This window comes from Callithrix jacchus, chromosome 12 (assembly GCF_049354715.1).
Source record: "Callithrix jacchus isolate 240 chromosome 12, calJac240_pri, whole genome shotgun sequence".
Lineage (NCBI taxonomy): Eukaryota > Metazoa > Chordata > Mammalia > Primates > Cebidae > Callithrix > Callithrix jacchus.
In genome coordinates, this window is record NC_133513.1 from 115,849,069 (window position 1) to 115,950,512 (window position 101,444).

At 47.9% G+C, this 101,444-nt stretch overlaps 2 protein-coding genes and 1 long non-coding RNA gene across 5 annotated transcripts; 2 read left to right on the forward strand and 1 right to left on the reverse strand.

Annotated features, from left to right (window-relative positions):
* Window positions 1–4,811: 4,811 nt before the first annotated feature.
* On the reverse strand, window positions 4,812–20,018 carry LOC118146417 (uncharacterized). 2 transcript variants are annotated; one of them, XR_004732219.3, is made up of 3 exons: window positions 19,613–20,018; window positions 15,615–17,003; window positions 4,812–7,803 (listed from the first exon to the last, which is right to left on the reverse strand). It is a non-coding gene; the product is annotated as an uncharacterized LOC118146417 (long non-coding RNA). The 2 variants fall into 2 exon arrangements; XR_004732218.3 differs by lacking the exon at window positions 4,812–7,803 and adding an exon at window positions 7,816–8,056.
* ARMS2 (age-related maculopathy susceptibility 2) lies at window positions 10,562–12,668 on the forward strand. Its single transcript, XM_035269352.3, is given in 4 exon segments — window positions 10,562–11,217; window positions 11,219–11,269; window positions 11,271–11,364; window positions 11,366–12,668. Coding segments are annotated over 4 exon segments (336 nt in total). The 5' UTR covers window positions 10,562–11,098; the 3' UTR covers window positions 11,438–12,668.
* HTRA1 (HtrA serine peptidase 1) lies at window positions 18,713–71,078 on the forward strand. 2 transcript variants are annotated; one of them, XM_035269351.3, is made up of 9 exons: window positions 18,713–19,254; window positions 45,051–45,150; window positions 45,566–45,770; window positions 62,892–63,110; window positions 63,638–63,670; window positions 64,885–64,999; window positions 66,319–66,376; window positions 68,164–68,259; window positions 70,366–71,078. In XM_035269351.3, exons 1-9 carry the CDS (start codon window positions 18,771–18,773, stop codon window positions 70,532–70,534), a joined length of 1,479 nt encoding a protein of 492 aa, XP_035125242.2. In that variant the 5' UTR covers window positions 18,713–18,770; the 3' UTR covers window positions 70,535–71,078. The 2 variants fall into 2 exon arrangements, with proteins under 2 accessions (XP_035125242.2, XP_002807519.3); XM_002807473.7 differs by having other exon boundaries at window positions 62,916–63,110.
* Window positions 71,079–101,444: the final 30,366 nt, after the last annotated feature.

Consider the following 101,444-nt stretch of genomic DNA (forward strand, 5'->3'; position numbering starts at 1 on the left):
TCTCTGTGCTTATTTACACACAGACATTGGCAAGTTGACGTATTTGGGAGCATGCTCTAACATGGTATGTCTGTAACATACTGCTACATGCTCAAACAGTTTTGTAGCCTGTTTTCCATGTAGCAGGATGTTACAGACACCCTCAGTTATCGAGAAATACATATTGACACCACTATAAAGGGTTAAACTTTGGTCTTCCCTTATTTATAGAAAAAAAATAAAAACTTTAACCATTCCTTTATTGGCCATTTTGATCGTTTCTCCTTCTTTCACTATTTTAATAATACTGCAGGCCATGTCTTTTCTCCACAAGTGATACACTTCTAGGCATGGGTTTGCTGCTCTCAAAGGCATGTGCACTTCCTATTCTTGGTACTGTCAAAAGATCCAGGAAGGAAATACTAATTTACACTCCCATCAGTAGTGCATGAGAGTGCTCATTTCCCCACATCCTTCACAGTACTGGGTTTTGTCCATACTTTTAACTTTTGACAACCTGATTAAAGAAAAATTGTATCTTGTGATTTTTATTTATATTCCTTTGAAAACTATAAGGATTATTTTTAATGTTAACTGACCATTTCTATCTATCCTTTTTGTGAATTGCCTGTGTTTATCTCAATTTTTTCATTGCTGTTTGAAGTTTTCTTATTTATTTCTAAGAATCTTTTATATATAAACGATTAATCTTTTTTCTGAATTCACTTATCTTTGTCCTGTATTGAAATATGATTCTTGTTTATCGTTTGTCTCCTATTTCCTTATGGTTCTTTTGTTAAATTTCTTGATGGGTTTTGCCTTTGTTGTCACACGTAGAAAGCAATTTGCACACAAAGTTTATGTATATACTTATAATTCCTCCCAATACATTTATTTTGATTTTTTACTTCTAAAAATTAAATATATGTGGAACAATTTTGGCAAATAGCAAAAAGATCTAATATACTTTTCTACCTCATCCCTGAAATTCAGCCAGTTTTCTCTATGCTATTTGTTTTTAAAATCTGTTTCTCCCATTAAGAATATTACTTATATCAGACACTGATTACTTACCCTGGAGTCCATTTCTCAACTTTTTATAACACTAATCTGAATATTTCTCTATAGTATTATATATTAGTAATTATTATTTATATTTTAATATCTGATAGAAATGTTTTCCTATTCTCAGTATTCTTGAACTTCTAACTGCTTATTTTGGAGTTCCAAAAAATTCTACTTTTAAAAACTTGGAATTACATTAGGTTTATAATATTGTCAGGATGCTTTTTCCTATAAACCTGAGATGAAACTCAGAGTTTAGCTGTCTTAGTCCATTTGGGGTGCTATACAAAAATACTATAGACTGGGTGATCGATAAACAACAGACATCTATTGCTTACATTTCTGGAGGCTGGGAAGTCCAAGATCAAGGTGTCAGCAGATTCAGTGTCTGGCGAGGGCTGCTCTCTGCTTCAAGATGGCTCATTGTTGCTGTGCCCTCACACGGCAGAAGGGGTGAAGGAGCTCACTTGAGCCTCTTTTATACAGGCACTAATCGCATTCATGAAGGTAGCATCCTCACGACGATAACTCCCCAAAACGTGCCCCTCTTCCCAAATGCTATCACATTGGGCATCAGGTTCCATATGCATTTTGGGAGGACACCAACAGGCAGACCATGGCACTAGCTGTGTTTGGTGACTCCAAGGACAGGTGATTCTCCCACCTAGGGTTCTCCCAGATAACTGTACGTCTTTGGAGGAAGGAGATTTGCCTTGAGGAGGCTGTGTACACGGAAGGAGAGGAAGAAGGTTGGATTGGTGCTCTGAAGATAGAGAAGGCTGTGGATAAAAATATGCATTTCGAAGATAGAGAAGACAAGAAGTGCTGTTCTTCAGGACATCGGTGGCAGAATGGGGCACAGAGAACAGCATTGTCCCCATTTCTGTGGAACCTGGTGCAGAGAGGAGCCACAAAGGCTTGCCACCCCTGACATGCCATTGGTTCCTCCAAATCAGTGGTGTGTAGGGGCTGGCTCCTAAGACCCAATTGTTAAATTTTCAAGAATTTTGCAAGCTGGTTGTTAAACAGAATCATTATTAAACTATGTAAACCTACAATTGAATGAGTTATATGAGGAACAAAGGTAATGAATAATCAAAATTAATTATTTCTTAATCATTTTACTACACCTTACTACGATCTATGCTTATTTACATCTGTTGTTGTCTATATGGTGGAAATACTATTTAATGATACACTACTATGCATCCTTCCTAATTCCACGTTCAGTGATGGCAAGCTTGACCCTGGCACAGTGGGAGTATTTACACCATGGAAATTGGCAAATGCTAAAAATTAGAGCTTGATTGTTTTCTTGATTGTCTAGAGGAGGGGCTGGCACATTTTTATGTAAACGGCCAGATAGTGTTTTAGGCTTTGCAGGCCATACAGTCTCTGTCACAATAACTAATTCTGCTCTTACAGAACAAAAGCATAGACAATACATAAATGCATGAGTGAGGCTGTGTTTTTGTACTAACGTCACTTGTGGATACTGAAATTTAAATTTCATATTATTTTCATGTGTCGTGCAATACTATTCTTTTGATTTTTTTCCATCATTCAAAAATGTAAAAACCATTTTTATATGGCAGGCTGTGCAAAATCATGGCACACACTGGCTTTGGAGAATATTATTTGTGAATCGTGCTACATAATAACCCTTATATCAGTAAAATTTATAATAAGCTTATTTTATTTATTTATTTTTGTCCAGAGAACTGGTTGTTAAATATTTGCCAGCACACTGCTTCAAGTGTTTTCTGAGTTGGGGGCATGGAAGGAGGGAGTCTGGCAGCACCCTGGGGAGAAGGCCGTCTGTCTCCCATGAACCACTGGCACTGGGGGCATTGTGAGCGTGCCCCTAGAGTGTTTGCCAACAGCTGGCTTGGATCACTGCAAAGGAAGCGCAGAGGATTGCTGCGCTTGTGGGATGTGGCATACTCTGGGGACAGTCAGAAATAACCCAGGAAACAGTAAGGTAGAGCCGAGGTCCTGCCATCATGTGGGAGGGGCCTGTGAGCTGCTGAGATTTGTGTATCTACAGATGAAGGAGTTGGAAAATTCCAGTTACATATGTTTTTCCCATCTAGGAATATTATAGTACATCATTGCATTGAGCCAAGTTTTTATTTAAATCCTTCAGTAATTGTATTCATACTCCTGTTTGTTAAGTAAATTCCTATTTATTTAAAAAAATTAATATTTATATTTTCATTATATTTAATTTTCCTAGTTATATTTTTGGTTCTAAAATTTTTTTTCTATTTTTAGCTGTTTATTGCTGGTCTATGGAGAAACTTATGCTTATCTAAATTAATTTTTATATTAGTCACTGTACTGAATTATTAGTTTTTTTTTAGTTGATTCTCTTGTGTTTTCAGTAACACAATGGTATCATCTGCAATAAATGATTCTTTTACGTACTTCTTCCCAATTTTTATTTACTTATTTTCTTACTGAATTGGCCGGAATTTCTAGTGCTAGGCTGTTGCTTTAGGCCAGGTGTTAGTGGGAATGTCTTGTGTTTTGTTATTTTGTATGATGCTGGCTGTTGACTTGAAATATTCTTTATCATATTAAGTTTCTTAGTGTTTTAGTTTACAAAATAAATTCTCCTCGGGAATGGATATAGAGTATTAGATACTTTTTGGCAATTTATAAGATGATGTGATAAATTAACATAAGTGTTAATACTATGCCATTCTTTTATTCATATTCTATTCTTTAACATAATACCAGATGGGCTTACTTATATTATCTTTAGTGATTCCATACCTATGCTCATCAGTGATTTTGATTTGTAGATTTTTTTTTTTTTCCAGGAGGAGAAAGGATGCTACTTTGACAAGTTCCGGTGCTGGGATGTGCTTCCTTTACAAAATGAATTGGGAAGTTCTTCATTTCTTCCCCATGGTCAGTATCAGTTGAAAGAACGTAAAATCTGTTTATGTGAAGTTTCAAAGAATTCAACCATGAAACCATTTAGCTTCAAGAATTTTTCCAGAAGTGATTTTTGTTTGTTTCTATAAATATTTCTTTTTCACCATAGATACTGTTTTACTTAGATTTTTTTTCTTTTGTCAAAATTGGTAATTTATGATTTCTAAGAGAATTTCTATTCTATCCCTGTTTCTACTCCTGTCTCTCTATAATCTATTCTCTAGCCAGTAACCCTTCACAACATTTAAAACATCAGATGGTCACTCCCCTGCACGAAAACCTCTGACAGTTTTCACTGAGAGGTTCTCACTGCTTTATAACTCCCCATCTATGAAGGTCTACGGACAACTAGTCCTAACTCACCTCCCACTTCCTACTGCCTTGCTCAGAGTGACATGAGGGCCCCCAGAGGTGGAGCTAGCACCAGGCACACTGAGCTCTGGATTTCCTGCTGATTCTGGAAACAGCTCCAAACCAGCTTTAAAGGAGGCTTAATTGTTCTGGGATTTTTGCTGACATAATACAGCTTGGCTCACAGGTGACTCTTATCCTTAGGCTTAAAAGTAGAACAGGAATTAATAAATGCCGCAAAATGTCTTTGGTTGTGTTCAGCCAGTTCTTTTCCCAGCAGAAAAAAGTGCCGTACTTAATTAAATTCAATCAGTATTTTTCAAGGGCTTCTTATGGACAAGCAATTTTGCTGGACTCTGGGATGTAAGTGAGGCAGACACACACAGTGTACCTCTATCGCAAGGCAAAGCAAAAGAGGATGTATTGATAAAGCATGCTGGGTTATGCAATAGTAATGAAAATCTCAATGGCTTATAACGACACAGGTTTATTGCTCAGTTATGCTATATGTCCAGGTGGATTGGCTCTGCTCTTTGTCACTTCACTCTGAGACCGAAGCAAGTTGAACAGCATCTATCTGGGAAATGTCTGGTGGTCACGGCAGAGGGAAAAGGCACGCTGGCCAACATGCACTCACTAAGACTTTGTTAAGAAATGACATGTGCCACTAAAGATCATATTTTATTGGCCATAGAAAATGACATGGTCAACTTGGACATTAAAGGGGCAGGGAAGAATTAGGTTGAAAATCCATACAAGACTGGCATTTTATGACGTCAAAAGTGATTGAATATCTCAACTGTATTTGGTTTAACCTAATATAATTCTTCTATAGGGAAGGCAATGATTATTTGAATAGTGCAATCTACTCCACGGTGGTACCAACAAAACTGCAATAAGGAAATCTTATTATTTAGGATTTTCTTTAAATTCAGATGAAAATTTTATTAACTGATTCTGCATTTCACTTGTGATAGCCGCATACAACCAACCCTTCTATCTGTAGAAATGGGTAATAAAAGCACAGGTGTTACATTAACCTTTTTTTGCTGAATTTAGGGGCCATTGGTTTTAGATTTCAGCTTTAAAGAGCCTGTCTCAATAAAAATGTGCTGTGTTCTTGATATGTGCTGGACTCTGTGCAAGGTTCTGGGACAGATAGTTAAATGCACTGACAGACAAGTCTGTCCTTACGGGGCTCAGAGTCTAGTTCCTGCCCTGCTATCAGGTATAGATAATCAGGAGATTGGTGCCGTTGGGGATGGGAGAGGTTGAGGGGGCTTGGGGTGCATTTCTAATGGAGCTCACATGACTGTTGGCCAAATTTGTTTCTGTGAAGCTGAACTCACAGCTGCTTGTTTCTTCAATTCTAGCTGGAAAATCTCTCCAAGCTCAGGGCAGGCCTGAGCTCTCTTTTAAAGGGCTCACCTGAGTAGGTCACGCCAACCTCGGCCACTCTCACTTTTGATGAACTTGAAGGTAAACTGATTAGAGACCTTAATCACCAAATCCCTCTGTCTTTGACATATGATATAACCTGATCACAGAGGAGACACCCATCATATCCACAGGTCTTCCCCTACTCAAGTGGGTAGTGCGGGGCACGGACACCAAGGGTGGGAATCTGTGACACCACCTTAGTATTCTGCCAGCCTCAGGGTTTCACTTCATTTTCAAAACTGTCACGCAGCTCGTGGGCGTGTCTCCTTGCTGTTTTAATCCGTGTTTTCCTGAGGTCACTGGTCATCTGTAGATCTTCTGTGAAGTCTTCCACCCAGAATTTGTTCTTAGTGGATTGCTTACGTTTTTGTTTTTGAGTCATCTAACCTGAATATAAATTCTCGGTTAGATATAAGTATCGAAACTATGTTCTCCCAGTTGATGGTTCCCCTTTTTATTTTTGATAAACATAAATCCTTCATTTTAATTGTCATATTTATCAGTCATTTTTTCTTGGTGGTTAGTGGTTTTTATGTCCTGTTAATGAATCTCTTGCTTAGCCCAAGGTCATAAAAATATTCTCCTGCCTGGGCCCTTTCTCCTGGACCCTGCGTTGCTTTTGTTTTTGAATGTAGGTCTAAGATGCACTTTGAAGGAACTTTTGTGTCTTGTGTGTGCACGGGACCAAGGCTCCTTTTTTCTCTCTATATGACGAGTCAATTGATACAGTATCATTTACTGAAAAGACCATCCTCTCCCTATTGATTTGTGACTTTGACTTTGTTGAATCAGGTGACTGGAGGCAGGTTGGAATCTGGTTTGGCTTCCCTTCTATTGCATGGATCTATTTGTCATCTGTATACCAATGCCAGACTGTCCTCACTATTGTCTGATTATGCTGTGATATCTAAACATCTTCAAAGAAATCCCGGGCACTGCCGCCTCTATAGAGAGGTCTCGTCCCACTCTCCCAGCCCCTAAACCACTACGAATTTATTTTCTGTCTCTGTAGATTTTCCTGTTATATCCATTTCTTATGAAATCATATAGTATGTTGTCTTTTGTACCTGGCTTCTTTCATTTAGCAGCATGCTTTCAGGGTTCACTGTGTGCGCTGTGCAGGAAACAGCAGCACTTGTCCTGAGGACTGGGGCAGGTGAAACGGGGGAAAAAGAAAGGGAGGGAATAAGTGATGTTGGACACTAAAAAGACTTGAAGACTTTTTAAAAAGACGTATAGATGTAATAGGGAATTAGCGTAGGAAAGCGTCTGCTCTCTAAAATGTCAAAAAAACCACATAGATTTGGAACAAGCTTCTTCTTTCATTTGGTGTGAAGCATGTGGCTGACCCACAGAAGGCTGTCATGGATGGAGCTTATAAAGAAAGGGGAGAGGCCCAGATGCTGAGCTCAGAGGCAGGAGAGGTTGAGTTTGAAGTGCTTGAGGAACAAGGAGTGACCCCAGGAAGGAGCCAGGCCATGTTAGGTGGGGCCTGAGAGAGGAGCCCCAGCTTCAAGGAGAACGTGACCAGGCAGTAGCTTGAACGGCTATGGATGGAAAAGGATTTAGCTTTATGTTTCCTTCCTTTGATTTTTAACTGCCCATCCCCGCCCCCCGCAGTATAGAAAATAAAAAGAAGACATTATCCCCCATCACCCCTCCACCCAGAATTGACTACAGTCGACACCGAGGACCAGTTCCTTCCAGGCTGGAGTCTCAGAATTGCTTTCTTAATTAGGGGCAGCGGTCTGCACAGCTTTATATCCTGCAATTTCTTGCTTAGTGTAAAAGCATTACCCTGGGGATCTGATTTCCTTTTGCATCTCAAACCCGGGAAGTCTGGCCATTAGCAAGGATTTCCTGAATTTCCTTGGAATCATCACAGCGGCTGGGCTTGGTCTTCCTGGAGCTTTGGGCTACTTCTCCCTCCCCTCCTTTCAAGCTGCAGGTCTTCGTGAGAAGAAGGCGGATGCCATAGCAGAGACTCAGCTTTGGGGCCTCATTCCTCAAGGTGGTAATTGTTCCCTTTAAAGGAAGAGAGAATTAACTGGGTGCTAGCACTGGACTAGGCCTGGGCATCCAGAAACTGCCCCAAAGCAGTGGAGGCCACTGGGAGAGACACGAGTGTCTGCAAGGCAAGGTGACAGAGCTCTCGGAAGGATGGAGAAGGGGCTGTGGCAGCTGGCCCAGTGGAAAAGTACCTCAACCATGATTCATCAGGGCAATGCTCCGATGGTGCCAGGCCATCACCTCATCTGGGAGTGCAGACAGCTGACAGCTGAAAGTCACATCAAGAATGGAATCAATTTTAAGGGCAGAAAGTAAATGAAAGTTAAGATAAAAATGCATGACTTCAGTACTACACCTTCTGCTGCAAGCATCTGTTTAATGCAAGTAACACGAGACTAGCGCCTGCTACGTGGCGGGTGTTGTCTGGACACAGTGGGCAAGGCAGGCTCCTGTGCCAGGCAACTCCCAACCTGACTGAGAAAGACAATGTGGTGGCCCATGTAGACACAGGCTGGCTGATTAAATACGGGTTATGAGTTAGACAAATAAAATACCTGGTGCTGCTGATTTTAGATGCCTGAGGACATCACTCTGGGTCCAGGCTAACTGGGTGGCTTAAATGTGGATCTGCATAGTGTTGGTACACAGAAACGGCCTGTGAGTGGTTCTCAGCCCTGCTGCTCACTGGGGGCTCTGGGGGCTCTTCAAATTAGAGACATTAGGGATGCTCAGTCACTACCCTCCTCCCTCTGAGTTTTTAAAAATAGCTTTATTGAGATATGATTTAAATAAAATATAATCCACTCACTTAAGTTACGCATTTTCAGTGGTTTTTAGTATATTCATGGATACGGACAACCATCAATACAATCAATTTTTTTTTTAAGATGGAGTTGCCCAGGTGGGAGTGCAGTGGTGCAATTTCTGCTCACTGCAACTTCTGCCTCCCAGTTCAAGCAATTCTTCTGCCTCAGCCTCCTGAGTAGCTTGGACTACAGGTGTGTACCATCATGCCCAGCTAATTTTTCTATTTTTAAGAGAGATGGGCCTTCACCATGTTGGCCAGGCTGGTCTGGAATTCCTAACTTCAAGTAATCTGCCCACCTCAGCCTCTCAAAGTGCTGGAATTACAGACGTAAGCCACCATATCCAGCCAACACAGCCAATTTTAAAACATTTTCCATATCTCAAAAAGAAACCCCATACTCTTGAGCTATTCTTTTTATTTTGTATTTAATTTTTTTCTTTGTTTTGAGATGGGGTTTGGCTTTGTGGTCCAGGCAGTAGTGCAGTGGCACAATCTCGGCTCACTGCAACCTCCACCTCCTGGGTTAAAGCAATTCTCCTGCCTCAGCTTTTTGTGTAGCTGGGATTACTGGTGTGCATCACCACGCCCTGCTAATTTTTGTATTTTTAGTAGAAACAGAGTTTCACCATGTTAGCCAGGCTGGTCTGTAACTCCTGACCTCAAGTGATCTGCCCGCCTTGTCCTTCCAAAGTGCTGGGATGACAGGCATGAGCCAGTGTGCCCAGTGTTTCCCCACTGTTCCAGCCCTAAACAACCACGAATCTATTTTCTGTCTCTGTAGATTTTCCTGTTATACACATTTCTTATAAATGAAATCATCTGGCTTCTTTCATTTAGCACCATGCTTTCAAGGTTCACCGTGTTGTAGTGAGTATTTTCTTCTTTTTTTTGTGGCTGAATAGTATTCCATTGTATAGATATGCCACATTTTGTTTATCTGTTATCAGTTGATGGACGTTTGGGTTGCTTCTGCCTTTTGGCTGTTATGTATAGTGCTGCTGTGAACATGTGTGTTTAAGTTTCTGTGTGGACACATGTTTTCCTTTCTCTTGGGTAGCTACCTAGGAATGGAAATGCTGGGTCATATGCTGACTCTGTTTACTGTTTTCCAAAGCGGCTACACCACTTTCCACTCCCACTAGCAGTGCATGAGGGTTCTGATTTCTCCACATCCTTGCCAATACTTGTTATCATCTGATTTTTTGACTCTGGCAACCCTAGTGCATGTGAAGTAGTATCTCAGTGTGGTTTTGATATCATGTGCTTAGTGGTGCTCCTAGAGTAATTTCTTTTTTCCTTTTAAAAAAGTTTTTGGCTGGGAAAAGTGGTTCATACCTGCAATCCCAATACTTTGGGAGGCTGAGGCAGGAGGATCACTTGAGCCCAGGACTTCAAGACCTGCCTGGGCAACGTAGGGAGACCATATCTTTACAAAAAAAAAAAATGTAAATCAGCTGGGCATGGTGCTGCACACCTGTGGTCCTAGCTACTTGGGAGGCTGGGGTGGGAGGACCACCTGAGCCCATGATCATGCCGCTGGACTCCAGCCTGGGTGACAAAGTGAGATTCTGTCTCAAAAAAAAAAAAGCGGGGGAGAGCTGGGGCATGATGGCTCATGCCTGTAATCCTAGCACTTTTGGAGGCCAAGGCAGGCAGATTGCTTGAGCCTAGGAGTTTGACACCAGCCTGGCAACATGGCAAAACCTGGCCTCTACAAAATATATAAAAAATAGCTGGGCTCCATGGTGCACATCTATGCTGGAGTCCCAGCTGCTCAGGTGGCTGAGGTGGGAGGACCACTTGAGGCCAGAGTGAGCTGTGGCTGAACCACTGCCCTCCAGCCTGGGCAACAGAATGAGACCCCAACTCAAAAAAAAAATTAATTTCAAATAATTTTAGGTTTAGAGAAAAGTTGAAAAATAGAAAAAAAAAAAAAAAAAAAGCCCACAAAACCCAGAACTCTCATTTACTCTTAACCTGGATTTCCCAAATGCTAACTCTTGCCACCCTTGCTACAACATTCGAGTTCTTGGAAACATTTAAAGCATGTGAAACATTTAAAACATTTAGGTTGCAGGCTTTAAGCTGCACGTCCTTTACTTCTAAATGTTTCAGTGCGTTTTTCTTGAAAAAAAAAAAACAACAAAAAAAGTTCTCATACCACAGTAACATGATCAAAATGGAAAATCAACATAGATTCAATAATATGATCTACAATCAAGTTTTTCTACAAACCCCTGGGTCTCAGCATTTGTTAAAAGCTTCACAGATGATTTCAGTGGATACTAGGGACCTCTGTCACCTCCTCTGGCAGAGCAGGACTGAGGGGTTCACCCTACCTGAGACCATCCAACAATTTAGGGTGGAGTTATCAGGGCACCGTGACTCCTGGGGCACTTTTGTGCGATGGAAAAAGACAGTGCTCCTGGCTAAGTGAGATGGCAGCTGGCTTGGCAAGGGTGGACAGCACCCTTGTCACAGCAGCATGTCCCTGTACTCTACATGCTGCACCTACACCCAAGACGGATGGTAACTGAGGCAGAGGGGAAAGGAGGGCCTGGGATGGCAAGTCTGCCCTCCTCGGTGGTTCATGTGTCCTTCATTTCCACCCTGCGAGAGTCTGCTGGACGCTGGAGTTGTGGGAGACGGAGCTGGTTACAGACAGAGGAGCAAACTCTTTATCACACTCCATGATCCCAGCTGCTAACATCCACACTGAGCCCTACTTACCAGCCTTTTTCTCTCTTGTTGGAACCTCCTCTGTACTCAGACCAGCAGCCCCAGCACCACCCGACACTGGTAAGAAAGGCAGACTCTCAGGCCTTACCCCAGGCCTATTGAATCGGGAATTCTGGAGTGGAGTCCTGCAGCCCGCATGTTAACCAGCCCTGCAGGTGCTTCTGATGCATGCTCAGGTTTGAGCACCACTGGCCACAGGAAGTTCGAGGCAGGGCCCAGGGTCAATTCTGCCCTCCTCTGGTTGAATAGCTGCCATTTAGGCAAAATGGTTTGACATTGAATCAAGGACATTATGAGCCAGAATTTTAAATATGTCTGTAAAAAAAAATTGAAAGAGGGAGGGGGTTCAACCTTTGGGTTATTTCATTTGTCTATATATAGCTGAAGAGTTGGGAATCTCAGTAAGTACTTCCAATGAACCTGCTACATGCCAGACAAAGGAAACAAGAAGACAAAGTAGGTCTGAGAAAGTGACAGGGTGAGTGGAAACCCAAAGCCCATAGAAGGCCATCCGAGTGGCCCCTGGACCAGGTGAGCTGGCTTTAGTGTTTATTGAAGGAGGCAGAAACCTCAGCTGTCAGCTGCTTCTCGTCCGAGTTGTTAGAGGAGTCATTTAGAAAGCTGTACCATTCTTTCAGGGTTCTCACTGCTTTCCAGTGCTTATGGATTAAAAAATGCCTTGGCTGTATGTGTAAGAAAACAACAATGCAAGTTTGTAGAGAAAGAATCTGGGCCTTCTAGGTCATGTTGGTTTAAAACTCAGACATCAAGCGTCTTAGAGATCATGTAGCCAAATGAGCTTAGTAAATGCTTTTTAACGCTTACGGAACGGTGGCGCTTCATGCTTGCTGTAGTGCCTACATAATTAGACAAATGAAATAACTCAGTTTGAACCTCCTCCCTCTCTTAACGTTTTTTACAAGCAGATTTAAAATTCTGGCTCATAAAGTCCTTGATTCAATGTCAAACCATTTTGCCTAAATGGCAGCATGTTCTAAACGTGAGCACGCTCAGCTTTTCAAGCTGCTTCCGAATAATAGAAAATTGACAAGCTGTCATTCAAGCCCTTTTGGTAGATGCCTGAGGCTCTGTTTAAATTGTATCTGTCTGATACTTTACCACGAAGAGTGAAAAATTTGATCGCATGCCATGGTTTTAATTTTCTAAAGCAAATAAATATGTTGGAAGGAGCCAAGTAATGCAGAGATGAACTGCTGTTCTCATGCAACCAATTTAGGGGAAGGGTTCGCCTAACGAATAAAAGATCTGAACTCTAGATCTTTACAAATCCATAGACTTTAAAGGTTTAAAAGGAAACAGCAGCAGCAGCAGACCTGGGATTGGCTTTTCAGTATCCTTATTTAACTAATAGACATGAAAGTTTTATGATTTGATATCAGAAGTGCTAGTACTGGAGTCTCTGGGCCTACTCTGGCTCAGGAGGCTGCCCTATTTCAAAAACAAGAAAAAAGAAAAGAAGAAATGCTAGTACTGTAATTCTAGAGTGCTTCAGAAATTCTCAAAAATAGGCCGGGTGCAGTGGCTCTCGCCTGTATCCCAGCCCTTTGGGAGGCCAAGGTGGGCTGATCACTTGAGGTCAGGAGTTCGAGACAAGCCTGGCCAACATGGTGAAACCCCATCTCTACTAAAAATACAAAAATTAGCCAGGCATGGTGGTGTGCGCCTGTAATCCCAGCTACTTGGGAGGCTGAGGCAGGAGAATTGCTAGAACCCCGGGCGGTAGAGGTTGCAGTGAGCTGAGATCGTACGACTGTACTCCAGCCTGGGCAACAGAGTAACACTCTGTCCCCCACCCCCAAAAAAAGTTCTCCAAAATATTTTGAACTTCCTCACCTTTGTCCTGTTTTGAAGGAGGGGTCTACATTGAAGAGATCATACAGAAACAATATAATTGTTACAAAACGATTGCAGTGTCTTTACTTCTCACACTATTGCGTTACATTAACTGCATCTTTAATTCAAAGTGCTCCTCAACCTAAAATATAGTCACATGTCTATATTTAAAAATGTGTATTATAGGCTGAGCATGGTGGCTCACGCCTGTTATCCCCCAGCACTTTGGGAGGCCAAGGCAGGTGGATCATGAGGTCAGGAATTTGAGACCAGCCTGGCCAATATGGTGAAACCCCATTTGTCCTAAAAATACAAAAATTAGCCAGGCGTGATGGCAGGCATCTGCAATCCCAGCTATTTGGGAGGCTGAGGCAGGAGATCACTTGAAACCGGAATGCAGAGATTGCAGTGAGTCAAGATTGTGCTACTGTGCTCTATCCTGGGTGAAAGAATGAAACTCTGCCTCACAAAAAACCAAAAAGTATACTAATGAATCTATTTCTTTTTTCAATCTATCATCCAGACTGCAGCACGGTGATTTTGCCAAAATATATCTCATTAAAAGCCAAGTAGAGCTTCTCATCAGCATCAATTTGTGTCGTTTGTAGGGACATGGATGAATCTGGAGAACGTCATCCTCAGCAAACTGACACAAGAACAGAAAATGAAACACCGCATATTCTCACTCATAGGTGGGTGATGAAAAATGAGAACACATGGACACAGAAAGGGGAGTACTAAACACTGGGGTCTATTGGGGGGAAAAGGGGAGGGCCAGTGGGGGGGGAGGTGGGGAGGGATAGCCTGGGGAGAAATGCCAAATGTGGATGAAGGGGAGAAGGAAAGAAAAGCACACTGCCATGTGTGTTCCTACGCAACTGTCTTACATGCTCTGCTCATGTACCCCAAAACCTAAAATCCAATAAAAAATTAAAAAAAAAATGTGCAGCCCAAAGTCCTTAGGAGGACAAAGGGAGTCCCTCACAACCTGGACCGGTCCCCTTCCCTCCAGCTGCCTTGGCTGCCCACAGGACCTCTTCCCGCCTGTGGCCACAGTGCGCAACTTGGAATTTCCCCACTCGCGCAGACTCATCACGTCACCACCAACTGCGTGCTGCTTCTGCTCTGTTCAGCTGGTGAAATCCTCTCAACCCTTGAGATGCAGCCCAATCTCCTCCTGACATCTGGATTCCTCTCTGTCACTGCATTCCCGCCTGTCATCCTGCCTTTGTTTTCTTACCCTCCACGCTCTCCCGAGTGATGGACGCTTAATCAAAATTAAATAAAAATTCAGATCCTCCTTGTACTTGTTGCATTTCAAATGCTTGGCAGTCACATGTCGTTAGTGGCTACCCTCTTGCACAGCACAGATAGAGAATATTTCCATCATCACAGAACATTCTAGACTTGGAGCTTCTTGAGGACGGGGGATCGGTCATTGACACTCCTTTACAGTATCTAGCAGTGGCTATCCTGTAGCAGGGGCTCAGGAAATTTCTCCTGAACTGAACCTCACTGAATTGATGTAGGATTGTCATCAGGGTGTACCTGTTGTGAAAGGAGGTTGTGAGATGCTGGGGTGGCCAGAGAGGATGGGAGTGGGCCTGGCACTTGGAGGAAAGGGGGCAAAACCATCTGCAAAGTCATCTTTTACCTGCTGGCATGGCCCCAGCCAGGGCTGTGTTGCTACAGGAGAATGGGTGAGTAGGAATGGATTCTACCATCCTGGATCTAGAGGACAACCTGTCTTAAGGGGCATGGGAAATGCTGGAAGTCAGGGTAAGAAGCTTGGACTTCATCCTACTGGCATTGAGAGCCCCTGGAAATTACTGAGTAGTGGAGTGATAGGATAAGCTTATAGGAAGACCCAAAATTATTAATACAGCTCCTTAGAGCTTAGATCCTGTGACTTAGGAAAGGCAATATGAGCCCCTGAGCATTCTGGGGGGTCCTTTGTACATCTGGAAGAACAGAGGCCTGGAGTGGGAAATCGTCCTCCTCCTGGGCAGCACAAACATGGCTGCTCCATTCCTATTCAGAAGCCTCGTTTCCTGATTAAGGCTCTGGCAGCTCTGGTGTTACACTGTTCATTATTCATGAGTAGACTTGGCCCTGTTCAAAACTAAAGCTTCAATGCTGCAAATGAGGGCTGCAGAGAGGATGTTGGGGAACTTGCCTGCCTGGCTTCAAAACTGTCCCCTTTTCTCTGGAAAAATCCTCTCTAGAATACTGTGCCAAGGCCTGGTGAGTGAGAAATGAATTTTCATGATGTATCAAAAGAAAAATGCTTCTTTTAAGAAACCATCTTTGTAAATGGCAGTAGATAGGGAAGAATGTAAAAGAGAGAACAACACTTGCAGGTTGAAAGCATTATGTCCAGATATGGAGACGTTAGGACTAAGGGAAGGTCGGTGATGGGTCTTACCACCTCCTTCTTCGTCTGCCCACCGATGGATGCACGCAGGCACGCACGCTAACAGCCTCCCAGGTGGACAGTCCACAGGACTTTGATTTCTCTGTTTCAGAGGATTTCTCGAGGCCCCTCTGTAGAGCTGCTTGTCTTTGTCATAACCCGTGCCTGGGTCAGAGCAGCTGGGGTGAGCTGCACTCACAGCTGGGAGAGGATCCTGTGATCTCGTGGTGCAGTGGCCCTTCCAGGTTGCTCTTTCTAAAACCTTGGGTATTGCAAATTCTGCTTCTTAGGGACACTTTGGCCCCGGAGTCCTGCCCATGTTGTCTCTCTTCCTGATGAAGCCAGCAGCATGGCTCTCAGGGTAGTGCTGTCTTCCTTCTCTAAAACAGCCATGTGGCCCCATGTCTTGCACTTACTGGTCACCGTGGTTACAAATGGTTCTTCTAGGCTGTGAACCATCACAGGAGTGGGTCCAGTTCAGCAGACAGTCCCTTGGGTGAATTTAGTAGCTGAGGGTCCCACTGAGTCTCCATCACCCTCTCACCCATTCTCCAACCCCCCCCCACCACACATACACTCTACTCCCCCAGTGCCGAATAAATTGCCATGGCACTGTGATGGCACTGGGACGTTTGGGAGTGAAGAAGTCGGGGCTTCTGCCCTGGGGAAGAAGTGATGCGGGCACGAACAGCAGGGCAGAGAGTGGGAGGCAGAGGAAAGGGCACTGAGTGGGAGCACGAGGATGGAAGAGGAGCCTGCGAGATGGACGACGGGACCTAGCACTGACCGAATAGAACTTTGTCGGTGGCACGTCAGTCACTCCAGGGAGATGCGCAGTCACTGCCATTTTCCTAATGAAACTCCTCCAGTTATTAAATAAAGGCGCAGCGTCACAGACTTAAGGGCCAGAAGTGGGATTTGAACCCAAGTCCCGCAGATGACAAGGTTCCCACCTGCTTCTCTAGGTCACACTAGCCAATGCTGCAGGGAAGGAGGGATGTTTCAGGAAGAGGGGAGATGCAGGCACAGGCACAGAGACCTTAAGTAGAGAGCTATGTTCCAGAAAATGCAACTTACTCAGCACTGGGGGAGGAGAGTGTATGTGCGGTGGGGGAGGGGTGAGAATGGGTGAGAGGGTGGTGCAGACTCAGTGGGACCCCCAGCTACCTAATTCCCCGACAGAGAAAGAGCTTAGAAACTCCCCCCACCTCCCGCAAAGCAGTGGGGAAGCTTCGGCCACACTGTTTTTGGTCCCCTCATTCCCTATGCAGTCTGGCTGCTCCGGGGGAGGATGGGGCTTGCAGGCAGGCACCGCTGGTTTAGGATGTGTCCTGGCTCCATCACTCAATTTGTGGCGCGACAATCAGGGGAGTCACCCTTTCTGGCCTTCAGTTTTCTCCTCTGTAAAATAAGGGAAAATAAGTTTTCTCCTCTGTAAAGTAAGATAACTTATTTTTGACAAAAATAAGTTCTCACCAATGTATTCATCACCACATGCCCTTTTAGTTCCATCTGCCCCAGGATTACAGTGGGGAGTCTTTCTTTGCTGATGGACTTTGAAAATCATCACAACTGCCTGACTTTTTGTGGTTAAACACAGCTAGCCAGGAACTCAGGGCTTCTCATCAGCAGAGGCCTCTGCCTTTCCAGTATCCAGGGCTGAATGGATTCTGGGTCAAGGCCTCCCTCCCGCAGCCATGAGGCCCTGGCTTGATGGAATGTCGCTATGGAGTCCAGGGAGGCAGCATGGGGACCCTGAGAGCTTTTCCCATGCCCTAGGCTGCTGGGCCTTGCTGCAGGACTCCTCTGGACCTTGAACATTAACAAGGCTCATATTTGGAAGGTGCTTTGAGAGGGCTTATAAGTATTTGGAGGTTACTTTGTAAACTGTTTTTATTGGAAAAGTAACATGTGTACAAGAGAACAACCCAAATACAGAAGAATATTAAACTTCCCAAGCCTCCAGCCCCCTCCCATGCTACTGTATCCCAAGGTTAGCTCTGCCGGCCCACTCGGCCCTGGGTGCCTCTGCCCAGGGTCGGGGTGGAGATTTGAGGCTTGCGGGTGAGGGCTGGGCGAACCGCCTCCTCTCAGGTCTTCGGATACAAGCTGTACCCATTTGCTGTGTGTGGACCCAGGACTACTGTGCCCACAGGCCTGGCGCTGCCTGGACACCCAGACCCACCTCCAGGGTCGCCCTCGGCCCTCCCAATGACTCTCAGACTCGCATCTGTCCCAAAGGATGACCAAAGATTCTCCAGTGAGAAATCACATTTTTGATAACAAAAGTGTTTTAAAATAATTACGCACGGGGTGAAAAACTCAAACAGTAGAAAGCCCCTTTCCCATCGGAGTCTGCCCTACCCCCGCCAGTTACAAGCTTCCCAGCCACTTCCTGAGCTCTCTGCGTGTACGGACACGCGTCCCACCCACAACAACTTTGTAAAAGAATCAGACGCGTGAAGGATTCCATTCGAATCACTTCGGCTCTCTGCTTTTCTCACTTCACTGTGGGTCGGGCGCGGGCTTTCTGTCGGCGACACAGACGCCGCCTTCATACCGTTGCACAAGCCCCGCGTCAGGGTTCCGCGTGCGGGGTACCGGAGGCAGGCCCAGCCCTTGAGCGGGGTCCGCGGTGCCGCCAACGCCCCGGGTCTGCGCAGCGGCCCCAGCAGTCCCTGCCCCGCCCAGTTCGAGCCTCCCGGAGGGCCCCCAACCGGGCGATTCGCAGGAACTTTCCCCGACTCTCCCGCGCGGAGCCGCCACAGGACCCTCTAGCAAAGTTCCTTTAGTTTTAAGGACGCGAATCGCGGCGAGAGAACCCGCGGAAGGCGAATAGATGGGGCGCGCAGAGGGGGAAACTGAGTCCCGCGAGAGGGCGGGTCTGGGCGCTGCCCCGCCCGCGCCCCGCGAGCTCCGCCGTGCCCGGATGCGCCCGCCCTGCCCCCGCCGCGGGCCGTCCCGGTCCAGCCGCCCGCCCTCCCGCCATCCGGCTGGCCCCCCTCCTGGGCGCGGTGCCCGTCCCCAAGGCGGCTCGTCACCGCTGCGAGGCCAATGGGCTGGGCCGCGCGGCCGCGCGCACTCGCACCCGCTGCCCCAGAGGCCCGCCCGCACTCTCCCCGGCGCCGCTCTCCTGTCCTCGCCCTGTCCGCCGCCACCAGAGTCGCCATGCAGACCCCGCGCGCCGCGCTCCTCCCGCTGCTGCTGCTGCTGCTGGTGGCGCCCACATCGGCGCAGCTGTCCCGGGCCGGCCGCTCGGCGCCTTTAGCCCCCGGAACTGCCGCCGGGTGCCCCGAGCGCTGCGAGCCGGCGCGCTGCCCGCAGCCTCCGGAGCACTGCGAGGGCGGCCGGGTCCGGGACGCATGTGGCTGCTGCGAGGTGTGCGGCGCGCCTGAGGGCGCCGCATGCGGCCTGCAGGAGGGCCCGTGCGGCGAGGGGCTGCAGTGCGTGGTGCCCTTCGGGGTGCCGGCCTCGGCCACGGTGCGGCGACGCTCGCAGGCCGGCCTCTGCGTGTGCGCCAGCAGCGAGCCGGTGTGCGGCAACGACGCCAACACCTACGCCAACCTGTGCCAGCTGCGCGCAGCCAGCCGCCGCTCCGAGAGGCTGCGCCAGCCGCCGGTCATCGTCCTGCAGCGCGGCGCCTGCGGCCAAGGTACTACGCCGCGCGCCTGGGCAGCTCCCCACTCTCTCCATCGCAGCCCGGACTTGCTTCTGCGGTACCGGCGGGCAGGCAGAGGGGCATCGAAGCGTTGCGGGGTGGCCAGGGCAACTCTCGGGGACAGGCAGGTGGGCCCCGGGGGGACAGCTTGCCGCGGGCTGCCTCGAAACCAAACTTTGAGCCCACCCCGGGACCGGTTCCGCGCCCGGACGATGCCGGTGCGCTCGGCCTGCACTCTGGGGCTCCAGACGCCTGGTGACCGGCTGCGGGGTGCCCTGAGGGCAGTCACAGCGCGGGGGACCTAGGACAAATAAGAGGGATAGGAACATAAAGGGAGGAGAGAAGTTCAGACCTGGGAACTGGCGCCTTGCAGAGCGGCTTCAGTCATTTCTGTTGCTTTTTCTTCTGTTTGCTTCCTCCGTCCCCTTTAAAATGAACCATGCATTACTTTTTATCATGGGACCTCTTCTTGAAAACTGTATGTAACCGTTTTGGAGAAGAACAGTGTTTGCCGGCCTGCCCCGCGGTTTCCCCCAGAAAATCTACCCCCGGAAGGGACTGGTTTGGCACCGCGCTCGTTTCAGCAGCGTTTGCTGCCTGTCTTACTTTCCTCGTTTTGAGCCAGCCCTACAAAAATGAAAGTGGCTCCTTTTGAATAAGCTGAATCGGGCGTTGGATCACAAAATCTGCAGAGGCGGAGAAGGGACCGGGTTAGTGATGGGAAAGACGTCAACCCTTCTCTCCCTCCTGGCACTCACAAGGATCTGTCCTGGCGGGAGAGATGGTGGTGATGGGGGAAGGAGTGGAGTGGAGAAAGGTTTAACTCTCTCGCGGGACCTTGCAGAGAGATGCTCCTCATCTTCAGGCAGAGGCCACTTGGAAAAACAATATCGAGTTCAGTGGCGGCCAGTGCCGCGGTGCAGGAACCGGACAAGGGGGCTTGGCAGTGCGCTTGGCCGCAGCCACGCAGCTGCTGCCCGACCCCAGCGCTGCCTCATCAACATGAGCAGTGCCAGGAGCGAGGCATAGGAGAGCAGAGTGCCCTGTGCCCTGGTCTAGGTTTTTCTTTATGGGAATATCGTTCAGTATGACCAACGGGGGCTTGGCATAGCTTGGCTTACATGGACGGGAAGGTGCCAGAGCCAAATTGGGTGAAATTGATGATTGTGTATTTCACCAACACAGGAGCACAGCCCTCAGGAAACTCAGTCTAGTTAGGCAGTAGAGAGCTGTCCCGCAGATAAATGATCCAGGAGACCCGAGAATGGGCATGATGCTAGCACACACCTAGTGAGCACCCAGTCTGTGTGCCAGGTGTGTTACCTCTGTGACCTTATTTGGTCTTATGAGGAGGGAGTTTCTTCTCTCTCTCTCTCTCTTAAGAGACAGGGTCTCTCTCTGTCACCCAAGCAGGAGTGTAGTGGTGTGATCATGGCTCACTGCGGCCTCTGACACCTAGACTCAATGATCCTCCTGCTTAAGCCTCCCAAGTGGCTGGGACTACAGGCGGATGCCACCACACCCAGCTTCTCATCCCTGTTTTACAGATAGCAGCACTGAGATTGAAAAACTTGCCCAAGGTCACTCAGCTGGAATTTAAAGCCAGACAGCCTCATTCAGAGGAGTCAGCCCAGCACTTAACTCCAAGGCTGTGGGAGAGGGGTCAGGTGCTGTAAATTTCCTAGTGGGCTGGATGCGCATTTCGCTCAAAGCTGGGAACAGCATATGCAAAGCCAAAAACTTGTTTGGAGGTGAATAGATCAGTGTGACTGGGGGACATTTGGGGAGGGCAGCAGGAGTGAGCTAGGCTGGTGGCTCAGAGTCCATGGCTGAAGAGGCTGGCTGTGTGCCCTGTGCCCTGTGCACAGATGTTCTTGAACTGGGGCCACTCAAAGCCTAGTGTAGGGCTGACCTAGCGGTGGAGTACGGAATGCATCCAGGGTGGAGAGTTTAGACTACTGCAATACTCTGGGTGTGAGGCGACAACATTGAAAAAGCATGTTTTTGTCCAAAACAAGCCAGCTGTTACTGGTCTCGCTGTTTGTGGTCTCGTTGCACGGGGTCCTGTGTTGCTGGCACCGTGCGAGCAGCCTAATTTATTGCTAGTGAGGGAAGTTGCTTCACAAGCTTTGGAGTTGGCTGAGTCCCTGTGTGGAGGGAAACAGGTCTCCACTGGCCATCAGGCTCACAGCCGGCCCCCACTGTACCGGTGAGGGGACGGGCGCAGAAGGATGAGCATGGTGGCCTTGAAAGGAGGGAGAGACAGAGTGGGTACAATGCTGTGTTTATCCCTCCCTCCTTCTTTTGCAAATATTTATTGAGCTCTGTAGGGTGTCTGACACTGTTTGCATGTTTGTCTGTCTGGCACATCAGAGGCAGTTGGTATGAATGGATGAGTGAATGAATAAATGAATGAATGAAGACAAACAGGAGGGGCTTGCGATACACAGCCATTCTGTTTTTCCTTAGTGGAAGGCGCTGCTTCGCTGTGCCCCCTCTCTGGATCTCACACTCCGCTCTTGACTTCCCAGCGGTGTTTCCGAGGACAGGCGCCTGGGAGCCAGCAGACTTCATTCAGTCCAAGCCAGGCTCCAAAACTCAGCAGCTGGTGCCTACGGGCAGGTCACTTGATGTCATTGTTAAATGAGGTGAATTGGCTGCCTGCTCTGGCTCAAAGATTGACGGGAGAGCTACTTTAGCTGCAGTGGACATGAGCCTTTTCGAGGGGTGCCGCTTGACTAGAGGCCTGAAGTTGGAGCAAGTCACACACAGATCTGGAGACAGACCCCTCGAGGCAGGAGTGGGTGCTGTGATTTCAAATATTATAAGGAGGCTTTGTCTGGGGCAGAGCATCCTAGGGGATGAGAGATAGAAATATCATCAGATCAGGGGTCCCCAGGCAGGTGACCAGCGCTTTGGGGTCACGGTAGATCTTTGCATAGAGGAACGTGTCACCATTCAAAGGAAAGCACTTTCATCTGTTGGCTGTTTAATGAATAGACCTCAGAGAACATCTCTGATTATGGCTCTGGAAATGAAGGCAAATTGTCTATTTCAGAAGACAATGCACTGGCCAGGTTTGGATGGGAAGGTGTACCCTTAGACTAGGGAACAAAGATCTGTCATCTCCAACTCTACTGGGCAGATGATTACAAAAAAGAAAGGAGTTGAAATACGAATAGGATACTAATAATGAGGGCTAACACGTATTTTGTGCTTGCTCTGTGCCAGGCGCATGCTAACTCATTTCATCCTCCTGAGTCCTGTGAAGTGAGTGCTGTAGTCTTCCCCAGTTACAGCTGGGCAACTGAGTCATGGAGCAGTACCTTGCTCAGGACTGCTGACCCCACACAACTGTAGCCAGAGCCTCGTTCATAACCACATGCTGTGCTGTTGACAGAGCAACACAGATTACAAACCAACCCCAGCTAAGCCCCAGCTAACAGCTGAAATAAACAGGGCTCCAGATGGCCGTGGCCTTGAGATGAAACAGGACAGATCACAGCCCTCAGCAGGCTCAGGAGCCTGAAGACAAGGTTGCCTCCAGTTTCCATCAGGGCAGCCCTCACTAGAGAAAAGCAGAAGAGTCGAGGGGCTATAGGAAAGCTGTTTCCACACCAGATGTCCGACAGCAAACTGCTCTTGAAGAGAGAAAGGCCCTTCCAGATCCCCCCATGTCCCAAAAGACCAGCCAGGATTCCAGACCTTTGCTGAAACATGGACAAGAAGCCAGGAACGAGACCCGAAACACAATTCCCAAATAGTGGAAGTCTCGTCCATTTCTTCTCCTGATACATCCTCCAGGAAAGCCCACCCCTCTGCATACAGCAGTCCAGACAAACTCGGAGGCCTGCAAGCTGTAGGGGTGCCCAGAAATTCCCCCACGGGAGGTTTTTAGGATCGCCTGCTCCTGGTCTCATTCCAGGGCCTCTGAAGGCAGAGGCTCTATGTACATACCTGGTGCAGAACCAAGGGCTTAGACGGCTGCTTTACTTCTTAGAGGCCTGGACTATTTGTAAAATTTATTTAGGTGATTATTTCATGGGAGCCTCAAATAAGCAGTCATCGTTAGCTGAGTGCCAACCCTGTGCTGAGCTCTGGGGAGACAGGGTTGAATAAAACAAAGATGCTGCCCACAGGGAGCTTACATTCAGTGCAGTGGGGGAAATACAGTCACTCCTTCCCAGGGTTGCATTTTTCCATTGCTAAAGTGTGCCGTTTGCTAGAGAGTCATCTCCACCGTTGGCGATTCAAATACACCTTTTGTCACTTAAAAAATAAGTGTGGCAGGGACCTGAGCTTCATCTTAGGGAAGGGTGGGTGGAAACAGTCCTGAGCCTCCAGCTTGTAGTCACCCGAAACTTGGAAATGTGAAGGTCTTTTGAGCAGTTTATGGGGCTCTGCCTGCTCTGGTTGGCTGCCTTCTTTTATTGCTCTGTTGGTTTTGCTAAAGAGTTAAAATATTGCTGGGCGCAGTGGCTCAAGCCTGTAATCCCAGCACTTTAGAAGGCCGAGATGGGTGGATCATGAGGTCAAGAGATTGAGACCATCCCGGTCAACATGGTGAAACCCCGTCTCTACTAAAAATACAAAAAATTAGCTGGGCATGGTGGCGTGTGCCTGTAATCCCAGCTACTCAGGAGGCTGAGGCAGGAGAATTGCCTGAACCCAGGGGGCGGAGGTTGCGGTGAGCCGAGATCGCGCCATCGCACTCCAGCCTGGGTAACAAGAGCAAACACTCCGTCTCAAAAAAAAAAAAAAAAAAAAGAGTTAAAATATTAAGGTTTCGTAAAATTGGAAGTTGATAAGCTCAGAAACCAAGTGTTTGAGTTACTTCATTCCATTGAGAGAGCAGTAAATGGGTTGCACTGGAACTTAAAATAACTGCATTCAATAAGCGATCGTGGCGGGTACCATGAGCTAACTGTCATCAGAAGCCTGACAGCCGCCGCTGTAGGGCTGGACTCTCCGTTTGGAGCTGTGTGATCCTGGACGAGTTCCGTGCCTTGGATTCAGAAATCAGACTTTCCATGAGCTTATATTTTGAGTGAATAAATAGCTCTGGTCAGGCTTAATTTGAAGAAGAAGTAAGCTTGGCAGTGGGTGAGGGTTCCTTGGAAGGCCAACTGGGGCGGAGGGGCTGAGGGCTGACAGCTGGCTCTGGCGCTCCCCAGCTGTTACCTGAGCAGGTAATGGCTCCCTCACCTCTTGGAGCCTCAGCAGTGAGGGGATTGGACCAGCTGATCTCTGAGGTTCCTTTTAACTACTATGGTCTGTGATTTTCTAAGAAAACAAGTCTCTGAGGAGGTTGTGGTCACCTCATTCCTAACTTAAAGGCTGGGCAGGCTTCTTTAAGAGCTACTTCTTTTTCCTAAATTGTTGATGGTTAAAGCCAAGGCTGGCATTGAATGGATGGGACCCATCTTGAGCCTGGCTGCTTTGGACTTCAGCTTTGTAGTGGCTGCTGAAAGACTCTGGGAGACCACAGAGGTGACATGTCCACCCCCAAGAGATGAGCTTCCATGAGCCTCATACCCCTCGCTCCTTCTCTGGGGCCCCAGGGCCTTCGGGTCATCTGAAGTGAGATATCCCTCTGCCATTTCATCTTTTCCTTCACTACCTTCTCTGCCATTAAAAAAAAACAAGAAAGGAAAGAAAAATGCTATTAATAGAGAAACCGAGAAGTGGAGCCATTCTGAATGCGCTTCCAAAAAGCTCCTGGAAGTGGCATGGAAGTTGGAGTGATTCAGAACTACTCGGTGACATGTGCCTAGACCACAGGGGGACATTGGCCAGGACAACACGCCTCAGGACAGAAGTAAGTGACTATGAAGTGGCATATCTGTCCCCACCGGAAAGGTGCAGAGTTCAGCTTTTGGAGTCAGTGCTGAGAGCTCCACTTAAAAATTTATTCAGAGCATTTATTTAACACCTACTGTGTGCTCAGAAGTGTACCAGGCGTATAGGGTACCAAGTGTACAGGGACTCAGAGGTAAGGACTGGTGGCCCCGATCTCAGGGTGCTCATAGTAGGTAGTATGATGCCAGCTTAAGGGCTGGGCTTCTGAAATTGGATTGCCACTTTCTGGATGTGTGGTTTCTCTTAGGTGACTTCTTCTCTAAGTCTCAGTTTCCCCATTAGTATGATAATAGAAGTAAGAGCAGATACATACATAACTCTTAGGGTATTGCAGGATGGAAGGACCTCCTTCCTATGAAGTGCAAAGCACTGTGCCTGATGCATTGCTAGAATTCAGGCAGTATTAGCTATTGTCATCGTCATTGTCATCATCTTCAGGGCATTGACAAAGGAGTCAGCTGTGTGGGAGGAGGGCTAGGATGCTCTTGTCTCCCTGATGAGGTAGGTGAGTGGGGGGTTTAGGAAACCTTCACAGAGAAGGAGGGTGATGTGAGGCTTGTGTCCTGGAGCTGACTCGGAATTTGCCATCTAACACGTTGGAAAAGGTTCTCTGGGCAGAGGTATCCAAAGTTGCCTTGCCTGTCACCCTCTGAGGTCCCAGTTGTTGCCTATATCATGTGACCAGTGTGTGGCTCCTCTTGAATTAAGATCTGCATGTCTGGACTGCCTGGGATTTTACAGATGTTATCTCGTTAACTCTCCCTGGAGCTGTGACACCCAGGAGGCAGTTTATAGAAGCCCTGAGACCTTCTTGAATGATGCTTGGTTTGGTTTCCATGCTCTGGGAGTTCCTCACAAGGAGAGATTTGTCTTAAGGAAGGGAAAAAAAGCAAATTTGGGAGTCCATAGCTACCCTATTATTTTAGATCATAGGATAAATTTTCAAATAAGTGTGTTCATAAAAGCAATCCTCCACAGCGTCCTGTGACAGCAGCTGGTCCCTCACCACAATATCATTATGTCTCCTTGTGCACACAAAAGTCTCCGAGGGCTTGTTTGTGACTGCAGTTTCTGACAATTTCCGAATTGAACAACCTCTGTCCTAGTGAGTCAGAGGCTTGTGCAATATTTTCAAACCTCAGGAACATCGTTTCCGTGAGTTGTACAGTGAAGAAGATGGTAGCCCTATCTCTGCGGTGAGCTGTTTTTTTTTTTTGCTTTTGTTTTTGTTTTGTTTTTTTTTTCTCCAAGTTTGAAGAGATTCACTGTAGAATTCCTTTTCACATAGTCTTGGGGAAGATTTTTCCCGACCTTCCAACACATGAGTCATCTCATATCCTGTGACCAAGAAGAGCTGTCTCTTTGGTGCCAGTTTTCTAAGCGCAGTCACCACTTGGTGGAGACGGATGGACACAGTTGGGATTGCCCAGGCAGGCGGCTGACAGTAGACATAGAAGAGGGAGGCTTTAATGTTCAGTGTTGCTTCTGCTTTTCTGGCACAGACTGAACTAAACAGGAATATTGCATTCTCCAGGACAGTTAGAGCAGTGGGAAATGTCACCAAACAGAACAGTGACCCAAAGAGCTGCTGCCGGTGGGTGCTCTGTGTGAGCTGGGCACTGTGCTCATTGTGTTATGGGCCTTGCTTTGTTCTTATTTTGTAGCCACACAGAGAGGTAGGGGCATTCGCCTTGCTCGCCTTGAGGCTGCATACAGATGAAGCTCCAAGAGGTTAGCCGTAACTTGTCCAAGGCCAGCCATTGTGAGGAGGCAGAGCCAGGATTTGAACCCATGTCTGTCTCACTCCCACACTGTTCTTCAGGTTTCTTTAAGTCAAGTGTTATTTAGAAGTGTTTTGTTTATTCATCAAATATTTTATGGGGGTTTCCAGCTATTTTTCTGTTATGAATTTCTAGTTTAATTCCATTGTGGGCTTAGAACATATTTTGTGTGATTTCTATTCGATTACATTTGTTAGGGAGTATTTTCTGATCTAGAATGTGGCCTGTCTTGGTGAGTGTTCCTTGTGGGCTTGAGAAGCATGTGTGTCCTGTCGTTGTTGGGTGGAGTGTTCTATAAATGCCACTTAGCTCTAGTGGACTGATAGTGCCTTTCGGGTCAACTGTCTCCTTCCTGATTTTCTGCCTGCTGATCTATCAATTTCTGAAAGAGAAGTGTTGACATCTCTTGAGTCTATTCTCAAACACTGAATTGCTGTCTCCGTGATGGAACACTAGAGTTAGAAAATGATTTGGGCCGGGCCGGGCACGGTGGCTCAAGCCTGTAATCCCAGCACTTTGGGAGGCCAAGGTGGGTGGATCACGAGGTCAAGAGATCGAGACCATCCTGGTCAACATGGTGAAACCCCGTCTCTACTAAAAATACATAAAATTAGCTGGGCATGGTGGCGTGTGCCTGTAATCCCAGCTACTCGGGAGGGTGAGGCAGGAGAATTGCCTGAACTCAGGAGGCGGAGTTTGCGGTGAGCCGAGATCGCGCCATTGCACTCCAGCCTGGGTAACAAGAACGAACCTCCGTCTCAAAAAAAAAAAAAAAAAAGAAAACGATTTGGGCCTTTTGGATAAATAACTCACTCCCTTCAGCCTCAGTTTCCTGATCTACAATAGGAGTCCTAAAGCATTGAAGCTGCAAGAGATTAGGACCGCTAGTTGAAAATTCCAGACTCTTCCTGGACTCCCAATAGAGCCAACACCAAGAATAGTGCAGCCGGAAGGATGGAAATAGTAATATGCCTCTTGGGTGTCAAAGCATGGGTCTCCTCTGGGCGTGTTCTCTTGTCCTACTGAGACATGATAGCTCTTGGCCAAAGTGACTGAACTTGACCCTCTATTTCAGAAAGGCCAAATGCAAGGTTCACCACCATCGTGTCTGACGGCAGAATGCTTTGGTCCGGGATGTCAGCCTCCCAATGGTGACCCCAAGCAAACAGCCATCTCCATCTGCACTGCAGAGAGCACCTGCTCCTCTCAGGGTGGTCTGCGTCCTCTGTTCTTCTCAGGCCAACTTTCTGTTTAATGTCTGCTGGTCAGGAAATGGCCTGAGCCGAGGTTCCTCAGATCCTAGCCTAACACTTCTCCACCAGCATTTTTGGCTCTGAAAAATATAGCCCAGTGTGGTTTAGCCCCACTGGATGAAACCTGGTAGGAACAGTCTGATAATAGCAGAGCCGAAAATCCACACAGGAGGATTTGAGAGCACCTGGGAAGGACCATGTGCATGGATTTTGTTTCGTCTGTGGGATTCTGTGATACTTGTCATTTACAGTCTGTTCCCCTGGAATTCCCATCATTGGCCAAACAAATAGTCCTTCTGTCATCTGAGAAATGTCATTCTGCTCCCACTTTTCACACCCATCTCTGACCATATCAACTCCCTATTTCCATGCATCTTGTGGATGAGGCCACGACCTTACCTGAAAAGACACTGGTGGCTGCCCAAAGCCACCAACTGACTTGTAGAGAGGACAGAATCTCAGAGTATGAAACCCGAATGTGGAGGGTCCTGGCAGGTCCATAGCTTAGCCCTTTACTTCACAAGTGGGAAACTGAGGGAGCCGATGGGAATATGACTCTCACAAGCTGCACAGCTCATCAGTAGGGGCCAGTGTGGAGTCTGTTTGTCCTGAGACCCAGTGCTGAGCCTTCAAGCCCTCCCCATCTCAGATGCCTCCTCCTGTTGCAGCAGTTAGGTGTTTGGGAGAGGCCATGGTCCATGCTCATGGTTTCCTGTAAGGCTAGAGAAACAGACCTTGTTCACTTAGTCTCGCTAATCAAAATGAGGTTACAGAAAACTTTTCCCCCTAAAATAATTTCCTTGGGTTAGAAGATGACTAAAAAGCTATTCATCTGATGAATGATGTCTCCCTTCAAGAATTATAAGCACATATAAATGCCTTTGAATGGTAATTATAATAATTTTGCTGAAGGGAAAGAAGTCAGTATAAATATCATGGTGGACACGTTGATGAATGAGGACTGAGATGCTTTCATGCCTTTTCAACTGTGGTTAGATTTTCTTTGAGCTGAATATACAAATTTTTCCTCTCCTAGCATAAAGACTCTTTTTTTATATCTTTTCTCTCTACTGTTTAGACATGAAGGAAAATGCATTTATACATTTGATGACATATTTTACTATGTCAGTTGTTTAAAACTATAAATGTAATTTAGTCCCATGAAAAATTAAGAAAGGAAGATTTGTGATTTCACCATCACCATCTTTCCAGAAATATCATAAGTTCTTTATTATTATTGTTATTTTGAGAAGAGTCTTGCTCTGTCTCCCAGGCTGGAGTCAGGGGCACGATCTTGGCTAACTGCAACCTCCACCTCCTGGCTTCTTATGCCTCAGCCTCCTCAGTAGCTGGGATTACAGTCCTGTGCCACCACACCCAGCTACCTTTTATATTTTTAAGTAGGGACAGTTTCACTATGCTGGCTAGGCTGGTCTCAAACTCCTGGCATCAAGTGATCCACCTGCCTCAGCTTCCAAAAGTATGGAGATTATAGTCATGAGCCACCATGCTTGGCCTAATTTCATCTTTTCTGTCCCAAGTGTTGCCACCATTTGATTAACTGTTCCGCTGTTCACATCCATGGCTGCGATGTTAAACAATCCTGAGATGAACGTTTTCATGTTTATGGCTGAACTGGGGGTCATTCTTTTAGGAGAGTTACTAAGAAGTACAAAAACTGGAAAGAAGGATATGGAATTTTTATGGTTCTGGTATAAATTGCCAAATTACTTTCCAGGATTGTAGCCATATTTGTGGTCATCAACTCTAGAATTTCAACCTCTTAAGTCACTGAAAGAAATTCTCCCAGAAGAAATCCTTCAGGAATAATGGAAGAAGATGGTGCCAAACCCCAGCCATTCTGCTCACTGTTAGATTAATTTTTGGGCTTAGAGTTTACTTTTATTCTCAGGTCAACTGAGAGTTGAGCAATGTTTGGGGTAGATTAATGAGCACTTTTTGAATTTGATTCTACCTGGGGAGGGGGTGAGTTGTGATCACAGACAGTCTCGCCTGGGAGGGGCTTGTGTGGTTCAGCTCATCCTTCCAGCACCCGAGTCTCAGGCGAGCAGCCTGGGACCAGTGAGGTAACCTGAAGCCTGGAGGTCACAAGCTGGGAGGGGGACAGAGAACCCGGGTCTCAGGACGCCCAGCCTAGGGCTCACTGCACTGAGCTTCTCAGGCGCCAGCTCTGTCCAGGATGCGCGAGGAGGCCAGACTGATGTGGTCTGTTTGAATAAAAAATATTTATTCAAATGTTTTGTACACATAGGCAGAAGTATAACAGGAGCTGCATAGACAAAATTATTTTCTAGTAGTCACATTAAAAAAGCAAAAAGAACATTATTTTTCTTTTTAAAACAGCTTTATTGAGATATAATTTACATACTATAAAATTTACCCCTTTAAAGTGTGCAATTTGGTGTTTTTATTTGTTCACAATCGTGCACCTATCACTACCAGTTCCAGAGCACTTTCATCGCCCTGAAAAGAAACCCCGCATCCATTGGTGGCCACCGTTCTTCTCCTCTGCCCAGCCCTAGGCAATTTTCTGTTTCTATGAATATGTTTATTCTGGATGTTTCATGTAAATGGAATCAAACAACACGTGACTGGCTTCTGTCTCTTAGCATGTTTTCAAGGCTGTCCACATTGTAGCGTGGATCATTATTTCATTCCATTTTATGATGAAAAATATTCCTTTGTATGGATACAGGGAGACCACACTTTAATTTTATCTCTTCTCCCTAACGGGGAATCCTAATTTCAGGATTTTCCAGAAAGTCACTTGGAAAGTCTAAATTGCGGAGGAGGTTCCATTGGAAGAAGCTTAGCACCTGACTCAGGACGCCCGCATGAAAACCAAGAATATTCTATAGGGATGGGGATTACACACTGAAAGGAAAACGTGGGGCAATGCACTTTTCAGATTTATTAGATCATATAACATGTTTGGAGCTGGAAAGGATGACGGAAATGGTCTAGCCCACCCCCTCATTTTACCACTGAGGTAACTGAGGCCCAGGAGGGGAAGTGGCTTGTTTTGGGTCCGGGACCACTTTGCACTTCTCATTGGAGCCAAAGCTTCCTTCTGTCACCTGTGTCTATTTTACAAGTCCCCCTCACATGGGTGCTGGGTACTGCTTGGAGGAACTGGCCTCTTCCTGGACACTGGGGCTGATACATCGTCACCTCCCTCTCTCACGTCTCTTCTGCCTCCCTGCAGCCCCAGGCCCTCCTCCTGCACGGGGAAGGCGGGGAGGCAGACTCAACCCAGGTGGGCACTGCCCCCCAGTCCGCAGCCTGAAGCTGGAGGGCTCGGGGGGCTGCAGCCCCGGCAGCTCCAGACATAACAACCAGAGGAATTGGTGCAGGAAGCCAGCCCAGCCGAGAAATCTGCGAAGGTCAGGACCGGAGCCAGACGCTTATCAGGAGGAAAGTTAATGGTGTTTTTGTGAACTGAGCAGTCAGCTGTTTCCCCGAAGATAATAATAGACACATCGTGTGTTGGGCATTCAGGAGGCTCCTGAAAAAAAAAAACACTTGTGCAGTGGAATTGATTGGAAGCTTTTCCCTAATACATAAAATAGGCCAGAAGAGACTATGGAATGTAACAGCACCCATCAAGCCCACGCACCCACCGTGGGTATCCAAGCAGGGACTGAAAAACACTTTTTTTTTTTTTTTTTTTTTTTTTTTGCCAATTAGTCTGAAAAGTGATTTTCAATGACAGGCACCTTTAAACATAGACACGTTGTTCTGGAAAAGGCACCTTTTCTCAGTAAAGCCAAAGCTGCAGAACTAGGCTGTGCTTGTGACTGACGGAACAGTGAGGGGTGCACAGCCAGCTGGCCAGGTGCCCCCATAAAGCACCTTTCGCATCTGCTCTATTTGAGAGAGACTGCCTTAGCGGTGTTTGGGTAAGTCTTTCCCCTCACCTCACCTGCCACAAGACTTTTTCAGGCACCATCTGCTGTAGTCTTGGCCCAGCCCCTGCTACAGTGACTGCTCAAGGCACTTGGGACACGCGGGAAGGGGCAGCAGCCTGAGGTCTGGCGTCCGGAGAGGTTTTCCCACTCGGAGCCGTCTGGGAGACTGTCCCGGAAAGAGAGGGGCTGCCAGCACTTGGAAGTGCCAATGTGGGCTGAAAGGCCGGGCTCCCAGCTCCCCCGCCTCTTCCTCCTTGATTCATTAAAAGGAAAGAGAGAGGTCACACGAAACTCTTCTAAATTTCATTTCTTTATTTCTGTACAAAAGACAGAGAGAGTGTGGCCATTCACCATTCAAATGTTAACCCTTTTAAACAAATAATTCCTGCTTGTGAATTCGGTGTATTTTAATAAGAGTAGGTCTGAGGACCACTGGCCGTGGGAGACACTGAAGGCCGTGTCTTTCCTTAGATTTGCAGTGGCCCTGATGGTGCATAGGGTCCCAGATTTCCTTTAGACCTCAGCTGGCTGCCTGGGTCACCACTCAGTGATGCCACTGTCTTTCCTGTGCATTTTCTCTGTAGCGCTTGAGGAAATCCAGTTGCATAGGCCCCTCTGCGCCCATGTCCCTGGCGCCTTGGAATGTGCAGTACCAGCAGCAGCAATTAGAATGGGGGTCTGGTTTCCCGGAATGTGCAAGGTCTCGCTTCTGTTTCTGCTGCCGCCATGCCCAGACCAGTGCTGGGCTGGGCTCTGGGTTGGAGCCGTGGCTAACGCGTTTCCTTGGAATTTAATGGAGTGGGGCAGACAGAATGCAGCCAGTCAAAGTGTCCTGTGGGACAGCTTTGCTGCATTCCCTTGGTCATATATGCTTCTTTTTCTTTTCCCCCAGGCCACCCCTCTTGCCGACAGGAGGCCCCATCCCCATTCACTTCATGCGTCATTGGCCATTAGAAACCTTTTCAAACTGATTTCTCTCCTGACCCTCCGAGAGAACATAACCAAGTTCCCTGGAGGAGGAGGAAGCGCTCCGTGTTTCTCTGCCGTTCACGGCTGGTTGAAATGCAACCCACGTGCTGTCTCTCTCCCCATTCCTCTGCCCGCTTGTGCTGCCTGCTTGTGCTTCTCATGGTCATTCTTAAATTCAGCAAGAAACCTCACAAAGGGAGCTTTTCTTAGGGAAAAGCTATCCTTGGCCTCCTGAGCGTGGACCAGCCCCTCTCCCCAGCTGCACAGCATCAGGTTAGTTAACTACCTGCCTCCATCTGGGTCCTGCCTGCACAGGCCTGCTCACACCTGCTGCAGGCATCTGACTTGCCTTCAGGTTCCTGTGCTCATCCAGAGTGGAGGAGCCCACGCTCCAGTCCTGACAGTGAAAAGTCCAGTGGCGGGGACCCTGCGTTCAGTGTAAAGATCAATATTATAGGTCCTCCCTTCCTGCCACCTAGTGACTGGCTGTTCGCAGGCATTCGGTCCCAGTTGCCCTGGGCTTGTAGCCCTTGCATTTATTCTCTCTGCTGTTGCACCCCTGCCCCACCAGAAATGCAGGTGGCAGAGGGCGGGTGCTTCTGCTGGGACAGTGAGAAGCTGGGACGTAAGAGGAGCGCTGGAGGGATTGTTGAGATCGCATCCAGCCCTGGCTGCGTTTGCTGTCCCCCGCCTCTCTGTACAGGTGCTGAGCTGGGAGGTGGAACCAAGTGGACGAGAGCGGCCCCGGGCACATGTTGATAAGGTTCCTGGCGTGTCGCTTCCCCCTGGGAGTCCCATCTGGATTTGGGTCTGGATTTATTTATCCATCAAGTAGCCTCTTTGTAGTTACTTTTAATCTAGCCGTGCTCAGGGCCTAAGGGAATGCCGAAGAAATATGAGTCCCTCCATCATGTACCCCCACAAACACCACAATTCTGGGTGCCACTGGATTCTGGACCTCCCAAAAGCTGCTGGCACCTGGAGGATGGGGTCTCAGAGGCTGGACATCACTCCTGCTGGGTTGCTGGGCTGGGAAAGTGCTGATGGCAGTCGAGGAGTGTGTCCCAGACTTCACTGAGCTATTCCCAAAGATTACTCTGAGTTCTTCTGACGCCGCACTGGAGACCTGCTGTGCTGGCCTTCTTTATATACAGCTTCTGACTCGGGTCTAGCAACCTTGCCAGAGAGAGTGGCAGTGTGTCTGCAGGCCACCAGGAGAAATGTCCCAGGCTTTAGGGCAGGACCTTGAGCATACAGCAGTGGGGGCCCAGCAGGCAGTCTCCTGGGCAGTTACTTTTCCTTGTCCTTACATGGTCGGGAGGTTGCTGCCTGGCCCTTCAAGTGAGGATGGAACGTGCTATCCATTGGCCTTAATTTCCAACGTCTGCATGACGCAATTGATGCTCTTGCCTTTGGAAGAAATTGTATTTTCTTGTCACTTATGTATGCCAGACACACATAGCAGAAGGAAGGGAGGCTGGGACAGGGGAGGCGGATGAGCAGCTGCTGACCGACCTGCCCAGTTTCTTAGCTGATCCCGGCCTCCATCCTGGTAAGCAGACACTGGCCCAATCCAGCCATATTCTTGGCTGGGTTTCTGTCTTCACATCTCGCCCTTTCCCTTGAATCCTGGCAATTGTTGGTAGTGGGTGTGTTCTTGTTTGTAACCTTGAAAGTGGGAATACTTTTGCTGGTCTTGAAAGTGGAAGAAATCAGGTGAAGAATCACAAATGATTTGCAAGCTGGGAGAGGCATTAGAAGGTAAATTTGAGGAAGCATCAGCATGGGGGGCATGCCCGGGCTGTGCAGCTTGCTGTGGCTGGAGTACACACTGTCCTGGCATTGCAGGGAGGATGGGAACCTTGCCTCCCTGCAGGTGGGCCACTGTGTCAGCCCCCGCAGACTGCTCCTGGGCTCCTGGGTTCAATCAGATGAAGGAGCATCTCCAATAGCACCTCGGCAGCTCCTGAGATGCTTTTCTGTGCCAAATCTGGATTTTGGGTATTTGAAATGCAGGCACAGCTGGCCCCGTGGGCATGGACCTGTGCAGTCACACAGTGCCCCTTGTTCAGAAGGGTTCCGCACCTGTTTTAATGCTCTGCTGTTGCTCTCTTGAGATTCTTAATAATTTTTGAACAAGGAACACCACATACTCGTTTTGCACTGGGCGCTGCAAATTATCTGGCTAGTCCTGAATCTAGGATGGTGCATTACAATGCCATTGATTGGATCAATCTGCTCTTGCAACTGATTTGCATTTTGGGAACATGCTGTTCCCTGTGAATAAAGGAGGATTCATTTCTTTTTCCCTCGAATACACTGCATTCTGTTTTCCAAATTAGCTGTACTTATCAACTCAGCTGAGAAATTGGAAGCTGGGATTGTTCTGGCTGGAAGGGAAGGTTAGATTATTAATCCTGCATCCTGGCCCTGATGTCACAAAGTGTGAAGCATGTTCCCACAATGGTGTGGGCTGCAAGGGGCTGGAGGCTGGCTGAGAAGGCAGGAACCAAGGAGGGAGGCCGGTTTGGGAGCCAGACAGATGGGGTTAGGCTCTCGCTTTTGCTGCTTGCCAGCTCTGAAGCTTTGGGCATCATGACATAATTCTCTGATCCTCGTTCTTTTTCATGTTTCTGTAGACTGGTGTTAAGATGCACCCTGCAGGCTTGCATGAATAATTAGAGATAACATTTTATTATTGGGCTTGACACATAGTAGATGCTCTACGATAAATAGGTTCTATTATTCTTCTTATTGATATTTTATTGCCAACATTGAAGGTTGGTGAGATTTGACTAGCTAGATGGGGGGAGAATGAGATATTCCAGGCAGGAAGGGAAAGAGGCATTTATGCAGGGGAAGGGTGGAGCACTTTGGAGGTGTAGGGAGAGGTTTGCAGGATAGGAGTGTGCATTAAGGCGTCCTGGGAGAGAGTGGAAGAATCGATGCCACGTGACAAATGAGAGGGCACTGTGGGCCTGAGGAGATGGAGACAGCTGTGGGCATCCTGCAGGAAGTTTATGCACCGTAAAGTGGCATTGTCAGTCAGGGGGAGACACTGAAGGCAGAGGTGAGGCCTGCATGAATTAGCATAGGGTGGAATTCCTGGAAGCTTCAGAAGCTTGAGAAAAGCCACTTGGAGGTATTGAAATGCACCTGGAGCGGGGCGGATGTGAGGACCTGACTCTGGGCTGAGAGCTGGGAGGTGGTAACCCAGGTGGCCTTGGCCTTGAAGATGGGGCATGATATTTAGTGCTTACTGTGCAATCTCATCTAGGACTCCCAAGCCCTGTGGAGTAGGCAATGTTAGCTCCAGGTTACAGAAAGGGAGACTGAGGCTCAAGCAGGGACAGGGCAGAGTCTGAAGTCACACAGCTGTAAGGGGCAGAAGTGGGCACTGAGACATTAACTTACAGCCGAAAGGTGTGACATTTCTTAGTGTGACTGGCCCCACGGAGAATGTGTAGTGGGTTGGAGTGCAACTTGGTGTCCCAGCCATCCTGGATGTTCTGCGTTGGTGAACCCAAGTTGCCACATCAGGGTGGGTGAGGGCAGGAAGCTCTGTAGGGAGAAGGGACGAGAGACAGAGCCAAGAAGAGCGGCAGGGCACCGGGGTCCCGTGCAAGGACAATGAAATATTGATGTGTTTAAAAGGGATTGGCACACCTGGCTTAGCGTGGGGAGAGCACTGGCCAGGGAGTCTAATGGGAATGCCAGGGAAAGCTGCCTTGGTTCTGTAAAGTGAAGCTCCCATGCTGGCCATGGAGTGTTGATGACTGAGGGACCCTGCTTACTGTCTGGCCGAGGCAGTGTGTCCTATAGGCATAGCTCTGGTGTCCTGCTGGCATAGCCTGAGTGCCCCTCATGCTGGGAGCCAGCCAAGTGCTCTGGAGGAAGGTGGTGGGAGGATGAGGGACAGTGGGACCTGCCACCTGGGCAGGAATTGGCACCTTCTCCCTCTGGCAGGTCCAGGTTTCATGGAATCTGAAACTTGTATAATGCAGGAGACCCTTTTCAAGAAAATAAAACCCTCAAAATTCTGAATATAACACTAACCATGAAACTATTGTTTACATAGATTGAAAAAAGACAATGCCCAAAATGACAAACTTCAGAAAATAGAGAAATACTACAAACATACAAGATCCAGAAAAACGAGATTTAAAAAGTTAACTGCTGAATACTCTTTCATCTTGAGAATGCCCCTCTCTCCTCCTCTTTTTTGACTGTTAACTCTTTGCTCACCTTTTCATGTGACAATGATTTTGTAATATTTCCCACAGAGAAAATAGAATAATTTATTATTTTTTGGATCATTATTATGATCAATTCAATATTTTTCTATATTTTCTTTTTTTGAGACACAGTCTCGGTTTGTCACCCAGGCTGTAGTGCAATGGTGTGATCTCAGCTCACTGCAACCTCCACCTCTCGGGTTCAAGCAGTTCTCTGCCTCAGCCTCCCAAGTAGCGGGGATTACATGTGACTGCCACCATGCCTGGCTAATTTTTGTATTTTTAGTAGAGACAGGATTTCACCATGTTGGCCAGGCTGGTCTTGAACTCCTAACCTCAAGTGATCCGCCCACCTCAGCCTCCCAAAGTGCTACTGTCACAGGCTCAATTCAATATTTTTCTACTACCCACACACTCACTGTCTTCTGTATAATCTCTGGCCTGCACCAGGAGAACTGGCAGGGTGGATGGTAGGGTATCCCTGGAGACTGCACACATAGCAGGATAGAGAAGGCAACTTATCTAGACACAGAAGGGACTTTAACGCACAAAAATATATCTCATTTAACCCAAACAAAATGATTCTGCAGTTTTACTTTTCCCTTAGCCTCTTTCCCCAAATGCTGGCAGCCACTCTGACAGGATAGATGTGTGACAGGGGGCAGGAGGCTGTGGCCTCAAGCAGCTGCAGCTTCACTATTTCACTTCTACATATTCTCTACAAGTGGTGACGATAGTGCTTTGCCAGGGCCCCTCATGGGGCACATGGGGCAGATGGAGAGCTTTACACTGAGGCTTTGTGAATGTTTGCTGTCTATCTACCCTTGTTCCGAGTCCTTGTGTCTGTGCAGGGATTCAGGCTCAACCCCAGCAGAGAGCCCAAGAGCATCAGACAGCGTTTCCCCAACTGTCATGGTTGGTGGCACCCTTAGTAGTTGATATGGATTGGCTGTGTCCCCAGTCAAATCTCATCTTGAATTCCCACATGTTGGGGAAGGACCTGGTGGAAGGTAATTGAATCATGGGGGCAGGCCTTTCCTGCACTGTTCTCATGATAGTGAGTACATCTCACAAGATCTGATGGCTTTATGAAGGAGAGTTTCCCTGCACAAGCTCTCTCTCTGCCTGCTGCCATCCATGTAAGCTGTGACTTGCTCCTCCTTGCCTTCCACTGTGATTGTGAGGCTTCCCAGCCACATGGAACTGTAAGTCTCAATTAAACCTCTTTCTTTTACAAATTGCTCAGTCTCAGGTATGTCATTATCAGCAGCATGAAAACAGACTAAAACAGTAGTGCAGTCATTTTTTCACGGTGCCCAGTAAGGCCAAAAAATACCAACAGTTCCATTTATCAGTTAGTGGGGTCTAAACAATTTGATAAGCATTTGTGTCCTTATAACACAGTGGGCATTAAAAAAAAGACATTTTAATTTCATTATTCAATAAGCATGATCACTTATGAATGGGATGTGTGCACATGCTGGGTGTCACGTGACCTTTAAAATCTTGGAGTCAGATTGACACCACCATCCCCATTTTCAGTTCAACACTGATTTTTGTGTGGTACATTTTTTTTTTTTAATCACAGTGACTGCCAGAAATCCAACTTCATATGGAGTCATGAAAAGTGAGGCAGTGTGACCTGATTTTGAAACTGTGATCCGTCCAGAGCTAGTTTACAAGGTGTCCAACAATGATCAAGTATCGCTGCATTTCCCCAGAAAACCTGAAATATCAGTGAATTTTCTGTAGCATTCTGGGGTCCCTTGGGGCAGACTATGGGAACCATGGCATTAGGATCATAAGGATTCTGGCTTCTTCCTGTCTCAGACCTAATCTTTACCTGAGGTTTTTGCCTTAAAGATGAAAGAACCATACATGTTGATGTGTTGAAAGCACATGATCAATTTTGTGCTTATACTTTTGAAAGAAACACAGATAAAAGTCTGTCCTTTAATTCATACTCCCCATACTGTGATTTTCATTTTTACTGCAACATATTTTGTTAAGTGTGACAATGAATGTCAAACACTTAATGCCTTGCTCTTTTCAGTAACATGAAATATTGGAGAATAATGACTGAAACTTATCCACACTGTGTATGTCTCTCTTCTTCCTCCCTGAGGGAAGTTGTTGAAAGTAGTTAAGAAGTATTACGTGTGAAACTCCAGCGATGACGTGCTTCAGGGAAGCAACATTTATGAAGCTCTGTGCTTGACTAGTAGTTTATAAAGAGGAAAGATGAATCATTTATTATCTTGGGAATCCTGGCAATTTTTAAACTACAGAGTTACAGGAAATGTTGGCTACTCTTAGTGGGCCATTTGTTGTGTTAAAAACCAGTAATGATAAATATTTATTAGGTAAGTGGAGAGATCCATCTCTATAAATTGTTGCAACTTATCATTGTACAAATCTTAGTTACACAATTTTTCTGTTTAAAAATGAAGTCATGTAGTACTGTATAAGTCATTCAGTTTTTTCTTTTGGAGAATTACTTTGGATTGTCTAGGCTCTGTGCTCTCCACATATATTGTAGAAATAGCTTGTCAATTTCTACAAAGACTCCTGCTTGGAATTTTCGCTGAGAGTATGTTTAATCTATGAGTCAATTGGTGAGAAACTGAGAGCTTAACAGTAGTGAATCTTCTGATCTGCAAGTGCGGTATTTCTCTCCATTTACTTAAATCTTCTTTATTTTGATAGCATTTTGTAGCTTTCAGAGTACGATCTTGCACGTATCTTGTTGAATATTTCCCCAATTATTCAGTATTTTATTTTTTGTGTTGTTATGGTTGATATTTTAAAAATTTTGATTCCAATTGTTGCCAATACATAGAAATGCAATTGATGGCATATATTAACCTGTTATCCTGTGACATTGATAAACTCAGTCATATATTCATAGATTTCTAGAATTTTTCTGTACTGACTATCATATATGTCATTTGCAAATAAGGACAGTTTTACATTTTCCTTTCCAGTCTGTATGCCTTTTCTTTCTTTTTCAGTCCTCATTGTGTGGTCCATTACTGAACGGCAGCTGGTTCCAGCTTTCTGTTCAATAAAGGGGCACTTAGAAGGGCGAGGCCTTGACCTTGCATGGGGGTTCCCATCCCCATTACCTTCTGCTGCCTCAGTTCCGGCCTAACAGAACAGTGTGGGGAGGAGGCATGATCCTTACCTCCTAGGGTGTTACATTTGCCTTCTTCAGGTTGGTTGCTTCATCAGGTTTAAGAGCTCATCTGGGCTGCAGTTCAGGTTAGATTATCTTCTGACCTTGCCCTGCCTTCCTTCTGTAGTAGCTATGGGGTACCCTTGTAAGCTGGGGAGAAGAGATACAGGTTAAGGCCAGAAAAACCAGCCTGCCATACAGCTTCCCCTGGATCGTACCTATGCAGTGATATGATACCGTTAGAGGAGCTGAGGGGCTGAGTGGGTGTCCAGATACTTCCCTTTACCTCTATGCTGTGCCACTGATGTGTGATGTGCTTGCATCTGGGCAGAGCTGCCACTGAGCAGCTGGTGGCCAGTCCTTTGGATTTTCTTCTTTCTAAATTGTGTGCCATGGCTTGATCAAACATGTCATATACAGTAGAGCATGAAATCAGCACAGGAAACACATGGAGGGAGATGCTGTTATCACATTTTATGGATGAAGGGCTAAAACTTGAAGTAGTCAAGTGACACATACAAGGCCACATAGCTAGTGAGTACCATGCTGAGGGTCACACTGTGGTCCATCTGAGGCCAGCGCCCGTGCACAGCCTTCTTCTTATGCTGAGTGGCCTGGATGCCTCCACCCTCTGTCCCCTCGACCCCTTGGAGAGTGGGCAGTGGCAGAGCCAGCCTGGGTCCATTTATGGGGAATCTCCATCTGAACTGACCCCTCTGGAAGGAAGACAGTTGACCCACTGTTGAGATCACAGCAGATGGGCCAGCCAGGGTGTCTGTAGACAATCACGCAGTGGCCACTCCATCTAGTTTGATGGACAAGGCTTTTTAATGAAACAGAAATCTAACGCTGAACCAAGTTAACTTTTAGACACACTTTTATTCCTCACTCTGAAATGGCGTTTGGACAAGTCAAATATTTCTTCTTCTTTCAGTGGACATTTTGTCCATCTTTGAACAGTTAGTTGATGTTTCTTCTGTTTAGTTATTTCTGCTCTATTTTCCTGTTGCCACTGGTCCACCGAGGGATGGTAAAAATGGAAGTCAATGATTGCTTTTGCATCTGAGATGCGTGATGAAGGCCTGTCAGTCAGGCTTGTCATAATGTCTGTGCTCCCACTACCCATTCTTTCTGTTTCCTCAGCTATGGAATTTGGAAAGTCCTGGACCTGATCTCGAATTTCACATGTCCTTTAACTTCCTGCAGCATGCTGGGGAGAGGGAGACAGGGATTAGATCTTAGGAGGTGGGAGCTGGAACAGACTTTATGGCTTGCTCTAGAGGAAATCAGTCCATTTTATAGATGAGGAAATGGAGGCTGCCCAGTGGACTGAGGCTGGAACTGGGCCTTCCAGTGGCCATGCCAGCTCCTCCCTCATCTTCCTTGTTGCTTTCTGGGGGATAGACCCTAGAGCCACTTTCTGTGGCTGTGTGAGAAGGCAACTGCCTCTCATTTTAGCCAGCAAAATCCATCTTCATTTTTGCCCCTGGCGTGGGCAAATTCTCCCATACCTAATTTGGGAAGCCAGAAAGAAGAAGTGAGTTAATGATCCTTAGTGGCAAGGCGCTAGTAATCGTCCTTCTCATGAGGGTTTCCCAAACGCCATGCTGTCTCTGGGTTGCTGGCCTGGCCAGAGTTAAACCTCTTCTTGGCCTTACCCCAGGAAGCTGGTCTGAGGAAGCCCAGATGCGTTTGTTTACAGCTGTCTCTGGTGACATTTGCCAGGTTCTGTGTTCAGAAGGAACATTTCCATCCCTTATTTACACCTCCCGTTGGAGTGCTTGGGGAGAGACACACCAATTATTTTGCAACTACCCGGAAACCAGGGAGGGCAGCAGATCTGTAGGGGGCCACTGTTGAAGTGAGAAGCTGTAGATTAGATCTGGTGACACTGTGGTTTTGGGAGGACTTGCCCAGATCCACCTGTTAGTTATACTCCCTATTAAGAAACTTTAGTGTCCATGGAGAAGTTATTTAAAGTCTGCAAACCTCAGTTTTCCCATGTATAATATGGGAAGGATACCTGATTTTCCTATTCCACAGGAAGGTAGAAAAAATTAAATTAAGGCAGCAGATGAAAGGGTTTTTACAACAAAAATAATAAAATGATACTGTCCTGAATTTGTTAAATTATTTTTCCTAATAGTTGCAGATCTTTTTCTGTACCCTAGAAAACCACGCTATGTAAAAAGAGATGACTCCAATCTTTAAATAAAGTAGCTCAGAGGTCTGGGACCAGGACATAAAGGGGCCTTTTGTTCACAAATGCGCTCTCACTTCCGAGAAAGCAAGCTTGGGAGAGGCAGGTGGTCCTCCCAATGTCCCTGTGCCCCGTGGTGTCAAGGTGGGTTATTGTGGTCCCTGGTGACCCAGCACGTCAGGGATGTGAGAGCCAGTGGGTGTGCAGCTGTGACAGGTCACAAGAGGGCTGGGACATCTCACAGATTTTACTTACAGCCTAGAGCCTGGGGAAGGGCTGCCACCCTAGAGGTGAGAGAGAGAGAGAGAGAGAGAGAGAGAGAGAGAGAGAGAGAGAGTGTGTGTGTGTGTATACATGTGTGTGTGACTGTATGTGTGTATGTGCACATCTGTGAGTGTATGTGTGTGGAAGTGTGTATAGGTGAATGTTTATGTGAGTCTGTGTATGCATGTGTGTGTGTGGGTGTGTTTACATGTGTGGGTGTGTATGCATAACGTGTGAGTTTGTGTGTGTGTGCATGTGCATCTCTGTGTGTATGCACATATGCGTTTGGGGCAGGCACACAGGCTTGTTGGTAAACATTACCATGTGAAATTGCTATGAAAGTTTCCAAAAGCTTCCTGAGTCAATTCACAGCGAGCAGCTAGCAGAGGAGTGCGGGTCCCTGGAGCCTGCTTGTGCATCACTCAGCTAGGGAAGCTAGCACTGAGGGGGAAGAATGGGGGCATGGCTCTTAGCTGTAGACCAGCCTGGAACCCCTCCGGCCTGCTTGAGCAGAGACACGTTAAGAGGTAGCAACAGGTGGCACAGATTAGGGGCTGGAGTAGTAGGCTAAGGCTGCACTTCCAGGGACACATTGCCTCGGCCACCACCCATGCCACCAAAATGGGAGCCAAGGACCCTGAATCTCTAGCAGCCCCTTTCTGAATCACTTGCCTCGGGTGTGTGCCTCTGGTTGGTGGAAACTAACTTTTTGCCCTGTCCCAAGCCTCACATCAGGACATGCGACAGCTTTGTTGAAAGTGGCTTTGGAAAAGCCCACCACGTGGGGCCACTCGCTGTAGTATACGGTCATGCATCATTGAATAGCAGGGATATGTTCTGAGAAATGCGTCGTTAGGTGATTTCATCGCTGTGGGAATGTTACAGGGTGCACTTACACAGACCTGGATGGCAGAGCCCACTACTCACCCAGGCCAGGTGGTAGAGCTGATTGCTCCTAGGCTGCGTGCCTGTACAGTAGGTTACCGTACTGAATATTGTAGGCGGTTGTCACATAATGGTGAGTATTTGTGTATTAAAACATAGAAAGGGTGCTGTAAAAACAAGGGTATTATGGTCCACGGTTGACTGAAGTGTTATGTGGTATATGACTGTAGGTATAAAGCATTACAGTCATTTGATTTTTCTATTTTACTCACCAACAGTCTTAAGGCACCTCTTGTGCCTTTTGTCTGAGATCTCTCGGGCAGGGCTGGAATGCATGGTTAAGGCATGGTGGAAACTGCTTTGGGGACAGATGATGGCCTCAGCCAGCCTTGGGGTGTCAGTGGGAAAGACAGGACCTGCTCCTTTGCTTTCACGTTTCTTTGTAATAATCTCAGATCTATGTGTCTGGTGGGTCTCTCCTAGAGAAAAGCCCGGCTCCTTCGCTCCTGCAGTGTGCTTAGGAGGGTTGCTTCTTTGTGGTCATGGGGACTCAGGGAAGGGATGCAGGCAGAGGGTGATGCCACATCAAAAAGGGATCCTTGGCTGGGTGTGGTGGCTCACGCCTGTAATCTCAGCACTTTGGGAGGCCTAGGTGGGGGAGATCACCTGAGGTCAGGAGTTCGAGACCAGCCTGGCCAACATGGTGAAATCCTGTCTCTACTAAAAATACAAAAAATCGTTGGGTGTGGTAGCGGGTGCCTATAATTCCAGCTACTCAGTAGGCTGAGGCAGGAGAATCGCTTGAACCCGGGAGGTAGAGGTTGCAGTGAGCCAAGATCACGCCATTGCACTCCAGCCTGGGCAACAGAGCAACACTCTATCTCAAGAAAAAAAAAAGGACAGGGGGGTACCCTTGGGCAGCCAGCTTCTTGGAAAGGCTGGTGTGGGGTTGAAGTACTTGCTGGTGCCTCTGCTCAATGTTTTTGTAGTGAAATGATTGAGAAGAAAGAACCTGAGCTGAGAGGTTATCATTAGTGGATTTCACTGCCTTACCTGGGTGGGCACTCCCTTGGGAGTTGGATGGACATTTGCAGCTGAGCCCCGGTGGGGGAGTTGTGCTCACCACGCCTTTAGAATTCCAGAGGCTGATGAGGCATCTTGGCTCCCTCTGACCCACGTCTTTCTCTAGGTGACCACAGCAGCATATCATTAAGTATCTATTCTTTGCTTTTGTTCTCAGGGCAGGAAGATCCCAACAGTTTGCGCCATAAATACAACTTTATTGCGGATGTGGTGGAGAAGATCGCCCCTGCCGTGGTTCATATCGAATTGTTTCGCAAGTAAAGAGAGCCTTCCTTGTTACCCTCTGAAGCTTTCACCGCCACTAGCAAAACATGAGAGCTATTTTTGAGATACATTAAAGTGTCAAAGTGTCACTGAATATCTTCCCACATTAAGATAAGTGTGTCTCCCTTAGAACGTTTTCCCTATTTGACTATATACATCTACATTCTTGACCCTTCTAAATGTTTTAGGAAGCTCTGGCTCTGAAGAGATTCCCTAAGAGTATTTCCTAAGTGGAGTTTTTTGATGCATGCGAAGAATTGGCAGGATGTTTAGTTTTTAAATGTTAAGGCTGGTATGTAAGGAACGATTGCTAGGTGTGTGTTGCTGCTGCAGAACTCATGAACCCATGTTTGGAAGTGCTTATTTGAAGGTGCTGCAGGCTTACCTGTGTACTCCTTTCCGTTTTAGGCTTCCGTTTTCTAAACGGGAGGTGCCGGTGGCTAGTGGTTCTGGGTTTATTGTGTCGGAAGATGGATTGATCGTGACAAATGCCCACGTGGTGACCAACAAGCATCGGGTCAAAGTTGAGCTGAAGAACGGTGCCACCTATGAAGCCAAAATCAAGGACGTGGATGAGAAAGCAGACATTGCACTCATCAAAATTGACCACCAGGTGAGTATGTTCTCGCCTGCAGAGGTGACTTCTCAGATGCCCTGGAGCACCCTTGGCAAGGGCACCAGAGCTCTTTGATTGCAAGAGGTTCTCAGGGGCACGGAAGCCAGTCTGAATCATCACAGGAGGGCCTTGAGGAGATGCTGAGTGTGGCTGGCCTGGGGATGTGGGAGGGGAAGGGGCTCAGGGAAGCTTCTGGAAGGCGCCAGATAAAAGTTTTTAAAGTAGTTTTTTAAATGTTTATAAAAGAAAGCAATAGATTTGTAAAGAAATCAGTAGGTAAGTAGTGAAAATTGAGGCTCTTTCCCGTTCCCAATCCTGTGGTAACTCTTGCTACAGATTTTATTCATCCTCCACAGATAGGTCATGTGTTCACAATGAACATAGAACGTACTGGGTTTTAGACTGAGCCATCCTTAACTTGTCAACAGTTACTCTGAAAACGAACCAGCTCTCCCGACTGGGGGTGCTGCAGGGCCATGAGAGGTGTTTCAAAACAATGTTCCATACTTTAAACATTTTGGAAACCTTGAACGAAAACGGAGCTAATGGATTTCTTCTTTCCAGACCTTCTCAGAGCTTTTAGTCTGCTGGTGTGCACGTTGCTTGCCTCCAAAAGGGTGCTGACTGAACTGTTTGCCCAAATTATAATCATTGGAGTATACAACATTTTTTGGGGGGAGGGGCAGAACTGAGACATACCAAGGTCAGTTTGGGAAATGCTGTATTTGAAAGTGGTTTCTATTTAGATATTCTCTTTGTAGTCATTTTTTGCTCTGTTGATTTGCTTAGCAAAGTCTTCATGTCTGGAACAATATTCTTATTGACTCATCAAAAATCCCCACTCGACACATCGACGAGGGGGGTTTTGTTCGCTGTGTGGCATGTGCAGTGAGAACGTGGTTTCTAGTTTCTTCACATTCTTAAAATTTTCTAGACTTCTGATGGAGGGAGGAATCAGAGGAGGTTGGAATCCTGCCTCTGGCAAAGGAAAAGACCGGAGACTGAGCCAGGTGGGGTCTCTCGTCCAGCCTCCTGCTTGCCTCCCCTTACCTGGGCGTGGGCTGAGAAATTCCGGACAAGTGTGGAATTATTCAGGCTGTTTGTGCTGTTCGATGGCACGCTGGTACACCTCCTTCCGGAAACAGCGCTGCGTGTGCCATTGGGTGGTAGGATTCTGGGTCTTCTTCTCCGCCTTTTCATACTATCAAGTTGCTGCCCAGCCCAGGCTCCTTCACGACCGGCCTTTCAGAAAACCACCAGCTAACACACTTATAACCCTCCTTCCCGATGTTCCTGTAGCTTCTCTATGGCTGGGTGGCCAGGCATGGCTGGAGAGGCCGGGGGTAGACGTAGGCACTGTGCCCGGTGTGTGTAACTGGCCTTGAGTGAGGCTACAGTTGCATGTTATTTCTATTAGGTCACCGTGGAATTTCTAGCAACAACTAATCTTTCAAAGTGTGTTTATTGGTCACAGAATCATTGGGCCAGCCTCTGCCTTCATAGCTGTATTATCCCCATTTTAGAGAAGAAGAAACAGGGGCTCAGAGAAGTCTAGTAACCTGTCTGAGGCCACACAGCAAACACCTCATGACCCTGCTCTCCTAAGACAGTCAGGCTGCTGCTCCCCACCTGCCCAAGCCCATGGCTGTTGCTGGAGGGATACAGGCTGGCCCGGCGGTGTGATGGGACAGCTTGACCTTAAACAGCCCACAGGAAGGCGGGTGCATCTGGTTTAGGAGCAGGCCGCTAGAAAGGTGTCCAGGATGTGGTAGTCTCACCGGAAGGAGCCAGTCAGAATAGCACAGACTGTGGCCACGCGTGGGGCCTGTTCAGCCTCAGGGAGCCCTTGGGAGGCAGCCAGCAGTGGGTGTGGGCTGTGTGCAGGCAGGGCGCTGGCCTGGACACCGCCCCCACTGAGTAACTTCGTGTTTGGAATGTGTGGGCACATACCGTGCAGCTGCTTCTGGCCGGAGGATATTCTTTTCCGATTTTGAGCCAAGGTGGAGACTGTCTCCTCATGTCATCCCGGCATGTCCTGGCAAGATGTGAACGATCTCAAGAGACAAGCTTTGCAGAGTGCATCTGACCTGGCTCCTGCCATCCCGCGAGTTTAGCTCCTCAGCCGGCAGCATGCTGTGTCACATGTGTTTCAAGCTCCCGCCTAAGAAAGGGTGCTTGAAATTGAACACTGAGCTGATGTGGCTTTTCAAAATGGAATTGGAAATGAAAGGATATTAAATTGCAGACACCCACACAAAGGACTGGTTTCCACTGACTAAACTGCTTTTTTTTTTGCTGATAGTAGTTGAAAGTGGGGAGAGTAACAGCATCTCTTCCAGCTCTTTCTCTTTTGTTCCCTTGTTTTGATGATGGCTTATTTCAGGGGGAGGCCCTGGCTGGCCTTGCTTTGTGTCATCTTCGGGATAACAGAGGATGAAAGAGATCAGGAAAACAGAGAAGGCAGAACAGAAGCAGCAGATACTGTGCTTGAGGAATGAAAATCACCTACATGGCTCCTTGTCATGTGAGACCATGGCCTAGCCTCCCCAAGGCCACTTAAGAGTAACCCAGTGAAGCTGGTGAGACTGACCACCACGTCCGTGGCCCCAGTGACTAACTTGATGGCTTATCATCTGGGCCCAGTTCCTCCCTTGGCATCCTGATTTCACTTGAGGGTCCTCCATTGTCCTTCATAAACGTGTTTTTTTTTTTTGAAAAAGTGTTTCACTGTTGCCCAGGCTGTAGTGCAGTGGCACGATCTCTGCTCACTGCAACCTCCACCTCCAGGGCTCAAGTGATTCTCCTGCCTCAGCCTCCTGAGTAGCTGGGACTATAGGTGCGCACCACCATGCCTAGTTAATTTTTGTATTTTTAGTAGAGACAGAGTTTTGCCATGTTGGCCAGGCTGGTCTCAAACTCTTGACCTCAAGTGATCCACCTGCCTCAGCTTCCCAAAGTGCTGGGATTACAGGCATGTGCCACTGCATGTGGCTGTAAATGTGGTATTCTTGACACTTTGAGTAAAATAAAAATTACCATGGATATCTGTGGTCACTGCCCACTTGCCACCCACCTCCCCCCTCTTCTAGTAGCTCTGTCATTGGACAGCTTGATGGGACCATCGGTCATGGTGCCCTACCCTCTATGGCCAAGTAGACACATGATCAAATTAGGGCAAGCAAAAGCTCCCCTTAGGATTGCAACGTGAAGCTGGATGCCACTCACAGAGACTATCATGGTGAAGCTGCTGGAGCCCCTGCTCTTGAGACCCCAGCACTGTCTGAGTTCTTGCACTTCCTGAGCCCAGTTTAATATCTGCTTTTCCTCCCATTCTTGGAGCTCCCCTTGCATCTCCAGTTGCTTGAAGTTGCCAGAGATGTTTCTGGGCTTGTGACCAAATGACTCTTTTTCTGCTTCTCACTGCTGAGCAGACACATGTGCGCTGACTTTGCCCGATGTCTTGGGACCCGGAAGAGCTTTTGGGAGAGGCTCCCGGAGCAGCCCCCTCTTGCCTGCCCTGCTGTCATCCTCCATGCAGGAGGGGAGAAGCTGTGCCCCCCGGCATCCTGGCTGGGCATCCCTTTCTGTGCTTCTGTCCAAATCTGAAACTCCCCTTTCCTTGGGACCCATGACTGGGGCCAGCCTGCCTGGGGAGGGTATCCCGGCTGCAGAAAGTCGGGACAGGGTGTGTGTAAACATGTTAATAGAAAGCAGCTTTGAGGGCAAACTAGTTCAGCTTCAGCTACAAACTCTTTCCAAATGCGTTTAACATGAGCCTCTGGCTATAAGAGTGTCTGTCAAGCTTTCATCCAAGGGGTGCCGTTTTGTCCCTGAGGGGAATTTTGTTCCTGAGCAGTTTGGGGCAGGGGTGGGGAGAGGGAGAGAGAAAAGTAAAAAGAGAGCAGTTCGGTTTCTTTAGGCTGGAGTGCAAGGCGGAGGTAATGGGATGTATTCAAGAAGGTAGGAGGGAAAGTTACTTTGGTAATAGCTGCTTGTCCACCTGCAGTGATTAGGAAACTTGAGAAAAGCATCTTTGGAATCGTGTTCTTCCCATCTTATATATAGCCCATTGCAGATTTCATGCTGTTCTGAGGGAGATCTGAACTCCGTACCAGGGCCTTGAGGGCCTGACCTGATTGTGGCCCCTCTCTCCCTCCGCCCCTCCCCGCCTTACTCCGTCCCCACCTGCTCTGCTCAGACACCCACTCCTTGGTTGCTTCCCACAGGCCAGGGCTGCCCCCTGGGGTCTTGGCTGTTCCCCTCCGAGGGGTGCCCTTCTCCAGCTCCTCATGCAGCCAACCTCCTCTTCAGGCTTTTGATTAAATTCTGCCTCAGACATCCCTCCCCACCCCGCCTGTGAGGTAGCGTTCCATGCCCTAGTCCCCTCAACCCACCGCGTCCCTCTGGCCTCACATCACCCCAGAGACAACCGCTTTTCATTCCTGGTTTTTCCCTCCTCATCTATTTATCACAATTTAGAATTATCTCACTCATTTGTCAAATGAAGTCTATCTCTGCAGCTAGACTGCGGGGTTGGCGGCATCGGTCTTCAGGTAGAAGGTGCCCGGCAACCTTGTCCCGAGTAGGACCTTCACCGCTGTCTGCTCCGGAGGAAGCAAGGCCTCGTGCCATGTGGGATGGAGTTGGGGGGAAGGCCCCTGGGGCTCCTGCATTGAGCTTCCCTCCTCTTTTCAGTGAAAAGATGACCCTCAGCAGGCTGACTGCAGATGCCCCAGCCTCCCTGCTTTTCCTGCCTGGAGTTTGATGGACAGATGGCTCTGTCAGGGTGACAGCATGTCTGTGGTTTTTAGTAATGCAAAGCACTGGTGCAGCAGTGAGCTTTCCTGTGGGTGCTTTTCCGTGACACCAACATCCAGGTAAATATTTGGAAATGGCCTTGTTGAGGCTTGCTAGGTGGTTTTGCTCCCTCCCCCATAGGCCTGCACCCACCCCTGGCCACCTTTGGGCCAGATGTCGCCCACAGACCTGTTTGAAGTGGCCAGAGAGGGAGCCCTCTGGGCGCTGGGGCCGCTGTGTTTGCAGAGGGTCCTCTTACTGCTGAGCTGGCTGGCACGGGAAGGCCGACACCCCTGATCCTCATTGAGTTCAGACTGGGGTCACTGCGGGTGAGGGCCCTGGGGCCTTTTACGTGTCTCAGGAGCTGCTGAGCAGGCCACTCTTCTCCAGGCCATGAGGACTTGGCCCTGCACGCGGCGAATCTGCCCTGAGTCAGCTGAGTGAGGGGGGCTCAGGCAGCCCCCCAGGACGTGGCAGTGGCCGGGGAGGGGAGTGGGGTGGTGGTGCTTGCCGTGTGACTCACCCCAGTTCTCCTCAGGCAACCTGACAGTCAGACACGCTGACTCAGTGGCCTGAACTCATCCAAAAGCAAATCAGAGAACGCAGGGCCTGGGCTCGACCCGCTGGCCTCTCCTGGAGTCGTCTGTCACTCATCCTTGTGAAGCGCCTGGGAGCTTGGAATGCACATCGCACCACCCTGGCTCCCCTCTTGTTTCTGTGTTTTTCCATTTTGGATTCTTTTCCCCGTTCCCTCTGTGCTGGGCGTTTTGTGGTCTCTTCTTTTTCTCTGCGAACTCTGAGGGCTACCATTACATTTGCTAATGATGCCGCAGATGGTGTTGATGTGATGAGGCTTCTATTCCTGTACTGATTTTTACCGCTTTTAGGGGGACAGGAGTCAATATTTCACGAGGGAACGTGAAGTCAGACGGTGAGGTAGAAGCTGGCTTTGATTTTGTGCCAGGCTTTGTCCAGAGGCGGGTGGGGACGCGGCTCCTTACTGCCCTTGATGGCGGCTCAATCTGGCACAGGAACTGTTTCAGTTCCCCAAACTCTCCGAATTGGATCCCTTGTGTGTTCTCTGGCCCTGATTCAAGAACTTAGTTGATTGTCAAGGAAATTCCTTGGCTATATTTTTCTCTTAATATGGTAATGCCTTTTTTCACTTTGGCACTCTCTTTTCAGCGAATCGGTTTAAGACTATTATTTATGGTTCTGACAAGGCAGTTTCCGGGTTGTTGGGACTGGATTTGTAGGTTTCCCATTAGGAATGTCTCCTGTCCTCTTTGGAGGAATACAAATTGGTTCCATTTGACAGTTCATCGGGTGTGTGACGGTGTGTTAGAGTCCAGGGTTGGCCAACTTCAGCTAGTAGTCCAAAGCTGGCGCTCCGTCTGTTGTTGTAAATAAAGTTTTAGTGGGACATGGCCATGCTTACTTGTTTAGATAGAGTCTGTGGCTGCTTTCACTCTGCACCAGCAGAGTTAAATAGTTGGGATGAAGACCACGTGGCCTGTGAAGCCAAAAACATTTACTTCCTGGCCCTTTACAGAAAAAAAAAAATATTGCCAACCCCAGTGGTAGGCGATTAACACCTTGTCCTAGGGGAGCTGAAAGTGGCTGGAGGCAAGAATGCTCATAAGAACCAAGTGAGGTGAAGCACTAGGGGGCCAAGGGGAGCAGGAATAGAAGCTGATTTTGTTTGCTCTTTCTTTTGCCAGAGATTGTGCTTTTTTTTTTTTTTTTTTTTTTTTTTTTTTTGCTAAGATGAAGCTTTTGTCTTGCCACAGAAAGCAGAGGGAGGCCTTAATTTTGTTCATTTCTCTGTGACATTGGTAGAAAGGAGTTTGTCAGAATTCCAAGCAACTTAGCAAATTATTATCCAACTTTGAGATCCTAATGGATCTTTCAAGGTCTAGTTTGTTCATTCTTTCAGTGATTCCTTATTAATTCCCTTATTTTATATGTGGCGAACATCTGTCTTGGCCAAACACTTATTAGGTGCTGAAGATGCAGCAGCAGTGGGTAAAGCCATGGGGCTTAAGAGCTGGTGTGGGAAACAGGTGAGGTAAAGTAAATACGGCAGTAAGTTCAGTGTATGAAGCAAACACGTGAAGAGGTAGAAGGCATTGGGCTACAACGTAGTAGAGAGTGTAGGCAAGGAATCTTATCTGAGGGGTGACATCTAAGCTGAGATGGAAAGGACGGTGAGAGCGGGCCAATGAAGCAAGTGGGATGATAAGAGTTGCAGGTGGAGTTGCTTTATTTCCCATGTCTGCTCAGTCTGCAGAAACCGGGTCTTGGATTAAATAAACACTGCCATTTCCTAGTGAGTTTATTAGAACCCTCCAGAACAAGTTTCTGGTTAGCTAGTTTCTTTGTGTGTTGTCTCATTACTTTGTGGTTCTGGTTCTTTGGGGTTCCTGCTCATACTCTGGAAGGCTTCAGTGTCATAAGTAGTCAGTCTTCTGAGAGTCTGAAAACACAAAGCTTCCTAATGATCTGATCGCCTCTCAGCCACAGCAGGATCAATGCAATTCCTTAGCTCGTTTTCTAAAGCCATCCAGAACGCTTTCTGTGGCAAGAGAGACCAAAACTTGGTGAATTGAGGACTGATTACCCTAATAAACATGCTAGTTGACAGTTGCTTTGGCTAAACAAATCACCAGAATCTGATAATGGGAACATGTAACTCATGGTATTTCCTTCTTTGCTTTATCTACCAGGCAGCTCACAGAAACCACTGGCCTCCCCTGTGTTCCCATTTTATGTTGTAAATATATATTTAGTTGATTTATTATAACAGTCCCTTTGCCATTGACCATATCAAATTCTTATATAGAAGAGGTTATACATGTTTTAAAGATTTTATAATGAATTTGAAAAGAATGCTACATCTAGGGTAACTTCCCTGCATATGGGGCTCACAGAAGCCCTGTGGAGCCAGAGTGCCTTAAGTGCGGTTTAGCAGATGCTGAGAGGCTGCTGTGTGCTGGACTCTGAGCCCACCAAATAGAGCAGGACTGAGCCCCTGCCCACGATGACTGCCGGGAGATACAAGCTGTTCCCTTTGCCTCCCTGAGCCCCGAGCTTATAGCCGTATAGACAGCTGAAAAGCAGGCTGCGTAAGTTACTCAGTTACCCGGACCCAAACGCCAGGCCTTGTCTAACCCCAGTTATTACCTAATTTTAAGATCCCAGTGGATCTTTTAAGACCTGGCCTGTTCATTCTTTCATTTGTTCACTTAGTCATTCATTGATTTTTCCAAATATTTCTGGAATCTGCCAAGGACACACACTGTTGTAGGTAGCAGCATCAGCCACCCTGAAGTTGGTGGGTGAAAGGGGACAGATCGAAGGGGCTGATGTATGGATGAAGTTAGACTTGACCAAGACAATATTATTCCTGCTCTGGATGCTACGAATACGTGCAGTCATTAGCTGTCGGGCCCCCATGTAGCACTGTTGACATCTTGTGGTTTGAGCACTGAAGCGTAAGGGAATATTGGAAATGGCAAACATCTGGTGCAGTGTAAGGGAGACGAAATGTTTTGGTGGCATTCCTAAACACTGGGGAGCAAAGTCGTTTCATTTTCTCATCTGTGTGCTCTCCCTCTGTTTTTGCATACCATCCTCTGTCCTCCTCCTCTTTTTCCTTTTCTCTCCTTCCATCTCCCCACTTCTCTGATGTCTCTCACCTGAACCCCTTCCACCTTGCTGCCCTTCCGCCCATCCTGCCTCTTCTACTCTCTCCCTAGATGGTAGTAATCACATGTCAGTGGGAGGAACAGATGATGGTAGCTGGGTCACATGGTTCTTCTCGGTCTGTATATGTCAGTGATCTCAGTGCCCATCTGGCAGAGCCTTCCTGCCGTGGCTCTTCTGTTCACTGCAGCCACCCTTGACTTTGTGGTCACTGATAACCTTCACCTCCTGTAATGTGAATCCCAAGCTTCTCAGTCCTGGTCCACCGCCTCCCCTCCTGCTCCATTCCGAACCCTGAAGAGAAGCTGAATGGAACCCGGAATGGAAGCTGAAATATCAATGGGTCATTGCTTTTCACAGTCTTCTGTGAAAGATTATCCAAGCCAGTATCTGGAGAATTCCTGGTTCACTGCCTCCCTATCTGGAGAAGCTGGAAGAGCCAGCTTCATCAGCATGTGACCCATGTCCTCACAGGCCCTATGCCCTGGGGTCGCTGTTTTAATTTTACCTTTGAATTTGTATTATTGTGAATAAAATCCTGTGAGCTAATGGAGCATACTCAGGGGGTTGGGGCTTTAGCTCAGGTTGGATTCCTCCTTCTACTGCCTCCACACTCCCTGGTTCCCTGACGCCTCCATCCCCACCTGACCTTCCCTTCCTTGTCTCTCTGCAGGGGTCATTGCTACCCTCCATCCCTGGAAGGGGTGTAGGCATAGGGAAGTTCTAGGTTCCAGCTTGGGCACTGCATAACATGTTGGTGGTGCAGGGCTCAGGCTGATGATGCCATGGTTGTTCTGTGGTCTCCTGGGCAGGGTCAAGCCACTCCCACCCTAATCTAGGTGCTGAATGCACCTTGGCACAGAAGCCGCAGTGCCCTTGGGGTCATCCATTGTCCATGTGTTGGAGGGGTGGACCCTTAGGGAAGATGCTTGGCTCGAATTCCCAACCCCCAGCCACGCTGCAGTCTGCGGTCCAGTGGCAGTGGGCACAACGCCAAGTCGTGAGGCCTCCAGTGTCTGCACTCACTGTCCCGTAAATAACCACAGCAACAACTAGCAAATTAAAAACATCGTGGTAGGTCGAGAGACACAGAATGTGGAAGAAAGGAAAAAGCTTTGTGTTTTAGTACCTTTAACAGTGCTTTCTGTGTGCTTTATGAACGAGGAGCCTGCATTTTCATTTTGTACTGGGCTCTGCTAATTTTGGAGCTGGTCCTGCCCCCTAGTAGCCCAAGTCAGCAAATCTTTGGTTCATCTGAGTCCACAATCCACTGACCCGCCCCTTTTCACAGCTCCTCCCCTGCTCATGTGCTCACTTCCCACCTTACCCAGCTTGAATCACTTCCTCAAGCGAGTCTTTGGATGCTGACATCCCCCTAAACAACTCTTCTGTGGCCTGGTTTGATTTTCCTTAGGAGGCAAACAAGTTCTATGGCACTGCTTCTTGCTGGGTATGGAGGATGTGCTATTTTGTCCATTGCATATTTTTTAAAGAAAATGAAAGGCCAGCATAACTGTTTCCAGAAGGCGCATTGAATCACTCAGTTGAGTCCCAGCCAGTTCTGCAACATTAGCCTTTGAAGCAAACTTGAACCAACACTGGACCAGCCTGGAAGTCCCAGCCTCCGGAAATGATGTGGTGGATTCTGCAGATTCAGCAACAAAAATATTTTTGTAACTCAGGAGCACTTAGTAATTTTCAAAGGAGAGAAAGGAGTAATTGACTTGGCTCATGAGGTTGAGAAAAAGTTACCAATTTCTTTTGTTTTGGTGTTATTGGATTGTTTAATATTTCTTTTCTCCAAGCTTCAGGGAATGAGACTGAATGAAATGAGCACTCAGGTGCTACTAGGCAGAACCCTGAATGTAAGATGAAATATTGATGGGGTTGTTGCTTTTCACAGTCCTCTGTGGAAGATTACTGGCCAAGCCAGCGTCTGGATAATTGTAGGAATCCTCTCTCCTCTTGCAGGGATCATCTGACCCCATGGGGGAGTTGTATGAAAAGGGATTTATTAGGGACCCCGTGGCTGTTTGGATCTTACCCATTTAACGATTGTCTGCTAATGGATTTTCTGGAACACAACCAGGTTTTCTATAAAGAATGCTAATTGTCAGAGCTGAGATGATCATTGGATATCACTGCGCACAACTCCGTAATTTTAGAGGTGGTAAAACCGCAACCCAGATAAGCTAATAATGCTGTCCCAGGTTGCAGAGTGAATTCACATAGGAACAAGACCCAACCCAGAGGTTCTGCTGTCTGGGACTGTTCTCCCGTCATATGTGGAACCTGAGGGGGTAATACGTGTGCGTGTGTGTGCATGTATGCATATACGCATAAGTGTTTTGTCTAAGTTTTCACTTCTGCCCTACCTTGATTGATCTTGGAGAATGAGGCGGAGGCATGCCGTCAGCCTGGGGGCCTCACTCAGCACAGGCCCAACTTTTCTGCCCTGGGGAAGTTCCAGCAGTTATGGTTCATCTATGGTTCTGTTATGGAACCCACACCACACATAGCGCCCCCAAAGCCGGGGCTGCATGCACAGACCTCCCCTCCCTTCCCGTGGTGGGCCCCTGCTTGGATTCTTCCTAAACCCCCTCTGCTCTGCTCTGTGTTGTACCCACTCTGGTCCCCTGCCCCTGTGGAGTGATTCCGAGCAGAGGGCAGCTGTTTCCCCGCTGGCTGCTGTGTGCCCTGGGCAAATGAGAGGTGGGCAGTGGGCTGCTGAGAAGAATACCTGGAGTGGAGGTCGGGGTCAGGGAGGGGGGCTCCACGCCCGGTACCACCACCACCCACGGTGGGACCTGCAGTCCCCTCATCAGCAGAACAGCTGTGAAGCCATCCTGCCTGTCCACAGGGGGGCAGGTCGTGAAGGCTGTGTGCTTGGCAGAGGGGGAGAAGCTCTGGGATATGCCAGACATGCACCCTAGGAGTGGTTTCCCTGCCTTGCCCAGACTCCGCTTCCACCACCTGAACCTCCCTGTCCCCACCACAGAACTGCTGTGACCATCGCTTTCCTCTTAAGCAGGTTAGCAGACTTCTCCAGCCTCACCCTGTAAAAAAAAGTACACGAAGGAGTTTGGACTCACAGATTCTTTTCTAAACATTGTTAGGTGCTGGTATTAGGACCTTCCCTTAAAATGAACCACTTTCCCCAGGCTTTGGGAGACACTCTGCTTGCCCACCCTCCAGCCTGCTTCCCTGCTGGCAGAGCCCTGAGTTTGTATTAGTTCCACCCCTGACCCCACTGCATAACTGACTCAGGCAAATCCGCAGGGTCCAATACAGTCAGGGGTTCACTCCAATGGCCCTGCTCCAACAGGTGCCGAGGTCACTGCTTGATTGGATGTTGCTGATGACCTACGAAGAGGAGGGTGCCGAAATGCTTTTGGGACTTTGTGAAAAGATGCTTCCATGGCACGGTCACGGACACAGTCACGCCTTGATGTGATTTCTGGAATGGTGGTGGCCGTCTTGTGGCTGTGAGAACAGGCACAAGATGATTGATGGAGGGAAGGAAGGAGGCTTGTTGATTGGATGGAGGGAAGGAAGGAGGCTTGTTCTCGATGCTGTCTCTTTTTTTTTTTTTTTTTTTTTTTGAGATAGAGTCTCACACTGGCCCCCTGGGCTGGGGTGCAATGGTGCGATCTTGGCTCACTGCAACCTCCGCCTCCTGGGTTTACACGATTCTCCTGCCCAAGCCTCCAAGTAGCTGGGATTACAGGCACACACCACCACACCCAGCTAAGTTTGTGTAGTTTTAGTAAAGACAGGGTTTCACAATGTTGGCCAGACTGGTCTCGAATTCCTGACCTTGTGACTTGCCTGCCTTGGCTTCCCAAAGTGCTGGGATTACAGGCCTCAGCCACCATGCCTGGCCTTGACGCTGTCTTTGAGACTTTGAGTTACCGTCCTGGTACCACCCTGCTGTTGGACAGGTGTTACATACTCCATTTGGAGTTGGGTTGTCACTTGCAGCTGGAAACACCCTAACCGATACACACAAACCATTTTTAGTGCTGGTCTGTGTTTGGCCCTTATGGAAGACTCTAGGCTGAGCTGCCCATGGTGAGGGAGGTGGACTTTGTGTCTTCTTATTGCTCTGTGTCCTGGTGGCTTGGATGTGTCTCTGCCCATGAGACAAAAGCCTAGAGGGCAAGGGTGGATTTTCTTAATCATATATTCCCTGCACAAAGCACATAGGAGACACACCACGAATGGTTGTTGAGAAAGCTTTTTCTAGGGGGCAGTGTTTTGTGAACTGATGCTGCAGCCCTTCCTGTTGTTCATTTGTTGTAATCCGCATGAATGGTAAGAGCTGTCTTTAATCATGCCACGGTCCAGCCTCTTCCAAGGTGTTAGCATGACTCCCGCTACCTGGTCAGCATCTCGCCTGTGACTAGGATTTTGCAATTTGCATAGATATGTCACTGGAGCTGTTTCTACATCTACCTGGGTGGCTGCATAGGACATTAGGGGATTCGTGTCTTCCTAAAGTCCCTCTGTTGAGAGACTTCTGGTTCTGTTGACAGGATGCTATTTCAGCATTGTGAGTCCCTGCAGGCTGGGTCCAGGGGGTGTTTTCATTCTAGATGCTCCCTCTCTTCTTTTGGCTTCCCAGGCTCCCTGCTCCTAAGACAGGGAGAACTGGCTTGTGCTGGCCTCACTGCAGAAAGACTGTCATCCCTGAAGGTCTTGGGCCAAACTTGAGCTACAAGATCTTTGAGGGGGACCTGAGGTCTCTGCCTGGGCTCTGTGAGGGCGGCGTGGTGTTTCCGCCACCTCACTGCTGTCGTGCCCACACTTGCATTTTCTTTCCCCCGAAGCAGTGCAAGGATCTGGCACTAGGAGTGGGGCTCACATGCCCCCTTCCTTCTCCTCTTCCCCTTGGCCTTTTCATCTGTCAGTGGAGGACAGATGTTGGCCCCGTTTACTTCTGGGCACACTGGGGGGCACCAGGGAAATGAGGAAGTGGCCAAGGAGAGGAGCTGCCACCTTCAAGTTGGGCTGTGGCTGGTGCAGCTTTAAAGGGAGACTCAAAGATACTTTGCTATGGGTGGCACGGGAACCAGCCTGGAGACAGCAGCACAGTGGCCTTGAACTCAGAGTGCATGGGCCCTGTGGGGCTTCACGGCGCCTGTGGCTGTGCACTTGCAGCCATATCTGCCTGCATCTCCTCCACATTCCCCCATGGAGCTGATGTCTAGACAGCTATGGAATTAAATGCTCAATTACCAAGTAGGAATTTGGCCAGCAGAGGTATAGCTGCTGAGCAGACAGGCTTGAGGTGAGGGCCCCTGCTGAGAACGGGCCCCCACTTGGCTCTGGAATGAGTGGAGGGGCCTGGTGCTCCTGCAGCCAGTGGCTTCTGTCGGGAGCTGGGGTGGTGACCCCCAAAGGGCAGTTTGACCTCATGGAGAGTCGTAAATCTGGCCCGGCCAACATCTCTGCAACACATCATTCCCTTGCAAAGATTTCTGCCTGTGATTGGAATTCTGGGTGAACTCATACTGGGAGTGTGGGTCTGAGAGCTGGGAAGCCCGTTCTCTTGTTTAGCCAGGCTGCCCATTGGCTGTGGGAAGTGCCCCCATCTCTGAGCCTCAGTTTCCATGTCTTTAAAATGGGGGAAAAAATCTAGCCCAACTCCTAAGGGTGCATGAAAGTACTTTGCCACCCGCCAGGCAAAACTCATTCCTCTCACAGAGATCCAGGGTTTGCGGTGTAAGCCCTTTCCCACTCCGCCGCATGTGTCTTGCTGTTTTCTGTCTTAGGGTTGCCATTCATGACCTAGGAGATGTCTTAGTGGGTCAAAACTTAAATGACATGATAGTTGGTGGTGCCCATTGGCACAGCCTTGCCTAAATGGCCACTTACATAGCCGCATTTCCTTCTCTGGGTTCAGGTGAGGACTGCTTCCTCGGGAGACTCGCTGGGCTCACATCACTGGTGTCCCCCTTGCCTAAGCCCGTGTGGCCACTCGAGTGTGACTGAGCCAGGCTTGCCCACGGGGTGATCTGGGCTCCATTTTTGGCAGCAGGCAGTGTCCCCTGGAGGCCTGGCCCACCCTGGGAGCATGGGGAGCGGCACCCAAGGGCAAGCAGCCTCCAGCCTCCATCTTCCGCTCCCTGCCCCCGCCCGCCTCACAGCTTCTCCAAAAGTGTTTGTCTCCTTTCTGCATCCTCTGGGCCTGAACTCAGACTGTGGAAAAGAAGAGCTGGGAGGAAGGTTAGTTGCCTTTCGGTCTTTCTGCCTTCTGAGGTCTCCTGAGACATAGAGCTTGGGCCTACCTCGCTTTCTAGGGGGCACAGATGGGTGGTAAGGATGGGAATGAGTGAGATGAGAATGAGGACCCCCACAGTGAGTCCTGCCTCATAACTTCCTGTTGGATTTTCAGTGTGAGGCGAAGCAGATGCCTGCTAGGCCTTCTCGTGAGTTGAGTGTGACCTCCTGCCTCCTGTCTCCTTGGCAGTGAGGCCACCCAGCTCTGGCAACCTGTGCCACCCTGTCCCTCTACCTGTCCCAAGCCCAGCCCCGAAGCCTTCAAAGTCCTGGTCTTCCAGCCAGTCTGGGGCCTGAAGGGATGGCAGTGTTCCCGGTGGACCTCCCCCAGCGTGGCCTAGTGCAGATCCGAGCCCTGCCTCCTGCCCCGCCTGCACGCCGTGACTGCTGAAGTCATGCCTGGCTCAGGCCCAGAGTAAACCCGCTGCGCCAAACTCACTGGTGTGCTGCTGGATGCCGATGAGCTTGAGGAGTGTGGGGAGTGAGTCGGGGGCCGAGTAGGGGTGCTGCAGGCCTGCACCTCTTCCCAGCTGCCCTGCACGCTGTAGCCTTAGGCAACCCCATGGGGAAAGGGTCAGCCACTGTCAGGGCAGAACTTTACCATGGCTGAGTGACACGGGCTGGCAGTGGGAAGGTGGTTAATAGTTCTTCCTGTTGGGTTTGCACAGGCCCAGATGCTTACAGCAAAACCAACACTAGATGATGTTTACAGGAGCCAACCGGTATTCAAAGAGCTGTTCAGATCTGAAGTCCCTTCATCCTCACGGTGGACTAGTGAGGGAGCTGTACATTAGTCCCATTTTCCAGATGAGAATACTGAGGACCTGAGCAGTCAAAAGCTCAGGCCCTGATCTAGATCACGTATCCTGGCCCCAGGTCTGTGCTCTTGACCATGGGCAGCGCTCTCCTGGTCCTCTTCGTATCTGTGATCCAAGGGACCTTCCCCCTCCTCACAGTCTCATATAGTCAGTTTGAGGTCCTGGACTCTTTCTTCACACCCCTTTCTCCTTCCATGAGTTTTCTCACTTGGCACCTTCCTTATTTGGTGTGTGTTGGGGGGATAATTGTAGTGTGGTGCTGCGTTGTGGACGAGAGAGTCTGTTTTTCCGGTCCCGGGTCCAGGTTTCAGTCTCTGCCTTGTCTCAAGTCACCCAGTCTCTCTGAGCCTCAGTTTCCTCATCTGTGAAATGGGTGTGGTGGTCACCCCATCTCATCAGCTAGTGTCTGCTCCATCCCTGGCTACGGAGATGGCTCAAGTGACCTGTGGGTTCCACCCACACCACCCCCTGGTTCCCTGGCTCTTTCTTTTTTGAGGTAGACAAACATGAGGCTGTGGAGTTGCTGTTCTCATGGGGGCTGGAGTGGCTCTCTGCTTTCTGGGCCTGGTCCATGTTGTTCAGGGCAGCTGCTTGTTCTAAGTGAACAAAGGCTAAAGGAACTTGGGAGGTCTGCTTGGCTCTGAGGAAGGCAGAGAGAGAAGGGCCCTGATGCCTTCCCTGATGGAGCTAGGGAGGCCCTTCTGTGGTTCCCCCAACTCCTTGGCCTGGGTGACTCTGGAGTTGGCTTCTGTTAACGTTTTGTTGTGCAGAGTTGTTTGGGGCTCCTGGCTCTGCCTGGTCTTTGTGGGACACTGGAAATCAGGGCTTCTGGAGTTGGCCAATCAGCCCGCCTGGGCCAGGGAGTGTAGGTGGCTGACCGAGGCCTTTTCAGGAGAGGAGAGACAGCCCACCTGCTGGGTCTTGCTGTCTTGGGTCCCGGAGGCCTTGCTGTCCCTATGCTCCATCTCTGCCCTCTGCAGTGTGGCCCGTACTCAGCACAGGTGTGCACCTAATCGAGTCAGTGCAATGCTCTGCCCGCAGAGCCCCCCAAATTTTCCAGTACTTGGGGCAGATGTGCACATGATGAGTCAGGGCAGGTTTCACCACCTGTAGCTTGGGATCCTTCCCTGGGGCTTGGCTCTCTCAGGCTGCCCCAGGCAGTCTTGTCACAAACCCTATATTTGTTTTGTCTTCCTCTGTCTCCTGGCCTCAAGGTTTCAGAGCGCATCTATGCTGATAGCTTCAAGACGTGATGAGACCCTGACTCGGCCTCCGGCAACCTCCCCACGGTTTCCTTGGCGTGTCTGCGGCTTCACTGCTCACTGGCTCCCGCACAGCTTGCAATGTGTGGATTATGGGTGGGAGGGGAGTGCGGTTCTGCCCCCAGCAAAGGGATGTGAGTTGTGAACTCAGTTTCCCACCAGACCTGCTGTTTCCAAATGGGCCGTCACTGTCCCTGCTTGGTTTTCCATGATACCTGTGCCTTTACCCATTTGGTGAAATTAAACACATTCAGCCACGCCGGCCGCTGTGGTTTCAGGGCAAGCTGCCTGTCCTGCTGCTTGGCCGCTCCTCGGAACTGAGGCCGGGAGAGTTCGTGGTTGCCATTGGAAGCCCGTTTTCCCTTCAAAACACAGTCACCACCGGGATCGTCAGCACCACCCAGCGAGGCGGCAAAGAGCTGGGGCTCCGGAACTCGGACATGGACTACATCCAGACCGACGCCATCATCAACGTGAGCCTCCGTCCCTCTGCGGGTGGGGGAGGGTTAGGGCAGGGTCTTGCCGCAGGAGAGGAGTCAGCATAGGTCTTAGCCCCCACCTGTCTTGTAGTCTACATGAAGTGATGGAACTGGACCCAGCCATGTGGATTCTGGTGCCAGCAGCACAGCAGGGGTCACACAGTGGGGACAGTGACACCGGAGCGGGTGGACAGCCAGCCTCATCCCAGGAGGAAGAAGTTGTGTTGGGTGCTCTAGGCAGGGGGTCTTTTCCAATGTAAGCTTGCCAAAGCGTGCTATCAGTTGGCATCAGGAGTTCAGAGAGAAAAATTCCCCGTTTACAGCACATCTAAAACTTCTTGAAAATTCTTTAGGTCATTTTTTTTTCCCCCCAGCAAAATATTAGGTTAATGGGAAGGAATCTCAGAAAGGAACCATGCCCCACACTGTAGGCACCGTGCTCAGGAAACGGCCAGGCTGGGATGTAGACTAGACCGTGTTATGACACAATTTGTCACCTTTTCATTTCTGTTTAATTGCAGTATGGAAACTCTGGAGGCCCGTTGGTAAACCTGGTAAGGTCTTTTGAACCTATGTTATGTTGTTTATCTATGTACATGCTGGTTTTTTTTTTTTTTTTTTTTTTTGAGGCAGGGGGTCTTTTCCAATGTAAGCTTGCCAAAGCATGCTATCAAATTCCTTTAAAATGAGCTCTGTGAATGTACCGCATGCTTGCAATGACCCTCCGGATCTTTTCTGGAAAGAGTAAGGCAGGCTGGAGGTAAGGATTGGAAATGTTAAGCCCGAGAACACGACTGTGTCTCAGAATTACAGGTGAACACCGTGAAATCCAGGGTCAGTGCAGGAGTAAGGTGAAGGTCACCAAAAGTGCTGGCCGGTCCCTGAAAGCACCCCCTCCAGATGAAATCTCCCAGCTGCTGAAGGAGCTGGCTGGGCTCGTCCACACTTTCTCTTGGCCAGGAATCCTCCCTTAAGGCCTGGCTGGAATGAGGAGGAGTTACCCACCCACAAAGATATCACTTACGTCTACCCTTAAATACTTGAGCAGAAAAAGTGACGCCTTACAACACAGATTGCCAGTGCTAGTGGGCAGCTCGGGGGACATTTACAGGGGCTGTCTTTAGCAAGGCCCAGTGTGATGGCACCTCCTTGATGGTGCCTTGGCATCAGGTACTGAAATCTCAGCACTCGTGGGAAGTATGCAAGGAGCAATGTAGATGTACCTGGCAGCTTTCCCGTCCCAGTAGAGGGCAGTTGTGCTCCCAGCTCTGCCCTCTGCCCTCTGCCTCCTCCCGCAGCACCCTGAGGATGGAGTGGAGATGCGCTTTGCTGGTAATGAAGCATGACAGCCCTAAGCTCTAGGGTTGTTTCCCCCTGAAGTCAGCAGAGTTGTCTTAAGATCATTAGAAATGGGAGAAGCAGGAAGGTGTGGGCAGCCACCTAAAGGACTTTGAGCCTTTGGAAACATATTCCTTGTGAAACAGGAGCAAATAATGTCATGCATTTTGAAACGATCTGTGCTTACTGTGAGGTGAGCAGCTGGTGCCGTCCTGGGGTGTGTGTGATTCTTCCACAGCTAAGCCTGGCTCACGCTGCCTGGGTGTCCTGCTGCCCCTCTCCCTGCCCCCAGGGATCCCCTCCTTGCAGCTCCCCACTTCCATCTCTGGAATAGCTCAGGGACTTCTTTCATACTCATTCTCCACTCTTGGGTGTGTACCTGCCGGTAAAGCTTCACGATTCAGTAAGCCTTGTCCTTCTTGCTTTTCAGGACGGTGAAGTGATTGGAATTAACACTTTGAAAGTGACAGCTGGAATCTCCTTTGCAATCCCATCTGATAAGATTAAAAAGTTCCTCACTGAGTCCCATGACCGACAGGCCAAAGGTAAGCAAGGCCCACACAGCCCCAGGGACTCGAGAGATTCAGCCTGAAGCTCAGCTGCCCTTTGAGACTTGGGGAAGGGAAATGCAGCAGCCCCTAAGGCTAGCCAGGCCATCTCCGACCCAGAAGTGAAAGGGAATGCACGTTACTAAGTCCCTGGTATTAGGTCACAGATGTTTTGCCACTTTTGTCCTACGATCATGGCAGTTTTACATGATTCACTCTAATCTGTGCCAGGCACAAGCCTAGGTGACTTCTGTACATTATTTCACTTTATTTATGTATGTCACTTAATTCTTTTGCCCTATCAGTTAGGAATTACTAGTCCCATTTTGCTGATGAGAAAACTGAGGTTCGGGGAGATCATTCTACAAAGGTTTATTGTCCCATCTGCTCCAAGTCAAGCAGGGAGCTTCGCAGTGGATGACTCAACTGGGGGCTGGGGCTCAGCTGAGGCCTTTGCCATTGTGTCATTTATGTTCTGTTGGGGGATGGGGAGGCTGACAGTAAACAATCAAACACATGAGATACTATTAGTGTTCCCAACAAATGCTCCCAAGAAAATGGATCGGGGTGGTCGGCAAGGCAGTGACTGGAGGGGCAGCTGGTGGAGACGCTGTGGCCAGGAAGTGCCCCCCAAGCTGAGTTCTGAATGAGGAGGAGCCAGTGGGCAGGAATGTGGAGGGGAGGACTTGGCATAGCTGAACAACTGCGAGGCCCCTGGAGTGGCCTGGGGGCTGGAGCCCAGTGACAGTGCGGAGTTCCCCGGGGTGGAAAGCTGGCCAAGGCCAGGCGAGCAGGCTCACAGCAGGCCATGGTGAGGGGCCTGGGCTGCATCCTAACGCATTTGAGAACAGAAAGTTCATGATCTGATTGATGTCACTGAAAGGCCACTCTGATGGCTGGGAGGAGTCTGCTGGAGGGGTTGCTCAAAGTTGGGGACCAGTTAAGGGGCTCTCCCAGTCATCTGGGTGAGACATGCTGGGAGCTCAGACAAGGGCGGTGGTAGTGGAGGTGGGACAGAGGGGTCATATTCCAGATACAAGTGGGGGGTAGAGCAAGCCTGGGAGAGGGCCAGGTGTCAGGATGAGGCCATGAGGAATTAAGGGACATGCCCCGGTATCTGACCATTAATTGAAATGATGGGACTTTCCCAAGGTGTCCCAGAGGGGAGAGGCCCAAACCTGGATTTGAGCTTCAATCTCAGTGTACCCTTCTGTGGCCCTTCCTGCAATCTAGGGGATTGGGCCCCTAGCCCCTGGTGCCCCCAGCACCCCCACCAACTGGGCTCACCTTCTGCTGTTCCTTCATTGTCTCACCAGGAAAAACCATCACCAAGAAGAAGTATATTGGTATCCGAATGATGTCACTTACGTCCAGGTGGGTGTCTGTGTCTTAAATTTTAATAAACCTGAACTTCAGAAGGCGCTCAGGGGCACCCCTGAAAGAGAAACCTTATGCTGCCTGAAGACGTCTCAGTTTCTGCTTATAATGAAGTAACATCAGGAAAGAGGACAGGTCGTTAGCCTTGGCCTCTGTTTGGTCTTAGCCTGTGTTTTTGTGTTCTGAGCTGGTTTTCCTCATTGGCAGCAGGCCACCCAGTGTAGAAGATTCTGCCCTCCTCTATGAAGGCAGACTTGAACAGGGTGTGTGTGGGGGGCAGTTGATTCACTCTGGCTCATACCTTCCTTACCCCACATTCTGTTGAAACTCACATTCCAGGAGGGCCCCAAGCCCCTCCCGCAGCTCCAGGCAATCTGCTTTCGTTGCTCTGCAGCTCGTGGGCCGTGGCTCCAGGAATGCCAGGGCAGGCCCAGTGCAGGGAAGGGAATGACTGATGTGCTTGTTTTCCCCGAGCTGGCGGAATTGCGGCCTGTGGTTGGCAGGCTCCTGGCATCCTGGTGTTTTAACCTGGATGAAAAATTCTGGTGTAATCTCGAGTCTGGTAGTAGACTCAGCCGGCATGGCTAACACTGCTGGAGGTAAAGTAGATAAAGACTGAAATGTAGTAACCGATATATCAATGTGCTCATTACTACCATGAATTAATGATTCACTCACAGTTAAAGCATTACTGAATTGTGATACATGTTATGAATGGCGATCCCTTTCTCAGCACTCCCGGAGTTGGAGCCATTTGTCAAGGTTAAAGTGTTCCCTCGGTTGTTTGCCTTTGGAACTAGGAGGTGTAGGGAAAGGTGGTAGTTCCCTGGCACCCAGCTTGCTGGGTTCCTGTCTCAGCTCTGATACTTCGTGCCTTGTGACCTTGGGAATGATCTGACCCCTGAGTGCCTCAGTTTCCTCCTCTTCAGGATGGGGATGACAGCACAGGTGCTTCTGGTGGCCAGGCTCAGATCAGGGAGTGGGGGCAGTGATCACCAGCCACAGTGATGCCAGCCACTATTTATCACATGTACTGGGCCAGGCACCTTACTGGGGCGACCTCATCTGATCCTCATAACTCACGTTGTAGGGTACTGTTACCCTACATTTTGCAGGCGAGGAAATGAAGGGACAGAGAGGTTAAGCAACCGTCTCAGGTCACACAGCTCGCAAGTGGCAGAGCTAGGGCTGCAAACCAGGTCAGCCATTATACTTTACTGACTCCTTAGTAATGGCTACTATTAATTAAGAAATAATAACAGTGATGATGGCTGGGCGCAGTGGCTCACACCTGTAATCCCAGAACTTTGGGAGGCAAAGGTGAGCAGATCTCTTGAGACCAGGAGTTCGAGACCAGCCTGGTCAATTTGTGGAATGCAGTCTCTACTAAAAATGTGAAAAATTAGCCGCACTTGGTGGCAGGCACCTGTAATCCCAGATACTGGGGTAATTGAGGCAGGAGAATTGTTTGAACCTGTGAAACAGAGGTTGCAGTAAACTTGAGATTGCAACACTACACTCTAGCCTGGGCGATAGAGTGAGACTCAGTCTCAAAAAAGAAAAAAAGAAAAAAGAGAGAATAATAATGATGAAAGCACTTTTCTTGCTGTTACCAGGTAAATCTTTGGCTCTGGTAGACAGGCAATTTTAAAGCAGAATCAGAACTCCTGGAGAAATTTTACATTAGACCCAGGGAGAAGAAGGGAACTGCTGAGAGCTGAGTTCTGCCTGGGGAAGGCCTGGTATTTCTTGACACTAACACGGGTGCTTTCTCTCTGGAGCAGCAAAGCCCAGGAGCTGAAGGACCGGCACCGGGACTTCCCAGACGTGATCTCAGGAGCGTATATCATTGAAGTAATTCCTGATACCCCGGCAGAAGCGTGAGTTAGAGTTATTTTCCCTTTTCCTCATGTGTCTGTGGTTCTTGGAGAGGGCGGGGAGGGTAGCAGGAAGAGGGGGCAGTGTTCCTTTTATACTGGCTCAGATGATTGTGCTGATCCTTGACACACGTGGTCTGACATTGCTAGTCATTCCTATTGGTCAGGACTCATCCATAGGACGGTGACTTTTATCTTCGGAAGTCCTCGCTCCGCTAGGGCCCTCCAGATGGACAGAGCAATAGCAGACTCGTAATGAGTCTCTGGGATGGCCTGGCTGGGGAGAGAGGGTTTCAGGAACAGTGTCCCTAAGACTTCACACGATAGTCCTGTTCTAGGCTTCGGGACCCTCCTCCTCCTGGAGTCTTCTCAGATTGTCTCTGACAGTGAGGCCATACCTGTCAACACCTGCAGAAAAATAGCCCTAGTGATATCAAAGCAGCATGACAAGAAGTAGCTCAAACATCCATCAGGGTTTGTTACCGTATTGGTGGAATATCCAGAGAAAAGTGCCAGACTGGGGCCAGCAAATGTGCCCTGGGGGCCGGATCTGGCCCACTGCCTGCTTTTGTATGGAGCTGTGGGCTAGGAATAATTTTTGCATTTTATTTTGATTTTTACTTATTTTTTTACCTTTTTATTTTCATGGGTTTTGGGGGAACAGGTGGTGTTTGGTTACATGAGTAGTGTACATGAGTACATGTCACTCATGTTACATGAGTAGTGGTTACATTAGTGGTGATTCGTGGGATTTTGGTGCTCCCATCACACAAGCAGTGTGCACTGCACCCAATTTGTAGTCTTTTATCCCTCACCCCCTTCCCAACCTTTCCCCTTGAGTCCCCAAAGTTCACTGTATCATTCTTAAGCCTTTGCGTCCTTGTAGCTTAGCTCCCACTTATGAGTGACAACATTTAAATGGTCAGAAAAATCCTGAAATAAGAATAGTATTTTGTAAAATGTTAAATTTGTATGAAATTCAAATTTCAGTGTCCACTGAAATATGGTTTGTGACGTCTTGGGGGGCTTTTGTGCTGGAATAGCAGAGTTGAGTAGCTTCAACAGAGGTGATATATACGGCAAAGCTAAAAATATTTCCTATGGAGCCCTTTACGGAAAACACTCGCAGACCCCTGTGCTAGCCCGTTAAGGACCATGACAGCATTTTGACACTGACCTATGTGAGAGCTACGGTTATAGTGGCAACCACACAGAGGAAGGGTCTCTTAACAGAAGCATTCCGCCCACCCTGTAAGAACTGCATTCTGACTTGCAATACCCATGACAGGCAAGTTGGCCATGGTCATGCTTCATGGCAGATAGGACCCGGTGCATCCTTCGCCACTTCGGGGTCAATCTTGACCTTTGACCTCCTTGGGGTCGTAAGGCCACACAAGTGTTAGTAGGCATTTCTACAGTGGACACAGTTGATGGTTTAGCCTACAAATCTCAAAAGGAGCCCAGCATCATGGCCCATGCGTGTAATCCCAGCAATTCAGGAGGCTGGAGCAGAAGAAATCTTTTGAGCCCAGGAGTCTGAGACTAGCATGGGCAACAGGTGAGACCTCATCTCAAACAAAAAAAAAAAAAAAAGAAAGAAAAAAGGGAAAAAAAAGAACATTATTTAAAAAAACTCAATAAGTAATTCAATCCACTGATGGTTTAAAAAAAGTTTTTTGTTTTTTTTTGAGATGGAATCCCACTCTGTTGCCCAGGCTGGAGTGTAGTGGCACAATCTTGGCTCACTACAACCTCCACCTCCTGGGTTCAAGGGAGTCTCTTGCCTCAGCCTCTGCATAGCTGAGATTACAGGTGCCCACCATCAAACCTGGCTAATTTTTTTTTTTTTTTTAGTAGAGACAGGATGTGGCCATGTTGGCCAGGCTGGTCTCGAACTCCTGACCTCAGGTGATCCACCTGCCTCTGCCTCCCAAAGTGCTGGGATTACAGGCATGAGCCACTAATGGTTTAAATTTTTCTAAGTTCACCTCCATTCAATCCTATTTGCTCTGGGCTTTTAGGTTCTAAACTGTGCCTCTGTCCATGTAAAGTCAGACCAGGAGGAGTGGAAACACAAATCATTCCCATTGTGATTCCCTTGTGTTGCAGAGGTGGTCTCCAGGAAAACGACGTCATCATCAGCATCAATGGACAGTCGGTGGTCTCTGCCAATGATGTCAGCGACGTCATTAAAAGGGAAAGCACCCTGAACATGGTGGTCCGCAGGGGCAATGAAGACATCATGATCACAGTGATTCCTGAAGAAATCGACCCATAGGCAGAGGCATGAGCTGGACTTCATGTTTCCCTCAAAGACTCTCCCGTGGATGACGGATGAGGACTCTGGGCTGCTGGCATAGGACACTCAAGACTTTTGACCGCCATTTTGCTGGTTCAGTGGAGACTCCCTGGCCAACAGAATCCTTCTTGATAGTTTGCAGGCAAAACAAATGTAATGTTGCAGATCCGCAGGCAGAAGCTCTGCCCTTCTGTATCCTATGTATGCAGTGTGCTTTTTCTCGCCAGCTCGGGCTATTCCTGCTTAGAAAGTCAGTGTTTGTCTCCTCCTTTAACTGAGTCATGATCTTAGTCCAACTAACGCAGTCGATACGATGCATAGATAGAAGAAGCCCCGTGGGAACCAGGATGGGACCGGGCATGTTTGTGCTTTTCTCCAAGTCAGCACCCAAAGGTCAATGCACAGAGACCCCGGGTGGGTGAACGCTGGCTTCTGAAATGGCCAAAGTTGCCTCTTTTAGGAATCTCTTTGGAACCGGGAGCACGATGACTCTGAGTTAGAGCTATTAAAGTACTTCTTCATATGCTGCTTTCCGCAGTGCTTCTTTTCCTTTCCCACGAGCAGCTCCCCGCAGTCTCTTTGGAATGATTCTAACGTCGGTGCGCTCCTCATTAGACTACATTGTCTGCGCAGGCATTTGTCCACTCTTAGTCTTATGAGTCATTTCAAAATCATCCTGTGCTATTTACCAGGGTTACAAACAGCTCTGCTCAGACCCTGGCTTTATGAAGCAGGACTTGAGGACGGTTGCACTCGCATGCGGAGCCTGTTGACTTCATACATCATGGAGTCAGTCAGCAAAGATTTTCTGGGCCTCTGCTCTGGGCCAGGCATTGTAAGTGTGTGGTCAGTCAGAGCAGGATAGATGCAGGCCCTCCCCTGCTAGAGCTTCAGTTCAGAAGCCAAGTCTCTTTCTGAAAGGGAGATGGTTCAGGAGACCAGGATGCAACCCCAGAATGGGCACAAGGCTGCCACGGACCTCAGTTGTCCTGGGTCACGAAATAAGAACCAGGCCTTGGCCGGGCGTGGTGGCTCAAGCCTGTAATCCCAGCACTTTGGGAGGCTGAGGCGGGTGGATCATGAGGTCAAGAGATCGAGACCATCCTGGTCAATATGGTGAAACCCCGTCTCTACTAAAAATACAAAAAATTAGCTGGGCATGGTGGTGCGTGCCTGTAATCCCAGCTACTCAGGAGGCTGAGGCAGGAGAATTGCCTGAACCCAGGAAGCGGAAGTTGCAGTGAGCCGAGATCGCACCATGGCACTCCAGCTTGGGTAACAAGAGCGAAACTTGGTCTCAAAAAAAAAAAAAGAACCAGGCCTTATGCCTCGGTGAGTTTAGAGGAGGACTCCCCTTGACAGGCCCTCAAACAGGTGCAGCCAGAAGCAGCTGTAGGCACCTTTATCTCCATGAAAGCTTTTCAAAAGTTTGGGAAGCTGACCCAAGACTTGTACAACTTTAGCTCAGAAGTTTGCACAGACCCATGTCCCTTTGGGGAGAGGATGCTGTTTATGCCAAGAGCAGCGGGTTAAGGCTTTCCAACTGTCAGCCATCAAAAGGAGGGTCTTGGACTGGATGAAGGTTCAGTTCTCCAGACTGAGAGCTGAATCCTTCCACCAACAACAGATGCGAAGGTCCAACCCATAACTGGGGAGGCTGCGGAAGGCCAAAGGGCCACCTTAAATGCAGGGGCGGTCCAGATGAGCAGAGCCCTCAGCAGCGTTGGTGCTCAGCAGTTAAGCAGCCTGTGGCCCGTTGCAATGCTGGCGTGTCTCTTTGCTCTCTGGCTGGATGACTTGGTAGAGTCAGGAAGGAGCCAGAGTCCTTTGGCTCTGGGAGTGTGTTTTGCATTCCCTCCCTTCTCCATTGAAGATGATGACTCAGAATGGCTTGTGGCTTCAGGGGTTCATTCTCAGATGTTTTGTATGTGGGGCTGCTTTCCTGGGTGGTCCCCGGAACTGAGGTGCTGCCACAGGTGGGGAGGATACCCTGGGTGGCATTGAGGTTAGATCCAGCCCCGGCCTGAGCCCATCTGTCTTCAGCCTGTCAGGCATCTGGGAGATCACAGGTGGTTCTGCTGGAAGAAAGGAGCCTGGCGACGGACCGGCCCGAGGCCTCTGTCAACGCTGTGCAACGTCTCTGCAGGACGCTGGGCGAGGCTGGAGTTTTGCCTGCATGTGTGGTCTCAAAAAGGACAGAAATGGCTGCTTGCCGCATGGTTGCATGTTACATGTCTGGATACATAGCCGCACTTGCCCAGGAGACCCTGTGTCCCATGGGAGCTGCTGGTCCTGGCACCCCCACCTCACATCAGATCTCCAGAATAGTTGTTTCTTCTGCTTGCTTTAGGCTGTGATATAGGGTTTTGCAGCATAAATCAGTCTTGAAGCCTGGAGGTGGAGCACTGAGTCGAAAGAGCCTGGCTTTTGGAACTATAGATGGATTTCGGCTTAAATCCAGTGTCTCTCTATATATCTTACTGGCTGCAAGAGGGACTTGAGCAAGTCCCTTAACCTCTCTGCCTGTTTTTCAACTGTAGATGGCCTCAGCTGGGTCCTCTGCTTCCGTGGAGCTCAGTTTCTAGCTCCTCTCAGCCATTTCTGGTCCCTCCAAGGTCACTTTAACAGCCCTCTGGCTGGTGGGCTAGCAGCTGCCCCGTTCTGGCTCCTGGAGAACTCCTCCTGCTCACAGATGTACCCTCAGCAATGCCTCTTCCAATCTCAGGTCCCTCAGCTCTAGTCCTCTGCTTCCAGCTTCTGCAAAACCGTCGGCCAACCACATGGCTGGGCTTCCCCAGCACATCTGCATTGGGTGTCTGTCCCCACCCTGCTCTGCCAGATGCTTCTCTTGATGCACTGTCCAGGAGAGAGGCCCTGGAGCGCAGGGGTCTCCTTGCTGTGTCTTCAGGGCTTGGCTGAGTGAATTTGAGCTGGGCAGGTCTATACAGGGTCCTCTGTCTCTCTTTTTTTTTTTTTTTTTTTTTTTTCCAATTTTTGAGACAGGGTCTCACTCTGTTGCTTAGGCTAGAGTGCAGTGGGGCAATCATGACTCACTGCAGTCTCGACCTCCCAGACTCAGGTGATTCTCCCACCTCAGCCTCCTGGGTAGCTAGGACCACAGCATGCACTGTCACGCCCTGCTGATTTCTGTATTTTTTGTAGGGTGGGGTCTTGTCATGTTGCCCATGCTGGTCTCAAACTCCAGAGTTCAAGTGATCTCCCCGCCACAGCCTCCCAAAGGCAGGAGCCACCATGCCCGGTGGGTCTTGTCTTGTGACTCCATTTCCCCATCTGAACATGTGGAAGACTGCTCCTGTCTGGTGCGTGTGGTGAGGAGCAGCGTGTGTTGCTATCAGAACTTGCACAGTGATTGTCTCTACCTGGTTACTACTTTAGCCAGATCTCAACCTTGGACAGTATCATTTCCATGGGCTAGCAAAGATGCTTGGCCCATTTCAGCGAATGCCCCTGAAGTCAGGGCCAGGCCTCGCTGAGGTTCTGAACTATCTAAACACTGGGCTAAGGTGCATTGTGAGGCTCAGTGTAGGAGCTTAAAAGAGACCTGTGGCCAGGCATGGTGGCTCATGCCTATAGTCCCAGCACTCTGAGAAGCTGAGGCAGGTGGATCACTTGAGCTCAGGAGTTCAAGACCAGCCTGGGCATCATGGCAAAACCCCGTCTCTACAAAAAATACAAAAATGAGCCAGGTGTGCTGGTGTGTGCCTTTGGGCCCAGATAGTTAGGAGGCTGAGATGGGAGGATCGCTCGAGCCTGAGAAGTCAAGGCTGCTGTGAGCTGTGATCTTGCCATGCAGAGCAAGACCCTGTCTTAAAAAAAAAAATAATAGAAGATGTGCTGTCTGGGTATCCCTCTGCTCCCTGACCTTCTGATGAGGTGCCTACTCTGGGTGTGTGTCCATCATTGGCTCCCTGGTTGAGTCCAGAGAGCAGCCAGGGCTGAGGACAGTCTGGAGCAGGCTAGTGGGAGCCGGCAGGCTGCCCTGGGGTCTGCTTTTTGGCTGCACTGCCGCCCCCTCCAGGGTAACTTGCTCAGGAGATGGGACTCTTTTCTATCCTTGAGCCAAAGAACCATCAGGTCTCCCTTGGAGTGCCATTTCCACTTAGAAACACATGTTTCTGGTGACCTTTGTGAGCACTCTAGACTTAGGGCCCTGCTCACCACTGCCCTGGACCAACTGAGACAGGTGTGCACATCGATTGGCATTCTGGAGCCCAGCAGGTGGGTACTGCAGGCTTCCTTGCCGTGGTAAAGGGAGGGCCGATGAGAGGGGGCATCATGTCTGAGCTGCATCCAGGGGAGAGGAGTGATGTTAACAACTGAAATGCAGTGTCATCTAGTAAACGCTACCGTAGAAGGAGTGTAGATGTGGCGCTGTCGCTAAGGCTTTCTGTGCCAAGCACAGTACCAGCCCTTTATACACGTCTCAGTTCCCGCGGTAACTCCAGGGAGTAGAAACTATTATTTATTTATTATTTTTGAGATGGAGTCTCGCTCTGTCGCCCAGGCTGGAGTGCAACGGTTTGATCTCGGCTCACCACACCCTCTGCCTCCTGAGTTCAAGCAATTCTCCTGCCTTAGCCTCCCAAGTAGCTGGGACTACAGGCGTGTGCTAAATGTTTGTATTTTTAGTAGAGATGGGGTGTCACTGTGTTAGCTAGGATGGTCTCAATCTCCTGACCTCGTGATCCACCCACTGCAGCCTCCCAAAGTGCTGGGATTACAGGTGTGAGCCACTGTGCCTGGCCAAGAAACTATTATTATGTCATTTTATAGATGAGGGAATGAAGGCGCAGAGAGATTAAATAACTTGCCCAAGGCCACCCAGCTTATCTCTGGCAGGAATAGGACACACCTTTGTGGGGAAGTAGGGAGGCAGGGAGCAGAATGGGGAGACTAGGGCCCCAAGCCCCTGGCCTGGTGTGTCTGAGCAGAGGAGACAAGTGTCTGGGACAGGTCTGGAGCACACAGCTGAGCCCTGCCTAGCTCCCCAGATGCCCTGAAACAAGTCTAAACACCTTTCTGGGCCATCTGAGCCCCTTCCTGACTTGTCCCCGCTCTTCTTCCAATCTCACCTCTCCATTCCTCTCCTGATCGCAATGCTCTGTAATGTGGAATTCACTTCCATTCCTTGAACAGGCTGTACTTTTCTTGTCTCCAGACCTAAAGCCTAGTACCCTCCCTGGCCTCTGCATGGAAGCTCCCCGACCCATCTCTTCACCATCTACCCAACCGGGCTCCCCTACCAGGAGCTCACATGCTTGCCATGTGCTGTCCTAACTGCCCATTCCCTCGTCAGGACTCACTCTGGGGTAGCAGCTCTATGGGGCTGAGTCCCTGGGCCATAGGGCCGAGCACAGCCCGCAAAGCAGGTGTCAATCAATATAGAGGAGCTGACAGCTTAATTAAGGCCCATACCTCCCTGAATGGTCACACCTGCCAGTGGAGGAAAGAAGCCTCTTAGCATGCACTCTTTCATGGAATACATCTTTTTGCATTACCACAGTGCACCCAGGACTGTGCTGGGCACATTGGTAGTGGGGGTGTGAGGAGGGGGTGAGGCTGGGGAGGGAGGGAGTGGGGCCCAGGACAGTAGGAGGCCAGTGGGGCACCCAGGGGCCAAAGTGAGGGGCCTCACTCTCAGAGTAGTGGAAGTGGGGGGTTTGTGAGGAGTAAACAAAGGCCCTGGGAGGGCCTCACACGTGCACCTCGGAAGCGAGGGGCCTCAGGTGGAGGCGAGAGGGATCTCTGCGTCTACCACTGATTCCCTGTTTCAACAGCTGCTCTCAAAACCACTACGGGCAAGGCCCAGTGGAGGGAATGCTCCCAATCCTGGGTTCAGGCCCAATTCTGGCCACAACACTTGGGGTGAGTTTCTTAATTTCTCTGAGTTTCCTGTCCTCATCTGTAAAAAGTGGTCAGTAGCCAGTGTCAACTTCTCAGATCTGAGGCACCAAGGAATGATGTGTGGGTGCCAGCCATGTGCTCACAATTGGTCATAACTGGGGTTCCCCCTTCTCGGCTCTGAGGTGCCCAGGAATGGAGTGTGGGTGCCGGCCACATGCTCACGCTTGGTCATAACTGGGGTCTGCTTCTCCTCAGGTCTGAGGTGCTGGGGATTGGAGTGTGGGTGCTGGCTACGTGCTCACACTTGGTCATAACTGGGGTTCCCTCTCCTCGGGTCTGAGGCACTGGGGAATGGAGTGTGGGTGCTGGCCACGTGCTCACACTTGGTTATAACTGGGGTTCCTTCTCCTGAGGCGCTGGGGAATGGGGTGTGGGTACCGGCCACGTGCTCATGCTTGGTCATAACCAGCACCACCACAGCTGTCTTACATCACTCTTTCTAGCCACCTCGTGAGTAGATACAGATGCTCCTTGACTCAAGATGGGGTTTTGTTCCGGTAAATTTGTTGTAAATGGAAAATATTGTAGGTTGAAAATGCATTTAATACCCCTCACCTCCCGAATATCGTCACTCACCTTAAATATGCTCAGAACACTAACGTTAGGCTTCCACTGGGCAAAACAATCTCACACAGAGCCCGTTTATAATAAAGTGGGGAATAGCTCATGTCATCTATCGAGTTCTGTTCCGAACATGAAAAACAGTGGTTGTGTTGGGACTGAAGTGTGGCTTCTGCTGAATGCATTTTGCTTCCATACCACAACCGTTGTAAGCCGGGGCTGTCTGTGCTGTTGGATCAATATTCATTTCAGCACATGGGGAAACAGAAGTGCCTGGAGCCAGTAGGAGGACATGCCAGGTTCCATCCCACACTCGCCTCTGTCCAGTTTACTGTCCCTATAAATACTACGTAGCTCCTGCCCTCCACAAGGCGATGCAAGTGATGGTCATTTGAGTTTAAAAGCTGCTGACTTGCCAATGCCCCAAAGACTCTTCAAAGTTTCAACACTATGTTGCCTGCCTCTCTGTTTCTCCCTCCTCCTCAGTCATTATCTGAGCTGAGCGGGTGACCTTCCTTCAGAGATGTCTCTGAAAAGTTTCTCAAGTTACCCCGTGCTGTGTCTGAGTGTGACTGTTCTCCCTGGCCCCCCTCTCTCTCCCTCACGCACAAAGGTCCCAGGATTCTATGTTGTTTGGGGATCTTGAGAAATGCCCAAGGGGTGACATCACTTAGCCACAGCCCCCAGAAAGAAGGCTGACTGCCAAGGGATGCCAGTTTTGGAATCAAATCATGTCTGCAGGTTGTAAACCCATCAGCAGGGCCCCGGTCTTTTCAGGGCACTGGGCCTGGTTCTGGGAGAGCCCACCTGGGCTGCCCATCCCCTCAGCATCCTGTGTGGGGGCCCAGCTGGGCTGACTCACTGCTGCCCGTGTCAGCTCCCAACTCGGAGACCGAGGCTGTGCTGCTTCCGTCAGAGTAAGGGTGGGGCGCACACAGAGGAGAGGCCTTCCTGCCACTGGGTAGTTGTTTTGTTTAGAACTTTAAAAATCATTGCCTCAGTGTAGGGCTTTGCCAAGAATCAGCAAAGATCAAGGGAAATAACTAACAAATGCGTTTTTAGTTAAAAAAAAAAAAAAAAGGATAAAAAGTGGCTCAGACTCTGGAAACAGCGTTAACTGTGTCTCACCTGGTCAGGTAAGCATTGATGCGCACCAGCTGGTCCTCCAGCCCGTTTCCTCCCCTCACCCATCGCCACTGTCAGCACCACCAAGCACCACCACATGTGTTGTACATACAGTATTTCCCAGCTGCCCATGAGATCTTGTTAGAATCCCCATTTTACAGATGAGGACATTGAGGCACAGAGCTGTTAAATAACCAGCTTGAAGTCACACAGCAGGGAGGAGGAGTGGCTGACGCGTCAGAACCCAGGCTGTCTGGCTCTGGAGCCCTCTCCCTTAATCTCCGGGCCATTAAACCCTTTGTCTGTTGCTCAGCGATGTTTGTAACTGAAGACCCACCTTCCACTGTGGTGTAATTTTTTATTGGGCTAACTCTGAAGTGGTGAAGTCGGCCTGACACAAGCTCAGTGGTTGATTTGTGAGATGATTTTGCAAGACTGAAAATTTCACACCCTGTTCCATGGGCATTACCTCCTGTGGAAGGTCGTCAATGCTGCAGGCAGTAGGAGGGAGAGCCCGCTGGGATGCCTCTCTCCCCATCTCAGATGGCTGGCTCTGTTAATTCTTTAGTATCAGGTCTGTCTTTGTGCATTTTCCATTGTGTTCTCTTCTGATGAGTCATTATATCTGGGACGAAAAATCTGAAATGATACCCAGTGTAGAAAATGGGCACCATCACCAAAGGTCTTGCGTGGATGCTGAGTATAAACAGGCTCTAGGAACCTCAACAAAGAGAAGCCCAAGGAAGTCATTTGTGTGGGACTCAAACTATCAGAAATTCCGACAACCAAGACTCCTCAACTGTTTTTTTTGAGACGGAGTTTCGCTGTTGTTACCCAGGCTGGAGTGCAACGGCGCGATCTCGGCTCACCGCAACCTCCGCCCCCTGGGTTCAGGCAATTCTCCTGCCTCAGCCTCCTGAGTAGCTGGGATTACAGGCACACACCACCATGCCCAGCTAATTTTTTGTATTTTTAGTAGAGACGGGGTTTCACCATGTTGACCAGGATGGTCTTGATCTGTTGACTTCGTGATCCACCCGCCTCGGCCTTCCAAAGTGCTGTGATTACAGGCGTGAGCCACCGCGCCCGACCTTGACTCCTCAACTTTTAAGCTATTTTCTGGTTCATCACTCTTGTCTTTTCTTCATAAATGAAATGCACTGACTTCCTTTTAAGGACTGCAATTGAGAAAGGTGGTGTCGAGATGGAAGAATATGAGCAGCTTGCTTACATGCACGAAAGCAGAGCCAAGGGAAGAGAGGTTTCAAGAGAATGTTCTTGTTAGGGGCTTGTCACATCGGTGTCTACTTTTCACCTTGGTCATGCACCCATTCTTGCTAACTTTTATCACACACTGGTTCTGTGGCTGGTACTGTGCCAAGTCTATATAGTCACTAGCCTATTGAATTCCCACCACTCCTTAGTCAGTGTGGCTACCCATCTTTTTAGAGAAGGAAACAAGCTGAGAGAGGCAGCTTTCCTTGTCATATGACACAGAGCTAACGAAGTCAGAGCAGAGGGTGGAAACCAGGCTGTCTGCCTCTAGGGCCTGTATGCTGGTTCTCACTGCAGGGGCCACTGGGCATCAGTCAGATTGCCTGAGCACAGTCCTGTCCCGGATGGGCCAAGGGGTAAACATCAGCCACAGTGTTCTCATCAGCAGAAATTACTTAAAGCACGTCAAGCTGAAAATTCAGAAGGAATAAAAATGATAAAAGTATTAGATAGAAAACCTATGTGCACACAAAAACCCAAGCGTGGGTGTTCACAGCAGCTCTATTCATAATGACCTAAAAATTGGAAGCAGCTAAATGTCCTTCAGCAGGTAATGGATAAAGAAACTGAAATATACTCAGACAGTAGAATATTATTTAATGCTAAAAGGAAATAAGCTATCACGCCATGAAAAGGCATGGAGGAAACTTGAATGGATATTGCTAAGTGAAAGAAACCAATCCAACTTCTTTTTGCATAGTGTATGATTCCAATTATATAACATTCTGGAAAGTTATGGAAACAGTAACATTCTAGACAATTCCAGAGACAGTAGAAAGATCTGTGGTTGCTAGGCGTGGGGTGGAGGGAGAGATAAAAAAGTGAAACACAGGATTTTTAGGGTGGTGCAACTATTTTGTATGAGACTGTAATGATGGACACGTACATTTGCCAATATCCATGGAATACACATCAAAAATAAACCCTAATGTATTCTATGGATTTGGTGATGATGACATGTCAGTGTAGGTTGATTTTTAGGTGACTAATGTACCACTCTGGTGAGGGATGTCGATAATGGGGGCCACTGGGGTTGGGGGCAGGCAGGGGGCGTAGGGTGCTATCTATACTTTCTGCTCAATTTAGCTGTGCAACTAAGACTGCTCTAAAAAGCCTATTAATTAAAATTAAAAATGGAATAATGTGAGGCTCGTATCAAGCTCTAGAGCCAGAAGAAGCACCTGTCTGACCTAGAAAAGGACTCCGTGATGGCCCCCCAGCAGCAGCCTGAATTGGCCCAGGTTGCAGAGCTAAGGCAGGCGTCCTAGGCAAAGGTGAGCAGAGAGGGCTCTTCAGAGAAGAACTGTAACCATCCAATGGGTGTTTCTTTTGACCACTGCTCAGATAGAGCTAATTTATGAAGACGGGAATTATAATAGTTTTACACTTTATTGTAATTTTGTACAATAGAGCTCTGTTGTACATAGAGCTGGCTTAAATGGGAGACCAGAGTTATATTATAACTCAAATCAGCCTCCCTGAAAATTTGGAGGCTAGGATTTTTCAAAGATGGTTGGGGGGTGGGGGATGGCTAGGGAATGGGTGCTGCTGATTGGTTGGGGGGCGTGCAGTCTTAGGAGTGTGGGAAATGGTCCTCATGCCTGTTGAGTTGCTTCTGGATGGGGCCACAGGATTGGTTAGTGGGTCTGAGTGGAGCTGTTGGTCATGAGAAATGCAAAAAAACCTGAAAAGACACCTCAAAAGGCCAACCTTAGGTTCTACAAGAGTTATGTTATCTGCAGGAGTAATAGGGGAATTTGAAGCTCTTGTGACCTCCAGAATAATGGCTGGTGATCATTAAAATTTTTAATCATTATAAATTGGCTCTATCTGGGCAGTCGGCAAAAAACCCCCAGTTGCCCCCATGATCAACAGCCCTCACCAGAGCAGTGCATTAGTCACCTGAAGATGAACCCAACCTGGTGGGCTTTCATTAGCTCTACAAAGGCGGTTTAGTTTTGGGGAAAGGCTAGTAACATTGAAACTATAAACTAAATTTCTTCCAACATACCAAGTTAATTTGGCCCAAGCCCAGGAATGACAAAAGGCAGTTTGGAGGCTAAAGGCAAGGTGGGGGTTGGTTAGGTCAATCTCTTTCACTGTCATACTTTTTCATGGTTTTGGAACTTCCCAAAGGAAGACACTCCCCCAGCAGGTTCAAGCTGCGGAATTTAAGCCTGGAATAAAAGTGAAAAATCTCATTGCAATAGCGAGAGTGTGGCCGATGGCTCCAAGGTGCATTTCTCCTGACCCTCCCTGCCAGTACTTCCTAAACCCCTCATACATTCTCATAAAAGAAAATCTATTCTTGACTGATGAGGACTGGAAGGCTCTCACAAGATGGATGCATGCGCTGTGCCTTGGGTCAGTGTGGCTCTACGAGGTGCTCCAGGTGGGCCACCTTCCCCAGGCCATCCCACACCCTGGGCACACAAACCCCTCTCCTATGGCAGGGTGGGGGACAGTGACCTGCCCTTGAGACAAAGACCTGAGCTGCCTCTCCTCCATGCAGCCACCATCACCTCCCTCCTGGGCTCTTTGGGGGTGCCTCTTACCCCCGTGCCCTGCCCACCACCCCAGGTGCACCTGCCTGGCTAATGTGCTCTCCTCCCTTCCTTCATTAATCTGCCAACCCTTTTCTGCAGTGCCCAGGACTGCTATATCTGGTACAACCTGGTCGCTGTCCACATAGGGCCCCTTCTCCCCACTGGTTCATTTTATAACCCCATTACCTTCTCTTTGTTCATGAATGTGAGGGTTCATTTTATGTGTCAACTCGACTGGGCTAAGGGATCCCCAGAGAGCTGGTAAACATTTCTGGATGTGTCTCTGAGGGTGTTTTCAGAAGAGATTAGCATTTGGTTAAGCAGACCGAGTAAAGAAGATTCACCTCTCCACTGCAGGTGGGCATCCATCAGCCAACCCGTGAAGAGCCCTGATAGAGCAAAAAGGCCCAGTAAGGGAAAAGTTCTCTCTTTCTGCTTGAGCTAAGAAATCTGTCTTGTGCCCTCTGACAGCAGCACCTCTGGTGATTTAGATTTGAACTCTGACTACACCAGCGGCTTCCCGGGACTCTGGCTTGCAGTGAGCAGACCATGGGATTCCTCAGCTTCTATAATCATGTGAGCCAGTCCCCATAGTCAATTTCTTACTATAGCTTTCTATTAGTCCTATTAGTGCTATTTCTCTGGAGAACCCTGACTAGTACCATGAGGTATGTATATTGCGTTGGAGACCCAGAACACTTCAAATATTTATTACTGGGCTAGGAGAGAAGGCAAAACCCTATTAAAAATTGTGGCTGTATAGGTAAACTTGTTTAGCCATATATATGCATGACTTTAAAATGAAAATTAAGTAAAAAGCAAACGCCTTTTAAAAATTATGTTTGTGATGGTGGTGGAGGTGTGTCCACCAGGGGGTGAGCTGGCCTCATGAAACTGCAGGGAGGTGTCAGACGACCTGGGTGTGGAAGGGATCGGTATCTGGAGGAAGTAACCGAGAGAGAGGATGGACGCACGAGCCTGCTGGCAGGAGCGTCAGCTTCCTCCAGCTGGACTGTGGGCAGCGCTGTCAGGCGCAGGGGAGGTAGCTCCCAGCCCACCTGCCCCTGTCTGTTCCCTTCTATGGCCCAGCCATGCCTGGCCCCTTCTGTATACCCCAGTCTCATTGCCTTGCTTATTCATCGCTTGTTTCTCCCACTAAAATACAAACCCTATGAGAGCAGGGACCTTGTGCACAGACTCCAGAGCCCTGTACACGAACAGTTGAGTAATGAATGAAAAATGAATGGAGGGGCTGAGGAGAGACATCCACAGAGACCTGCAGGCATTTGTAGCCTCCTTCCTGCTCCATGGGAAGCATCTGAAGCCTCTGGCTTCGTGGGATTCGAAACGTGGGGGTACTTTAGGCCCTAAAGGACAGGGGAGCATCACTTAGGGCCAGGAGCACCTTTCTGATCACCAATTTCGGTGGCTTCTGTCCTCTTGTGCTGTATTCATCTTCCCTGCTCATGGTTTCTTTGCTTGCTAAGCATTTCTCCCAGTTTTGATGACCAGGACTTAATCTCCCCTTTTGGCACTGGGCTGCGATCTGGTTTAAACCACTACTTGTCTGTTCATAGGGACACACCTGATGTGGGATTCCTGACCTACCCAGACCCACCCAGGGTCACTGAGGCCCTCCTGCCTCAGCTGCCTCAGTGACCCTGGGTGACTTGAGTCATTCAGGCATGAGAACCCCTGAGGCCAGAGATCAGATCTGTTTCTATCTCATGATGGGCTCTCTTCCTCCCAGGAAGAAATGCTGGGAACCGGTGGTAATAAGTCAGTCTTCTCCAGGGTGGCAAGAGTGTTGATTTACAGCCACCTCTGCCTTCCTCTGTTCCTACTGGCCACCCAGCCCCCAGGCCTCTCTGTACCACTAGCTGGGCTCTGATGTGAGTCACTTCTTATAGGGATGTGGAGCAAGCAGTTCACCTTCCCTGGTCATTTTGAGCCTTCCATGTTATTAAAAGTTGAAGCTGCTGGGGTTCTAGGTGATGAATGGGGGGAGAGACAGCCCGCAGACATGTGTGGAGGAGGGCAGTCAATCATGATGGTTCATGTCCGGAGTGGAGTGGAGGTGACCTCCGCACAGCCTGGGGGTCAGTATCCTCTGCTGCCTCATGCAAGCCTGAAAAGTGTGTGCCAAGCACCATCCCAGCCAATGCTGGAAAAATGATTTACTCTCTTGGGACCTTAGTTTGTTTCTGCCTCTCCACATAGCAAACACCCGTCTCCATCCAACCAGATTTAACCATCTGTACTTCATTAGATTTGCTTTTTCATAGGCAAAAAGATTCTCTTTGATCACCTCCACCCTATTCCATTCTTCCTGCCTCCTCAACCTAGTGGCGGCCATTGCTGTGACTTCAGTGTGTTGTTTTTTTCATGCATCTGTATATTATCTATATATCCGTGGACAGTACACATTGTCTTTTGCAGGTTTTAAGAAGTTCATAAATGATATTGTAGTGTGTGTTCTTCCACAACTTCGTTTTTCACTCGGCTTTATTGAGATCTATCCTGTTGAGAGATATATGTATGTGTGCATGCATGTCCTATGCACACATACATATTTATAGTTTGCCCCATTTGACCTCTGCATAGTATTCTATCATGTGCATATGCTACAACCCATTTTTCTATTTCTTGGATGATAACCCTTTATGGTGCTGGGGTTCAGTGTGTTCATCTGGAGAATGGGAATCCTTACACGTTTTCCATATGTTGGGAGTATGTGAGGGGCACAGGCGAAGACCCCTTTCGAGGTGATTGAACCCAGAACCTTCTCAGATCTTCCCACAGGGAGGAGATTTTGGCCCCCAGGATGAGTGCTGTTCAGGACACTCGTGCCCCATGTCTTCCCCAGTGTCCAGCAATGGCAGCCTTTCAGGCTGCACCCATCAAGGAGGGCTGTGACCCAGAGAATAGGGCCAGCACAGGGGGCTCCATGCTAAAGCTGGAGAGAATCTGGGGAGTCCTCTGACCCAGTTCCCCCAACAAGTTACCACTGTGGGCTGCCCACCCTGAGTAACACCTCCAGGAATGGGACCCGCCATCTCTCAAAGTGCTACCATAGGTGACTGCCTCTGAACACACACCCCTAGGAAAGGAGACTCCCTGTTCCCGAAGGTAACTCAGTTTTACATTGGGTTGAAAAATCTGTGTCCTGATAAGTTCATTTCTGTGGCCCAGCTGTGCCTGAGGGGCCAACCAGAACCACTGAATCCCATTTTGGCACCAAGCATATTGCATATCGAAAGGCCACAGTTAGGCCCATCCCGACTTCTGTCTTTAATTTTCTAGGTGAAACAGCCACCCTTTAAAAAATATTTCTAGCCATTGAAACTACAGAAAACCAACAGCCACAAGAAACGAAACAAACAAAAAATAAAATCAAAGAGAAATGCAGCCTTCCCAGAGTGTGGGCTCCCATGCCCTCACCATTCTGTTCATCCTCTGGATGTATTCCTGTTTCCAGTACTAGATGCTAAATTCCTGCTTGGGTTGAATTCCTGCTGAAATGCTTGGACCTGCAGTATTATGTCAGAAACAAGTCTGAGGTACCCATCCTCTGTGGAAGCTTTTTGCCTAAGTCCAGACAGCTTGGTACTCAGTACCTGTTAGTTTTTCTGCCTAGTTCCCTTTCCCTTATCCACAGTCCTCCCTGGAGCTCTCCCTCACTCAGTTCACATGGGAAGAGCAGTGAACACTCAGGCAGTCATTTCTGCAACATGGCCCTGTCTCCTGGCACAGCTGATTGGACCAGGATGATGACAGCTCTGAGAAGGGGTTAAAACCTCCACTTCTGTTTCCTGAGGCTCCTAATCTCCTTCTGGGGCCCCATTCTTTGATGTAGACAATTAGTGGCTCTCGACCTTACCTAAATTGCCATTTAAATGCAGTGTCAAGCACTGATTTTCTTAGGCTGGAAATAAGAGATTCTAGGTTAGAAGTTGTTGGAGCAGATACAAATTGAACAGCTGCTGGTAGCCCGAGGTTTCCTTGCAGAGGAAACCTAGCAAGAGAGAGGGGGAAGGAAGGAGTGTGAGCAAGAGAGAAGTTCCAGGGAGCTGAGGGAACAGAGACGAGGGGCTGGGAGAGTACTGAAGGAGCGCAAGCCCCTATTTTCCATGCACTCTCGAGGGCTGACTGCACCCTAGTCCTTGCAACCTGTGAGATACCCTAGAGATGCATAAAAACACCATTTCTGCTTGGGGGTTCCAGTTAAGTTTCTGTTTCTTGCAACCACAAGAATCTTAATTCATGCAAGCATGGAGTCACACCAACTCCATTGCTAAATGGTCTTCTGACCCCCTTCAGAGCCACGTCTGCTCCTTTGTGCCACTTCCACACCCTGCCCCCAGGCATGGCTTCTGTTCTTGTACCTTTAAATGTCCATTTGTGTAATGTGTTTTTATCCTAAGCCATCTCTATTGACCTGGAAGGCAGCAGGACACAGAGCTCACATCAATACAACATAGGAGCCACAGGGAAAACTGAACCAGAGTTCAAGCAGGGCCAAGTCATTGCCCTGCAAAAAAGGGTCAGTCTGGACTTTGTCAGGGACCCCATTCCACCACTTCATCTGGTCCAGAGAGAAGGAAATCAGCTCTCAGTGGGAAACACCTGTGCTTGTAACTGATCTTGAAGTTTATGCAACCAGGAGAACTGCCCAACTCAAGGCTTCAGGAAATATGCTGATGTCTGGGCCTGCCTCCATCAGTTTCATCTAATTGCTGGAAAAATCATGTCACCTAAGGAGGAGGTCCACTCCCTTTCCTGCCCCACCTCCAGCAGCCCAGTGTGACCAAGAGCAAGGCCCTGGCAGATGCAGTGTCCGGTGGGGGTCCCCTTCTAGGTTCATAGATTGTTGTCTTGTTGCTGTGTCATCGTGTGGGTGAGGGATCTGTTTGGGGTCCCTTTCCTAAGGCCGTTTATGAGGCTCTGCCCTCATGACCCAATCACTGTCCCAAAGCCTCACCTCCAAATACCATCACCTTGGGACTAGGTTTCAACACATGAACTTTGGAGGTAACATAAACATTCAGCAGCACCAAACCCCAAACTCACTGGCTTTGGACATTTGGGAGGTGGTCCAGTGGGCCAGCCACCGCTGGGATCATAACGCACAGCTTCTGGTCAGACTTCCTTTTCTGACTAACCCGATCCAACGTTCTAAGAGAAAACCGTGTGTGAGGAAGCCTGAGGAGGGGCGCTCCCTCATGGTAGGTGAGGACAATAGCCGGCTCCCCAGGCATGGCCCAAGATGACCGCAGCAACTTGGCACTGGGTTGCTGTGGAAACGGCTTCCTGATCGTGGCCGGGGCATTTCCTTTGGCTGGACTACACCCCCAGCATCTTTGATTCTAAACGGAAATAGCCACATACGGTTGGCAGGAGGCTTGGGCCTCTGGATGCGGAGCTCGCAACTTCTGAGAAGGAGAATGGCATGAAGTTTGTTTTCATGGTCGCTCCTAGGACGCTACACATCCCCCTGCCACACACACACACACGATTTCTCTTTTGCTGTGTCCTTTTAGCCTCGAGGGCAATCATCTGAAATGAGCAGTTAAGCTGGTTGTCATCTCTGATGTTTCCGAAATCCTGTCTGCCTTTCTGTGTCCTAGATTTTAGTCACACAGTCTGCTCACCACATACATTATCTAACTGAACCCTCACAATAACCCTACGAAATGGACATTATACTACTCTACAAATAAGCAAATCAAGGTTTCAGGTTTGCCTGACTCCAAAATGTACGCTCTTACCCCCCAATCCGATCCATCCTTTACGGCTCAGCTGGAGAGCTTTCCCTCCGGAAAGCCAACCCCTGCCATCCCGCCTGGGCCCTCTCCCTGTCCCAACTGTCTTTTCTGGATTCCTAGATTTGTGCTTGCCCACAAGTTTGGCTAAATAATGTCCCTCCCCACAGATGTCTCTCTCCTAATTCCTGGAACCTGTGAATATGTTATCTTACACAGCAAAAGGACTTTGCTGGCCTCATTAAATTAAGCATCTTGAGACAGGGAGATCATTCTGGATTTCCTAGTGGGCCCACTGTAAGTCATAGGGGTCCTTATAAGAAGGTGTCAGGAGGATCAGAAGGAAGAAGAGGAGATGGGATGACCAAAGCAGAGGTTGGAGTGATGGGCTTTGAAGATGGAGGAAGGGGCCATGAGCATAGGAACGTGGGGTCCTCTAGAAACTGGAAAAGGCAAGGAGATGGGTGTTCCCCTAGAGCACTGTGATGCCTTGCCTTCATCCCTTTAGACCCATGTGGGGTTTCTGCCCTCCAGAACTGTAAGGTGATACATTTGTGTTGCTTTAAGCTGCTCAGTTTGGGATCATTTGTGAGAGCAGCTGCAGGAAACTCACATAGTCTGTGTTGTGATTTCCTTTCTCTGCACCTGTATCTATCTCCCAGCCAGGAGGCGAGGTCTCAGTGTAGACTCACTGAATTCAGTTTGGTGGAAATACTGTGAACACTTGCTGTATTTCTGAGCACACTGCCTGTGTGGGAGGCAATGCAGACATGAGTGCAGTAAACCTCTGCCCTCCAGAAGACAAACGTCTCAGTTCTTGCATGTCTAGAGGTCCCAGCTCAAAACCTTGCACAAAAAAAGATGAGTAGAAATTAGCTAGCGACTAAGTGTTCCCATCACACTAAGAAAACATATGGTAATACAAATCAAAACACAAATAAATTTAGTAAGCTTTTATAAATGAACTAGAAGTAGGGGGCTCTTGATTTATTAAATGAACGGCCATGATGACAAACATTTTTAAAAGTTTAATTCCAGTGAGGAACAACAAGGAAAAGGGGAGGCAGCCAGAGTTCAGGAGAGGCGAAGGAAAAGAGAGGTTGGCAAGAGATGGGAGGAAGGGATAAGATGAATACTGTAGGTGCCAAGGGGCTGGGAGTTTCTGGGATGAGGAGGGACTTGGTGAACTCTAATCATGCCTGCCTCTGTGAGTTATAACCTCTTGTCCTCTTATCCCTGCCTTTGAACTGCTAAGCAAACAAATCAGCCACATTCTCCAAGGTTAAGTTGACATTTATCATTACACCTCAGCTCTTACGTCTGAAAAGGAGAGTGGAGAGCAAGGGCTGGAACGATTTTAACCACTTTCCTGCAATAGGGTGTGGGTAAGCCCCAGGGCATTGCTGATGGGCATCTTGCCGGGGGGAGATTACCCTGTACCGAAATCAGTCAGTTACATACCTTTAATGTGCAATTCCCAAAAATCGCCTGAATTAGAATGGCCCGAGCGTATATTAGGACTTCTGTTCCTATTCCAGACCCCTTGATTCTGATGTCACCTAAGATTTGAGAACAGGGTCACTTTTCCCTTTATTGGACAAAAGATTTTCAACATATTACTATTCTTAGCAAGCTTAGGAACTTAATTAATATACATTTTTGAGGGGCTTAGTATACCCATGTTGGACCGCTTGATTCTTGTGATTAATTTTCCTTGTAAATTTCTGTATAGTACAGAAAAGTTTGAATAAGGTATTTAATAATTTTCCTCTACTAACAATTATCAGGTGTAACAATGGCAGGCATTTTACGGCATCTCTAGCATGTATCAATTTCAGTAAATTAAGATGTGTTATTCCACCTCCTCAATCCTTCATATCAGATCTCTGCAATACTTGGTATACCGTAAGTTGAGAGTGTACGGCTCTAATGAGCCTGATGTTTGAAAAACAGAAGATGGTGGACTTTGCCTAGAAAACTTTTGGTAATCAGAGTTATTCATAATAATAAAGCAACTCTTGGGACAAGGCGTTCCCCACAATCTAAGTACTTGATAATCTAAATGTTAGCAATTTGGATGTTTTATAACATAATGGAGTCATGGAAACTAATCTCTTACAGATTATTTTTATGCTATACATTACTGGCTTTGTCTAAGCTGTGAGAAATACCGTCAATAATTAACTGCAGTGTAAAGATGGGCTCGCTAGATAGTATTCCTGTGTGGGGTGACAGGAGGCAGGTAAGATTTCTCATGCTCATTTTCACACAGAGGAAGCCAGCTTGATCAGCTAATGTCACACAGCTCCTCAGGAGGGGGCTTCTGGAACACGGGGTCTGTGCCGGTTGCTGACGATGTCAGTTGCACATGAAAAAGTGAATGCAAGTGGTAGATAGAAGACTTCTTAAAAATGACATTGAAAAGGAAGCGTGGCAAGAAAACTCTACCCCTTCCAAGAGATCATGGGTCCATACCACACAGTGCTCCAATCTGCAGAGTGTGGATTCGCTTTCCTGGGAATCTGCATTCTCTGCACCCTGCACCGGGGCTTCTGCTTATAATGGCTGCTTAGATGAGAACATAACCTCTAAAGCCCAGACTTCCCAGAATTGGCTAAAATTCTAGAAGTTAAATGTATTTCTTTCTGTCACCTGGTCTGGAGTGCAGTGGCACAATCACAGCTCACTGCAGCCTCGACCTCCCTGGCTTAGGTGATCCTCCCACCTCAGCCTCCCCAGTAGCTGGGACCACAGGTGCGCACCCTTTAGTCAGCTAATTTTTTGTATATTTTTGTAGAGATGGGGTCTTGCCATGTTGCAAAGGCTGATTTGGAACTCGTGGGCTCAAGCAATCCACCCAACTTGGTGTCCCAAAATGCTGGGATTATAGGTATGAGCCACTGTGCACAGCCTAAAATGTATTTCTTATATCACTATTTTGAATTTGTTTCTTGGAAGATGAAAGAGATAAAAGAGATAAACTAGGCGCTGCATTCTCCTTACAGGAAAGGGTTCTCAGCAGGAGGCCATGGGGAGGACGAGGGCTCTCCAGCCCATGAGAACTGGGTTTAGGCATTGCTTAGCTTCTCAGTTACTAGCTGTGTCCCACCAGGCAGTTTCTCAACTATACATCATCTGCAAAATGGGCCAATAAAACCACCTTCATATAATTGTTGTAGGGTTTTGAGACACTGCCTATAACATGCCAGGCCCAATGTTGGTCTTGGTCCTTGTTCTTATTCTTCAATCCAGTCCCTGAGAAACATTTAAAGCAGTGATTTGCACCTAATGTTCAGGACTGTATCAATTATACCAAATGCAGCCTGCATCCTTACTTCTCAGCAGGAAGGATAGATGAAATGTTTCATTCATCTTTGTGATTTACCCTCCCTCCACAGTTGCCCAAGGCCTATTTCTTGTAGGTAGGAGGTACCACATAGGTTTTGGTTGAATTGAGTTGAATTATAAACTTTGGCAAAGTGACCTTGATAGGGTGTGGGGAACTTGGGTTTTTCACCTTTGAGTAGACCACAATTAAGTAGCTAGACTTGAAAAGAGTCAACGGAGACTATTATACCTATTTATTTACCTGTAATTAAGATGCACAATGGCTCTTTGAAATATACACATGCAGGGCGTCAGAGCTGCTAGGACCTGTGACCTTGGGAACTTGTCTGGATTTCCTTTTCTTTTCGCCATCTTTTTTGTTTTTTTTTTGAGACGGAGTTTCGCTCTTGTTACCCAGGCTGGAGTGCAATGGCCTGATCTCGGCTCACCGCAATCTCCGCCTCCTGGGCTCAGGCAATTCTCCTGCCTCAGCCTCCTGAGTCTTTTTTTTTTTTTTTAAATCAGATTCTGCCAGAGGCATTATTAGGACCTCCTGGTACCAGTCTTTGGACTTGATTTTGATAACAAAGAGGGTGGCTAGAAGCTCTTTGTAATAATAGTCCTTTTTGGTTCCCATAATAGATGTCAAGTGCTCCTGGCCATGGGGAAAGCCTAGGGCAGTGGTTAAGAATGTGGCCCTGCTATCCTTTAGATATGGGATTGAATCTGAGCTATCGTATTTGTTCTGATAATAGGCTAGTTACTTAACTTTCTCAAGCCTCAGTTTCAACTGGAAAGTAGATGTAATGATATTAGGACTTGTCTTAGAAGCCTTGGGGAGGAGGCATGAAATAGGCAGCTAAGACAGTACAGTGTGTGGAGCCTAAGAAAGCTTATAGCTGTGATTGTTGTCTGTTTTTCCCCAGTGGGTCAAATGCTCTCCTGAGGATGACCATGACTGCAGGTTGTGGATTCCCTCTCCTGTGAATCTGCATTCTCTGCATCCTGCACCTGGGCCTCTGCTTACCATGGCTGGCTAGCTGAGATCATAACCTCTAAAGCTCAGACTTCCAGTAATTGGATAAAAGCCATGTATTCTGTACCTAGGAAATGCACACATGCTCCCTGCATTGTAGGAGTTCATGGATACCGGAAGGCCATATGTCTGTGGCACCAGAGTTTGGAACCTCTGACTCAGGAAATGAATAGTAAAGAAATTAGGGGATGTCTTAACAATGCATCATGCTTCCAGTTCAGTAGGATGTCAAATCACACTGGAAGTTACTATTACACTTCTCACTTTCCCCTACTCTCTGGAAGCTGAATGTTCAGCTGGCTGACTCTGATCTTCTACCTTGAGCCACAGTTCTTCCAGGGTCATAATCTAGGTACTCTGGAGGGGAACATCTCTCAGCTGTCTTCCTAGCTCCCTGGAGGAAGATCTGGATGCTCAGATTAGAATACCCATATATTTATTTTTTTCATATTATTTTTGGCCACGTGTACGTCTTCTTTTGAAAGGGATCTGTTCATGTCCTTTGCCCACTTTTGAATAGGGTTGTTTATTTTCTCATAATTTTGTTTAATCTCCTTATAGATGCTGGATATTAGACCTTTGTCAGATGCATAGTTTGTAAAACTTTCTCCCATTCTATAGGTTGTCTGTTTACTCTGTCGATAGTTTCTTTTGCTGTGCAGAAGCTCTTCAGCTTAATTAGAGCCCATTTGTTAATTTTGGTTTTGTTACAGTTGCTTTTGGCATCTTCTGTCTTTGCTACTGTGAACAGTGATGCAATGCACATATAAGTGCATGTCTCTCTCTGTTAGAATGATTTATATTCCTTTGGCTGTATCTCAATAACGGGATTGCTGGGTCGAATGTTAGTTCTGATTTTAGGTCTTTGAGGAATCGCCACACTGTTTTCTACAATGGTTGAACTAATTTACACTCTCATCAACAGTGTACAAGCAGTCCTTTTTCTCTGTAACCTTGCTAGCACCTGTTATTTTTTGACTTGTTAATAACAGCCATGCTGACTGGTGTGAGATGGCATCTCATGGTGGCTATGATTTGCATTTCTCTAATGATCAGTGATGCTGAGATTTTTTTTTTTCCAAGAGCGGGAGCTAAATGATGAGAACACATGGACACATAGAGGGGAACAACAGACACTGGAGCCTATCGGAGGGTGGAGGGTGGAGCGTGGGAGGAGGGAGAGGATCAGGTAAAATAACTAATGGTTAACTAGGCTTAATACCTGGGTGATGAAATAATCTGTACAAGAAACCCCCATGACACAAGTTTACTTATATAACAAACCTGCACATGTACCCCTGAAATGAAAAGTTACAACACAAATACTCGTATTAATGAGAGTTGCATTATGGCCCTCAATTCAATGAGAAGTACTTCCGCAGTCGTTTAAGCAAGGTAGCCCAGTGAGACTCTCACAGGAAAGGAGGAGCCGAATCCAGAACAGCTTACGTCATTCTTTTCTGGTGGTCATTCAAGGTCTAAATAAGCTACGTAGGTGACTAAATTAAGACGGGCTAGAGGGGAGAGACATTGGTTCAGCCCTTCTCGGTCTACATGTTTACTTGTTTAATTGCTCCTCCACCAGTCTGGAAGCCCCAGGAGCCAGCCCTGTGCTTTTTCTTCACCACACAGCACCTGGCACAGAGTAGGTACACTAAGTATTCTTTGACTAAATGATGATCTGTGATTCTCAAACTGCTGTTCTGTGGGAGGAACGCTGTCAGCAACAAGAAGATTGTGATTTCACAGGTGTTTGGAGGACCTAAGATCCATGGGATGATTTTGACTTCTCTATTTGCTGTAGAAAAATGTATTGAGAGTAAAAGCATAGGTTCACATAGAGCTTTGAGTCACCTGATATATCTTCCCCAAAGTTCTTATAAATTCTAACACGACTGACACAGTTGATGCTAATACAAATCTTTCTTACATGGTATGGTCAGCTGTGCTTTAAAAGCATTTGTTGGATCCATAATTTACTTATTGTTCATTTCTTGGTCAAGAACACAACCAAGTTTTTTTTTTGATACAAAAATCAATAGCACTGCTATACATTAACAATGAACTATCTGAAAAAGAAATCATGAAAACTATCACATTTACAATAGCTGTAGAAAAATACCTAGGAAAAAATTTAACCAAGGAAATAAAAGACTTGTACACTGAAAACTATAAAACATTGATGAAAGAAATTCATCATGTTCATGAATGGAAAGAATTAATAGTTAAAATGTCCATACTACTCTAAGCAATCCTCAGATTCTACACAATATTTATCAAAATTTTGATGATATTTTTTACATTAATAGAAAAAAATTCTAAAATTTGTATGGAACCACAAAAGACCCCAAATAGCCAAAGCAATCCTGAGCAAAAAAGAAAAAAGCTGGAGGCATCACACTACTTGAATTCAAAATATACTACAAAGCTATAGTAATCCAAACAACATGGTATTGGCATTTAAAAAAAGACACATAGATTGGACATGGTGGCTCATGCTTGTAATCCCAGCACTTTGGGAATCCAAGGTGGGTGGATCACTTGAGGTCAGGAGTTTGAGACCAACCTGGCTGACGTGGTGAAACACTGTTTCTACTAAAACTACAAAAATTAGCTGGGTGTGGTGGCACATGCCTGTAGTTCCAGCTACTCAAGAGGCTGAGTCAGGAGAATCGCTTGATGGGAGGAGGGTGAGGAATAAAAGTCTACAAATTAGGTTCAGTGTATACTATTCAGGTGTTGGGTGCACCAAAATCTCACAAATCACTAAGGAACTTACTCATGTAACCAAATACCACCTCCTCTTAGAATAGATAAATGAAGTCAGCAAAGTTTCGGGATACAAAATTAGTGTACACAGTAGCTCTGCTATCCACCAACAGTGACCAAACTGAGGATCAAATGAGGAACTCAACCCCTTTAAGGACACCTGCAAAAATCAAATGAAATACTTAGGAATATATCTAACTGAGGAGGTGAAAGGCCTCTACAAGGAAAACTACAAAACTTTGGTGAAAGAAATCGTAGACGACAAAAGCAAATGGAAACACACTCCATGCTCATAGATGGGTAGAACCAATATTGAAAAAATCATCATACTGCCAAAAGCAATCTACAAATTCAATGCCATTCCCATAAATACCACCATCATTCTTCACAGAACTAGAAATCTGATCATGTTCAACAACATGGATGAATCTGGAGGACATTTCATTAAGTGAAATAAGCCAGGCACAAAAAAAAATACTGCATGATTTCACTTATATGTCGAATTTTTAAAAAGCTAAACTCACAGAAGTAGTATAGAAAGGTGGTTACTAGGGGCTGGGGGTGGGAAGCGTTGGAGAGATGTTGGTCAAAGGATACCAAATTTCAGCGAGGAGGAATACGTTCAGGAAATCTATTGTACAACATGGTGACTGTACTTAATCACAAGGTATGGTATTCTTGAAAATTGCTAAGAGAGTAGATTTTAAGTGTTCTCAATACCAAAAAATAAGTCTGTGAGGTTATGCAAATGTCAATTAGCTCAATTTAGCCATTCCACAATGCATACATACTTCAAAATAACATGTTGTACATGCCGACTATATACAATCTTAATTTTTCAATGAAAACAAATATTTGTTCACACACACACACACACACACACACACTAAAGAAACACCACTCTGGCTGCTATGGAAGAGCAGACCACAGAGTACTAAGAGTTGAGGCCAGGAGACCAGCTTTCTGCGGGAGAAGAGAATGACTTGGAGTGGGATGCTGGAAGCTGGCAGCAAAGATGGGAGCTGTAGGTGGGTTGGGATATATTTTGGCTCCGGCACCACCAGGAGGTGCCTACGGATTGTATATGGGAGACATGAGAGGTAGAGGAAAAGGGGAAACCCTAGTGCCCTCTGCAGTACCACACTGCCTCTGATGGCCTTGGAGGTCACTTGAGCCTGTGTGCTGCTGGATGGCCTTCACACGTTGTTCAACACTTCATTGGATTGGGAACTCATGCTCCACACAAACCCTTGGAAACGCTCAACCTGGGAGAAAGCACCTTCCCAGGAAGTGTTGTATTTTATTTTTCTGCAACGTCCACCTGGTGTTACTTCCAGTTCTCCTCTCTGGAGGTATAACAAGGAGAATCAATTCCTTTTCATAAGAACTTCCTCTGAAAACTTTGAGACTTCATCCTTCTAGGGCTTTTTCCTGCTTCAAGAAATGAGTGTTTCTCTCAGGGGCTAGAGGGACTTCATACCCTTCCATACCCTGGTCTTTGCTGGTGTTTCTGCTTCTTACACGTTCTTTCTTAGTCTTCCTCTCTTCCCTCACACTCCCCGCTTTTGATCATTCACTAAAAATCCCCACATGTATACATAGCCACTCACTCATGCATGCACATTGATCTCTAAAATGGCAGGATTGATACTCTCTTTTTTTACTCATCTCTGTCCCCCAGGCTCTGACGTGTTTGGGAGTAACAACCAACCTCCCACAGCATCCAACTATGGCATCATTTTTATGAGTTTCTTGATTATTTTGCATTCAAAAACTTTAATAATTGTTTTTCTTATGAATATATGTTATGTATGTGTCATAGATTTGAACAATACCAAAATTTATACAGTAATAGAGGAAGGTCACCACAAACATTTATAGTGTCACTTTCAGAGGTAAAAAAGGGTCTTCATGTTTTCCATTCAGTGAACTAAGATCTCTGGGTCACTGGGCTTGGAGATGATCTTGACAGTGGAGGAACCAGCATTAAACAGTTGGAATCTCATTGAGAGGAAGGGGGTCCTTTTCAGGTCTCCTGCACTTGCCTCTTAGGTCAAGAAGTCTCAGTTTGGGGTTAGCCTTTACCACTGTCTAACAACCAAGATGTTCCCTCTGGACAATGATAGAGCATAATTCAGGTTCTTCTGATCTATGCTAACCCAACTGGGACTTTTTGAAATGTAGAATGTGTCTTTCAGAGCATATTCCCTACCTCCAGGAGCTCAGGACGTGAGAAGTAAACATATGGGAATACATTTGACAATGCCAGGTGGCGCATACAAAGTGCCAGATTATTGGGAAGACATTTTCTCATGCTCCACCAAAGGGGGCAGCTCGAGGTGAGTCCTGGACAGTGAATGTGGCTACAGAGGGAGAGGTGGGCTGCTGCAAGCAATTGAAAAGACCTAGAGAAGACACAGGTGGGCCGAGAAGAAAGTCTGCAGAGAGGCAGGTGGATTGCCTGGAGTTGGCGTAACACCTGGAATGTCAAACTTGGAAGTCTGCTTTAGGCCACAGGCATTGAAGACGTCTGGAAGATTCTTCTCATGGCACCTGAAAATACAGGACAAAAGGCTAAAGAATTCATTCAAAGCCCAAAGAAGATAAGACAAAGAGATAGGCTATTTTGAGCCTCTGGATCCATGTAGAACAGCTGTAGAGATGACGCTAAGCCTCCCTGTAGGGCCGGGCATGTGCGTCTCTCCTTGTTCAGGGTGAATGCACACAAGGCTGTGCCTGGTTCCTGCTGGCTTGTGCAGCCTCCTCTCTCACCACTCACTTCCTCAACCTTCTTCTGCACTCACAAGCCTCCCAGTGTCTAGTTCTTGCTGCTATCTTTATGCCCTGCACATGCTAATCCTTCTGCCCTAATGCTCTCCGCGTTGTTACCACCTGCCCCGCCTTCTTTCTGCCTACTCTTCGTTCACGACTTGGCCCAGCGACTGCCTTCATGACTTGATGATCTTACTCTGTGCCACTCTCTCCAGCAAGGGGCCTCTTCTAGGTGCCCTCATGGCCTCTTTGGTTACTTTATTGTGTGGTGTTCTTATCACCTGCTTGTAAAGGTCTCCCCACCTGCATCATAAGCTCTTCAAGAGCAGGGACCTTATTTTATTCATGTTGACTCCCAATGCCTGGCCCAAGACCTGACATGGAGTAGGTGTTCTATAATTTATTAGTGAATGGATGATTGGGTTAACTATTCATTTGTTTTCCGGGAGCTAGTTTAAACTGAAGCAAAATGTTGCGTGTTATGAAGCGTTAGGAACGATGTAAGGATGGTGAGACCCTAGGACCATGATTCTCGAGTGTTGAGCCATGGCACCTTGATGTGTTATGAATTCTTCTCGAGGGGGTCAGCGGATTTGGATCAACACTGGAAATACCTTTTTTTTTTTTTTAATAATAAATGATATATACCATTCGGGTAGTGTTGATCACAGGTGCATTGAACGAAGCAGGGCATTTGAAGTGAAGTAGCTTTTCTTCTGACCTTTCTTCTGAGGAAGAGTTAAGAGGCTTAGTGTACAACTGAGCCTGAGCCAGATGTGAATGTGAGTATATAAAAGAGTCCAGACAGGGCAATAAACATTCCTGATCAGGGATATGCTGGCAAATGGCAATCAAGGGAATATCACACTGACTGTGGATGTTTTCACAGGCAGCATGAAAATTCGATTGTAATCTTGGGTGTCGTTTTGAGTCTTTTATTCTTTAAGTTCCTGCAAAAACTCTAGACAAAAATCCCTGCCCTAGAAAGAGTTCCTGAGTGACCAGCCTGCCAATCAGTAGGTGGCAAGTCTTGGGGCAGAGACTATGGGAGAGGTTATGGTTTTACTTGTTTCTTAAGCCTGATGCCATTTTTTCAAATCAATTATATGACAAAAAGCCAAGGACTGCCTTCCTCTTGTCTTTACAGAACTGTCACCCTCTGGCAAGTTTTGTAAATGTGTCCTGTAATCCAGGTCATTTAATCATTTTCTGGCAGCCATAGTTTTGCAGTCATGCTATTCACAGGTAAATGATTTTCAGAGTGGTAAGAGAAAGGGCGCTGACAATGGGCTCACCATGTGAAAGCTTCGGTTTTTGTAACTCACCTAAAATTGCATCATAAATTGGATTTCAATCATGATTTGGTGACTAGCTCCCCTTCATATATAGCCCTTCTATACTTTTTTGAATTTTGTGCTTGCTTGATGTAGGGTCTGAGCTACAATCTCCCATGATGGTTGTGGTTTTATTGGTTTCTTCTTGGAACTATGTCAGGTTTTGCTCAGTGTGTTTCAAGTTTATTTTGGTAGATGCAACCAAATTTTGGTGCAATGCTTCTTTTATTCTTATGTAGCAGTCCTCTTTGTTAATAATTTTTACTGGCTGGACATGGTGGCTCATGCCTATAATCTCAGCACTTTGGGAGGTTGAGGCGGGCAGATCGCCTGAGGTCAGGAGTTTGAGACTAGCCTGGCCAACATAGTGAAACCCCCATCTCTACTAAAAATAAAAAAAATAGTTGGGTGTGGTGGCAGGTGCCTGTAATCCCAGCTGCTTGGGAGGCTAAGGCAGGAGAATCACGTAAGCCTGGGAGGTGGAGGCTGCAGTGAGTCAAGATCGTGCCATTGCACTCCAGCCTAGGTGACAGAGTGAGACTGTCTCAGAAAAAAAACAAAATGACCATAAATTATATATGACGTTACTGTAAATTAATATCTCCACGCAAACTTTTGTTGGGCGTTTATATAGTACATCTTTCCCCAATCTTTCTATGTCATTTTGTTTTAGGCATAACGTTTATAGACAGGACAGAAGCAGCCTGATTTAAAAACAAAAAGATACGGATCGTCTCTTTTAAAAAGTTAGTTTAATCTATTTGTTTGGTGTGATTTCTTATATATTTCAACTTTATTTCAAGCATCCTCTGCATTTTCTATTTACCGTCCTTCTTGTTTACACTTCTTTCCCAGCCTGTCTTTGAAGTTTATTCATATTCCCCTTTTTTCTCCTTTGCTGATGTGGAAGTTAGAAATTGTGCATTTCATACCTTTAATTCTTACCCTTAAAATTTAAAACATAATACTTAACTCTAACTTTTCTGGAACAACTTGAAGTTGTTCAGTGTCTGTAGTTATTGCCATGTTGTGATGTGTTTATTATGTACAGCCACGTCTTCAGACAGCAGTGTCCTCATAGCTCACGACACCTACATGCAGGCTCACAAATACTTTATTGTGAGTGTCTTTAGTGTCCTTTTTTTTTTGAGAAACAATCTCAATTTGTTACCCAGGCAGAAGTGCAGTGGCTCAATCTCGGATTGCTGCAAGCTCTGCCTACAGGGTTCAAGAGATTCTCCTGCCTCAGCTTCCTGAGTGTCTGGGATTACGGGCACCCGCCACCATGCCTGGCTAATTATTGTGAGTGTCTAAGAGTGTCTTTAGTGTCTTTTTTTTTTTTTTTTTTTGAGAAACAATCTCACTTTGTTACCCAGGCTGAAGTGCAGTGGCTCAATCTCGGATTGCTGCAACCTCTGCCTACAGGGTTCAAGAGATTCTCCTGCCTCAGCTTCCTGAGTGTCTGGGATTACGGGCACCCGCCACCATGCCTGGCTAATTATTGTGAGTGTCTATTGTTTTGAGTATACTGCTCTATGCATTTGAGTGGGTGTTGCCATGTTCTCGAAGATGCCACAGTTGGCCTTACAAGAGTAAACATGTGACCTAAATTAGCCCAATCAGAATCCTTCCCTAATTTTTTGAATAGAAACAGAAAAAAGAGGGCGTGTCCTCTCTCGTCATGGATGCTGTGACATATGGGATGTCAGCACTATCAGCACAGTTCCTCTAATTCATAGTGGAAGAGAATGAAGAAAAGAGCAAAAACTCTCCAAAAGACACATGATTAAATGCCACTAGGCTCTTCAGGAGATGGGGCAGGAGAAAGTGCAAGAGACTCTCCAGAGGCTGTGTGAGTGAGCACAAAGTAATCATGAGTTTTTAAGGAATACTGGAAGTGAGCACGGGCAGAGAATTAAAATGTTGCTGATACATACAGATATGCCACCATCCGAAGACAGACAAAAGAAGATGGGCTGGAGTGGGGTTGAAGAAAAGTTCACAAAACCAGGAAAGGGGAAATGCTAAATCAGTTATTCTTTGAAGTCCATGAATGTGGTCCATGTAAAACGAGGTAAGGCAACAGGAAGCAGGTTCTGTGGCAGGAGATACAGTCTTAGAACATGTGAACCTGAGCGTGCTGCTGCTGACATGTGATGTTCAAAATGAATTTGGAAAAAAATCCTGAATGATAGGCTTAATTTCATACTTGGCTTCCACCTGAATGTCTTTTGGTTCTCTGATGTGTGTGTGCATGCCCACATGTGCACATGTGCTTATTTAGGGGAGAGGCTGCAGCTTAGCCAGGTGAGAGGTGAGGGAACATGACCATGGGCCAGTCCAGCCCAATCCTGTTTCTGAAGGTCTCAGAGGAAGACAGAGAGGACATTGCCCCAGTGGTGCCAGGACAAAGGGAGATGAGTGTTTTCCTTTCCTCATTTTGGGCAGTGTTAACAA

Bases quoted from the DNA above. Each gene is read 5' to 3' on its own strand.
- HTRA1 (XM_035269351.3), top strand. From the start codon at position 18,771: ATGCAGACCCCGCGCGCCGCGCTCCTCCCGCTGCTGCTGCTGCTGCTG. The intron at 19,255-45,050 runs GTACTACGCCGC...TTTTGTTCTCAG, and splicing joins GCGCGGCGCCTGCGGCCAAG to GGCAGGAAGATCCCAACAGT. The intron at 63,111-63,637 runs GTGAGCCTCCGT...GTTTAATTGCAG, and splicing joins AGACCGACGCCATCATCAAC to TATGGAAACTCTGGAGGCCC.